This window comes from Macaca thibetana, chromosome 18 (genome assembly GCF_024542745.1).
Source record: "Macaca thibetana thibetana isolate TM-01 chromosome 18, ASM2454274v1, whole genome shotgun sequence".
Taxonomy (NCBI): Eukaryota; Metazoa; Chordata; class Mammalia; order Primates; family Cercopithecidae; genus Macaca; species Macaca thibetana.
This window is the reverse complement of record NC_065595.1, coordinates 26,861,777-26,991,979: the sequence shown is the minus strand read 5'-3', so window position 1 is coordinate 26,991,979 and position 130,203 is coordinate 26,861,777. Positions and strand designations below refer to the sequence as shown.

Below are 130,203 nucleotides of genomic sequence, written 5' to 3'. Positions count from 1 at the left end.
TGGCAAGGTCTGTTTCTAGGGAATTCACTCAAGGCAAGATCCTTCTAGCTGTGATCCAATTTCAACATGCAAACAACAAATGAATAAAATACTCTCTTCATCATCCAGATATTTCATTCTCATAGTGTCAGCAGCAGAATATGGAGGTCACATATGTGTTGAACATTATATAGCTACAAATATTGAAAGATTAAATTTGGCATGTGTATTAGGGTCCTCTAGAGAGACAGAACCAATAGTGTGTGTGTATATATATGTGTATACACACATATATACTATTGGTATATATATATATTTCATTTTGCACCATATATATAGTGCATATATATGCATATGCTTATATGTATATCGGTTTGCACTATATATAGTGCATATATGCATATACACTATAGTGCAAACTGAAATATATATGTACCAATAGTATATATGTGTGTATACATATATATGCATATATATATATGCATGCAACACTGGATATATATACATATGCATATATATATATATAGATATATGAGTGCAAAACTGGAACCCAGAAAGATTGACATTGTCTCTCTTTCATAGAAATTTTCATTGTTGATTACTGATTTGTTTCATTTATGTTGACATGTTTTAAAGGCATATGTATAAGTCTTTTTCTTAAATTTCTTATATGTTTTTCCAATAAATATAATTCTTAAAAGTTTTCCCTAATCTCCATCCTATCATTTCTTTTCATATATGTAATACATATATATGAAGTAATATATAATATATATTATTTTCTCTAAATATATATATATATATGCTCATATATATAAGACTTTATTAAGTATTAACCTACAGGATCACAAGGTCTCATAATAGGCTGTCTGCAAGCTTGAGGAGTAAAGAGAGCCAGTCCAAGTCTCAAAACTGAAGAACCTGGAGTCCAGTGTTCGAGGACAGGAAGTGTCCAGCACCGGAGAAAGATGTAGGCTAGGAGGCTAGGCCAGTTCTCTTCTTTTCACGTTTGTTTTTCTTCCTGCTTTATATTCACTGGAAGCTGATTAGATTGTGCCCACCAGATTAAGGGTAGATCTGCCTTCCTTAGCTCACTGACTCAGATGTTAATCTCTTTTGGCAACACCCACACAGACACATCCAGGATTAATACTTTGTACCCTTCCATCCAATCAAGTTGACTCTCAGTATTAACTATCACAGCCAGCATGTAATCTATTCTTTAAGAGAAAGTCACATATTGATAAAAGTTTTATTAACTCTTTTGGGAAAGCAGAAAACTACTCAGTAAGTTATTATTTTAAAGCAATGCAGCACAGATGACAAGACAGGTGGAAACTTTGAAGTTCATCTAGCCCTTCCCATTTTCTTCAATTCATTATCCTCCCATATAGAAGGGAAAAATGTATTTAAAGATCTTAAAAGATGTGGATAGATTCCAACCCCTGTTCAGTTTCAGTGGGAATGTAAACTTGTGGCAGTCACTGTGGAAAACAGTATGACAGTTCCTTAAAAAATTAAACATAGATTACCACAGACTCCAATAATTCCACTTTTGCTCATATGCCCAAAAGAATTGAAAGCAGAGACTCAAACAGATATTCAACCACCTATGTTCATAAGAGCATTATTTACAATAGCCAAAAGATGGAAGCAACAAAATTGTCCATAGACAAATTAGTTGATAAACCAAATGTGGCATAATCATACTATGGAATTTTCTTTAGCCTTATAAGGAAATACTGTCATACGCAACAGCATGGATAAACCTTGGAGACATTATGCTTAGCAAAATAAGACAGTCACAAAAAGACAAATACTACATGATTCGATTTATATGAGGAATCTAGAAAAGTCAAATTCACAGAGATGGAAAAGAGAATGGTGGTTATCAGGGACCAGGGGTTGGGAGCAAGAGTAATCGTTCAATGCATATATCATTTCAGTTTTGGAAGATGAATAAAGTTCTAGAGATGGATGGTGGTAATCATAGCATAAAAATACGAATGTACATCATTGCTACTGAAGTGTACACTTAAAAATGTTTAAAATTGTAAATTTTACATTTTGTATATTTTACCACAATTTTTAAAAATCTCCATATAAGAATATTCCAGCACCATCTTCTATAAATATTGATATTTCCTCTGGTTTCAGAACTATAAATATGTAACAGCAAACATATTAAAGGGGAGTGATATGCAAGAAATAGAAGCAGCACATATACCACAGTCTACTTTATGTCAGATATATATTATACTATCATATTCAATTTATGTAATCAACCTAGAAAGGAATGTTGTGCTGTCACAAAAGGCTATCAGATAATTATCTGCATGAGAAACTGGCTATTTGAAAAACAATATTGGATAAATTTCCGTAGTCTGGCCTAGTGAGAAGAAGGTTAAGAGAGAAACGTAACTACTCTCTTCATTGCAAATATTTTATGGGAAGGATTTTAGAGAGAATAAGATTCTCTCTTACCTCAAATACTCTATGATGTTATAATGAATATATAGATAGGAAGAGGTATTAATATGCATGTAGGTGAACCTAGTCGGTCTAAAAGAAAATGGTGAATCAAAGAGGCCTACCCAAAACTGGAACCCAGAAAGATTCACATTGTCTCTCTTTCACAGAAATTTTCATTATTGATTACTGATTTGTTTCATTTATGTTGACATGTTTTAAAGGCATATGTATAATTCTTTTTCTTAAATTTCTTGTATGTTTTTCCAATAAATACAATTCTTAAAAATTTCCCCTAATCTCCATCCTATCATTTCTTTTCATATATGTAATACATATATATGAAGTAATATATAATATGTAAATATTTTCTTTAAACATTTTTTGCATTTTCTCAGTTTGAGCATCCAAATTATGGCTTTGACTTTTTGTAAAGTTAAATATGTCTTTTACTGCTCCCAATAATGATTTCAATTCTCCTATTGTATTTTTATTTGCAATTCTTCCTTCTCTTACCCATTCTTTTCATTTCATAATGTTGTCTTTTTTTGCCTATGTTATTACTTATTTATTAACTTCCAGTTTTGTTTCATGGAGATAATATTTCTTCATAAGTATAAAAAATGTCAAATAGTTTTCTATGAAAGAATCTCCTGGTTTTATAAAATAATTATTTTCTAAACCTACTGTGACTCATTACCTTAGCCTATTATGTTTATTTCAGTTTGAAGTATTTTAATCTATTCATTTACTTGCCAATGAAAGAAGGTCTCTTCAGATCAATGAGTGCCAAGCCCCTGTGCAACTGGATTGCCTTCGGCCCATTATACCACCCCTATGTTCTGTGACTTCTGATTCATAGCCAGACAGCCACTTACACACAGATCCCGGAAAGTTTCCGGTATCTCACTGGCTTTCATCTAGCATAACTCTGCTGAACCTACAGAAGGTCTTTCCTTTGCTCTCCGTGGTGTTCTGATTTGCAAGTGAATTATTTTAGAAGAAGCAAACTTCAAGAATTCAAAAATGCCATATCTCTTCCTTTCTCTTTCGACCTACAAAGTTGTAAAGATGAGAAATGTGCCCAAGATGATTAGTTCCCTTCCTACTTCTGCTTAGTTCTGTTCTGACAATTTATAATAGCCAAACAAATGCAGAGACAGAGTAGAGGAAGAAATAAATAATTACTGAGTGCCTGATGTTTTTGAGGCAGCCAGAATCCTTGCCTAGATTTTGGGGTTCATATAAACTTTGTGAACTAAAAAGCCATTTTGCATAAGATCACTGTCAATATGGCAAGGATGGTTCATCCAGCATGCTTTTCTCAAAGTTTCATTGGCCTGATAGTGACACAAATAAACAAAACACTTCTGAATTGTGCGGGAGGGCTTGCTTTCAGGCCTGTATTTCTGTATATTTTCTTCTTCTCCTCCTCTTTTTTTTTTTTTTTTTTTTTTTTTTTTTGATATGGCGTCTCGCCCAGTCGCCCAGGCTGGATGGAGTGCAGAGGCGTGATCTGAGCTCACTGCAAGCTCTGCCTCCTGGATTCATGCCATTCTCTTGCCTCAGCCTCCCAAGTAGCTGTGACTACAGGTGCCTGCCACCAACCTAGGCTAATTTTTTGTATTTTTAGTAGAGACAGGGTTTCACCATGTTAGCCAAGATGGTCTCGATCTTCTGACCTTGTGATCCGCCCCCCTCAGCCTCCCAAAGTGCTGGGATTACAGGTGTGAGCCACCGCACCCAGCCCCTACTTCTTTTTCTAATACAATTTTTTTTTCCTGAGTCCATTGATATTTTAATAAGAAATTGGGATATGCTGTGTTAGGGGCAACTTTACAGGCATCATCAGAATTATTGAATCCTGGACTTTTTTCTTTTTAAGACTAAGTTTTATTCTACTTTCTTTTTACAGAAGTCTAAATTATATCTTACTTTTATTTCTCTAACTCTAAGCTTAATCTATTTCTTATTTACCAATTTCTTATTTTCATGTTGTTACATCATTTTTCCTTTTTTGTAACTAATTGCTCTCATCCTCCTTAACTTCTGAAATTCATAATTTGATGCAATAAATAGGCAATTATTCCTGAGATAATCGGAATGTTCTCATTAGTGGTTCAAAAGATTTATTGAAATAAATAACAGAAGTAATTTTTCCCAGAGTCCTTTCAGATTTAATTAACATTCTTCTTTATAAATTAATAAAAGTCCTTTAATTTTCCTGTCTTTGCTAATATCTATTCTGACTCTTCATGTAAGTTTGACAAAATATCTGTTAGTAGGACAATTTTTCACCATCTTAATGTTTCTTAAGAATTAAATTTTTGTGCTATTCTTCGAACCTGCGGTGGATTTCCTGAGCTATTTTTTTTTCTTTTTATTCAAGCTAAAACTGTTCTTTGGTATGGAACTCTCCTAACAATGGTAGCATTTCAATTTTGTAGATGTGACTCATTGGTCATGAATTATTCCCATTTCTTCCCCAAACAGGATGTTTCAGAAAACTGTAACATTTACTTCATAGGGATGGTGTGGGCTTAACTTTAAATTAGACAATGTATACAAAGCCCTTAGAATTCCTGGTTCTTGGCAAAAGCCTAATGAATTCTATTTCTGTTCTTTCTGTCTTTGTACTCAATCTTTTGCTTGACATTTATGAACCTTTTCATACATTTTAAAAAGTACATATGGGAATTTAGCAGCTCTGTGGTTTACGTGTGTTTCTAACTTTATAGGTATAATTTCCAGCATGTATGCAGATGAAGAATGCAGATTTCCAAAGGATAGTATTATTATAAAATTGTTTTACCTTTCCTTAGGATATCCAAAAAATGTTTATTTTTAGTGCCTTTTATCCACATACAAGGCACAATGCTAAGAGTACCAATGAACCGAAGGATGAAACGATACATCTTCTATATTTATACACTACATATCTGTGTATATATATGACCATAGTTCAAATGAGACTGTTAGATACCTTTAGTCAGGTAAAGAGAAATTTTCATCAGAGTACAGAGCATCAAATTAAATTCACAGAAGCCCCATAGGGAACATGGTGTTGAGAAGAGGTTTAAATAATAAATAAGACTAAAACTTTAGAGATAGAAATGGGCAATTCAGATGAAAGAAACTATATGAGCAAAAAGGTACAAAGGTTAGAATTTATAGAGTTACATGGAAACTAAAGTATCTCGGGTTTTATTATTTGAAGAAGTGTATGGCTTGTGGGAAAAAAAAGGTAGGAAGCACATCTGCATAATCAATGGAGGTCTTATAATGATGGTCCAAGAAATGTAATTCTGTTAGTAATAAGAAACCACTGAGTATGAAAGCTTAATTTTCTCATTCATAAGTGCTTTTTGAATATTCATTGTGTACCAATAACTAAGCTAATATTGGAAAAACAACAGTGATCAATGTGAATATGACCCCTGCTCTCATGGAGTTTATAATTTCCTTTTGGAGACAAAGAACAAATGAACAAATCAGTGCAATAATTATAATTGTGAAGAGTGCGACAAACTAAGGTTGTATTATAGAAATATAGTATCCTTTGAGGTTATTCACCATTAGCAAAGAAGCCATTATCAATGGAGCCACTTCAGATCAGGCAAGACTTCCTCATGAGGGTGGCATTTATCCCCCTAAACTGAAGAGAATACAAAAGAGTCGTTCATGTGAATATTGGGATGATGCAACATTCATTCCAGAGAAAGGAAAAAGCATAAGCAAATTCTTGGGTTGAGAAAAATCTTGGCTTATGCAAAGAACAGACGGGCAGTTAGTGAAGTTGCCTTTCATTGAGCAAGAGGAAGAAATGGAGTCAAAGAAGTTAAGGAGTTAGGATTGGGCCAGATCATACTGTACCTGCAATGCATGCTACTGTTTACATTCCGAAGCATATGGGAGTCATTTGGGGGCACTAAGAAGAAGAAAGTTAACATCTAATTTCTGTGTATCAAGGTAACAAAAAAATTGTACATATTATACTACGTCACATGTGCAAAATCATGTAACATCCTTTATTGTCTGGAATGTCTTCTATTCTGTCCACGATTCCCAGCTGTTGTTCGGGACTAAGATAAATCTCAATCTTGCCAATGAAAGCGGTTTCTTTTTCATCTAAGGTAGCCTCTTTCTGCTTAGCTGAGGCTCTTTGGGATGAAGTCATGATGTTCAAAGTTCTAGCTCTCTGCCACAGCCGAATTTCTTATTGCTAAGGCCCTTAGTTTAAGCAATCCTTGTTAAAGTGGCTTCTGAGCATATCTTACACACTGAGAATCTTTTCTCTCAGTGTGGGAGCATCTCATGATCTCCCTTACTTGCATGGCCCTATCTCTGTTCTTTCTAGAGCCATTAAATATCTGTGTCTCAGCCTTGTCCTCCACCCAGTCCCCAGCTAGGTTGTCTACTCTGTTTAAGGGTTAGCTTCCCCTGCTCATGATAATCCTATGGCAAATCCTAGACTCTTAGCTCAGATATCTCCTGCATGCCCCCTAAGACTGTGCCAAAGTCACTAGATTCCTTAGTTGTCATATGCTGGTGCTACTGTAGCACACTCCCTGCCAAGCACACCAAGCTATCACTTTCCTTTGTAGCAGTAGCTAGCTTTCTGAGATGTTCCTGCTCAAGAATTCTATAAAACACAATGGACCAATAACTTCTGATTTTGGCTTCCCTCCCTACCTGTCTACAGTTCCTATCATCCCTGTCCTCTCTGCCCTAGGGTTTCACCCTCTACAGGGTACCGGGACCCTTCAACCTAACCTCTTACTATTTTAATTTCTCCTTGCACACTTGTGCTTTCTGACGCACCACATATTGTCCAATAAACATTTTCTCCCTCATTCTCAGGTTTAGTAAAAATTCTTCTACATCTTATTTTGTAAATCTTCACAATGTGACTATTATATCAGTATCTTCATTTCGTCTAAGTCACTGAAACCTTTGAGTCAATGGTTGTGAAGTCACAGGGCACCAAGATTTAAAGTAAATGCAAGTTTTATGAATTTATTATTTATAAATACATATATCAATTTTATATGTATGTATTACAAATAAATCTGGATCTTGTGAGGAGAACAAATTCCAAGTGGCAAAAAAAAAAAAAAATGCAAAAAGAAAGCTACAGGAAGTATGAAATGGTAGATTCAATGGTGGTGAAGAGAAGGACATGAAATGGATGGGTACATATGAAATGTGTACATTTGAAATATGTTTTGAAGGTAGAAATAAACACACTTGCAGATGGATTGGACGGGAGTGAGTTTCTGGTGAACAGGATTTTAAGTTGGTAGAAACATTTTCTGTGATGCAGTAGACTGGGAAAGAAACAGTTTGGGCATGTGTGAGAGAAAAAGAGTGTAATTTTTAAATATATCCAAGAGGAGATGTCAAAATGCAGTTGAATATTTAAATCGGGAACATGTAAGAAAGGTCTGTACTGGAGATGAATTTAGAAATTGCCAGCATATGGCATCTAAAGCCATAGGAATGTATACGATAAAGAGAGATTTAGACCTGGAAATGAGCCCTAGGAGAATGCAGAATATAGACCAGATGAACAGGCTTGGAAAGAATGGCCAACAACAGAAAAACAGGATTTTCCAACAACAGGAAAAAACAGGATTTTCCTCTAACAAGAAAAAAGCATTAGTAGGCAGAAGAAAAAATGGAAAGAGTACTAGAGAAGGAATGAAAGTTCAACTGTCTTGAAAAGCTGGTAAAATGCTGGGCAAGACAAAATAAAATAATGTGGATTGAATTGGTCAGCATGAAGATCACTTCTAGGTAACTACACCCCCCAGTTTTCCTGGGATAGTCCTGGTGTGCATCATGCCTTGGTATAGTTAATGTAATTAGTTAGTAGTAGGTAGTATCTACTTTCACTTTCAAAAGTGTCTCCTTTCAATGATAATTTATATGGTTCTACTAGTTATTGGTGACCAAAGCAAGTGTAGTGAAATGGTTTCTATAAAGGAGTGGGATGAAAGCCAGATTAGAAGAGATCAAAGATGCACTGGGAAGTTATAAATACTGTGCATATTTCTGTTGGAGAAGTTTTCCTGTGAAGAAGAGGAGAACAATGAGGAGGTTACTGGAAGGGTAACTGGATTTTAAAATGAACTCTCATGTTGCAGTGATTCTTCTGACAACCAGGGCAATTTTTAAATCAAATTCATTTGTGCCATAAATTTTCAGAATAACTAGCAGTATGGCTTAAGGAAAAAAACCTTTGGGCTAGGCACAATAATTACACACTCCAGGAGTTGCATGAGAGTGAAGGTTTCCCTCACTTACAGTAGGAAATGGACCTTTTCACAACTCAAAGCAGGAGGCTACTCTGCATCCTCATCTAAGAGGATAGAGAAGCAGAGGCCAGGTGTTAACAGGCTGAATAATTGGCACCCAAAGATTTCAGGTCTTAATACCTGGAACTTGCAATTTGACCTTACCTGGAATAGAAAAAGAGTCTTCGCCAATATGATTAGGGATTTTGAGACGGGAGATTTTCTTGGATTCTCTGAATGAACCCTAAATATAATCATGAGTGTCCTTATGAGAGAGGTAGAGATATATTCAACACAGACACAGAAGAGGAGGAGGCAATATGACCACGGAGGCAGAGCTAAGAGTGATGCAGTCACGTGCTAATGAGTGTTGGCCACCACCAGGAGCTAGAAGAGGCAAGGGATGGATCCTACCCTAGAGCCTCTGGAGGGAGGGTGCTCCAGGTGACACCTGATTACATCCCAGATTTTAGACTGTGGCTTCCAGAACTGTGGGAGAATAATTTTCTGTTGTTTTAAGGCACTACGTTTGTGGTAATTTGTTATAGTAGCCACAGGAAACTAATATGCTGGGTTTCAGGGTCTGTGGAACTTTCCTTCTGACATAATGACTCAAGGACATTTTTTAATAGAAATGTTTGCATTGCTACAATTAATGTAAAACCCTCCTGGACCCCTCCTTTTCTATCTTTAACCCAATCTCCAGTAATGTCTACTACTTTCACATTTTTATTTTTTTTTTCATTTTTAATGAGGAAATGGTTACCTCAATAAGACACCCTACAGACTCTAGCTGCCCAGAAACAAGATCCTGAGATGACATTTCTCACCCTGCCCCACTGTATAAAGCTCAATCCACACAAGACCACAAATTCTGAAATGTAATAAAGGAAGAGACAAAAGCCAAATTCAAAGAGGCTAGTAAAAGTAAAGTATCTTTGAGCACTGTCTTGATACTCAAAGGAGTGCCCACTGGAGCATTTCAGATTTCAGATGTTCAGATTTGAGATGCACTATCAGTATGATGAAAATACCCCAAAACCAAAAACAATCCAAAATTGAAAACACTTCTGGTCCCAAGTATTTCAGATAAGGGACAGTCAACCTGTAGTATAAATACTTGTACCCAAAAAATAGCCATACACATATCCTTTATGATCTAAAAATATGAGCATGAGGAAGAGACTGTACCTGTAGGGGATTCTAACAGCAATTCTACATCTGATGAGAGTTCAAGGTCCACACTAAGACTTCTGTGAGTTTCCAAAGGGGCAGAGTAGGAAATGTCATCTCAGGTCTTTTTTCTGGGCATCCAGATTCTGTTGGGTATCTTATTGATGCAACCATTTCCTCATTAAAACAACAACAACAAAACAGAAGTGAAAGTAGCAGACTTTACTGAAGGTGAGGTTGAAGACAGGAAGACAAGAGAGGGCCTAGGAGGGTTTTCTATCAATTATAGCATTGCAAACATTCTTTTTTTTAGACAGAGTCTCACTCTGTCTCCAGGCTAGAGTGCAGTGGCACGATCTCGGCTCACAGCAACCTCTGCCTCCTGGGTTCAAGCGATTCTCCTGCCCCAGCCCCCCGAGCAGCTGAGACTACAGGTATGCGCCACTATGCCCAGCTAATTTTTGTGTTTTTAGTAGAGATGGGGTTTCACATGTTGGCCAGGATGGTCTCGATCTCTTGACCTCGTGATCTGTCTGACCTGGCCTCCCAAAAATATTTCTATTTTAACATGCCCTTGAGTCAGTTTTTCAGAAGGAAAATTCCACAGACCCTGAAACCATGTAACCCTTGCCCTTACAAAATCTCTCAGACTCCCCTCTCTTTCCCTTCCTTTCATGGTGTCGCTGTTATGTTCTATTCCTTATAGAATATTTCAAAAATTTAAATTCCTCTCATTCTTTCCCTCAGGGAAGCATCACTATCTGTTTTGTTGTTCATGCTATTACTAACACTCAGAGCATTAGACTCTCACCTCCTAACTCAAGCAGCTAATGAAGTTTCTTTCTGTGGCCAGTTGGCATAATATAGTGCTTGTACGTGGTAATAGTAAATGAAAACTTTATCCTGGCATTCTCCCGTCACATTTATCTATCTAAACGAGAGAGAAGACCTCTAGACCAGACTTTACAGCAAGTAACGGTATTTCTTCTTCCTATGGATTCTCTTGGGTCAAATTGGAATGATCCTTAGACCCAAAGTTACAAAAGGTGATTATTTTCAGACTAAATTTGTGGCCTTCCTAAATGTACTTTGTACACTAAAGGCATTTTCAATATGACTTTGCACATGAAGGTCAAACTGAATGAAAGAATGAATTTGTTGAATTCAATTTGTTGTTGCATCATGTTTAAGAAATAATGTACTATATATGGTCTAAGATCAAGTATTTGACAAAAATAATATAATCAATATATTTAACAATGTAGGGTGTAGCCCACTGTTCAGTTCTAATTTATTTTCAATAGAAACTCTGATTATAGTGTCAATTTGAACTGTTTCCCCAGTGTTTCAGAGAAGTTTGACTTACTCTGATAAATAAGATAATAAACACTAATAAAATTGACTATCAATATGTGCAACATTCTGTGTCAATTACAAGTTGAACATCCCTAATCTGAAAATCCAAAATTTGAAATGCTCCAAAACCTGAACATTTCTTAATGCTGACATAATGCTCAAAGGAAATGCAAGTCTGAGCATTTAGAATTTTGGATTTTTGGATTAGGAATGTTCAGCTCATAAGTATAATAAAAATATTCTAAATCTAAAAAAATCTGAAATCTGAAACATTTCTGGTCCCAAGTATTTCAGATAAGGGATACTCAGCACGTATCTCACCTATTACAGAAAACACTGCTATGTGTAAAATACTATTACTTCAAGTTTATTGGCGAAGAAACAGAAACTAGGGTAGTTGTGTACCTTGCCATAAATCACCCAATTCAACCAATTCATATGCAAACAGCTGGGCCTTGAAACCACTTCTGTCAGCTCTAAAATATGTACTTTTTATCACTAAATGGAGTAACATTCAACTACTAGTCCTAAGGAATTCCCTGAGAAAGTGTTTCTAAACTATCATGATTATAGAAACCACCTGGAACTCTTAATGAAACCCTAGGCCCCTATCAGAGACACTAGTTCAGTTGGTCTGGGGTGGGGTCTGAGAATCTGTAATATTTACAAGTTCTCCAGTTGATCTCTATTCTCATCCCATGTAGCAATAAGAACTCTGCTGTACTCAGTAGAAAACTAACTCAAACTTCTAATTTAAATTTCTAAAAGAAACTATATATTGGCTTGGGTACCTGAACAATGTAGGGATAGACTAACTTCAGACACATCTCCATTATCACCTTCCACCTCGGGGCTCCCATGAGAGAAAACTGCTTCCTGGATAATGCAAATAGTAGTTCCAGAATTGACTGTCCTCAACCCTGGTTGGCTAGACATGGATCATGGGTCCGTCCCTGACCCTATCACCGTAAACAAGTGAGTGCAATTTTCTTTCTTCTTAGTTGTATTCACTTACTCCTCCTCTGAAGCCCAGGGATGGTGTCAATTGCCTTGGAGCCCATGGGATGAGAATAGAGAAGGAAGAGGCACTATGGATTCACTGCCAGAAGGAAGGAAAGGTACATTCCAGGTAGCAAAATAACTGAAGTTTACTAGAGCTCTCTAGGGTAAGATTTAAAATTTAGAAGAATACAGCATGTTAGCTACCTTAATATACCATCAGACAATAGGGCTAAAAGTGTTTCCTGATCATGGCGAAGATATTTTGATTGCTAAGGTACTTCCCTCCAAACCTATGCACTCGGGCTGATTATTCCAAAAAACCATTGGTATTATTCCCATCAGCCTTATGTTTCAAGTAAATACATTTTATTATATTCTTGGATACTTACTCTTATCCAAGCAGGAGCAGGGGAAGTAAACTACAGAGTCTTCTCATTTCGCCTCATTTTTTGTTGCTTAAAAAAAAATTTTTTTTTTAACAATCCTACATTTTGTGTGAAGCTTGCTAGATTCATGTTAAAGTATAAAGTGAGCTTTTTGGAAATTTCACATCTTAGAGGAAATTCCCACATTTCTGGAAATTCACATCTTGCTTCAGTTTCAGTAAGGAAATGTTTACTAAATTAAGATGAAATAGCTGAACTGCCTATTTGCAACTCATTTAAAAATGGATATACTTTATCACTGAATATTTCCTAAAATAAAACTGCATAACCATCTGGATTCAGTGCTTTCTTGCTGATATTTCTTGTAGATAAATGGCTTCTTAATGACTCTTTTGATTCCAAAGGATGTATTAAACTCTGAAATTATGTGTTTAAATAACAACCCAAAAAGAGCCAATTTGATTTCTGCAAGTTTCTTTACCTATCACTGCATTTCAAAATGTTAAGAATATTTTTCTCAGAAGTTAAGAGTATTTTTCTCAGAAGTTCTTTGCCCTGAGAAAAATTACAGTCAATAGCATTGTCTCTTATTATTAATATGATTAGATATAATAATATGCACCATTAGTCTCCTTTGTTGTTCTATTCTTTTTGAAACAACTGGTCACCCCATCTGTCCTTTCTCTTCAACTCTGTCTTGCATTTACAGAGGCACATTGGACACAGAGGGAATATTAATATTCACATATTGAGGACAGCAAATTATCAATTAACATTTTTCTTCAAGTCTTGTAATAAAATCAGATCTAGAATAAAAACGAAGTGTTCTGGAAACCATCTCCAGATTTTTCATAGAGGAGAACATCTTACATTAATCCTTTTTATAAATATATTTTTATATAAATATGTAATTAAATACAGATAAGTGTTAAAGTACAGTAACTAAGACTATGCTACAAATGTGAACGTGAATGTATGTATCTATGAATATGCAGAATGCCCCAGTTATACTATTTTCCTCTCTGGCTTATATTTTAATGTTAACACTGATGAGGGAGTGAATTAGGGAGACTATTTCAGATAATTACTTTGAACACAGATTAGCCTCAGAGTTTAAAATACTAAAACATAGGGCCCCTGAAAACCAGATTCTTCATTCCACTTTTGAACTTTGAAACTATGAAAGTGTTCATGGTGCAGAAGACTCATTCCATACTTTTGAAATCTCTTTCAGCTTTGTTTTTTCTGTCATGGACAAATACTTCACCTTAGTCCAGAATTATGCTAAAAAAAATTTAATCTAAAATATGAAGGTAAAAATGATTTTTAAAAAGATCCTTAAATATGAGACTTAAAGAGCAATAAAATGAAATAAAATGGAAGCGAGCTTCGGCTTTTCTAGACCAACCTTCCAAAATATGCAGAGATTTGAGCTGAAATACAAGACCTTCAAAAGTGTAAGGGGATCTCTTTTAGTTTTCAGGAATCAAAACAAAACTTGGAAAGTGATGGGAAATTTATTGGTTCACACAATCAGTCTTCAATAACATTAGAAAGCTCATCTGCAAACCAGGTACACTGGTACAGTAAAAGACTCCCCAGATTTACTATTCTGATGAGATTGGAATATGCCTGCAGCCAGTGTATATAGAACCCTGACAGATGGAATGCAATACAGTCATAAAAAGAAATGAAGTAACAGCATTTGTAGTGACCTGGATGAGATTGGAGACTGATTCTAACGCATGTACCTCAGGAATGGAAAACCAAACATCGTATGTTCTCACTGATATGTGGGAGCTGGGCTATGAGTATGAAAAGGCATAAGAATGATACAATGGACTTTGGGGACTTGGGGGGTAGAATGGGAAGGAGGTAAGCGATAAAAGACTGTGAATATGGTGCAGTGTATACTGCTCGGGTGATGAGTGCATCAAAATCTCACAGATAACCACTAAAGAACTTACTCATGTAACCAAATACCACATGTACCCCAATAACTTATGGAAAAATGAATTAAAAAACACAAAAACAGAACAAAAAATAATGTGCCAATAAAAGTAATGCAAATAGAAAAACAATACAGTATACATCTGTTTACACAGCATTTACATTGTATTATGTATCGTAGGTAATCTGGAGATCTTTTAAAGCATATGGGAGGATGTGCCTAGGTTATATGCAAATACTGCACCATTTTACATAGAGGACTTGAGCATTCATAATTTTGGTATTCGCAGTGGTCCTGGCACCAATTCCATGTGGATACCTAGGACAACTGTTCTCATCACTTCAACTCCATGAGCAGTTTCACTTGTTAGTATCTCTTTGAGAATTCATTGAGAAAGTATTTATTGATTATTCACTATTTGCTTGATCACCTGAGACAGACACTGCCATTAAGCTTCTGTTTACTGAGTTTGGGCCCAGACTTACAGGGTCAAACAGGGCTTTGCAAAGAGTATTATATGTAAGCTGAGACCTGTAGATGAGTTCCATGTTAAACACAACATTTCTTACACACAGGATAGGAAAGGAACACTAACCCATGTTAGTATTTACCAATGTGGCAAATTTTCAAGGTTGCGTTTAGATGTGGCTTAATGGGAGAGCCATGGTAACACATATGAGATAGTATTGTTTATATACTCTTAATCTTTTAAATTTGTTTTTCTAAAAGGTAGGTACTTGAGTAATGTCTATTCATTCATCAAGTATTTGCTAAGCTTCTAACATGAGCCTCATCAATAAGACATTTAGGAATAAAGTTTGGTTTATCTCACCAGGGTTTCCTACCTCAGAAGGCTGTTTAGTTAAAGATGGAAATATTGTGAACATTGCTGATAATTCATTTATTCACTGTAATATCTCTTTGTGAGGTAACATATCAGTCAGTAGGGATACGATTGTGATCTTAGAAATAACAGTAATAAAAGCAATAGGTACGCCAGAAGCACTAAATTTGAATCCTAGATGGTTCATTCACTACCTTGAACAATTCACTTAACACACCTCCCCTCTCCATAAAATGTGGCCAATAAGCTGTGCTAACTTCATGGGTTTATTGCAAGAATAAATTTAAAAATATAAAGCAATTTCTAAGCTGTAAAATGCTATGCACATTGCTGGTGTGTTTAAATTTTTCTTCCCATTCTTCTGTGTGGTGACAGAAAATCTGTCTTCTCTCTCCTATTTAAGCAAAAGGAAGCAATTAAAGCTGCTTTAACCCTCCTCTCCGTAGTAACTGACTGATTCTGATGGGCCAGCTTTATTGCCCTCCTCTTAGCCCATCACACAAGTAACCTGCCTTGTGGGATTTGAACCACTGTGTTCTGGCCTTGCGCCTTCTGTTAAGTGGATGTGCGCCAAATTACTCGAGCAAAACTTCTCTATGGGGACACATAGAAGGTGTGGAGAGAGAGCCAGTGCCAGGAAGCGGGGTGAGAAACCAGAGGACTCTATTAAATTTCACATTAACTTTGTCCATACGCCCCTACTTGACCTTTCCTTGACTGTGTCTCCCTACTGTCCCTTAGGCGAGGAGAAGGCTGCTAAGCTTCGGAATGACTTGGAGTGCCTTTGCACTGAGGGTTGAGAGGTGAGCAGGACTCTGCTGGGTACTAGACAGAACTGTCTTTCACAAGCAGTAATAAGTCACATTTGGACCCAAGAAACGATTGTGCCTTCAGAAATTCTGTGGCTATTACTAAATATGATTTTTGTTAGTAACAAAATTTGAGTTATTGCTCTTAATCGGTCAGTGTGATTAGCAGTTCAAGAGTACAAATATGTAGGTGCTAAACAATAAGTACACATAGAAATAAAGATGGAAATAATACACACCTGAGACTCCAAATGGGGCAAGGGCGGGACGGGTGTGAGAGTTGAAAAGTTACCCGGCCGCCGCCGCCGCCAAGTGAGCGAGCGGAGCCGCGATGGAGACCATGGCGAGCCCAGGGAAAGACAATTATCGAATGAAGAGCTATAAGAACAATGCTCTAAACCCTGAAGAAATGAGACGAAGAAGAGAGGAAGAGGGCATTCAGCTCCGGAAGCAGAAGCGTGAGCAACAACTTTTTAAACGGAGAAATGTGGAGCTGATTAATGAAGAAGCTGCCATGTTCGATAGTCTTCTCATGGACTCTTATGTGAGCTCTACCACTGGGGAGAGTGTGATCACAAGAGAGATGGTGGAGATGCTCTTTTCTGATGATTCTGACCTGCAGTTAGCAACCACACAGAAATTCCGGAAACTGCTCTCCAAAGAGCCTAGTCCTCCAATAGATGAAGTTATCAACACTCCAAGAGTGGTCGATCGGTTCGTGGAGTTTCTGAAGAGGAATGAGAATTGTACATTACAGTTTGAAGCTGCCTGGGCTCTAACGAATATTGCCTCTGGAACCTCTCAGCAGACCAAAATTGTCATTGAAGCAGGGGCTGTCCCCATTTTTATAGAGCTGCTTAATTCAGACTTTGAGGATGTTCAGGAACAGGCAGTCTGGGCACTGGGAAACATAGCTGGAGATAGCTCTGTTTGCCGAGATTACGTCTTGAACTGTTCCATCCTTAATCCTTTGTTAACACTCCTTACCAAGTCCACACGACTGACAATGACACGGAATGCGGTCTGGGCCCTGTCAAATCTCTGCCGAGGGAAGAACCCACCCCCAGAGTTTGCAAAGGTCTCTCCTTGTTTGCCTGTACTGTCTCGCCTACTCTTCAGCAGCGACTCAGACTTGCTGGCAGATGCTTGCTGGGCCCTTTCTTATCTGTCTGATGGACCCAATGAGAAGATCCAGGCAGTCATAGACTCCGGAGTCTGCCGGAGATTGGTAGAGCTGCTGATGCACAATGATTACAAAGTGGCTTCTCCTGCCCTGAGAGCCGTGGGTAACATCGTCACTGGGGATGACATCCAGACCCAGGTCATTCTTAACTGTTCAGCCCTACCTTGCCTTCTCCACTTGTTGAGCAGTCCCAAGGAGTCAATCCGAAAGGAAGCTTGCTGGACTATTTCAAATATTACTGCTGGCAACAGGGCTCAAATACAGGCTGTTATAGATGCAAATATCTTCCCTGTGTTGATCGAAATCCTTCAGAAAGCAGAGTTTCGTACAAGGAAAGAGGCAGCCTGGGCCATCACCAATGCCACATCAGGAGGAACCCCTGAGCAGATCAGGTACCTGGTCTCACTGGGCTGCATCAAACCCCTATGTGACTTGCTGACTGTAATGGATTCGAAGATTGTGCAAGTGGCCCTCAATGGACTGGAGAACATCCTGCGACTTGGAGAGCAAGAGGGCAAGCGCAGTGGCTCAGGGGTCAATCCCTATTGTGGCCTCATAGAGGAAGCCTATGGCTTGGATAAAATTGAGTTTCTCCAGAGCCATGAGAACCAAGAAATCTACCAGAAGGCCTTCGACCTCATTGAGCACTACTTTCGTGTAGAAGACGATGATAGCAGCCTGGCTCCCCAGGTGGATGAAACGCAACAGCAGTTCATCTTCCAGCAGCCTGAGGCCCCCATGGAGGGCTTCCAGCTATAATATCTGCCTCCGGGGAGGGGAGGGGATGGGAAGCACCACCAGCCAGTGGAAGAGCAGCCCCTGGTGGGCGGGAAACCAGTGTCCCCACCATCAGCCACCACACACCTCTGCTGCCCTGGAGACTGTGCTCTTGACCTGCTCCACCCCCTTCCCTGGAGGGAGCACCCTCTGGACAGACAGAACCATCTGAGGCTCACCTTTGGGTTTTGTGACAAGAAGGGGACGTGTTGGGTTTTTCTTCCTTACACTATATTTTGGCTGCACACATGTCTTTAACCCAGGAGCCCAGGGGTAGACAAAGGAGGACTAAGGTAATCAATTTGCACCTTTTTTTATTTTTTTCTTTTTTCTTTTTTTCTTCAGTGGTGACTTCCTTCCCTTTATCTTTTTTCATTCTTCCCAGTCCTCTGCCCTGATCTGTGTAACTCTTATCTTGGGTACTTGAGCAGACGGTATATTCCAGAGGTGGGAGGTGGGAGGGGAAGGGAGAAACCCAAAACAAAGTGTTCTTGCTCTGACAGAATATTAAAAAAAAAAAAAAAAAAAAAAAAAAAAAAAAAAAAAAAAGAAAAGTTACCCATTGGGTACAATGTTCAATATTTGGGTGATGGGTATACCAGAAGCCCAATCTCCAATATTTCACAATACACCCATGTAACAAACATGCACATGAACCCCTTGAATACAAAGTAAAATACTCCAAATATGATTTCCTATGAGAATTGACACTTATTCCTTAATTTAAAAAAAAAAAAAAAAGCCTTTATCATCAAATTGGTACACGCAGGTGGTGGTGTCTAGAATTCTGGATGATATTTCTTGAAAATATGTATTGACTTTTTCAAAAGTATTAATGGGTATCAGGATGGTATATCTCTTTATTCTCACTTATTTTAAATCAGCTTTGATGAGATAAATTGCTCTACTAGTTTAAATAGTGTTCCCCAAAATTCATGTCTACCCAGAATCTCAGACTATAACGTTATTTAGAAATACGATCTTTGCAGTTACAATCATATTAAAATGAGGTAGTCCCTAATCTAACGGCTGGTGTCTCTACACGAATACGAAATTTAAATTTGGACAAAGAGACACAGAGAGGAAAACGCGATGTGAAGACAGAGGCATACCAGTGAAACTGCCACAAGCCAAGAGTCCCTCAGGAACACCAGAAGCTAGGAAGAGGCAACGAAGGCTTCTTACCTAGAGCCTTTAGAGGGAGCATGGCCCTGCTGACACCTTGATTTCATACTCGTTGCCTAGTGAACTGTGAGAGAATAATTTCTGTTGTTTTAAGCCACCCAGATTGTGGTACTTTGTTATGGTAGCCCCAGGAAACTAATATAATTGCATAAAATAAAATACAGCAGTTGTAAGTGCAATGAATTTTGACAAATATATGTACTATATAACCATAACAATCAAGATATAAAATATTTGTATGAGCCTAAAGAGCCCCCCTGTGCCCCTTCCCAGTCTATATACCCTCTCCGCCTCTGCCAACACACACATACCCAGCTCCAGACAACTCTTGGCTGTGTTCTGTCATTAGGTCTATTGTAGAATTTCACATAAGTGGAATCACACAGTCAGTGCTTGTGTCTAACTTCTTTCATTCAAAATGATTTGAGATGCATCCTTGTTGATGTGTACATCAGTAGTCTGTTTCTTTTTTATTGCTGAATAATACTATGATATATTATCAAAATTCATCACTAAAAATGCAAATTTTTGAGGTTGGCAACAGTGGCTCACACCTGTAATCACAGCACTTTGGGAGGCTGAGGGGGAGTAGATCACTTGAGATCAGGAGTTTGAGACCAGGCTGGCCAACATGGCGAAACGCCGCCTCTACTAAAAATACAAAAATAGCTGGGTGTAGTGGTGCGTGCTTGTAATCCTAGCTACTCGGGAGGCTCAGGCCTCCCTATATATTCAAGTGATCCTGAATATATAGGATCATTTCAACCTAGGAGGCAGAGGTTGCAGTGAGCTGTGATCATGCCACTGCACTCTAGCCTGAGCAACAGAGCGAGACTCCATCTCAAAATAAACAAACAATTTTGTTTGTTGTTATCCTTTCACACCTGTTGATGAACATTTAAACACGTTCCAGTCTGGGCTTTTATGAATAAACCTGCTATAAAAATTTGAACACAAATTTTTGAATGGACATATGTTTTCATTTCTCATGGGAAATAAGTAGGAACATAGAATCATGCAGGTGACATGATAAATATATGTTTAACCTTATAAGAAACAACCAAACTGTCTCCCAAAATGATTGTATCATTTTATACTCCCACTAGCAGTGTACGAGAGTTCCCATTGATCAACATCCTAATAATTGATATCATTAGTCTCTTTCATTTTAGCCATACTGTGGGGAATGTAATGGTATTGCATTGTAGTTTTAATTTTCATTCCTTAGTGGTTGAATCTTTTATGTGACATTTGTATAACTTCTTTTGTGAGACTCCTATTCAGTCTTTGACTCATTTACTTAACTGGGTGGTTTGTCATTTTTTTATTCAACTCTAAGAGTTCTTTATAACTTCTGGATACAAGCACTTTTTCAGATATACTGAAATAATTGTTTCCAATCTGTGGTTTGAATTTTCATTTCTTATTTGTGTGTTTTAAGGATGAAAGTTTTTAATTTGATAAGTTTAATTTATCAATGATTTTCACATTGTTTATGAATTTTGTGCCCTAAAAAATTTTCAACTCCAATGCCACAACTATTTTTGACTGTTTTCTTCTAGAAGTGCTATAGTGTTTGCATCTATGTTTAGGTCCATGCTCCATTTAAGGTTAATTTTTATGGATAATGTTAGTTATGGCCATGGTTCACTTTTTCCCATATGAATAGCCAATTCTTACAGCACCATTTGTTAAAAAGATATAATCTTCTTCCTAAATCACCCGTGTACCTTTATTAAAAATAAGTCTACCATGTATGTGTGAGTTGATTTCGATTTCTGGATTCTATCCTGTTTCAGAGCAGAGATTAGAATATCTTTTTTAAAAAAATTGGTCTTGACAATGTAAATGTAAAAATGATCCTACTCTATTTCTATGTTAATCAATTCTACAAATATTTAAGAACCACCTTATTTCAAGGCATCAAATCAGACTCTGTGAATAATGCAAAATTGATTAATATGAGATCACAAGTCTCAAGAACTACACAATTTTAGGACAGGGTCAAAAACTCATGCTCTAGATGGTTACATTTGGATTGTGGACAGGTAAAAATGTGTTAGTGATGCTCTGAAATTTTATTCAAATTTTGGTATTATGTGTGCCTTTGTGATTTTTTTTCATAGAGGGATTGAAGGACCTGTCCCTAAAAGAACAACTGCTTCCATAAAAATAAGAAGAAAATGCTACTGTCACCTCTCTCAACATGCATAATGGCAGAATTAGTATTAGAATTACGAATGGTAGAAAATCAGTTAGTTGATGTGATTTCTGAAAGAAAACATTGGCACACTGACTAAAATTCCTTTTTGCTGTTTTATAGAATTTAATCAAAATACTTTTCACTTATAGACAGGCAATCAGATTTAATTTTTTTTAAGAAACTGTATAGTGAAAAAGTTTCTAGTCCATGTACACACTCATCTGTCTTCTTTGTGGCTCATGACAGGTATTGTCTCTGAGCTAATCTTCCCTTGACATATTTCTGAAACATAAAAAGGAACCAGCCTAAATTTTCCTGTCAAAAACAAATCCACAATGTGGATATTTAATAGATGTTGAGAGAAAATTAGCAGTGACAAGTTTAATGGTATTTACTTAGGAAATGAAGTTGAGATACTCAGTGAAAGTGGCAGTTAGCAAAAAGCACAGAAGCCATAGGGCAAGAAAGCAATTTCTCTACCATTGCATGATAGCGTAGCTCAAAGCATAATATTATTATACACTCAACGTCCCCAGAACACATATGAGTACAATGAACACTCAGGTACTTCTGGAAGTATCTGTAAACACTCACTGGCTTGGTAGTTTAATTAAACTTTCAAAAGAAAGTTTAATTCATCAGGAAAAAAAATCATGTGGCTCTTCCAGCCTCTATCCTTTCCTGATGTTAAAAATCATCTGATTAAAAATGTTTCTTTCCATGTCCTTCAGATGAGGCACTGTTTCAGATCCCTGCCAACTTGTATTAAGCAGTGCCATCCAGCTTTGTGTTTTCCTACCTGTTAAGCTGGGTTACGCCCCCTACCCTATTGTGTGTAAATGATTTTCCCCTGTTCACAATATATAGAATTTATATAATTTGGGTGTATCTGGCCTTGAAGAGGGCCCTAGGCCATGCCTTTCAAATTGAGATATCCTTCCCTGACAATAGCTGGATTCTCAGAGATTATAAGGAAGAGAATATGTCTTCTGAGAATCAATGTTACTTAACTTATGGGGATGTTTTCTCATTACTCTTTTCTAACAACATTCTGTTTCTGCTTCTGCCCTTTTCTCTACCATGTGATGTGATGTGATGTGATGTGATGTGATGTGATGTGGTATGAACACTCCTATTTTGGAGTGGCAAGAGGACAGGATTTGGAAACAGATTTACAAAAATCTGAGCTGAAATAAGAGCATTCTTATGTACTAACTAAGTCCTTTAAAAATATTAATGCAAACTTTTGAGATGGGATGGGCGTGAGCTGTCTGTCACACCATAAACCTCTCACGTGGTTCGTGGTTCTTGGTTTCATGAGGGTAACGACAATAACCCAAAATAATAACCATGAATTGGACTGTGATGTCTTTATGTAGTGCCATGGCTCCAGGAGCCATCACAACAATAAATCCTGATACCACTGAGCAAAATTGATCAAAATATCTGTCCAATGTTCATTTCTGAATGCAGTCTGACACTTTATTTCTGTCTAGATATCTGAATAAGATTTTGTGAGAAAAAAAAAAAAAACAGCACTTATGACCTTAGTATATTCTATACATAGAAAAACTTCACTGATTAGGACCACTTGGAAAGAACAATCATGATTAGTATGGAACCAAAGCCATTATATAATATGCTTAAAGAGTGCAGGTTAATGACTTTTCAGTAAATACAGAAACTTGAAGAAGGCTAACAAATCATTATTAAGCAAAATTCTTTGATCAGCTTTAATGAATAGATAATAAGTAGATCTCTTTCAAAGGAGCACAGCAATTTTTTATATGTAAATGGTACTTCTAAAGTGCTTTAAATCAGTCAGTACTACAATAAGGGCTAAACATGTGCCCTACAATCCTAATTGTATAATTAATTTGCTTAGACATCACAATTTTAAATATATGTAAATATAAAAGTAAGTTTTTTATTATTTAAATTAAACCCTCCATATCCCCCAAGAATTCCAAATCTCAAACCAGAGTCAGAATTAAAGAGGTTCATGGTGACCCTGACTGTTTTTGATATTTCCCTATAAGTTTTATGGAGTCCATTTCTAAAGGAGAGAGTTTCTGGGGGCAGTTATCTACCCGAAAAAGTTGCCTTAAGATTTCATCTTTTGAAAATCACCATTCCCTTGGTATCTACAATTGTATATATTGTCAAATAATAAATTAACTTGATAGATGAAATGGTAGAGAAGAATTTATGCTTGGAAATAGAGAGATACAAACTGAAATGGCAGCTAAAATGTGAAGAAGCTGTGTGATCTTAAGCCAGGTATTTAATTTTGTTAAGTCTTACTTTCCTTATCTATAAAATGAAAAATAAAACTATGCAAGAAGGTCTGTAAAGGATAAGAAAAGATTAATTGTAAATCTCCTAGCAGGATGAGTGGCAAATAATAGGTACTCAGTAATGGTAGCTAATACTCCTTTGAAATTGTTAGTTTCATTGTTGTAATATGGAATGAAAAGAATGAGGAAAAAAAACAAAAACAAAGAAAAAAGGAATTTGGTGCCACTTCCAGACATGCAGAGGCACTGGACATTTATAGCATGTAATAGAAACATTTGTTCTAAACTAGGAAATAAGTAACATGTAGTGTACAGATTTATCAAACCATCAACACAAATGAATATAAAAATTTTACATTTTAAGCCATTAGAAAAATATACATAAAAAAATAGATGAGAAACTACTATAGAGTTACCAGACCCGAACAAACTTCAATATGTCAGTCAGTCAGATTTTAGAAGATAACAACAAGCATAGCTTGTTGTCATCTTTATCTGCTAATCCGAATAACACACACAAAATCAGACCCATTGGCTACATGAATGTCTGAAATGGATAGACTCTATTAGCACCAGGGAGAAATGCCATCATTTTGTAAATAGCACAATATCCCCTTTGACCAATAACATACTAACCTATGATAAATTTATTAGAAAACCACCATTTTAAATTCAGATTAAAGCATTAACACATGCTATTTATTATGAGTTAGTTTACTTTCCCGTCATCTCTCTATGTGTTTAAATATAATAGAAAATGCTTTCCTTAATCCCAGTTGACATCCTCCAGTAAAATTTCTAAGGTCTGTGAAACACAGAAAGAGATGTAGTAGTTCAGAACTCATGCTCAGGTTTGCCACTGAGTCATCATTTAGAGACAACATCAATGAAATAAAACATTTGTACAGGATAATAGTCACCTATTGTTAGATTAATGCTAAGATTAAAAAGAGAGGTTTTTATTTCAACTCAAGGCAAAACAGAATTGTTTATTCTCAAATTGGAGATTATGCTTCTTTGAGAATGTACTCTCCATCATCCATGCTTCATCTTTTTCATAAATTCCATGGTTTACAAAACAAAAAGGGTGTCTCTTTCAACTTGATCTCATGGAATTGGCATGCGTTTGATTGATGAAGGAATTAACCAGTCACTAATGTTAAAGAAAAATCTGGGGCACAATAAACAGTTAGTGTGTATTTGAGTAAAGAGCAATTAATTAATTGGAGAATTATGAACAATGAACCAAACTTAAAGAGGTTTATTTTTTCTATGACAAAACTGCATGGTACTGTTGTTGGACACATAGACCAATGGAAGAGAATAGAGAGACCTGAAAAAAAGTTTGCACACTTACAACCATCTGATCTTCAACAAAGTTGATAAAATAAGCAATGAGGAAAAGATTCCCTACTCAATAAATGATGCTGGGAATTGACTCAAGATTGATTAAAGACTTAAATGTAAGATTTCAAACTATAAAATTCCTATAAGAAAACCTAGGAAATACCCCTCTTGATATTGGCCTTCATTAAGTCCTCAAAAGAAATTGCAATAAACACAAAAATTGACAAGTGAAACCTATTTAAACTAAAGAGTTTCTGCACAACAAAAGAAACTATCAACAGAGTAAATAGACAACCTACAGAATGGGAGAAAATATTTATAAACTATGCATCCAATGAAGGTTTAGTACTTAGAATCTATAAGGAACTTAACAAATTAACAAGCAAAAAAAAAAAAAAAAAAAAAAAAAAAAAAAAAAAAAAACTCTATTAAAAAATGAGCAAAGGGCATGAACAGACACTTCTCAAAAGAAGACATACAAGTGGCCAAGAAACATATGAAAAAATGCTCAACACCACTAATCATCAGAGAAATGCAAATGAAAACTACAATGAGATACCATCTCACCAATCAGAATAGCTTTTGTTAAGAAGTCAAAAAATAACATGTTGGCAAGGCTACAGAGAAAAAGGAACATTTATACACTGTTAGTGCTAATGTGAATTCGTTCAGCCTCTGTGGAGAGGCGTTTGGGGATTTCTCAAGAAACCAAAGAGTTGAACTACCATTTGACCCAGCAATCCCATTGCTGGGTAAATACCCAAAGGAAAATTAATTGTTCTACCAAAAGACACACACAACTGTATGTTCATCATAGGGCTATTCACAGTAGCAAAGATGTGGAATCAACCCAGGTGTGCCCATCAACAGTGATATAAAGAAAATGTGGTACATATACATGCATATACTATGCAGCCATAAAAAAGAAATAAATCATGCCCTTTTCAGCAACATGGATGAAGCTGGAGGCCATTATCCTAGGTGAAATAACATGGCAGAAGAAAACCAAACACTGCATGTTCTCACTCATAAGTAGGAGCTAAACACTAGGTAGCTGTGGATATAAGCATGGGAACAATAGATACTGGAGACTACTGGAGGGGGAAGAGAGGGCAGGAGGCAAGGCCTGAAAAAGTACTTATCAGATACTTTTATTACTTGAGTAATGGTTTTACTTGTACTCCAAACCTTAGCATCACACAATATACCTTTGTAAAAAACCTGCAAATGTACCCCTGATTCTAAAATTATGGCTTAAAAAAGTACAGAAACCAAACAAGGAATTATTTGATTGCTTTGTCTAGTTTTAGGTACCTTGTTGAAAAGCCCCAGAACACATAATTATATGTTAGTCGACTGCTTACGATTGGCTGGGATTAAGTTTTATTTTTGTCTAACATAAGCATTATCAGAAATGACCCAAGTTAAATTTCATGCATGTTTGCAATTTAAGCAAGTTTGAGGTCATTTATGAGGCCTAACTGGTTTTGTCTACTCAGGGATTCTTCAGGCCTGGTCTCCATTTTAATTTACTTCAACACTAAGAAACATGAGATTACACCTGAGATTCACTCTGTGTGTTAGTGCACTATCTAGACATCTGGGATTTTCTTTTTTGATGTACTAACCAGGTTAAACTACAGTCCTCAATCATTCAACCAATCATTAATCTAGGTGTTGCCATGAAGGTAGTTTGTAGGTATAATTAAAGTCTATAAACAGTTGAACTTTAAGTAAGGGTAGGGCTGATAAAGGCAGTTCAAAGGTTTTAAAACAGAGGTGAGACTTCCCTGAAGGGAAGAAAATTCTGCCTGGGGACAGAAGCTTCAGTCCCTTCCTGAGAATTCCAGCTCCCTCTTCCTGATGTCCTGACTTACAGATTTCCAATTTGCCTGGCCAGCCCCTACAATAATATAAGTCAATTACCTGTAATAAATCTCTTAATATATATCTTCTATTGATTCTATTCCTCTGGCTGAACGCTGATTGATAGATACAACATCCTTTTTGAATATCTACATTTAAATATCCAACTTAAGTTTGGTCCAGTTCTTCAACACCTTTACACTGCATGAGGCCTGCACTTTATAAAAGCAACCATTTAGCAGGTATTGAAAAAAATCTTAGATATGATTGAGTAGCTGCAATATGTTAAATAGTTGTTTATGAAATATCATATTCCCAAGTTTAGCATACTAATATGTTCCTCTAAATATGGGAAAATATGACCTCATGAGGATTAACCAAGCCTCCTTTTGTTACCAAAGATGAGGCCAGGTAATGCTTCTGGAGGCATCAACATGATATATAAACCTTTTAACTACAGGGTTGTCATGATTTGATAAAAATATCAACCTGTGATCTCAGATTCAGTTATTCAATGCCCTTTGATAGTCTGAGAATATCAGTTAATAAGTGTGCAGTATAGTTGATAACTATGAACTAAGAAAAAATCAGCATAGCAATAGGCATTGGCACTCTAGCCTTCTTTTTTTTTTTTTTTTTTTTTTTGAGACAGAGTCTGGCTTAGTCGCCCAGGCTGGAGTGCAATGGCGCGATCTCGGCTCACGGCAAGCTCCGCCTCCCGGGTTCACGCCATTCTCCTGCCTCAGCCTCCCGAGTAGCTGGGACTACAGGCGCCCACCGCCTCGCCCGGCTAATTTTTTGCATTTTTAGTAGAGATGGGGTTTCACCGTGTTAGCCAGGATGGTCTCGATCTCCTGACCTCGTGATCCGCCCGCCTCGGCCTCCCAAAGTGCTGGGATTACAGGCGTGAGCCACCGCGCCCGGCCAAGCACTCTAGCCTTCTATATAGCAAGGTCACTTCTACTATTTACAAATAATTCTAATTTATTTAATTATCAGGTAGATAGCAGAAGGTAAGAGTAATTACTAAACAACATAGCAGTTGTTAATTTTTCATCGCTAAATTACCATGGCAGATTTTCTTTCTGTTTTGACTGCAGCAAGACAAATCTCCATGGAAATGAGAATATGTTATAATGCTTCTATGAAACAAAACCCATTCATTCCCTCTGAAATCATCTCTGGATCCAGATTGTCCCTTTAATACTGATGATCTATGCTGTGTAATCAGGTATACTTTCTTTCATGCGCACAGTTTTCACTCCTATGGAATTTGATAAATGGGCTTTTTCACTCTCATTTTTTTCTTTTACTTTAATATTCAGTACTTGGCATGTTAGAATTTTGTACCTTGTATTAGTCTGTTTTCACACTGCTAATAAAGACATACCTGAGACTGGGTAATTTATAAACGAAAAGAATTGAACTACCATTTGACCCACATGAGTCTTAATGGACTCACAGTTCCACATAGCTGGAGAGGCCTCACAATCATGGTGGAAGGTGAAAAGCATATCTTACATGGTGGCAGACAAGAGAGAATAAGAGTCAAGCAAAAGGGGAAACCTCTTATAAAATCATCAGATGTCACTTATTTACTACCATGAGAACACTATAGGGGGAAACCGTCCCCATGATTCAATAATCTCCTGTTGGGGCCCGCCCTCAACACATGGGAATTCTGGAAGCTACAATTCTAGATGAGACTTAGGTGGGGACAGAGCCAAACTCTACCATATCTGAAGTTCCTTGAAAGTTAGCAAAAGTTCAGAACCTTAAAGGAATTTGATAAAGTTGGAGTAACCCATTTAGGTTTGAAAAAATAAAAAATAATAAGAGGCAAAAGAACTAGGGAGAATATACCCATAGCCTTCCTACCTCATAAGTATTTCTTGTTGTTGAAGGCAAACACCAGCTAAACTCTGAAGCAAGGAGGAACAAGCAGAAAATTAGATTCCTAATACCATTTCTCCCATCAAGCCTAATTATATGTCAATTCAAATATAAGGCATATTTTAATTGGTCTTTAGATTCCACAAGGAAATTAAAGCATATTTACTTTTAATAAGTAATTATAATTTTCTCATATAATATACATTGCAAAGACTAAGGCTTAGCCCACGTTGTTGGAATAGGGGATATACAGGAAAAGAGCTTCTTAAACTAATATATACCTTTGTTAGGAACTATTGGGTTGCAAGCAAAAGAGACATACTTAAACCATCTTACATAAAAGAGAGACTTCAATGTAAGAATATTTAAGTTCTTGGTGGTCCCAGGTACATCATGGAACTCAGAACTGGAAAAAAGCAGAAGCATAGCCAGTCCTTATTTACACTTCCTCTGAAACAGATGGAATTATCACTTTGTCTCACTCTACATGTCTTCTTCATGATTTTCTTCTTCTGCAAAGCCATTTCCCTGGGTCTACATTCACATGATTATCAATGCCTTGCTTATGTGATCTTTCAGTTTAAAGTAACAACAGACTAACCAGTATTTTTGAATCCCAATTTTAAATTGCTTGGTAAATAAACCATTTGGTTGACTAATCTTGGTCTGGGTCTACCACTACTTTGGTTCAACTCAAATTCTAGTTTTGCCCAGAAAGGTGGAGTCTTTGGACCCCTTCCTACATAGCAGGGGTCATGACACAAGACTTTCCAAAAACAAAGGTAGTTTTCAGAGAAAGAAATGGGAGCTGGGTGGGTGGACACACCACCCTATCCAATAGAAGTGTGAATAGAGTACTACTCCCTAAATTTAAGAAATCCTATGTATTTTCTGAATTTTCACTCCTGACTTTCTGAAAAAAATTTTAATTTTCACCTATTGATTCAGTAGAATAAATAGTACTCACTTCTCTCAAAATTCTCCCTACTTGAATGATAAATGTAGACGTAGCAGGTATGCACTAGAATCAAATTTCTCTTTATTTCAAGGTGGTGGTGTCGATAGAGTGGTTCAGTTGACTAATGTATGACATGACATCCTTCCAATGCAGCTATATTTAAATATACTTAAATCTGTATGGGAACCGATCTAGCAGCAGTGAACTAAAAATTAGTAGATTTACCACTGATGGCACTGAGAAAGGCATGAGAATTACAGAAATAAGGGATTTCAGTGGAGAAATGGATTCAAACTATTAGAATAGTGGGGAAAGACTCTTACTGTGAAAAGCTTTGTTGACATTAAGGTCTGCTGGCTTTTTCTGAGCCCAGGACTTTCTGCAGAGACTTTTGGAGCAAGTGGTAAAGCAACTGGTGAAAATCATAAGCTTGGAGCAATCTCCACTGAGTGAGGAAAAATGTTTTAAATACATTGGCTTCAACTGATCCATTTGCTTCTACAATGGTCTCTATAATGAGATTTTCTTACAATTTAATAGAGATGGTCAATTGCCCCATTGCACAGAACTCTTAGGAAGTCTTTCTAGCATTTTTCCTAATTAGAGAATATACTGCCACCAACTGAATTTTTCACACTGATGGGGTCAACTACTCCCTTCACCTAATGTAACCTTTCCCTAGAAAGGCATTAAGTCATCATTAACAACAATGAAATCACCATATTCAGTAGCAAATGTTAAAGTGAATAATTTGGGTACAATTTACTTTTAATACAGGCAAATAAAAAACTTGCACAAGTTTGCTGTGAATTACATTTTGATTTCACTGTAGATATCAAATATAAGGAGTTGTCCTGAATCCCTCTGAGCTGGGTGAGATTTCTATCAGATAAGAAGCCAAATCTTAGTGAGGCTTATACTTAAAACTACTTGGCAAATATAAATGAACTTTTAATAATTAAATCTAATGATTACATGCAATCACTCTGAGAAACAAGCTGCATTTTCAACTAGATTTGGAGAAGAGACTTTGTGGGGACATTAGGACCCATTATCACAGCACACTTGGGCTTTGAGAAGTCAAGCAGGAACTAGCCATGTCCAAAGTCCTTCTCAAAACTGCTTTTATATGACCACTTCCTTTAATACTTTTACTTACTCCATTTATTATTTATTTATTTATTTAATTTTTGAGATGGAGTCAGTCTCACTCTTTTTGCCCAGGCTGAAGTGCAATGGTTCTATCTTGACTAAATGCAACCTCTGCCTTCCGGGTCCATGCAATTCTCCTCCTCAGTCTCCCGAGTAGCTGGGATTACAGGCATGTGCCATCATGCCTGGCGAATTTTTGTATTTGTAGTGAAGACGGGGTTTCACCATGTTGTGCAGGCTGGTCTCAAACTCATGACTTCAGGTGATCCACCCAATTCAGTGTCCCAAAGTGGTGGGATTGCTGGCATGAGCCACCACATCTGGCCTATTTACTCCATTTTTTAAATGTCTTCTTTAGCCTTCTAAGGAGAAAACAAAGGAATCACAGGTCCATGTCAGAAGCTACGGACTTGCCAAGGCTTTTCTACAACGTACATGTGTAAAAAAAAAATTGCCAAAGTAGAAACATTCTACAATTCCATTGACATCAACTCAAACTGTACAAAGTTATCCAAAAATGAAAAATATATTTAAGGGATATATACAATAAATTAAAGGTATATTTTGTAACAGGTGGAAAGTAAGTTACCTCAGGATCAAATGGAATCTAGGATTAAAACGCTGCAAAATTATTATTTCTACTTTCTGGAAAGGTCAACCTCATACTCTTCTATGGCAAACTGGCTTCCTTAATGTGCTGGAAAATACAATGGCTGACAGCTCTCAAACATGACTTCCCACCCATTGTCAGAGAGGGATTGATTTATATTATCTCTAGATGCCCAAGCTCAAACATTCCAAGCATCAGCTATGACTGGTCCTTCGTGTGTCAGGTGCTTATCCTTTTACCATCAACTATAGTCTAATATGGAGGCTATAAGAACATGGCACCCAGCATGGTGTTCACCATGGTTGGATTAGAGTTAGGAGGTAAGACACTGGAGTATTTTCCCAAAAAATACTCTGCTGGTTTCAGAAGGTGGAAGAAGTAGTGAGCAGACAATATTATACAAGTCCCTATAGCACAACAAAATAAAAAAATTATGCTCGGAGTACAAGCAACAGTTGGAGAAAAGAAGGAAAAAGAGAAGACCATCAATTCCTGAGTGAAATGTGTGGCAGATTCTGAAGCATTCAGTTCCTAACATTTGTCTCCGTGGGCTACAACCATTGGCCTAGAAAAGAAAGCATGTATCTCTGGAGTCAGCAGGATGCAAGCTAGAAGAACTGACTAAATCAGCACTTCTCAAGATTCTCCAGGCCATGGACAATGTCAAAGACAAACACTTCTAGCATCATCCAGCATACACATTCTTCAACTGTTCCTTTTAAAATACTTCTCTTGAGCAAAAGAACATATATAATTCTTTGAACAAAACATAAAAATGTAATTCAGTGGTTGGGTGCAGTGGCTCAAGCCTGTAATCTCAGCACTTTGAGAGACTGAGGCGGGAGGATTGTTTGAGGTCAGGAGATCGAGACCAGCCTGGACAACATGATGAAACCCTAGGTCTACTAAAAATACAAAAATTAGCTTGGTAGTTCAGGCCTGTAATCCCACCTATTGGAGGCTGAGGCACGAGAATCACTTGAACTAGGAAAGTGGAGGTTTCAGTGAGCCGAGATTGCACCACTGCACTCCAACCTGGGCCACAGAGCAAGGCTGTGGCTCAGAAAAGAAAAAAGAGAAAAGAAATGTAATTCAAACACAAAGTAATTTTTAGACAAAAATTGATACTAGCCTATATAGATAAGCCTACAAATGGGAGGTCACCATCCATGATCTCGGGTTTACCCAGGCATTCTATAGTCACGACCAGTCATTTTCAGAACAAATTATTAAGATCCTCTGTAATGTGTCCTTACCACACACACACACACACACACACACACACACACACACACACACACACACAGGGGCGCGCACACTCAAATTACCACCTTCCAGGCAAACTAGATGTTTTGAATTGCTAATGGTGCAATTTAAGGCACTGTAGGTGGTATATGGTAAGTCTCTTTCAAATAATGAAGGATGGACCTGTTAATGAGGGATTCTTCACAGGTTAAAGAAGGAATCATTTCTAAAAAGCCCAGAGGAATTCTAGACTTCAAAGCTGCATTTTTCACTCTGTTTGTAATCATTAGGTCCCATGAACAGAAACTTAAAATCATAAGGTACCAGGAGATAATGGGGATTTCTAATTTACTAAAGTTAAAATGTCTAGGCTATCTTTATGTTATACTGCAGTATCATGAAAAATGAGGTAAAACAAAAACAATCATAAAAAATTAAAGTGAAACAAAAGATCACTTAACTTATGAATTTTTAAAGTATGGGTCCAGGTTAGCTAAGCTTCCCTTTTAACTATGACTTAGACTTTTGGGGAGCCCCTGCTGAGAAATAGATGTCTTACTAGATATCTCAGAGTTACAACTAAGGTAGAAAGCATTTTGACATAAATATGTATGTTTTTATTCATAAAAAGATATTTATTATGTTTATTATTCATATTTATCCTAGGACAGGTCAGAACACTTTCTCAAGCTGTTTTCTTGACGCAAAAATATCCATTGCACATCCAGAGACACATACACACTATCAGAAAGCAATATCTATGTGGCATCTGGTTACATGGTATTTTAGTCTGTTTTCTGTTGCTGTAACGTAACACCACAGAACAATTTATTTTCTTGAAAAATTAAGTGTATTTAGTTCATGGTTGTGGAGGCTGAGAAGTCCCAGAGCATGGTTCTGGCATTTAAAGGAGGCCCTCTTGTTGCATCATAACATGGCAGAGGACATCACAAAGTGAAAAGGCAAGAGTATGCCATCTTAGCTCCCTCCTCCTCTTCTTATAAAGCCATCAGTCCCATCATGGGAGCCCCACCTTGATGACCTTACCTAATCCTAATTATCTCCCAAAGGTCCTACCTCCAAATACTATCAGTGTATGAATTTGGGGATTAAGTTTCCAACACATGAGATCTGGGGGACACATTCAAACTGTAGCATATGGTAATATCTATCAGCTTCAGTCTTTTAGATTTCCTTTAGGATCATTGCAATCATAAGTATATGCCACAGACATCAGAATTCTCTTTGGTCATTCTTACTATGTCTCTTATACAGGAAAGCAGGTAGATACAGAAAGAAGAACAATTACATATGGTTGCCTCCCTTTTCTCAAAATCACAAGAGGTCGTCTCATTAACTGTTGTGAAATTGTTTCCCTGTCAACTGGTAAATGGTTGTAATTACAGCAGAAAACCACCAGATGGCAAAATGGCAAACTCACATGAACCCAGACAATAAAAGGGTCTTCCTTTCTTTGAGGGCTTCCTTTAATAAACCTTGGCCTGCGATGGCCTGGATTGGAGGGGTCCTATGATGTTGGCTAGTCAGTGTAATTGTCGGGCTTTTCCCTTAACCCATTTATGCCTGAGATTGCAATTTTTTGAATTTTTGCAATCAGACCTTGGCGATGACATTGAGCATTAGGATATAAATAACTCCCTTATGTTTAGCATTCCAATAATGGAACACTAGCCATAATAAACCATTCCAAAAATGTGTTCTAATGGCTCTCAAGCAAGGTCCACTCGCAGTGAAATAAACCAGAGGTTTGAACCATGCCTCGATATGAAATGATTGGAAAGAATATGTCAATGACAGCCACAATGCCAGTAAATAAGTTAGTATTTGGAGGACTCAAAAGGGTGGATCCGAGAGTGGGGAATGAATATAGAAATCTCTAGCCTCTGGAATAGCATTATGTAAAAGCTCTGGAAAAGATGGTTTCTCAAAAATCCCATTTTCGTGTTAAATCGTTCTCTCATCTGGGCACTCGTCTTCATAACTAATTTAAGTCCCTCTATTTGCAGTTTAAGCCTCTCTCCTTTCCTCCAGTTAACAGGAGGCTTTGAAAACGAAATATCTTTTAAAATTATTCACAAATATTCTGATGGGACACCAAGCACACCACTTCCATATCAGATGCATTAACTTACTCATATTTTATGCATATAACTTTATATATCTATTATGAGGCAGAAAAATGATTCTGGAGAGCTATGTGAATTACCTATAACTTGAATTGCAACCTAAATGATATCACTATTATTCAAGGATTTTTACTGAATATGTTTTATTTCAGCTTTAAAAGCATATTATATTTGATTTAAATGGAGTAATAAAGAGAAGTATTCTGATATAACTCTATAAATCATCAATTTAAGAGTAGATCTTAAGATTTCCTTATTTCCTTAATTTAGCAAGTGATTTCCAAGCTGGTGTATCAAGATTAGTAGCAATACACAAAAATGGTAACATGGGCTAGTGAACCTCTTTCATTATTTGAAAAAGCAGGATAGAAATTGAGCAGTTACCAGTAAGAAGTCTCTATCGGATAAACTATTTTTTTTCTGCTCTGGCACAGAATTATGTCAGCTCAATTTAATGTGAAATAATGACAATAATATTAATTAATACTTATAATAGCTAATGACAAAGATGATGCTGAGTCATTTAATATTTGCAGTAATGCCATGAGTCAGGATGTCCTCATATTATGTGTAACGAAACTGAGGCTAACATGTCTTTTATTCAGCAATTTGCAAGTGGTGTTAATGTTTCTAACAATTAAGCTTTACTACTGTGAGTATTTTTGGAATAATAACTATCAGAAGCTCTTTCTGATAGTCACTGTGTATAAATTTACATAGATTTTGCAGTTTATCATTGCAAACATAACAGTTCAGGGTAGTCATAAATATTGGTACATAAAATATATGAGTAAAATTTAAAAATGAATAGCTAATCTGGAAAAGTTTGGAAACCTCTGTTGTAGGCAGTGAAGACACAGCCTTCAATGAGAGAGTGTTGATTGGTGAAAGGTTTCCCAAATTTTCATAGTGATTATTGAGCAGGTTAAAATATGTACAGTGCTCCATATTACCTTTCATGCATAACAAGAATGGAAAACCATAGACCTCATAATAAGGGGCTCAGAATAGTAAGGATCCAACTCATATGTTAGATATCATGGGGGGAGGCAGGGAATGGTTTATCTTTTCATTCTCATTCTCTTTTTCTCATTTTCTTTTGCTTTTTCGTTGGGATTTTGAAGATGTTTTCTTCAACTCATCTTCCACATTTTCTCTTTTAAGGTTTTCTGCTGGGATCTTTCAAACTCTGAAGTATCTTCTCAGTTTCTGAATGTTCGTTTTTTTATAGTTTTTGATTTTATAAGTGCTGTATGCTATTTTGCTTTCTAATATATAAATTTTGTTGAAATTTTCTTCTGTTTGCTGCATTATCTATTTGCTCCAAGTTTCTCTTATCATATAGATTTATTTTGATCTAAGACTTATATTAGAAGCTTTGCTCTAATATCTGGTAATCTGCTCTCTTCTCATATGTTCAGTGTTTTAATTTTTATTGAAGTATATAATCAGAAAGTGCACAAATCATAAGCATATAACAATAAATTATTACAGTAGAACACCTATGTGTAAACACCTATGTGTGACAAAGGTCATGAAATAGAACACTGTCAGTATCCCAGAAAGCCTTCTGTGCTTGTTCCCAATCACTATAACTTTCCTGTAGTTCCAGAGGTAATCACTAGTTTTCTAATACTATTAATTACTTTTGTATTTTTATAAACTGTACATAATGGAATTATGCAATATATATTATGCCCAGCTTCTTTCATTTAATGTGTGCTATTTATCCATACTGTAGCATATGGCTATAATTCTTTACTTAATTGCCTGATAGTATTCAATTCTACTGTTGATGTGTATTTGGCTTTTAATTTGGGGCGATTATGAGTAATGCAACTAGAACGTATTTATACATAACGATTTCTGGTGTGCATATGGCTATATATGCAAAGTAAAAGTAATTGATGACTGGTTATGCAAATATTCAACATCAATTTGTAATGTCTTTAAGTTTTCCAAAGTTGTACTTTTACAAGTTGTTCATAAGAGTTCCTAACTTTCCACATCCTGAACAGATTTGACATTACCTGTTTTTTCATCATTATGACTTTATTGTACATTTCCTTGATTATCAATGATTTGAGGCCCTTTTTATATATTTATTGATCATTTTAAGATCTCTTTTGTGAAGTATTTTTTCAATTCTAATGTCCATACTTCTACTAGGTTAAAAGGACTTAGGAATTACATCTCCTTTTTGCCATTCCCTGGAATAGTATGCATGAATTTGATGTGAATGATGAAGCCACTTTATGCTTAGTTTTTAAATTGCAAATTCAATTTCTTTAATAACTATAAGACCATATAAACTTTGATTTTTTACAGTTTCAGTTTTGGTAAGATATGCTTTTTTATCTCCATTTATTCTAAACTTTCATATTTATTTACAACATTTTATCATTTTTTGGTGTCTATAAGTTAGTAGTTTTTCATCTTTTTCAGTAGTGCTATTTTTAGTGGGTTTTTTCCCTTTTTTCTTGTTACTAATGGTTTATGAGTGTTGTCATTTTTCCCTCAAGAATTAACTTTCAGTTTAGTTTATGTTAGCTTTATTTTCTATGTTATTATCTGCTCTTATTTATTCTATTTTCTGTCTTCTATTTTCTATCAGTTTTATTTTTCCTAACTTCTTGAGATTATGCTCAGCATTCTGTCTCTACCAATTTCAAAGGGTTAAAATGATATAGAATATATTTTTAAACATAGTAAAATGTAGGTGAAATAACAAAAAGATAAATTTTAAAACTCCCTAAGTTTGGAAATTAGAAGTTTATTTCTAGATAATTCATGGGTGAAGGATGACATAACAATAAAAATTAGAAAATATATGGCATTGAATTATAAGAAACATAACATTTCTTGTAGCAAAAGCCAAACTCACGGATAATGTATAACATAAATGGAGATTTTTAAAAACTGGAAATAAATGACATTTTTTAATGTTCAAAGGATATGTTCTATATGATTTTAATTGGCAGATACAGACAACGCTGCTCAGTATATGTTTATTTTTGATAAATGCTTCTTACGTACTTAAAGTGAACACACATTCTGCATGCTATTATGTGCAGCATTCTATATATGTCAGTTGAACCATTTGTTAGTAATGTTGTCCAAACTCATATTCTTAGGAATTATTTGACCTACTTCTTCTATCATGTGCTGAGGTGGGTTAAAATTCTCCACTATGTCTCCATTTATGTGTTTTTTGGGGTTTAAGTGGTGTTTTGTACTTTCCTGGTGAAATAAACTATTTACCATTACAAAATATCTCTCTGTACATTCAAGTCTTTTTGTCTAATACCAATATAGATAGACCTTTCCTGGAGCTAGTGTGATTTTTTTTTTTTTTTGGCATAGTCTTTTGTGTGTGTGTACTTACTATCAATTTCTCTGTTTACTTGCATTTAAAACGTGGCTTTTAGAGTCAGAATATAGTTGGGCTTTTTAACTTTTTAATATTATCTAACACTCAGACCTTTACTTGGGGTGTTTTTTCTATTCACATGCAATGTGATGTTGTCAAAGATATATTCAGGGTTAAGGTTTTCCCCTCACTATTTACTTCTTATTTTCTTGACTGTTCTATGATTCTTTGCTTCCTCCTTTTGTTTGCTGTCTTTTGGATTAATTTTTTGTTTCTTCATTTTATTTCATTTTTTCCACTTCATTAATTTGGTAGTTATGTTTTTTAAGCTATTATTTTAGTGTTTACTCTAGATTTTGCTAAACGCATTTGATGTATCAAGTCTAACATAAATTAGTACATTTATGACTTACCAAATAATGTAGAGGTGTTACAACATTTAGCTGCAAATACCCTAGGTTATATGCTTATGCTGCAGTATATTTTAATTCTAAACACATTTTAAGCCCACAAGATATTATGATTTATAGTATCAGTGTTCATTTACTGATACTTATTTGTTATTTCTATTGCTCATTTTTCTTACTTCTGTTTATTAGCTTCAAATTTCGTTTTGAACAGGTTTGCCAATGAAAAAATCTCTCACTTTTTGTTTTTCCTAATAATGCTGCATTTCATTTTTATTTTAGAAGGGTCAGCATTTTTCCGCAAAGAACCAAATAGTAAATCTTTTAGGCTTTTGGGGTCATAATATTCCAACTACTCTAGTGCATGAAAGCATTCATACGTAATAGGTAAATGAATGAGCATAATTAGGTTTGTCACCCCCAAAAAACTTTGCTTACAAAAACAGATAACACCCTGGATTTTGCCTGTGAATCATATTTTGCTGACCCCTTTGATAGAATACAATATTTACTTGGTATTGCATTTTAGGTCAAGAGTGATATTTTTGGAGCGCTTTTTTCAAATATGGTTATATTGTCTTCAAGGTTACAGTGTTTCTGTTGAGAAGTAGCTGTTAGTCTTATTGCTATCATTTTTTTTTTTCTTTTTTTCCCCCTCTAGCTGCACTTAGAATTCCTCTACGTTGAATTTCTACAATTTTTCTGTAACATTTTTAGGTTTCTGTTTTGGTTTTGCTTGGGGTTTTAATAATCCAACTATTCATTCTTAGGTTTCTTGTTTTGGTTTTTCATTAAAACTATTTGGATTATGTAGTGATTCTTAAATCCATGGGTAGGTGCAATTTTGTTGGTTTGGGAAAACTTGAGTCATTATCTGTTTGAATATCACCTTTGCATTTTACTCCCCTCTTATGTTCTTCTGGGGCTCTAGTTACCCACATTTTAGTTCATTTTACCATGTCCTATGTTTCCTAGGTAACTTTTTCTATTGTTCATCACTTGTCTTTCTGAGTTTAATTTATCAGGAGTGTTTCCTCTCTTGTTAAATCCAGTCTTTGAGTTCTCAATTTATTTTTCAGCTCTAGAATTTCATCAGTTCTTCAGAACTTCCAATTATCAGCCTAAAATTCCCAATCTGCAACTTATTTTCTTCTACTTGTTTATATTCTTGAACATGTTTTAAAACTGGTTTCTTATTATTTCATTGTTATTCCCTGCAGGTCTCTCTCTATTGTCAGATGTTTCTCTTAGTTTTGTTCCATTTGATCTTATCTCTTCCCATAGTTCAGAATATTTTATATGTAAGAAACTATAGTATTAATTTAAGGCTGCGAAAGATCATATTATCATCCTGATAGAATATATGTATGCTTTAAGAAGGTTAGCCTATTAGCAAAGACTGGTCAAATTAATCCAATCAGGGATGGAGATGAACTGAAGCTAGGTCTTAATCTTGTCAAGGACTGGTCTATTTCTAGTTTACTATTTTTTGTTTCTTGGTTTGTTTCTTTCTTGAGACAGAGAAGTCTCATTTGGTCATCCAGGCTGGCATGCAGTCGTGCAATCTCGGCTCACTGCAATTTTCGCCTCCCGGGTTCAAGTGATTCTCCTGCCTCAGTCTCCTGAGTAGCTGGAATTACAGGCGCACACCACCACACCTGGCTAATTTTTGTATTTTTAGTAGAGAAGGGGTTTCACCATGTTGTTCAGGCTGGTCTCGAACTTCTGACTTCATGATCTGCATGCCTCTGCCTCCCAAAGTGCTGGGATTACACGCATGAGCCACTGCTCCCGGCCTACTCTTATTTCTAAATAACAACCCTTTAGGGTCCCAATCCAAAGTCACCCACATCTCCTTCTCTGTGGGCCTCTAACACTAAATTTTGTCCCCCTAGTGCTATGAGTATATTGAAAGCTCACCTCATTCATAACTGACAAATGTTTCCAGAGTAGAGGTTGGGAAATTATGGCCCATTGGTCCAATCTGTTATTATCAATAAAATTTAACTGAAACACAGCCATTTATGTAATATTGTCTATGGCTACTTTTGGTGCTACAATGGCAGAGTTGATCAGTTGTGCCAGTGACCAAATGGCCTACAAAATCAGGAACATTTACTATCTGGCCCTCTACAAAATATACCTCAGTGAGGAAATGGGTCCAAAAGTCCTGAAAGTGCTCCTAGATTGGACTTAGACCTCATAATCATTTATCTTAGCAGCTCTCTGATGCATTCAAACATAATTTCTAAAAGTTCTGCCTATCTTTCTTAGGTGTTCTCAATGAGAGACTTATTCCAAAATACACAGTATACCATTACTGGAAACAGAACACCTATGAGTCTCTATTGAAGATTGATTCATTACAATCCTCAGTGCAAACTCTGCATACGTGAATATAAACAAGGATTTGTTTGACCAATGAACTTCCCAGAAATATTGGCTGGCTGAGTTCTTTTATTAGTAAATCCTCAAAATCTCACGGTCTAGAGATAGTTTCTTTTTGGCTTTTTAGTTTTTCCAGAGAGTCATCCTCTATGCCCTGTTCAGGAGCTGAGCTGGGGAAAACTGGGGAGGTGAGGTATTCTAAAAGCCCCTGTATCACTGTTGAATTGCTGTCTCGATTTCAGTATTATGCTTCCATGTTGGCCTTCATGTGCTTATGTCCCCAAATCTAGAACCCCCAAGACACACTCTCTATATAAGGAAAACTTCTACTTCTGTTAATACAGGAAGGGGTTATTTGTCTTGCTTGAGATGAGGACATGAGAGAACTTAATTGGTTTTTACTGAGACTTAGAACCTCTTATTTTTAATACTATTCTGTGCTCCCATGTTCAAGTTTCTGCCAGGTTAAATTCCTAAGTGTTTCTGGGGTTCCATGTGCAGTTAGATGTGAACTTTCTTCCCTCTCATTAGTTGCCTTGCCACTTGTCCGTTTGCATTTCCAATATCAAAATTGTAATTGGAATCTTTATCTTGTACTGCCACTTTCCCCGTTCTTTAGCTCCTTTTAGATTTATGCCTGTTTTATTTTTTATTACTATTGTAGTGAGTTTCTTGATTAAGCAGACATAAAAACACATGTTCACTTAACCATGTTTAACTAGAAATCCCTAATTCTTTACTATGAAGGTCACATGCCTTAAAATACACCATTATAATTCCATTAGGCATAAATTGTTAATTGTTTTTGTAATGGAAATAGTAATAAAGCAAACTATACTACTCTACAGCCATAATAATAAATGCGTGTAAAAAACAGGTTAAGACATCTTTTTAAAAATTAGGTAAGAAGGGTATTAAAGCATTCATGATAAAATGACTCCCTACATATTTTATTTAACGTGGAGTATTAGGTTTCTATTGCTGTACAACAAATTACTACCAAGTTAGCCACTTAAAAACGCAGTTTATTATCTGACAGTCTCTGTGTGTCAGGCATCTGGGCATGGCTTGGCTGTTTCCTCTGCCTAAGAGTCTCATGGGGCTGCAATCCAGGTCTCAGCAAAGGCTCAAATGTAGAAGTAGCCACTTCCAAACTCCTTTGGGTTTTTGGTAAAATTCATTTATTTGAGGCTGCAAGTCTGAGGGCTACAGTTTCTTGCTGGAGATCACTCTCAGCCTATACAGGCTCCTAGAGTTCTTTACTATATGGGCTTCTCTAGCATGGCCACTTACTTCCTGATGGCTTGTTCCTGCAAAACCAATGAGAGGAAATTGCACTAGTGGGTCTTCAAGCAAGATAGAGTCTTATGTAATAACAATCATGGGAGGGGAAGCCCATCACCTTTCATATTCTACTGTGTAAAAGCAAGTCACAGGGGCCGGGACTACACAAGGGCATGAATGCTAGGAAGTGAAGATCATAGATGCTACCTTAAAGTCTGTCCACCATGCCAAGGTTAAAGTCATGATGATAATGATGGGTTGTTACTACATTGTTCTTTTAAGGCTTTACATCTTTAAAATGTCTCCACACACACATGTTTTTTTCCTATGAATACATGTATAAGAGGTGTCAACTCAAACTTAGGCTGTGTTTTGTCTAGAACTCAAGGTCTTCTTTGCAAACTCAGAGATTTAGTCAGGTAGAACCCTTAAGGCACCATTTATATTGAGGAAGAAGGGACCTTCTGATAAATAAGAGACACAGAGCTTGGTTCAAAGATAATTAGGCAGCACTGATGAGATGGTATTTTTGTTTTGTTTTGTTTTGTTTTGTTTTGTTTTGAGACAGGCTCTCACTGTGTCACCTAGGCTGGAGCTCAGTGGCATGAGCTCAGCTCACTATAACCACTGCTTTCTGGGCCCAAATGATCTTCCCGCCTTAGCCTCCTGAGTAGCTGGGACTACAAGCATGTGCCAACATGCACAGCTAATTTTTGTATTTTTGTTTAGTGACAGGATTTCACCATGTTGTACAGGCTGGTCTCATACTCCTGGGCTCAAGCAATCTGCCTGCCTCAGCATCCCAAAGTTCTGGGATTACAAGTGTGAGCACCCAGCTGAAATAGCACAGCAACGTCAATCAAACTATCTCATAGCTTCAGGACCAAATAACAGGTTTAAGGAATGTCAAAGAAAACCGAAAAAAAAAAAAAATGAGAGCTCTTTTTTTCCTACAATTTCTTTAGGACATTCAGAATGTGAGGCATCAGCAGTTACAGCATTGGTAGTGGTGATGAAGATGTCACTGAAACAGCAACATTAGGATGGTGACTATATTGGTGGCCACCCTTGTAGCACCTCCACATTAGACATCAGTATCGTTGGACAAAATCTGTGCCATCAGTCTTGGATGTCAACACCCCCATGGGGACATCAGCAGCAACAAAAAGAACAGCCTGACTGGTGATCTCAAATATTCCTTGCTACTTATTAGCATGGCAATTATCAAAGGCAAAGCATCCTAAAAAAAGAAGAGGGTAATTGCAGATACCAGATACCAGAGTCAACATAGGAGCTAATTATTGATGCAAACTCAACAGTAAGAATAGTCCCATAATACCATCTGAGAAGAACTTAAGTCAAATTACAATTCTCAAAGCATAGATCAGTGTAACAGAAAAAATCAACTTAATATCTTATTCTTATTTTTCCTGCTAATATTTCTTCGGAAGAATGTGTCATATAAGTTATCTCAATTACTGCTTATAGCCACACTGTGAGGTAAATATTTTCACTCAGATATGGTTTTATGTCCCCGCCCAAATCTCATGTTGAATTGTAATCCCCAGTGTTAGAGGAGGGACTTGGTAGGAGGTGGGAGGTGTGTGGATCATGGGGGCAGATTTCCCCTATGCTATTCTCATGATAGTGAGTTCTCATGCGGTCTGATTGTTTAAAAGTGTGTAGCACCTCCCCCTTCCCTCTCTTTCTCCTGCTCCAGTCATGTGAGACATGCCTCCACTTCGCCTTCTCCCATCATTGTAAGTTTCTTGAGGCCTCTCCAGCCATGCTTCTTGTATAGCCTAATATGTACTCCTATTCTCATTTGACAGATAAGAAGACAAAATGTCAAGCAGGATGAAAAAGTCGTTCAATGAAACACAGCTATTAAGTGGCTGACCTAGTAAGTGTTATGTATAAGTGACTCATCCGCCATAGCTTCTAGGACTCAACTTTAGGATCATCGTCATATGCAATCTGGAGCTAGCCATATTTAAAGAGCTAGGAAGGAGGCACAGTGATTGACAATCTCCTTTCTTCTCAACTAGAATGTCATTTCCCTTTTTAAAACTAACTTAAATCCCATCTACCTTCAATTGCTTGTCTAAAATAAAACACAAGTCCTCTCTTAAAGACTTTAACAATGTTATATAGCAGAGTTCATTTTTTCTTTCTTCACAGAAAGCATCATGAAAACATGTTTTCAGGACATTAATAACTTGATCCTCACAAGAAACCTTTAAATTTGGACACAAGGAATTCATAACTACATTTTATGTATATGAAGAAAGTAAGCCCCAGAGAATTCCAAGAGCCTGTTCAGGATAGTCTGCTTCAGAGCCATGGCTCTCAAAGTACCTCAGGATCTCCAGAGCAGCTCTTTTGTGGGAGCCAAAATTGTGCATTTCTAACTTGGTCCCAGGTGATACTTGTGCTGGGGCTGCTAGTCTACACTTAACTCTATTCACTTTTTTGTGTTTTCTTAGGATAAAGAAAATATTTAGAAAATGAGATTCCTGTGTTTCTGGCTTTAATGTTAAGAATTTTGTCTGAAAAAGAAGCATAGACATTTAGAAATTTTGTATTTTTACATTTTTATAGATAAACTCATTGGATTATCTGTTTTTCATCTTGGAACACACTATCAACATTTTCTTTAGAAGATGTATAGGATAGGTGGCTTTCAGCGGGAAGAAAGTGTCCTAACTGAAAACCTCAAGGAAGATAGGGCGCGTGGAAATAAAGACCATCCAAATGAAAACAAACATAAGCCATGTATTCAGAGCTTGCTACAGCAAGGGCATCAGTGCCACCACTTCAATTTGGCAGAGGCTGAAAGGCAGACAAAGCAGTGGGAAAGCTTTAGAGTGGAGAAAAGGAAAGGTGTTAGGCATCTTCCAATTGAGGTCATTGTCATGATGGCATTGGAGTCAATGGAGGTAGGCTAGCCAAGAGTGAGACATCTTCTGTGATTGGTTTGGGGACCATTTTAGCTTTCTCTGGTGGGTTCTGAAACAGAAAAAAAGAAAAAAATAAGATGAAAATAGGGAGGCTGGCAGTTGTTGACCAAATTGTGACCATTCTGAACCAATCTTAAGAGATTGTAACTGGTTTCCTGCAATGGTTGCTGCAGAGTCTGTGGGTCAGAGTTCTGTTTATTACACATAGACTGACCATTGTCTGTTTCTAATTCAGTTTCTCAAGAGCTTACAAGGATGTCAGCAAAAACAAGTCATCTCTGACTCCACAGTGAACTTATCCACTAAGCACACGTGACCTACCGTCAAAGGCCCATGATACTTTTAGGGACCCATAAGAACATTTTAATTTCTTCTAAAATCAGGAAAAAAAAAAATGAACTTCAGATTTTTAAATGTTTTAATGCATAATGCATAATGTCAATATATTTATTCCAACTCAATATTCTGAGAATTTAAATGTTGTATATGATATGGTTGGTAAAGACTGTGTATTAACAGGAGGAAATGAGAAGGAGGTTTGGAAGAAAGAAGTTCATCATACTCAAAGGGCTCAGAGAGGGGTCATCTCATGCTATGCAGGGATACAGAGAAGGCATGGGTGTCAGTCAGAAGGCAGAAAGGAGCAAGGAGAAAGCATTAGACCACAGGCTTTATTGGATTTTCCATAGGAAAAACAGGGCAGAGCAAACAGTTTAAAACAGGCTTGCTTTAAAAATTCTGACTGGGCTTTGAGCTATAAGGATGGCCTCCATTTGAGTGATACTTGGCCCTAGGATAATTTAAGTCAGGGCAAACATTGGCTTGGTGTGTGAGAGCTAGATAAGGAAGTAATTAATGGATTGGTTGGTTTACATATGAAAGGCCTGCATTTCTAGGCAAATTGTTATTATCTTTAGGAATTAGCTATCCCTGGGAGAAGGAGTTTCTCCGTGGTCTACAAGGCTCCCAAATGCCAGAACAAGAAGAATATAGATAATAATAAAATATTATAAATTCAATATTGGCCTTGTGAAGAATCGATGCCAAATAGACAAATACAGAATTTGAGAAAACACAATTAGAACATTAAGTAATGAAATAAATTTTTAATATTTCTTTGTGGATGAAAAGGTCCAAGAAAGTCATAATACAGCCCCTCTTGGCTGCAGCCTGTACGAAAGTTCAGTTCAGTGAAGGGTTTGAATGGTGTGGGAGAAAAACTTCCAAGCAGATAAGGTTGAACGGAGTGGCACCACAACTTCTAACCATTGCCCCTGCGGGTTCTTAAAACCACCTTCCTAACTTGTTTTGTTGATCTTATTTGTTTTGTTGATCTGCTCCTAGTACTTGTCCCTGAAAATTGCCTTTAGCATGTAGACACTGATTTTCTGGCCTCTACATAGTTCCCGTTCTCAGGCTTCTTTCTTAAAGCCAACCCTGACCTTTGTCTTGACATTACTGCCCTGGTTACCGTGGTAATGTGCTGAACACATAATACCAAGAATAATGAGTATTTGTGTTTTTTTTTTAAAAACAGAACCTAAAATTTTTCTGAACTTGCACTTATAATTTCATTAACTACTCAACAAATGATATTTATTATTACCAAAGAGAATACTAAATTACATTAATTTTTATTATATGCTTTATGATTTGTATTAACTATTATACATTAATACAGTTAGGAATATATACTGCTACAAACAGGCATAATGGAGTTTTTTTGAGAAGTTTTGTATTTTATTATGTGCTCTTCCATTTAATTTGGATTATATTGCTTTCATATTATAGCTTATCTGGTCTTTCTGTTTCACGATACACATAGAATATCAGTTCTAAATTACTAAAATATTTAAAGAAAATGTTTAGTTCAGACACTGTACCTCACTGTGATCACAGAGCTTTAGTCATTGACTGAGGTCTCGAAAGTCACCATCTTCTTGTTTTTTTTCTTGCAGAAGAAATGTCAAGTTATACTTCTTTACTCTACAGGTTTCAGAGAATATTTGTTTTCAGATAAGTAGCTTGGAGTTTACCCTTTAGATATTCAAATAAACACAGCACCATTTTCAGCCTTTCGACTTTCTTCTCAAAAACTTTCAGGAGCTCAGCAGCAGGAAGTCCCCAGTTTTTGGAGAAAGAACTTGAGTATTTTAAATGTTCTTGAAGCTCTGAAATCACCAAGGCCACTGTGTAGAAAGGATTCCTGATTCTTTCTATAGAAAATGGCAATTTGCAGTCAATCCCAATGGGGCAATGAGTGAGAATAGCAAAGAAAGAAAAAAAAAGTTATGACTTTATCTCAATGAACTATTAGGAAAGTGTTCGAGACATACCACTAGCTAAAAAAATGATTTTAAGTAAAATAGACAAATGTCTTCATCAAAAAAATTTCTTCCATGCACTGTCTAAGATCACAGGAAGAGAACGAGGAAGGTGAGCAGATGAGGCAGATTAGAAAGTAGGTAGTATAAATAACATTAGATGGTTCTTCAATATCTTAGAGCCTCCCTTATTTATCGCTGATAGAACCTTGATTTGTTCGGAGTTCTTCTGTCCCCAAGCAATGAATCAAAACTCACCTGGCTCATTATGACAAGCCTTTTCTCTCTCAGACTGCCTAGGAGCTAGGGTTGGCCAACTGAAGGAGCTAGGGTTGGCCAGCTGAGTTCTTCTGCATTTAAGGGGCTGACTGCAGGAAGGACTTCTAGGAAAGGTTTTGCTTTTCTGGTAATTAACGAGGTCAAGTAGAATGACTATCCACTCATTTCTTATCTTCTACCAGCTCTTTGCTTAGAACAGTGGACCCAGTGCTTATGGCTGCATCACCATTTTCATTACCAGTTCAAGAACAACAGAAGCTAAACCACTGTCAGTGGCTACCTAACTCAATCTTGTTATATAACTACAAAAATGATGTCCTTGCTTTTAAAGCCTTTATAAGTCAGGAATTTTTTAAACTGGCATTCAAATATATTTCTAACTAGTACAATGTAGCCCCATCTCAGTTCATTTATGTCAGCCGCACATCTATATTGGGCATCTGAATAACATTTAAGAAAGTTTCATTGCTTGAAAAATTTTGAAAACACTATATATGGCAATATCTATGTTCTCCCAAATTTGCTTACCTATGACTCAATGCACTGACAAAGCCAACAAAATAAATAAAAAGCCATTCATATATTTTATTATTATGGACTGGAGGAAGAGAGATTGCAGGCAGTGGTTGGAGACTGGGTTCAGATTATAATGGGTTAAGGAATAAATGGATGCCGAGAAAGTGGAAATAATCTTGCCCAGGCTGGTCTTGAACTCCTGGGCTCAAGTCATCTGCCCACCTTGGTGTCCCAAAGTGCCTGCATTAAAGGTTTCAGCCACCATGCCCAGCCCCAGATGTTCTAGTTCTTGAAGACACTGCCAATATTTTAGATGAAATACATCCAATAAAAATAAAATATGCAAATAGAGGGCAAGCAGGTAAGATATTACATATTTTTTAACAACACACAAATGCAGATACGCAAATTTATAGTACTTTCATAAAGTATTCAAGATAAAGCAATAAGAAGAAAGTTTTTTTTTAATCCACACTATAATTTAATGTAGGAATATTTTCTACAAATAACAAGTCTGACAATATGTTCATAATATCCTCTTCTAAGAACTTTTTACACTTCTTTTCTACTAGAAAAGTTTTAACTTTGAAAACTGCAAGTAGTATTTTTCTTCCTGAAACCTCTGCAGTGGTAGTAATGCATTGAAGTTTGATTAAAAGGTCAGTTAATGCAAACATAAATCCCTTAAAATATTTACAGCACACAAGTCTCAACTCATCTTGTATTTATAAGACAACATTTTAAAATGAATATCTCTTAAGAATGGAGGCTATTATGTTGAGCAATGCCTTCCTTTCCCAATAGAGTACTGGACAAGCTGAATATATAAATCTGCTTTATGTTACTGTATCAATGGCTGATGTTCAATGGACTTTTGGTATTAGGGCTATAAATATCTGACAAAGAAATAAACATCATGTGGAAGGAAATTGACTATAACTGAGGGAGGTGCTCTGAATAGGCCTCCATGGAATTATCTGCTCAATCTTTGAGACTTGGTTTTGGCGTTGTTACTTTTGAGAGTGTAATGATTTTTCCTATATGGTTGGCGCTTTGAAAGGACTTCAGGGGTGTACCTGTGTCCTCATCATCCACACTGGTGGTTATCAAGCCTGTTGTTAAAGCTTATGTGTAATGATGATCCATAATTTAATTTAAACATGTTAAACTAACCACGATGAGGGTGATTTTTATAACCCTCCTCTTTCCCCAATAAAGTGTGTCCACATATTTCATTTTGTCTGTCTTGAAGGTTACAAATAATAATCACAATACTCAAGCTCACTCTTTTCTTTCTCCCCCTCTCTCCTTTCCTCCATCCCTTTCTCTGCACTTCTCATTTGAATAGGGAAGGAAATATTTACCACCACCTACCATACATTGATGTTTAGGAAGACCAAAGCTGGAATTAAAATCCTGAGCAGGGGTTCCCATAATTAATGATTACAGGTGTGAGGGTTTCTCAACCTGTGTGTGTGTGGGGGGGGGGTGGGTGGGTGGGTGGGTGTGTGTATGTGTGTGTGGTTTTTGCTTTTTCATCCTTGCCATCCTTTCATCATTCAAGGAGCCATATTTCATATTCTATTTGCATAAGCAAGGAAAACATTAAACAATTCCTGGAGATATAAGTAATCAAGTGTTATACCATGAAGTTCTGATAATAAAGATTAAAGATAGGGCAGTAAAACAGTACAAAGAAAAGCTTTGTAGTGGACATAGAACTTGTCCAGGACGTTGGACAATATGTCTGGTTAGAGAGGTGGCAAAGGGCAGAAGATTAAATACATTAAGGAGTCTGTTTCTTCCTGTTAATTTACTGGTTATTTCTGCCACGATAAGATGATAGAGAATATCACCACAGAGTGGCTTGCTTCTAAGGCAGCATGGTTTCATGCAGAGGATCTAAACTGGGGATCATGTGCTGGGCTGCAAAAGGGCTGTGCAGTGCCTAAAAGGTTATGCAAAATTTTGTAAAGGTAAGCATTTCTTTCTGGAGAAGGATACACCCAATAGAATACTGTTTATGAAAATGTGATCTAACTACATTCTACTCCAGCATATCTCCTTTATAAAGTGCAGAAAACTAAGGCCTATTCGAGTGCAATGTTTGGTCTATTGTCATAGATAATAAGTAATTGATTCTGAATCACCCCTAGATCTCTGTTGTTTCATCGATGCATCCTCATACCCACAACTTCATTTGGTGGTACACGCTCTGGGTCTTTGCATTAGTTTCTTAAGATCACTGTAACAAAGTACCAAATATTAGGCAGCGTAAAATAATAAAAATTTATTCTCCCATAGTTGTGGAGACCAGAAGTCTGAAATTAATGTGTCAGTAAGGCACTGCTCCCTCTGAGGCTCTGGGCAGATTTTTTTTTTCTTTTTCTTTTTTTTTTGCCTTTTTTTTTTTTTTTTTTTTTTTTTTTTAGCTTCTGATGATGCTCATCAAACCTTGGTGTTCCTTGACTTGCAGCTGCATCACTCCAGTCTCTCCCTGTGCCATTATATGGCGTTTTTCCCTGAGCCATCTCTGTCATCACATGATTTCCTCTTCTTATAAGGACAGTAGTCATATTGAATTAGCGTTTATCCTAATAATTTTATGTTAAGTTAATTATATCTGAATATCCATTAAGGTCACATTCACAGTTACCAAGAGTTAAGAGGTAAGCATATCTTTTGGAGAGAGACAATTAAACTAAAGATTTCTCTCCATTTTTCTCCTTAAAATAACTCTTGCCCTCTATTTTCATAAAGCTATTATTCCAAAAATAATTGAATTCATTCTGCTCAAACTCCATCGACTGAAGTTAAGGTCAATCATTTTTCTAAGTCATCAGCAAATCATTCAGAATTGTAAGAGTGTATGAGGTGCCATTGTTCTATATTTTGAACTGTAGCCAAACTTGGAGAGCCACTAAATGGGCTCCCGTATGTTGACTCTGAATCATTCATAAGTAGTCTCTTGAACTGCCACACAACTGACATCTGACATAAATAAACAACCACATTTTTCTGGCTTGTTTACGAGCATGTCTTGGGGAGCAAAGTCAAAGCCTTCCTGAAGGAAAGATATATTACACCTATTGCTTTTCCCATCTACAAAGCTAGTGACTCTGTCACAAAAGAAAATTAGATTGGTCTAACATTATTTCTTCCTACGGCCAACTTGACTGCTCTCCAATACTCTTCACTAATTTAGGGATCCAAAGTGTAAAAACACACATAGATATAACATTCTGCTTAAAATGTAAAACTTGCCCAAATTTTATGCACTATCTCCTTAAAATATAGCTATTTTGACCCTCTTGGATAAATGGGAATTGTTGACCTGTTTGGCCTTGATGAGAAACTTTACAATACTCATGGAAAATTGCAAATTTCAGATAATCTTGATCCACAAAAAGAACCCATCACTTCGCCTGTTATTTCTTTAAATTCCCCTGAAACTCTCTTGAGACCATTTGTTGAAATGTGTAATAGAAACTAATATAAAGATGTGGTATTAATATACTGATTTCCTTTGGGTTATATATCTAGCAGTGGGACTGCCAAATCACATTGCAGTTCTATTTTTAGCTTTTCAAGTAACCTCCATACTGTTCTTCATAGTGGCTATACAAATTTACATTCCCAACAGTGTATGAGGGTTCCCTTTTCTCTACATTCTCACCAGCATTCTTTATTGCCTATCTTTTGGATAAAAGCCATTTTAATTGGAGTGAGATGATATCTCATCATAATTTTGATTAGGTATCTGCACTCCCATGTTTACTGCAGCACTATTCACAATAGCCAAGATTTGGAATCAATCTAAGTGTCCATCAACAGATGAATGGAAAAAGAAAAACATGGTACATTTACACAGCGAAATACTATTCGGCCATAAAAAAAAAAAAAAAAAAAAAATGAGATCTTGTCATTTGCAACAACATGGATGGAACTGGCTGACATTAAGTGATGTGAAATAAGCCAGGCACAGAAAGACAAACTTCACATAATAGCACTCATTTGTGGGAGCTGTAAAGTAAAACAATTGAACTCTTGGAGTTAGAGAGTAGAATGATGGTTCTATCAGAATCTGAGAAGGGTAGTAGAGTGAGGAAAGTGCAGATAGTTAATGAGTACAAAAATATAGTTAGATAGAATGAATAATATCTAGTATTTGATAGCACAATAGGGTAACTACATCTAACAAGAATTTATTATACATTTTAAAATAACAATACAGCATAATTGTAATGTTTGCAACACAGAGAAATAAACAATTGAGGTGATAAAGGCACAATTTACCCTGATGTGATTATTACACATTGTATGCTTGTATCAAAATATCTCATGTACCCCATAAATATATATATCTATTATGTACAAATATTAAAAATAAAATATTTTTAAGGGAGCCCCAAAAGTTAGAAGAAAAAACAAACTCAACAGAATAAGTGAATTGCTTAATTGTTCTGTAAGGATATTTTTCTATTTTGATATTATAACATAAAAGTCATATGTTGATATATTAACTATCTTGAATATGGAGAAGAAATCTCACTGTTAGGTTGAGTGAGATTATGCCATTTTTTACCCACAGCCAATTTTGACCTTACAATGAATGATACCATATTATTGAATTCAGGAAGAACAGAATTTTATTCACTAAATTTCACTACCTGCAAATTATCTTGAAACCTTTGGGTTATCTGGGAAGATGTTAGCAGATTGTCACTGTGTGTGACATTTGCCTATGCTTGTGGCTGAGTGTGAAGGGATCCATCTACATTCGGTTGGAAAGGTAGTCTGAACCATTCGGTTTCACTTTAGCAGCTACTCTCAGGTACCAGATTGCCTCTGAGACCAAGTTTCACTGTCTTGACCTTGAATTAAAATTTGTCCATTAACTTTGGTCTTCTCACCTCCCTTTTCTTCAACAGATTTGTTGCATTAACTTCTACATCTTCTTCCTTTCATGGGTTTTATCCCCTGTCATGTCTTTTTTCCATATTCCACTTGTTGTTCTTCCAAGAGATTCCATTCAACACATTTCTGGCAAAGGCCTCCTGAGGTATCATGAACTATTGTTATGCTACTGGATACTCAACTTTGGCTGTGTGTACCAATATGTGCTACTAATAGGTGGTAGGAAACTGGGCTGTCTGAAAGTTTTAAAAACCTTGTTTCATTTTCATACCCAGTATGTACAACAGATAGGTCTCTGACATTTGGTGTTTGCTGCTAATTGATTTTTCAAGATTTGCAGCTATCTGAAAAACATCAGAGTTCTGATTTCTCAGCAATCTAAACAAGTATGATTTTGGGTTTTGCAGATCTTTAGAATTATCTCTGTGTATGCATCAAACCTGAACTAGGGATTAGAAATCAAGTAACACAGATACATTAATAAAAATAGGTATGTATATCAAGTATAATAAAATAATGAATTGGTATTAATCTCAGGAAAATTTGTTCAAAACATGAAAAATAGTTAACTTAATTTCAGTGATAAAAATCTCAGATTGTTTGGTGGACACTGAATGGATAAAACACTTCTTTTGTAATTTTTATTGCTTTTATTTTTATTTTAACTTAAAGTTCAAATTCCCTAAATATGCCCTCTATGATCTTAGTTATTCTGAGCCCATCCACCTCCAACTCCAACTCTGAGACAACTTTAGTATGTCCAAGAAAAAAAAAAAAAACAAACTTTTTTCATTTTCTCAAATACAATACTTTTTTCCTTGGTACTAAACTCTTGCACAGATTGTACTGATTTGCTTAAGATAGTTTTCCCCTCTGTCTTTGCATTTCTATCTTCTTCTCATCCTTAAGACCTCATTTAATAAATGACTCCTTCCCAGAGGCTTTTCCTAACTTAACTGTGTGAGGTGCCACTGTTCTCTACCCCATACAACACTCTACTGTCCATAACATGCACTTACCACTATGTGTTGGGACAATCTGGCTCTTCTCTCATTCGCTTTCTTGCCCATGAACTCCATGAGAATGTAATACATGTATAAGTACACTCCCAAGTATGTGGACAAAGTTTAGTCATTATTTGTTGAGTGAATGAAGCATGAATAAATGTGAATGTTGCAATAGATTTGATTTCCAAAAGTGGAAAATCTCCTAGAAGAATTATACTACTCAGGTGAGGCCAAAAATTAATCTTTATAAATTTGTCATTTATTTTGGAATGCAAACTTTGAGCTCAAATTTCTGTCTTCAGCCTGATCTTTCTCTTGAATTCCATAATTACATATGCAATTTCATATTCAGCATCTTCAGTTTGATGTTTAATTCCAAACTGCACACATACAGGAGATGTTTTGATTGTTTTCCCACAACCTTGACCTATCCACAGGGTTTTTCATCTCTGTTTTGGTATTTACTGAGATAAGAATAAATACATCTCTGTGCAATCATCAAGCCTCATGTCTTGGATTCATCTTTGACACTTCTTCTCCTAGTCACAACATGCAATGCATCAGCATAATTCCTTAAGTCCACTTTAAACATATATTCAAACTTTGACAATTTATCACCATTTTTCCAAGCTATCATCATTTCTTACCTGCATTGTAACAATAGACTCCTAACAGGTCTCCTTGCTTGATACCAAAGGTATCAATTACTTTCAGTTTATTCTCACATAATCAGAGTGACTCTCTTAAAACACAAGGCAAACTACATCTTTTCTCTGCTCATCAGCTTCCAATGGCTTCCCACTTCACTGACAGTACAGATTAAAGACCTTTCGGTGGCCCACAAGGCTCTTGGTGATGGAGCCTTCTTAACCTTGCTGACCTTTCCTCCTGTACTCTTCCAATCTCAACTCCAATGACATTGATGTCCTTGATGTTCCTTCAGTGATACTTTGCCTGTTGTACACTCATATCAGGAATGGTCTTCTCTCAGATATGACATTTCTTCATTTCCTGCAAGTCTTTGCTCCAATATCATCTTCTCAAGGAGGCCTTTCTGAACCATCTTTCAAAAAATGGCCATCATCATTAACATTACCCTTCTACCATTCTTGTTTTCCTTTTTTAAATTTTTCTTTCATATAGTGCATTTTACCTTCTAATACATTGCACTATTTACTAGCAGGGATATTGTTTCTTCTGTTAACTGTGTGTTCCCAGTGATTAGAACAGACTTAGCACTTAATAGGCATTCCATATTTGTTAAAAATGAATGTATGAAACTCTAAGTCTAAAACCTAAGTAAGCCTCGTTGCATGTTTTCATGAAGCTCATAATAAGAAAAATCTAGGAAAAGACTCTTCATAGTAATGAAAATCTAGGGAAAGCCTCTTATCACTCCCAATAAGACAATGGGCTTTCCTAGAAAGTCACATTTTAATGTTTCTACCAATTTAATTTGTTTTAACTTTAAAAATATAAATGCTAAGTGTGGTGCCCAGGTAACAGCTGACCTTTGAAAGACACAATGTTTGCCAGGGGAATTTTGCCTAGTCAAGTTGAACAGATATTTTACATTTTACCCTAAAATTTAAGTATCTCAGGTCCAGTGACTTTTTTCCATTATGTAAATTATTCCCAAGCTTTCCATATGATTCCCTTTCAAGGGAAAATTTTCTAATTTTGTGTGCTTCATGCTTTTTTCCACCCCTGAAATTCCAAGATCACTGAACTGTGATTCAATAATAGCTCACTTTTCTTTTACTTCGCCATAGCCTAAAAGGAGCTCTTGCTCTAGTGGCCCCTGAATGCAAAACAAGCATTGTCTGGCCACAGGTATGCTTGGCCATGGCTGGTAATGAGAAAGTAGGAATTCTTAAGGCAGGATGAGTATAACGTGAATTATCTGGTTTTGTTCACAGACCATAGCTCAAAAATCAGGCACCATGTGTGGTTCTCATTCCCCACTTGCCAATGTTGAAATCCCATTAAAGAAACCACCAGAGCATTGTCATAAATATTTCAAATAGAAGTTTGCAAGAAAACACTGCTGTTAAAAACAATAATCCTTGAAACTTACACTGTGATGAAACCCTAAGGTAGATAATTCAAACCAAGACATTTCTCTTTTATGTGATTTCCTAGGAGATTTTCTTGCTTTATTTTCTTGAAGCCATACGACTAGTTAAAAATCCATACATTCGGTATCTAGGAACTAACTAAATTTAAAACTGCAGAACCAATCTTTCTTAATGTGTGTTTTTAACTATTTTACAGTTCGTAAACATTGGCTTTAAATTGGCCTGTACATCTGAGCTGGTTGTGGTCATTAGAGAATTCCAAACTAGATAAAATTTTTGCAACCGCAGCCCACAGTAAAAACACTATAAATTGAACAGAGATTTGTCATATTGCTATTTACACTTTAACGGGCTTAGTGGTTGTTGGAGCAAGATCCTGGGGACCACCTGAGAATAATGGCAGGAGAGTCGCTGACCTAGAGATAATGCAATGTCAGGGCAGCCAAAGGACAAGCCGGGACAGGCTACCATCCTCTCCCGAGGTGCTGAGAGCAGCCCAGCTCTGACAATGGACAAACACAAATACTATTCTCTGCCACCCTGTCATTGGCCACCTCATTCTTTCAAACAATCTGATGGACTATAGAAAGTGTAACTTGATTATCACATGTGAAAAAGAAAGAAAACAAAGGGGAATGTGAGCTACAAAGCCAAAATAATGACTTTCCTTTGGATACGTATGCTTGTGTTGCTCAGAAATGTGTTTTTTCTTAAGGGCACTACATTAAATAGTTATTTTCTAGTGTGCCACACATTAAATTTTTGCACTGTAGGGGAATAAAACAAAAATCATATTTTACGGTACACCTCCTCAGTAGAGAAGCTACAATTGAACCTCAAGTTTTGCATCTATTGCATGTTCCCAGGTCCAAGCTTAAAAAAAGACCCCGGTAAGAGGAACAGTCCTCACCTGTGCCCAGCCCAACACCACTTAAGTGTGTCTGCCTGTGCTACCAGGAGCCCCATAGGGTAAGAGAATGTGGGCAATCATACACTGATTTCACTATGGTCATGGCAGGGACCCTAGGGCCACATAGTCAAGAAAACCATTCTCTTCTTAAACTAGATTAGATTTCTTTAGCCCAGAAGTTTTCTTTCTTTCCAAAATTGTGAGCAACATAGGGTACTTCACCTCCTCTCTCCATTTGCTCTCACTCTCTGTTTCTTCTGCTTCTCTTATTCTTTTCTTCTGACTCTCAACCTATTGAAACCATTTTTTGAGGCTGATTTGGGAAGAAAATGTTAAAGCTTTTATACTTTAACATTTGTATTAAAAAACAGGAAATTATTAAGTACTTAACAATGGGCCAGATATGAGCATTTACAGAAATATAAAGATGACAAATGCAAAGGCTCTGCCAACATGAAAAAGGATAAGTGGCATTCATATATGCTCTCTAAAGTGTGGCAGATTCTGCTAGTTACTTGTCTCATATTCATTATTCTCTTCTACCTGGCTAACAAGTCCAGTAGCCAGGTGCACTGCCCTAGAGAATAACTCTGCCGTCCTAGTATCTCTTACAGCTAAAAGTAACCACATGTGCTGACCAATGAAATTGCACATGAATGTCTTCTGAGGTTTCTAGAGAAGTTTTTGTGTTTTCAATAAAAGAAGGTAGATGTGGGTAGAGTCCTTACATCCGTCTATCCTTCCTTCCTTTCTTCCTTTCTTCCTTCCCTCCCTCCCTCCTTTGCTCCTTCCCTCCTTCCTTGCTGAATGAAGGCTTGATGTCAGAAACTGCAGCAGTTCATTTTGACCACGACATAAAAATTCAACTCAGTAAGAAATGCAGAGTCAAGAACTAACAACAGCCTGCATCCCTAATAAAACTAGTGAACCTGTGAGTCATCTATATCACTGACTATACCTGGACATTTTTTGAAAACTAACTTATGTTTGTTTAAACTATTTACAGATTGGTTTTTCTGATCATTGCAACTAAAAAAATTCATAACAAGTTTATGTGATCACAAGTTAGACACTTGGAGTATGATGGTGTTTCTGGCAGTGGCATTCTAGAGGTTTTCAAGGACTCCAATTATTGGATTCCTCATCTGCAGAGACAAACCTGACAACTCTTAGAAGAGGGGATGGCAAGAGGTGAAATTTCGCTTAGATGATCGGCAAATTCAGGCAATGTGAATAAAATCCATAGCTCCTGAAAGTCTTTCTTTGGAGATACACTCATGTGTTTGAAGCTATTATTCCCATAATCTCTCTGTTTAAATGGAAATAAATCTGGAGGAGATAAGGCATTAAGCCATGGCAACATGAGATTGTGAAAAGAGCTCCAGCTTTGAAATTTTCCTGACATGGGACTAAAATCTGCCTTTCCCTCTCATTACTTGTGTGATGCTACTGAGCTTCTTTGGGCCTCAGTATCCTGATCTCAATGGATGAAATATTAACACTGGCTTCACAGAGAAGTTGATGAAGTTAAATATTATGTACACAATGTACATAACAATTACTAGTACATGGTAGCCATTCCAAATATGCTAGCTGTAATTTAACATTATTAATATTATTATTATTATTAGCTTAGGAAGTGATATGCTTTTGCTATGACCCCACCCAACTCTCACCTTGAATTGTAATAATTCCCATGTATCACCTGTGCGGCCAGGTGGAGATAACTGAATCATGGGAGTGGTTTCCCCCATACTGTTCTCCTGGTAGTGAATAAGTCTCACAAGATCTAATGGTTTTCTAAATGGGAGTTCCCCTGCACAAGCTGTCTCTTGCCTGCCACCATGTAAGACGTGACTCTGCTCCTCCTTGCCTTCCAAAATGATTATGAGGCCATCCCAGCCATATGGAACTGTGAGTCAATTAAACCTCTTTCATTTATAAATTACCCAGTCTTGGGTACGTCTTTATTAGCAGCATGAGAACAGACTAATACAGAAAGGATTGGCTTAACAGGTTTCTGTTAAGATGGCAATGAGGAGGGAACACTTGGCAGGGATATTTTCCTAGTGAGCATAGAGCATTAAAGGGAGAAACTTTTCGATTTCATCCACAGCTATGGACAAAGGCTTTCCCCTTTCTTTAACTGGATAGCTAAGACAGATGAATGTAATTCCTAGAGTCTCCCCACATATGCAATGCCAATAAGAAATGCTGCCTTGGTAAATGACATACATGAGGCTGGGTTTGCTGAGGACTACACAGAGATTCCAAAACCAGAGATCAAAGATAATTCGGTTGGGGGAGGGGGGGTTGTTTGTTGTGTGTTTATGTTGTTGTTATTGTTGTTTATTCCTTTATTTATTTAGTCTAAATGATTTGGTGTATAGGAATACCGTTCTCCAAGAAAGCAAGTCCTGGTATAGGAGCAGGTTTGTAGAAGGAAGGAGTTTTGAGTTAGGGTGAGCAGAGTTACTTTAAGTTACCTGCAGAACACTCATGTGGGCATCAGGGGTGATTTAACGACAGGAGGAGTAAGAAAATAATATGGTTCAATTCCAGACCCAAAGATTACCCATTTAAAAGAGCCAAAGTGAGAAAAACAAGATTAGCTAAGAAGTTGGAAAACAAGCATTAATAAAAGAAAGAGGAAAGTTGGGAGGATTCAGTATCATTAACCAAAGGTAGTTATAAGTTCTAGAGAAAATGGCGTGGTAGAAATAAATCCACACTCACTAGAGCATATCTAAAAGACTTTCCTACTTTAGTCATTATAATTATAAATAGTCAATATTAAAATTTCTACAAGGATTTTCACTAACTGAAGCATTGCAGTAACTATAGATATTAAAAGACATTACATTGAATTCAATAGTTCATAGTCTAGTTTCATTTAGACAAACATTCTACCCAGCATAATATTTAATAAAAACTCCATACTTGTGATTAGCACTTGAATTTTTAAATTTACCAGTATATAAGAGGTTTGTCCTAAAAATAAGAAGATTTCTTTTTACAAATACATCAATGGAGCAATATATGATCCACCTAGGTAATGAAATGAAGGGCAGTGTTTATCACGCAGGTAGATCATGTATCGCTCCACTGACGCTGCCCTTACTCATGATGACTAAAGCCTTTGGGAAGAATTCCTTCAGAACGATGTAAGTATTATAGAGAGCAAGTGTTTTAGATTTATTCAATCCTATATTTGAAATCTTGTATTGCTTTTTAACGTATGATCTTGAGAATATTACCTAAGTCTCAATATATTTGTCTGAATGGTGGAAAAAATAATATTGAGTTGCTATGAAGATGATATAAAATGATATGGATTAATCACCTAATACAGTGGCTGGAGCATATTAGAACTTTAATAAGTTCTTGTTGATACTGGTATTATTAGCCTCAGGGTGGTTGGCAACATCTCATTTCTTTGTAACTGTGTATCATAATTATATGTCAACTTTACTTCTTTTTCTCAAAACATTAAGTGATTTTTAATCATCCATCTTATTGTATAGATTTTGTTCCGAATGACTTTAAGAGTCATTCAGAACTCTAAGTTTTAGAGTGCTCTCTAAAACATAAATCCATTTTCAAATGGTCAAGAAGGAACAGTTGCTAAATTCTAATGAATATGTCAGAGACTATGAAGGAAGTTTGAAAAAAAAGAGTTCAAAAATATTTTAGATAGTGGCATCATTGTTGCAATAAAAACAAACTCCCTGGAGTCACCTTGAGAGTCAAAAGTAATTCAAATATGAAATTATCTTTTTAAAAGTAAAATGAATCCTATTGCCTAATTTATTTATTTATTTATTTATTTTATTATTGTACTTCAAGTTCTAGGGTACATGTGCGCAACGTGCAGGTTTCTTACATGTGTATACATGTGCCATGTTCGTGTGCTGCACCATTAACTCGTCATTTACATTAGGTATATCTCCTAATGCTATCCCTCCCCCTACCCCCACCCCACAACAGGCACTGGTGTGTGATGTTCCCCTTCCTGTGTCCAAGTGATCTCATTGTTCAATTCCCACCTATGAGTGAGAACATGTGGTGGTTGGTTTTCTGTTCTTGCGACAGGTTGCTGAGAATGATGGTTTCCAGCTGCATCCATGTCCCTACAAAGGACACAAACTCATCCTTTTTTATGGCTGCATAGTATTTCATGGTGTATATGTGCCACATTTTCTTAATCCAGTAGGTCATTGATGGACATTTGGGTTGGTTCCAAGTCTTTGCTATCGTGAATAATGCCGCAATAAACATACGTGTGCATGTGTCTTTATAGCAGCTTGATTTATAATCCTTTGGGTAAATACCCAGTAATGGGATGGCTGGGTCAAATGGTATTTCTAGTTCTAGATCCTTGAGGAATCGCCACACTGTCTTCCACAATGGATGAACTAGTTTACAGTCCCACCAACAGTGCAAAGTGTTCCCATTTCTCCACATCCTCTCCAGCACTTGTTGTTTCCTGACTTTTTAATGATCGCCATTCTAACTGGTGTGAGATGGTATCTCACTGTGGTTTGGATTTGCATTTCTCTGATGGCGAGTGATGATGAGTATTTTTTCAGATGTCTGTTGGCTTCATAAATGTCCTCTTTTGAGAAATGTCTGTTCATATCCTTTGCCCACTTTCTGATGGAGTTTTTTTTTCTTGTAAATTTGTTTGCGCTCTTTGTAGGTTCTGGATATTAGCCCTTTGTCAGATGAGTAGAATGCAAAAATTTTCTCCCATTCTCTAGGTTGCCTGTTCACTCTGATGGTAATTTCTTTTGCTATGCAGAAGCTCTATAGTTTAATTAGATCATATTTGTCAATTTTGGCTTTTGTTGCCATTGCTTTTCATGTTTTAGACATGAAGTCCTTGCCCATGCCTATGTCCTGAATGGTATTACCTGGGTTTTCTTTTAGGGTTTTTACGGTTTTAGGTCTAACATTTAAGTCTCTAATCCATCGTGAATTAATTTTTGTATAAGGTGTAAGGAAGGGAACCAGTTTCAGCTTTCTATATGGTTACCCAGTTTTCCCAGCACCATTTAATAGATAGGGAATACTTTGTCATTTCTTGTTTTTGTCAGGTTTTTCAAATATCAGATGGTTGTAGACATGTGGTATTATTTCTGAGGGCTCTGTTCTGTTCCATTGGTCTATATCTCTGTTTTGGTACCAGTGCCATCTGTTTTGGTTACTGTAGCCTTGTAGTATGGTTTGAAATCAGGTAGCGTGATGCCTTCAGCTTTGTCCTTTTGGCTTACAAATGCCTTGGCAATGCAGGCTCTTTTTTGGTACCAAGGAACTTTAAAGTAGTTTTTTCCAATTCTGTGAAGAAACTCATTGGTAGCTTAATGGGGATGGCATTGAATCTATAAATTACCTTGGGGAGTATGGCCATTTTTATGATATTGATTCTTCCTATCCATGAGGATGGAATGTTCTTCCATTTGTTTGTGTCTTCTTTTATTTTGTTGAGCAGTGATTTGTAGTTCTCCTTGAAGAGGTCCTTCACATCCCTTGTAAGTTGGATTCCTAGGTATTTCATTCTCTTTGAAGTAATTTTGAATGAGAGTTCACTCATCATTTGCCTTTCTATTTGTCTGTTATTGGTTTATAAGAATACTTGTGACTTTTGCACATGGATTTTGTATCCTAAGACTTTGCTGAAGTTGCTTATCAGCTTAGGGAGATTTTGGCTGAGACAATGGGGTTTTCTAAATATATAATCATGTCATCAGCAAACAGGGACAATTTGACTTCCTCTTTTCCTAACTGAATACCCTTAATTTCTTTCTCTTGCCTGATTGCCCTGGCCAGAACTTCCAACGCTATGTTGACTAGGAGTGGTGAGAGAGGGCATCTCTGTCTTGTACCAGTTTTCAAAGGGAATGCTTCCAATTGTTGTGCATTCAGTATGACACTGGTTGTGGGTTTGTCATAAATAGCTATTATTTTCAGATACGTTCCATCAATACCGAATTTATTGAGTTTAACATGAAGGCCTGTTGAATTTTGTCAAACACATTTTCTGCATCTATTGAAATAATCATGTGTTTTTTGTCTTTGGTTCTGTTTATATACTGGATTACATTTATTGATTTGTATATGTTGAACCAGCCTTGCATCCCAGGGATAAAGCCCACTTGATCATGGTGGATAAGATTTTTGATGTGTTGCTGGATTCGGTTTGCCAGTATTTTATTGAGGATTTTTGCATTGATGTTTATCAGGGATATTGGTCTCAAATTCCCTTTTTTTGTTGTGTCTCTGCCAGGCTTTGGTATCAGGATGATGTTGGCCTCATAAAATGAGTTAGGGAGGATTCCCTCTTTTTCTATTGATTGGAATAGTTTCAGAAGGAATGGTACCAGCTCCTCCTTGTACCTCTGGTAGAATTCAGCTGTGAATCCATCCTGGACTTTTTTTGGTTGGTAGGCTATTAATTATTGCCTCAATTTCAGAGCCTGCTATTGTTCTATTCAGGGATTCAGCTTCTTTCTGGTTTAGTCTTAGGAGAGTGTAAGTGTCCAGGAAATTATCCATTTCTTCTAGATTTTCTAGTTTATTTGCATAGAGGTGTTTATAGTATTCTCTGATGGTAGTTTGTATTTCTGTGGGGTCGGTGGTGATATCCCCTTTATCATTTTTTATTGCATCTATTTCATTCTTCTCTCTTTTCTTCTTTATTAGTCATGCTAGCGGTCTATCAATTTTGTTGATCTTTTCCAAAAACCAACTCCTGGATTCATTGATTTTTTGGAGGGTTTTTTGTGTCTCTATCTCCTTCAGTTCTGCTCTGATCTTAGTTATTTCTTGCCTTCTGCTAGCTTTCGAATGTGTTTGCTCTTGCTTCTCTAGTTCTTTTAATGGTGATGTTAGAGTGTCAATTTTAGATCTTTCCAGCTTTCTCTTGTGGGCATTTAGTTCTATAAATTTCCCTCTACACACTGCTTTAAGTGTGTCCCAGAGATTCTGGTATGTTGTATGTTTGTTCTCATTGGTTTCAAAGAACATCTTTATTTCTACCTTCATTTTGTTATGTACCCAGTAGTCATTCAGGAGCAAGTTATTCAGTTTCCATGTAATTGAGCAGTTTTGATGGAGTTTCTTAGTCCTGAGTTCTAGTTTGATTGCACTGTGGTCTGAGAGACAGTTTGTTATAATTTCTGTTCTTGTACATTTGCTGAGGAGTGCTTTACTTCCAATTATGTGGTCAATTTTGGAATAAGTGTGATGTGGTGCTGAGAAGAATGTATATTCTGTTGATTTGGGGTGGAGAGTTCTGTAGATGTCTATTAGGTCTGCTTGCTGCAGAGATGAGTTCAATTCCTGCATAGCCTTGTTAACTTTCTGTCTCATTGATCTGTCTAATGTTGACAGTGGGGTGTTGAAGTCTCCCATTATTATTGTGTGGGAGTCTCAGTCTCTTTGTAAGTCTCTAAGGACTTGCTTTATGAAACTGGGTGCTCCTGTATTGGGTGCATATATATTTAGGATAGTTAGCTCTTCCTGTTGAATTGATCCCTTTACCATTATGTAATGTCCTTCTTTGTCTCTTTTGATTTTTGATGGTTTAAAGTCTGTTTTATCAGAGACTAGTATTGCAACCCCTGCTTTGTTTTGTTCTCCATTTGCTTGGTAGATCTTCCTCCATCCCTTTATTTTGAGCCTATGTACATCTCTGCATGTGAGATGGGTCTCCTGAATACAGCAAACTGATTAGTCTTGACTCTTTATCCAGTTTGCCAGTCTGTGTCTTTTAATTGGACTATTTAGTCCATTTACATTTAAGGTTAATATTGTTATGTGTGAACTTGATCCTGCCATTATGATATTAACTGGTTATTTTGCTCGTTAGTTGATGCAGTTTCTTCTCAGCCTCAATGGTCTTTACATTTTGGTATATTTTTGCAATGGTTGGTACCGGTTGTTCCTTTCCATGTTTAGTGCTTCCTTCAGGGTCTCTTGTAAGGCAGGCCTGGTGGTGACAAAATCTCTAAGCATTTGCTTATCTGTAAAGGATTTTATTTCTCCTTCACTTATGAAACTTAGTTTGGCTGGGTATGAAATTCTGGGTTGAAAATTCTTTTCTTTAAGAATGTTGAATATTGGCCCCCACTCTCTTCTGGCTTGGAGAGTTTCTGCCGAGAGATATGCCATTAATCTGAAGGGTTTCCTCTTGTGGGTAACCCGACCTTTCTCTCTGGCTGCCCTTAACATTTTTTCCTTCATTTCAACTTTGGTGAATCCGACAATTCTGTGTATTGGAGTTGCTCCTCTCGAGGAGTATCTTTATGGCATTCTCTGTATTTCCTGAATTTGAATGCTGGCCTGCCTTGCTAGGTTGGGGAAGTTCTCCTGGATAATATCCTGCAGAGTGTTTTCCAACTTGATTGCATTCTCCCCGTTACTTTCAGGTACACCAGTCAGACATAGATTTGGTCTTGTCATGCAGCCCCATATTTCTTGGAGGCTTTGTTCATTTCTTTTTACTCTTTTTTCTGTAAACTTCTCTTCTCACTTCATTTCATTCATTTGATCTTCAATCACTGATACCCTTTCTTCCAGTTGATCGAATTGGTTACTGAAGCTTGCACATTCATCAAGTAGTTCTCGTGCCATGGTTTTCAGCTCCATCAGGTCATTTAAGGATTTCTCTACATTGGTTATTCTAGTTAGCCATTCGTCTAATCTTTTTTAAAGGTTTTTAGCTTCTTTGCGATGGGTTCGAACTTCCTCTTTTAGCTCGGAGAAGTTTGATTGTCTGAAGACTTCTTCTCTCAACTCGTCAAAGTCATTCTCTGTCCAGCTTTGTTCCATTGCTGTTGAGGAGTTGCGTTCCTTTGGAGGGAGAGAGGCACTCTGATTTTTAGAATTTTCAGCTTTTCTGCTCTGTTTTTTCCCCATCTTTGTGGTTTTATCTACTTTGGTCTTTGATGATGGTGACGTACAGATGGGATTTTGGTGTGGATGTCCTTTATGTTTTGTTAGTTTTCCTTCTAACAGTCAGGACCCTCAGCTGCATGTCTGTTGGAGTTTGCTGGACCCTGTTTGCCTGGGTATCAGTAGCGGAGGCTACAGAGCAGTGAATATTGCTGAACAGCAAATGTTGCTGCCTGATCATTCTTCTAGAAGCTTTGTCTCAGAGAGGTACCTGGCCGTGTGAGGTCTCAGTCTGCCCCTATTGGGGGGTGCCTCCCAGTTAAGCTACTCGGGGGTCAGGGACCCACTTGAGGAGGCAGTCTGTCCATTCTCAGATCTCAAACTCCATGCTGGGAGAACCACTAATCTCTTCAAACCTGTCAGACAGGGACATTTAAATCTGCAGAGGTTTCTGCTGCCTTTTCTTTGGCTATGCCCTGTCCCCAGAGGTGGAGTCTACAGAGGCAGGCAGGCCTCCTTGAGCTGCAGTGGGCTCCACCCAGTTCAAGCTTCCTGGCCACTTTGTTTACCTACTCAAGCCTCAGCAATGATGGGCACCCCTTCCCCAGCCTTGCTGCTGCCTTGCAATTAGATCTCAGACTGCAGTGCTAGCAATGAGAGAGGCTCCATGGGCATGGGACCCTCCAAGCCAGGCACAGGATATAATCTCCTGGTATGCCATTTCCTAAGACCCTTTGAAAAGTGTAGTATTAGGGTAGGAGTGACCCGATTTTCCAGGTGCTGTGTGTCACCATTTCCCTTGGCTAGGAAAGGGAATTCCCTTGCCCCTTGCGCTTCCTGGGTGAGACAATGCCTCATCCTGCTTCAGTTCTCACTCGGTGGGCTGAACCCACTGTCCTGCACCCACTGTTCGACACTCCCCAGTGAGATGAACACAGTACCTCAGTTGGAAATGCAGAAATCACCCATCTTTTGTGTCGCTCATGCTGGGAGCTGTAGCTTGATGCTGTTCCTAATTGGCCATCTTGGAACCGCCTGAATCCTATTACCTTATAACCATATGTCAATCTTGATGAATAAGATTTTAAAGAAAAGATAAAATCTTATATGAAAGTTAACTATATATTTAATCAATTAAAATATTTGCCCCAAGTATCCTTCAGCTGCATGATTTATTTGGCAGGCACAATTATTCATGGTAGCATTTGATGTCACTGGTATTAGACATTTTAAAAAAGGAATGAATACGATGAACCTGTATGACATTTTATATCCAATGCACCATTAAAATTCATGTCAATGAGACACAAAAATTAAGACTCTACCATGTATATAAAATTTATATAGTGAATAGGGAAATGAATCTATTTATACATTTAATTGTTTTCTATTTGTCAAATAAATAGTTTTAGTGAAATGTTCAGTGTGATTAAGGTATTTGAATTTCATCAAATTTACATGCCAGTTTGTATTTGCTTCTATTACATGGAGCTAGTGTCAGTCAACATTTTCATATAGTGACATTAGTTTTGTTTAAACTTCCATCTGTTTTAATATTTCTTGAGAACTTGATTAACATTTTAACATCTTTGTGGTAGGTATTTTATGTGAATTATATACCTTCTCATTTTATTCTAATAAAAACCATCATGAAGTAGGCTCTATTATTAATCACTCTGAGGGATGAGAGGGTTGATGTTTAGAGATGAAGAAGTTTGCCACAAATGACCCAAGTACTGTAAAACAGGTATAGGAATCAAGTTCTAAAGTCTTTTAATGCTCAAATAAAATTCCACCTGCTTGATTATGAGGAAAAACAGAAATAAGAATGCCTTCTCCTTCTAAAGACTGCTAATGAATTAGTGATTCTTGAAATATTCTGAAAATAAAGAGCCTAATATGAGAAAGGCTATTCTTTAATATTAGACCAACACTGAACCCACCACACAACACTGCACAGTGGTTTAGAGCATGGGCCCTGCCAGCTTTCAAACCTGCTTCCTATTTGTCACCATCTGAGTCTAGACACTTTATTTATCTACAATTCAGTTTTCTTATCTGTCAGTGAGTCTGAGACTCTACCATATAGAATTGTTGTAAGGATTAAAAAAGTGTTAGTTAAAAGCACTTAGAAAGTGCCTGTCACATAATAAATACTATGCACATATATAAATAATAAATTATTTGAAAAATTTGTGAGAGAATAGTCAAAATCACTGTCCATTTAATGTACTCAGCTGGTAGATTTTGTTTATGCCTCTAGAGAAGACTTATTTCACACTATTAATCACTCAATGGAAGGGTCTTTACATTTATTCAGAGTAATTATTGATTAGGGGATTTACCTACTGATCATATTTGCTAACTTTAGTATTTTTTTCTTACTCTCTTATTTAACAGAGGATAAAGACACACAGTCTTAGTTCTAAATGAAGACATAAAAGAAAATATATTCAAAATTAAGTCTACTTATTCTGACGTCTGGCACCTGAAGAGGTTTTTCCATGAATAAATGTAGTATATTAACTCTCGTGGAATGTTTTCATGTGCAATGATTCTAAGCCTGGTTGGCTATACCTCTGATGAGAAAGTCAACAAAATGTTATTTTAATTAATAAATTAATTTTGCTTTCATCAGTCAAAAATAAGTAGAATAACTGAAAGAAAAAAAAATTACCACATATCTTTCAAAGATTCTACCAGGAAATTCAAGACAGTTGAATAGCAAAACACACTACTGTCTAGAAAACAGGAAAAACACAAAGAGAAAAAAAGAAACAAAAAACATAAGACACATAATACAGCCCCTAAAGCCTGACAATGATTCATTAATTTTCTGACTTTTTCTGATAGACTAATTATGCACTGTGAAATGTGGAGGCCACTAGCAATGTGTGGCTGTTTAAATTAAATTAAATATTTCATCTCACTAGCTACATTTCAAGTATTCAAAAGCCGTATGTGGCTAGTGGCTACTGTATTGGGTACAGCAGATATACAACAGTTCCCACTTCAAACCTCAAATCAGAATGTGCATTTTAACAAGGTCTCCCAGGTGATCTATAAACAAAAAATTTGAGAAACAATGACTAACTCATTCAATAATTTATCTTTGGCTTCACGATTATTGCAGTATAAAACACTGAATTGATTTTTCAGTGTAGTGAAATACTGATGTCTGTGTCTTGTGAAAAAAGGCAATACCGAATTATTTGATAGTATCTCTTCTAATAGTAAGAAAAACATGCCATCTTGGTTTTCTCTAAACTCTCTAATTTTTCTTGACTTTCTGTAAATTAATCAGTTCTTTTTTTTTTGTTCCCATATCCAGGAACAACTTTCATAATTACTGGTAAAAAAAAAAAATAAGTGGAAACTCTAAATGTGAAATCTTTATTCTCATCTTACTGTGTTCTATTAAATATTATTTATAACAAAAGCTGTAGACTAATTCAGAAATAAGACTCCCATCAAAATGCATGTAAATATATCAAGTAAGTTAAGAACGGCTGGAGACTAGGAAAATGACTGTTCCACAAAGAAGTTTTGAAGTGGAACAGAAACACTGCTTCTAAGAGAAATATTGCCAGGGCTACTCATCAAGATGTTTCCAGATCACATGCTTTATATTGTTGTATGAAACCTGAGAGAGCAGAACTGGTGAAATCTATCAACTAAGATGAAAAATTACTGCAACTTTGAAAACAGAAATGGCTCTAAAAATTAAAACTGATGAGACTCAGAGACAAGGCCACAAATCCCCCCATGAGACAGAATTCCTTGAGAACAGTTACTATCTTCCATTTCTGTGTACAATGTGCCTGTAACAGTGTTGGAAACAGAGTAGGCACTCAATAAATATTTGTCAAACTACACTTCACTGAATTATCTTCAGTTCATGCATGGGAAAAAGCACTTTCTCTGCTATCATGATTTCTCACCTGAGAAATCAAATTAAGAATTTGATTATGTTCAAGTATCTCATTCTAAAATGAACTTCGTTGCCTAGAGTAAAAATGTAAAACTACCCTTCTGTCAGAAAATGAAGTAAAAATAAAATTGTATAGACAACTGTAAGTCAACTTAGGTGAGATATCCCCCATTTGCATTCATGAAATACATTATTAAATAGCTTTGGTGATATTTTTTCTGTCAAATAGATAAATCCAACTGAAAGGTGGCATCTTTTGTTGTGGTTTCTTCCCTTGCTTACTTTAATGAAGCAAAAAGCTAAGAAAATCTTTGAGAATTTTTTTCAAATTGATGGCTCTGCCTCTTTTATCATGCTTCTTTATTTGAATAACAAAAATATTAATGAATTATTTCTCAGTAAAGGCAATTTCCTTTTTTTTTTTTTTTTTTTTTTTGCAGGAGAATTGAGCCTTCTCATACAAATTTGATTTTTGCTATTCATGATACTTGTTTAGTTGTTCTACAAGTAATAATATGTGGGCCTCAGCAGTAATACAATTTGTGCAGTGTGGAAAATATGCCTAGAGTGCTAGACATGCAGAAACGCTAAGCACAAGGCCAATGTCAGCATCAAGACAGGAGCTTGATGATTCACCTTTGAAGATTCTGTTATCTATGTTTTCTCCTGATGTGCATGATATGTTCTCTCCGTTGATTAACTCCATGACCTTGGACCATTCACAATTGCTCTAATTTAGTTTCCTCATCTGAAAGGGGGTATGTGATCAAAGGAATGAGGAAATTATGGGACAGGAGGACATCATAGACCCAACTACATGCAGAATGGGAGATGATGAAACCAGCCAGTTCCTTCGGAATGGCCCATGAATACAAAGCTTTATTCGCTCTTAGGGTCCGGACACACATTACACTATGAGGCTGTAGTAAAAGCTGTAGACTAACTCAGAAATAAGACTCCCATCAAAATGCATGTAAATATATTAAGCAAGAAAGGCTAGAGACTAGGAAAATGACTGTTCCACTAAGAAGTTCAATCTTACTTTTTTCTTGAAAATATACCTCAGAAGGTCAACACAAGATTGAAATCTGTCTAAAAAGAGAAGCAATGAAAATTAATAGAATCAACTCTCAATTCTCTTACAGCAGATTATCCTCGGCAAAGCTTGCCAGCAAAAACAATATTCCACTTCACTGCTTACTTTGTTAACAGCTCACATCTATTTACTCTTAACTTGGCGTGTAGCCTGCATTCAAGCTCTACAATCATTTGGAAACGTGAAATTCATAGACTATTGAGGATGGAAGGGCCTTTAAAAATCATCTAGGCCTATCACCAATCTGAACAGCTCTCAAAAGCTTGAACAATCCCACTGATGTGGAACTCACTTCTCCCTGAGGCAACCTATTCTATCTTTGGACCAAGATTTTGCTCTCGGAAGAATGAAAGTAATAGCTGTGCTTGAGCTGCATTGCTATGCTGGTCTGACACACAAACTCTCCTCTCCCACGCTTTCCTAGCATAGACTAGGCTACGGGGAGAAGTTGAGAGCATTTTAGAAAGAAAATGCAAAGTTTCCTATTTAGATTGTTTTGACAGAAGCCCAAATTCTTCAAAACAATTACAGTGTAAATAAAACTTTCATATCATAAACAATCACTTATTAATATTATTTTCCAAAATCAATATAAAAGATTATGATAAACACTAACTGTGATTACCCATATTTTAGTCTCATACTGCCACCTTTTACGTGGCTTAAGACACTTCCTCCAAGAGGCTCATGAGCGTGTAGCAAAATACTAATCTTTGCTCCTTTCCCCAGTCCTATTAAAATTACATCTAATTCATAATACACACACACACACACACACACACACCCTTTTTTCATCTTGATCCTCCTAAAGTCAAAATGCTAATATTTCTTTTCTTCCCAGTCTTTGCCATCCTTAACTCTCAAAGAGCATTTTATTCTTGCTATCTCTACTTTTTTGCTACTGTTTAACTCACTGCCACCTGACTTTTATCCCCAGTATTATAGTAGCAGTAGAGATAAAAATAAATTCCTAAATGGTAAATTTAGGAATTTGCCATTTCTCAAATCTTAACTCTAGCAGACTCAATAATGCACCTGATTTTGTTGATCATTAGCTTTGTCTTGGACCTCATCGCTCAGTGCCTGTTACCCGGCTACCCTCAAATTTTCCTGCTATTCTGCCTTTCCATGAAGCACTGATGCTCTCCAAGGAGCCCAGGTTCTGCAATTTTCTCTTTGCTTCATGTGCTCTCCTTCAGGAGTTTCCCCTACTTTGAGTTTTCTCTATCACCTGCCTACCTCTAACCCTCACCACTCCTACAAACTTCAGGCTCGTTTGTCCCCATGAAAGGAAAAAATAAAAAATAAAAAATAAAAATAAAGAGAGACATACTATCTAAAGGATAAATAGGAATTAGTGAAGAGATACAGATGAAAATACATTGGCAGAGGAAAAGAACATCACAAGATAGAAAAGCAGATTTAAAAGCTTAGAGACAGCAACAACAACAAAAAAGATAAATCCAAGAAATTAAATGAAGATCTATCTCACTGGAGTAGAGACAAAGAAAGAGTGCAATCAGGATGGTGAGATAGAAAAGAGCTGGGTCATATGAGGTCTTATAGTCCATGTAAAGGAGTTCAATCTAAGGGTAAGAGAAAATAGGAACAGTCAAAGGAATTACATGACCAGATTTGCATTTGCTGTAAATGTCTCCTTGATGTTAATGTAGGCAATGAATTTATGGGGAAAGGGAGGGATGTGAAGCATTAACAGGATTATTCAGAAGTCTATTCAAGAGATGAGGAGGAGGCTAGACTAAGACAGTGACAGTTGAGATAGGGAGCATAGAGGTGATCGAGGTGAGATTTAAATCTATTTACTTAGTAAAATAAATAAAGTGTAATTGTTGATAGGATTTGTGAAATAGGGGAGAGGAAGGAGTAGCTTTCTAAGTAGGATAGCTTGGTGGATGCTCGCAACTTTCACTGACAGGCGAAGCCGAAAGCAAGGTGGAAGCCAGAAATACAAGCTAAGCATCCAACATCAATAAAAAACTATCTTGCAGACATCTCCATAGAGTTATCCCAGGGGCGTCTCAAAATAAGTACGTCTAAACTTCACAAGAGACAGTGGGAGGGAATATTCACCAAACGAAAAAAGAATTTTGATGGGCTATTACCAGAGGAAAGTAGAATGGAAATTGGACAAACAAAAAACCACAGCTGTCCTTTGTGTTTTCCTCTCAAAACCACTTCCCCTACTCTGGGTCAGTCCTTTATCTTCCATGGCCAGAAGTATATTTTTGACATTTCCTGTATTTCTCATTAGTCTCTATCTAAGAGACAACTTTTACAACCTTTACGTTGCCATGAGATTGACCTTCCTAAAGAACCACTTTGCCACATTACTCCCGTATGTTAAAATCTTCACTAGCTTCCATTGTCTACTAAATGATTTGCAAATTATTCAGGCCCCTTGGGATCTATCTTCACCTTATTTTCTAGGCATGGCCAAATTTACCTACACAAAGCCCTTAAAAGGCCATGACAGGCTGCTAATCCATCAAAGAGCCTTTAAGATTTTACCACTGCCATGCTTTGGATCATGTTGCCTTCCATTTTATCCATCTGCAATGCTCATCAACATTGGAGCCATCCTTCAGAGTCCAGTCCAGATGTAAATACATCCTTGAATCATACCCAAATAACTATCAGAAGTGATTGTGCTCTTCTCTGAGTTCCTATATAAATACACCAGAATTTGTTCAGTCTAGATAGGTAATGGCTACAGGGAGCATTAGACGAAACAACTAATTATTTGTAAGCTTTTGATTTATCTCAAAAACTGCACTGTTTATTGATGACAATGCTGAATAGCCTTGTGCTTTGGAATGTCAGCAAAGTGTAGACATCCCCCCAGTCCCTTATGTTCTGCTATCTAATAGCAAATGACCACCTACGCTAACATATTCCAAGATGACAATATGCACCCTTCCTCAGTCACACAAATGAGACTCAGCTCTACACTTCCTCATGACTCACTTGTTTACTTGCCTCTATAAAACTTCAGGTTTTGCCCTCATCTTTGATACATTTCTCACTAATGATCATTCTCTGCAATGCAGTATCCTGAACAAAATCATCTCTTTAGTTGTCCTATGCATTTTGTTTTTCACACTGGTTTGTTTTGAGAGACTGAATATACAAATGGATGATAGCATTTCCTACAAATGGACAATACCAAATCCTATAAATAAATGTAACTCTAACTCACAGCCTACAGCAACCTGACCCAGAAACCATCCATAATCTACAATAACCAACCCAGGAAATCAGCCTGTTAAAAGTTGGACTTGTAGAAATTCTCACTGCTATCTCTAGCAATGATTTCGGAAGCCAACCAAAAGTCCCTGTAACAATCAGCCCCAAATGGCCAGGGCTTCATTAATAACTAACATCTTCCCTAATTTTTGCCCCTGCTTTCAACTCAGGACCAATAAGAGAAACCAAAATATGCACCCCTAGTTAATCACATTGGATGCTTTTCATCAAGTTGGCCTGCCTAAGCTTCCTCATGACAATAGCCCCCAGTCAAGGCATATCTGAAGTCTTCCCTTTTTTCCACTACAAAGCTTTCCCACTTTGCCTGCCTTTGAGTCTGTGCCAAAACAGAAGGAATGGTGGCTGACTCCCTCGCTATAGCAAGCTGTGAATAAATAGCCTTTATTTGTTCTCATTTGGTTTGTCTTTGCTTATTTTCATGGCTTGACAGAATTATACTAGTTAATTTCTAAATCTCTTTGCATGTGTAATAATTTCACAAAGCATGAATGGTATCAGAATGATTTTACTACAACCTTCCATTAATGGTAAACCATTTGCTTCTGCTCTTTTGCATGTATATGTATCATGTATCTTTATTTTAATGCATTACTCTTGAAGATGTAAAATAAGTGCATTAATATATGATGGAAAAATGGAACAAGTAGTTATTTAATTTGATTCTTTATTTCAAATATTTATCTCCATCTAATTATTTATTTTAAATAAATGTTTGGCAGAAGTTTTTTTCTTAGTCAAAACAGTGCATTTTTCAGAGAAACTAACATTATACTGCTTATTTTCAACAGATTGACATGATTTAATTAAACATAAACATTTGCTTAAATTATTTCTATCAAAGTTCTAAATATTTTACGTTCAATTATTTTCCATAAAGGTGTCTAAGAAACAATTTAACCAATTGAGGACAATCACAGGGAAGTCCCTTGGATAAACAGTTCAAGAGTTACTCTATTCTTTACTCTACATAAATAGTATTTCAAACTTTGCAAAATAAATTCTTGTCATCTAAGGAAGAACTTTCATTTTTATTGCTTCCCTTTTTTTTAATTTGCTCCTACTGTGACAGTTTTGCCTATTCTCCTCAAATGGAAGAGTAAGTAATAATAGGAATAATAACTCACATCATGCTAGCAAAGCAGCATCTGTTAAAAATTCCACTAGCGTGTATATGTGCCACATTTTCTTAATCCAGTCTGTCACTGATGGACATTTGGGTTGATTCCAAGTCTTTGTTATTGTGAATAGTGCCACAATAAACATACGTGTGCATGTGTCTTTATAGCAGCATGATTTATAATCCTTTGGGTATATACCCAGTAATGGGATGGCTGGGTCATATGGTACATCTAGTTCTAGATCCTTGAGGAATCGCCATTCTGTTTTCCATAATGGTTGAACTAGTTTACAATCCCACCAACAGTGTAAAAGTGTTCCTATTTCTCCACATCCTCTCCAGCACCTGTTGTTTCCTGACTTTTTAATGATTGCCATTCTAACTGGTGTGAAATGATATCTCATTGTGGTTTTGATTTGCATTTCTCTGATGGCCAGTGATGATGAGCATTTTTTCATGTGTCTGTTGGCTGTATAAATGTCTTCTTTTGAGAAATGTCTGTTCATATCCTTTGCCCACTTTTTGATGTGGTTGTTTTTTTCTTGAAAATTTGTTTGAGTTCTTTGTAGGTTCTGGATATTAGCCCTTTGTCAGATGAGTAGATTGCAAAAATTTTCTCCCATTCTCTAGGTTGCCTGTTCACTCTGATGGTAGTTTCTTTTGCTGTGCAGAAGCTCTTTAGTTTAATTAGATCCGCTTTGTCAATTTTGGCTTTTGCTGCTATTGCTTTTGGTGTTTTAGACATGAAGTCTTTGCCCATGCCTATGTCCTGAATGGTATTACCCAGGTTTTCTTCTAGGGTTTTTATGGTGTTAGGTCTAACATTTAAGTCTCTAATCCATCTTGAATTAATTTTCATTTAAGGAGTAAGGAAAGGATCCAGTTTCAGCTTTCTACTTATGGCTAGCCAATTTTCCCAGCACCATTTATTAAATAGGGAATCCTTTCCCCATTTCTTGTTTTTCTCAGGTTTGTCAAAGATCAGATGGCTGTAGATGAGTGGTATTATTTCTGAGGACTCTGTTCTGTTCCCTTGGTCTATATCTCTGTTTTGGTACCAGTACCATGCTGTTTTGGTTACTGTAGCCTTGTAGTATAGTTTGAAGTCAGACAGCGTGATGCCTCCAGCTTTGTTCTTTTGACTTAGGATTGTCTTGGCAATGCGGGCTCTTTTTTGGTTCCATATGAACTTTAAAGCAGTTTTTTCCAATTCTGTGAAGAAACTCATTGGTAGCTTGATGGGGATGGCATTGAATCTATAAATTACCTTGGGCAGTATGGCCATTTTCACGATATTGATTCTTCCTATCCATGAACATGGTATGTTCTTCCATTTGTTTGTGTCCTCTTTTATTTCACTGAGCAGTGGTTTGTAGTTCTCCTTGAAGAGGTCCTTTACATCTCTTGTAAGTTGGATTCCTAGGTATTTTATTCTCTTTGAAGCAATTGTGAATGGAAGTTCATTCATGATTTGGCTCTTTGTTTGTCTGTTACTGGTGTATAAGAATGCTTGCGATTTTTGCACATTAATTTTGTATACTGAGATTTTGCTGAAGTTTCTTATCAGCTTAAGGAGATTTGGGGCTGAATACTATACAGCCATAAAAAAGGATGAGTTTGTGTCCTTTGTAGGGACATGGATGCAACTGGAAACCATCATTCTCAGCAAACTATCGCAAGAACAGAAAACCAAACACCGCATGTTCTCACTCATAGGTGGGAACTGAACAATGAGATCACTTGGACTCGGGAAGGGGAACATCACACACCGGGGCCTATCATGGGGATGGGGGAGGGGGGAGGGATTGTATTGGGTGTTATACCTGATGTAAATGACGAGTTGATGGGTGCTGACGAGTTGATGGGTGCAGCACACCAACAGGGCACAAGTATACATATGTAACAAACCTGCACGTTATGCACATGTACCCTAGAACTTAAAGTATAATAATATATATATATATATAAATCCCACTAGCTTTTCTGCAGCTCTAGAACTAGAGAAACCTATACATCAATTATCATGTACTCATTTCTATTTTCATCTTGCAGGTAATACAGGACTTTGCTTACCTCTATTAAAACTTCAAAATCTAATGAGTTGGTTAAGGATAAGAAAGATTATATGATCAATTATATTTAATTCTTATTCCAATCATTTTTCTATGTCTAAAAAATGACAACAAAAAGCCTTTGTCATTTGCACTTCTAGTCAATTTCCTTCCCAACAGGTTGCTGTTTTATGAAATTGACTTAACTCCAAGTTGTTGTGGGTGTTAAGGTTGCAAAGGCAATAGAGAAAAGACATTTTTTGACAATTGCTTGAAGTAAGCATGAAAATGATCTTGGAAAACTTTTACTGCTATATAAGCATATGTCTTGGAGAAATGTCAGCCAAAGTTTCTTCAGAGAAAAACCAATAATATTCATCTTTAGGTGGGTCCAATAGTCCACATTTACCACTTAAACTGAGGCTACTGTCCATGAACCTTAGCAAAGGAACTTGGCTCCTATCCAAACAAAATGTTCTGTGAAATCAAAGTCCTGATTATTATTATTATCATCATTTTAAACAACAGATTCATTAACCAGCAAAATGAACTAAATCAATTGAAATTTGTCATTTAGACCAAATCTGAAGTCATGTTTTGATATTTTGATGTACATAATTGTTATGAGAGTCTTTTTAATCACCAAGCACATTGTGCCAAAGTATGTATAAACATTTTAGAACCAGTGACTCTTCTCTATGTTGTTGTTGTTTTGGTTGTTTGTTTTAGGCATATCCTGCCTTGGGTTTAATTGTTCAAATAGCACAGGAGGACATCAACCCCATGCAGAGGGCAGCACAGTGGTCACACCAATCATTCTATCTTTACACTGGCAGACAAAAGCCTCGACTCAGGAGCCTACTGGTGGCCTGGGTACCTTTGGGACCCTGAGCTGGAACCGGAACTGGAGCTGGAGCTAGAGCCACAGCCACAGCCTGGGCCTTGGTTTGACTCAGCCTTGGCCTTGAGTTCTGGCAAGCAGAACCTGAGACCTTTGGAGACGCAGGCACAAGAGCGCCTTCCAAACTTGGGGTGGGCGATATAGGCAAGTCAATCAAGCTCATGGCTCATGCCCTTTGAGATCTTGGACTTGACCTTCCTGGGCTTTCAGGGAGCTTAGCCTGTGTACTCAGGGCCTTGGTGCTGTTGGCGGGCGTCCGTTTCAGGCCCTTCTTGTTGTGCTTTTTGGCAAAGCACCTGTTCCTGAGAAACATGGGATCCATTCTCTTAAAACATCTGTATCTTTGTGACTGGCACTTCTTGATCTATTTCTATGTCATTTCCAGGACTGGCTGTACATCATATGGTTCTCAGACTTGGTCACATCTGCACCTACACCCACAGCTTATATGTTTGTCAACTAAGAATGACATATTTACATGAACACAGGCACAGGATGTATTGCTTCTGATTTAGTATATGCTTTACCAAGCACTTTAAGAGAATACACTTCTAAAATAATTAGAATGGTTATCGTTTAATGGGTATAAAGTTTCAGTTTTGCAAGATGCAAAGAGTTCTGGAAATTGGGTGCACCACAATGTGAATGTACTTAACACTGGATTGTGCATTTAAAAATGATGGAGGTGGTAAGTTTTCTGTTTTGTGTATTTACCATAATTAAAAATAAGAAAATAACTAAAATAATTAGAATGTGGTATTAATATTTAATAACCACTAGCTTAATATAGTTTCTGAACACATCCCTCTTCTCCATGTGTGAAAATGGTCAAGTGAGCCCATCAAATCCCAGCTTGTCATCCATCTCAACTTTCATTAATCTTGAAAATCATCTCTAAACTCCTATTCCCAAAATGCTACCAAATGCAGTACTGAAGTGATATACTCAGTTTGCTCAGCAATCAGGGGCAACACTACTTTTCATCTAAATCAGCCAAGAATTTCTTCCTTTAGGAATATCTTACTGCTTTGTGCAAGGTAGATGGGTTACTGGTTAAAAAAAAGAAAAAAAAAAAAAAGAGTAGCCCCCAACAAATGAGAGCAGAAAAGGGGAGGCTTGATGAATTCCAAAAAGCATGGCTTGTGTCTAAGAGTTCCTTCTTTCCTTTCTGGCTCCTTTGTCATTTACCCAAAGAAGCCTCATTTAAAAAGTTCATGTTTTCTTACAAAATTTAAAGCACTCTGGGAAACTAAGCTTTGTGTTTCTAACCCAGAGAAAATAGAAAGAAGACAAATACATACGAAAATTAGGCTATAGCACTGGCTTTCTTACTGTGTTTTTTCTTCAGATTATATTATTTCTATATTATGACCACATGTTTTATGAAGCCCATTTGCATCTATTATTTCAGTTAATCTCATTAAGCTTTACCAAAATCCTGAAAAGTATATATTATTGTCATTATCTCATAGATAAGGTAATTTATATCCAGAGGAGTTAGTTGTCTGATTTCAAACAGCTAAGAAGTGGTAGAACTCAGAACCTATCTCAGATCTTTTAATTACCAACCTGCTTTATTTTCCACTCTGCCTAGAGTAACACAGACTGATTTAGTCTGTGGTTAACATTTCCCAGAAGGTACAAAAGTGCCTGTTCTTTACTTTTGATCATTTATTTGCCATAAAGGGCAAATGTCTCTGCTGAGAAGAGTGATTGCTGTATCCAAACAGATAAAATAACAGGGAATTTGCTGAGTCCAAGTAACTGTCCATTTAACATACCATAAATAAAAGGTGATTTATTATAAGCATTCAGGGGAGACTTTCCAGAGCTACAGTTACATGCTGTGGCTGGGTTTTGCTTTGACCTGGAACTAGAAGGAAGCTTGTGGGACCCTATCCTGACACTGTCCCATCTTCCTGATTCCCTCAATGCTCGTAACTCCCAAAAGTGCCACCCAAAAATGCAACTTCAGTTCTAACATCAACTTGCAAGTTCAGTGTTCTCAAATATAGGACCCATACTTTTCATGCTCAAATTCTTAATTTCTGAGAGAAAAATCCAGAGAATCAGTTCATGTCAAGACTCTCCACCTGATTTGGTATACATTCACCATAATGATCAGGTTAGGTGTTTTACGCTTTGGCAAGTGAACAAAATGAATATACCCTCTGTGCTATGGATTGTTCAGCATCTATCAATTTATTTTTATTTTCACTTTCATTATTATTTTTAATTTTTAGTTTTTGTGGGTATATAGTAGGTGTGTATATTTATGGGGTCCATAAGATGTTTTGATACAGACATGCAATGTGAAATAAGCACATCATGAAGAACAGGTTACCCATCTCCTTAAGCATTTATCCCTTGAGTTACCAACAATCCAATTATCAATTAGACTAATGTATGGTTTGCTCTTAGAAAAGAAATTAAAAATCCAGTGTTTCACTGATATACGCCGTGCTAACAGGAATATTAAGAAACACAAAGTGAAAGTCTATTTAACAATTATGAAGTTGGCAAAAGCTGAAAAGTCTAAAAATATCAAGCAGGCAGGCATATAGGAAAAAAAGAACTCTCAAATTCTTGTATATCCACATCAATGAGAAATTTAGCTGTATCTATAAAAGTAGACACTATGCTTCCCAATGACCCCCAAATACTCTAATTGTTGTCTTCTAGCAAAATCCTTGCTCATGTGCTGTACACATGGGCCGGAGAAATATTTGCAAAATCTGTTTAAATGATGTCTCTGGGAAACAGAGAGCTTTTGAGTTTGAGAAGGAAACAAGGAAGACATCAACTGTTATATCTTACATCATTTATACATAAAATAAGATAAAGTAATAAAATAGGAACATGAACTGGGTGGAGAACATGAGACTGTTAATGTATTCCCTGTGCATTTCTTGATTTTGTAAACTTTAAAATAAAAATAATGAAAATATAGAGAAATAAACAGCATAGCCTTTTTCCTTTCTGAAAATAAAAAAAGAAATGTATTCAGTCGTATAGCACGCTAATCATTTCCTAAGGAAAATGCTCCTCCCTGCAAACAGGCTCTGCTATTATCCTCACCACATAAGACTTCAATATGGGAAAGGAGAATCTGTACAAAATTCATTTTTCTTGTGTGTAGGGGGAATGTGGGGGTTGGGTATGAGTGTGTGCATGTGTATTTGGAAGTAGGAAGTAGTTTATAAGGCGAGGCCAGGCTCCTGATGCAGAAGTGGCATTGGTGCCAGTAGGATTTATAATTTCTACAATTGTATCTAGTCTATGGTTGGGTAACAAGCCACAGCAACAGCAGTTTCCCTATCAGATAGTTCTGTGTTATGATTTTAACATGAAGTTTAGAAATTTAATCTGAAGTCTAGTGAAGTTTCACTTATCTAAAAAATTCAGTGAGCTACTCAATATCTATTCAACCCTTTCTATGGTAAAACGTAATACAGGTTCAGAAAAAGGTAACTTAAATGGTTACCTTTGTAATGGATACCCTTTGTAACCACTATCCAGGGGAAGAAATAGAACTTACCATCTACCCTAGAGTCAATCACCAGCCCTCCTTCTAATTAAAAGCCTAATCTGACTTTTAAAGTAATTATTTACTTGTTTTTCATTATAGCTTTATTACCAGAGTATAAATCTTTAAATAGCACAGTTACTTGTTTTAAAAACTTTCTCTCTCTCTCTCTCTCTCTCTACCCCCAATCACTCTCTTCTTTTTGTCCACTCCCTCTCTTCCTCTACTATCTATATGTGAAAGAACTGGGTTATTTAACTTGTAGTTTCCACAGGATGTCTTTTTCTAAAACTCTGTAGTGGAGTTTCACATGTTTCACTGTTTTCTATATTTCCCATAACTTGCATGTTACATATAAAAGATTGATCATATTCTGATTTGAATTTTTTAAAATTACCTCATAGTTGGTGGTGTTTTCTTCAGTCAAGAGGTCCACAGAGTTGTCTTTCATTCTGTAGGTTTATCAGCAATTGATGCTCAAAACCTATTAGGCATTGCAAAAAAAGGTAATATTCTGATTCGATCATTGCTTCTTCAATTATTAGCTAGAATACACATATGAAGAGACTTTTTTTCTGCATCTCCTATGTAATTACTCAGTAGAACAATTCTTAATTTAGAATAACTTATTTCCTTATTTATTGGCTTTGAAATATTTATTTGGTTTTATGCCAACTTGTAAAGGTGACCAATTAATTAATTTATTTACCAAGTCCATTTTAACTCACACATTTAGACATATTTGAAGTTTACCAAAACATTACAGTTATTATCCTTTTGACAAATTGTCCCCTCTTTAGACACTGGGCCTCTTCAAATTGGCTCGTAAGTCCATTAACCATGACCCTTTTAGGCTCTCATAGCTTCAGTGATATCTACGGTGACAAGAGATTTCTGGATTATCTTGAAAACATTGACCCAGATCTCTGGAATCACGTATTACTCCAAGATGTCTTTATTTGTTTGTATGTTTGTCTTAACAGGAAAACTGTTTTCACTAAGCTGCATTTGGACTTCAGGAATGGTCATTACTATTAGGCTAGCCATTATTTTGATATTTTCAATGAGCAGATCTAGAAAATACACACACAGACAAACATACTTTCAAAGAGAAAATTCTTCACGACCTGAAAATAATATGACTTTCCATTCAATTTCAAAATGACAGGGTACTGACATAAGCTCATTTATTTTATATCTGTATCTCATTTCTCTACCCTGAGAATGTGATTTTCAAGATCACTAGAGAAGATAAATAAAATGCCACATAATTAGGTACTTGTGCCATCCCACGTGTTACTTTCACAACAATCTCAGAATTACAATACCAACATCACCAATCAAAATGATTATTCAAAGTAGTTAAACAAAGATTTGTGCTTATGTTTTCCCACTTCTCCCTCAATTTTTGCATATTTACATTGTCAAAGCATATCAACATGACATACTATATTCTTTTCATATAGTCCTCATTTTGTATTAGTTATATGAGCAAATATTTTATTAATGTCATCCTCAGTATTTATGCCAATGTGTCTTTGGTCATTGTCTCTGAAGTTCATGTTCTGGCAAATGGCACAGAAAGGATTTACAGGAATAATATTTTCTAAATTCTTGGATACAGATAAAAGTGGACTTTACAATGGGAAGTCAATTTGGCTTCACTTCGTTTTTGGCCCACATTTTCTGTCTATGAGTATCTTAACTTGATTATAATGCATTATAAATGTGTAACAAAATTTCACATGTACCCCCTAAATTTGTACAAATAGTTTTAAAAATATATAAAAGAATGGAAAAAAGTGCAGTGCTGCAATTCTCTTGATATAAAGTGTTGCTATTTAAAAGCTGATAAAAATACGAATTTCTTCTAAGTAACTGGGTGATTTTCCTGAATGTTTAATAATTATTTGTGCTTTTTCTTTAATGTTTGATCATGTTACTTTAAAATATCTTGATATTGGTTTTTCTGAGTCAGTTTTCTCAAATATAAATGTATTCCTTCAAACTCTAATTTTAAATATATATATATATTAATTTTAGGACAGTTTATGGGTTTTGTTTGTTTTAAAAGTATATCATTTGGTGACTGTTGTGTTTCTTGCCTTTTTATTTGAGGAAAAGGGAAGCTGGAAGCACTACTATGGTACCTATTTTGAATTTTTTTTGCTTACTGTTTTCCTCAAATACTTTTATTATTTTATTTTTTTGTTGCTGTTTCTTAAATCTTTCTTATTTTCAATTTGTTTCTTCTCTTGTGGTATGGGTCTGTTTGCTTAAAATTGTGGTTAGGCATTGTGCTTTGTCAAGGGCCCTACAACTTTCACTTGTGTGTTCTCATGCCCTAAACAGTTTATAACATGAACTAAATAAACACTTGGTCAATTAAATTATGAATATTATGTGTAAGATTATATTTCTGACTCCATACAACTTTTAAAAAGAAGAAATGGTCAATTAAATCAAAATGTTCAAGTCTGATATTTATCTTCTTATGACCCATGGTAGGCAAGGGGCAAATATAGCAAGCTTAATGAAAAGTAACTACACAAAGAAACATTAACTTAAAAAACAAAACTTTGAGAAAAGTCAGAATAACTTGAATCCTTAACACATAAAGGTATGGGGTGGGGAGTTAGGTGACCAGTAAAGCTAGTTTAAAAAAAAAAATGCAAAATTCAAATTGAAAGAATAATGCTTAACTTTTCCTGGGAGGAAATATAAAAGGGAAAAGACGGCATGATCCTTTTTTTTTGGGGGGGGGGAGCATGAAACCTTTAAATTAAATAATGCCTTTCTGTATATTCTCAGCTGCTGCACAAGCATTCCATTTTGTCTTTTCCCTAGTAATATTTTAAAATTAAACTCAGAATTTTTTTCCTTTCCTCTTAAGAAATGTGTTTAGTTTATCTCAAAAGAGTTGAGCAAATGCTGGAAGACTGGAAGTACCCAGGTTGCAAAGCTGGCGGTCTATTCACCGGTCAAGATAATTTAGTACTTTACTCTATCACTGAGATTATGGTTAACTTTACAGTGTAAGAATTATTTGTTTGCTGTAGTAAATTTAAAAAGACATTTTCTGAATATTTGTAGTGGTAGTCTTTTTAATTTAACATTGTCACTACATTAAGAAAACATCTGTCTGACTTAACCGATTTTGTTACTAAAGAAAAGAGGAGGAAAGAAAAGAAAAAAGAGGTAATAGTCTATTTGAAATAAATTTCAACACTCAAACTGCTTCAAAAATGACATGTCTTAACTCTGGAATAATTATTGATCTCATTTATATTTGATCTAAAGTAATATAATATTAGAAATCACAAATTCCTCTAAATGTGGTATTGAAAGATAGTTTTCAGGAAACATTAAAATCATGTCTCTCATACAAACATATAAATTAACATGCTTTAAAGATTTTATTGTACTCATTTGATATGAGCGAACCAAGCCAATGTTAATATTGCTTTAAAAATGCACAAATTTAAATGAAATAAAGGAATACTGTTTTGGCTTGCAAATAAGGACAAAAGTGCATTTCCTAGAAAGGAGAAAATCAACTAAAATTATTACCAAACAGGACACCATCTACGTATCCATTAGTTATCTACAACTAATAAATAATTGGAAAGTAGTTCAAAGACAATAATCAGAGTTAGAATCACATACTCTGGAAGAATATGCTATAGACAGAGCATAGTTTTCTATTGAAACACACATCCACAAATTCTACAGTAATTCCCTAGAAAGCATGATACAAAGAGGAGGCAATAATTCTCAATCTTTACATTTATATTAAATGTCACTAATTTTTGAATATTTTCAAAGAACACCAAAAACAGGTTTCTGCTTGAAGTTTTAATTACTTCTTTCTGTAAAACATAAGCAAATGAAGACCAGGGGACAGACAGGCAACCTGATAGAAAATCAAAACAAGTATATACCTAAGCAATAATAAAACAATAAAAATACATAGAGTTATAAATATATTCTGTACTCAAAATATTCTACTTTGGGGAGGTAGGCTTAATGTAAAATAGTCTCTAGTGACTACACAAAGATAACCATAAAAACTAAATCAAGTAAAGTCTAATTTGGGGTCAGTGGTCCACTGCCAATCAGCCATCTGAAACTTTGGGGAACCTGATATTAAGTAGAATTAGATTGGTTTAAGCTAGATATTTATTTGCTTATTTATTTTGTTCTACTCTACTCCAGGGACTCATACTTTACTCAATCCCTCCAAGGATAAAAGCTAAGGAAATGGGAATGAACAGAAACTGGAGAGATTCAGAAAAAGACCAAATGTATTTTGAAATCTCATTCTATACAGGAAAGAATGCATAGATCTTGCTGACAAATGATTTTGCCTTTTTTAGTGGCTAATTTAGACTAGCATAAAATGGATTTGAATACTTTTATGCCAGCGAGGAGAAGGTTGAAGGGAGTCGGTAATACAATTGTGATCACACAGGTTGTATAGTTGTCCACGTGGGCTTTCAGGTCTCCAGTGGGGATAGAGTGATTTCACAGTACTTTTTATGCTACTCATGGATCATTTTAATCTATCATTTAAAAATATATGAATATTTCTAGGCAAATTTAATATATTTTATTTTACTATTATCAAATGGAGGTATAACTCTCATAGAATTACATGAGAAATTATTTAATATGTTCTTTTGCCTGAAAATATTATTATTAAACTACCTGAGAAATAGAGGAGGGTATTTGGAATTGGGATAATGAATACTTGTCACAAATGGCTCTGTGCCTAACTACGATGTCCAAGGTGGACACTGCTAACTGAGCTCAGAGCACTTTACAGCTCAGCTGAGATGTAGCCTTAGAATATTACTTAGTGCAAGACTCCAGGCAGTTTTACCAATCCTTTGGAGATAACAAGAAAGTTTAAACCTATTTGCCACCACTGTTTTAAATGATCAGTTATTGATTCTATACCACAGAGACCAGAAGCTAAAATAACCAGTAAATCAAAACCTGACTGGGAAAGAATATAAGTTCTATTTTCTGTTTTCACAAACAGTTTTTTATTGGCTTCACATAATCCTTGATATAGGGTCCATTTAGTTGTTCCAACAATTATTCCTGACCCCATGAAGGCTCCTGCAAAGATCTTTGGGTATCCTAGGAAATGTGAAATAACAAGAACTCAGTGGATGTGAGTGGCTAAATTGGACAACTCCTACTCTGTCAACTCCTATATTTAGATTCTCACAGTGTGAGACCACCTCTTCCAAAGGCACTCAATTTCAAATTAAGCGTTTCCCTCTATATGTATCTTCCTTTCAAACTGCAGCCAGGGCCGGGTGCAGTGGCTCATGCCTGTAATCCCAGCACTTTGGGAGGCTGAGGCAGGTGGATCATGATGTCAAGAGATGGAGACCATCCTGGCCAACATGGTGAAACCCCATCTCTACTAAAAATACAAAAATTAGCTGGGCATGGTGGTGCACACCTGTAGTCCCAGCTACTCAGGAGGTGGAGGCAGGAGTATTGCTTGAGCCCGGGAGGTGGAGGTTGCAGTGAGCCAAGATCGCATCACAGCCCTTCAGCCTAGAGACAGAGCAAGACTCCATCACAAAAAAAAAAAAAAAAAAAAAAAAAAAAAAAACCCCGCAGTCAGACTCTGAGGGTAGCAGATATGACCACACTAAGCCTTCATGATCACTCTGCTGATAAACTCTCTCTTTAGCTCAGTGAATCACTGCACACCAGCTTATCTCCTTAACTGGGAAAAACAGGTACCCATCTTAATTCATATGGCACTCACATTTGTTTCACTCCTTTTTGATTTTATAGTATAGTAACTGAACTTTTAATAATGCTTCATCCTCATTTTTCATGTCCAAACATCAACATTCCTATATATTATACATGATTATGAGCTCTTTCACTTATGATAACTTTTTTTTTTTAATTTCATTTTCCATTCTAACATTTCCCAACAATTCCAGGCAGGTATTAATCTATGGATTAATCATAACAAGAGGTTAGTGATCCAGGTATCATTCAAGATGGATGGCCTTAGAGATATAAAGTATATGCTTTGCTGGGCAATATTCATGTTCCTAGCCTCCTCTCTATAAGATAATTGTGTCATTTGATATTTTCCTAGAGATTTACTCTCAAATCCCATTGCTACACTAGCAGTCTTTGGAAACTTTGCACATTCCTTTTTTACTCTATATTTTTCTTGTCTTCTCTTCTGCTCCTTCTTCAATCATTTATAAGAATGTGGAATGTGCTAGACACTGCTACGCAAAGGAGATGATAAAGTACAAACTTTCAGGGCCGCTTGTCCAGTGGAGAAAACAGATATCCATGAAATAAGTAAAATCTGAGGCACCATATTAAGTGTTGTTATATTATAGTCGAACTTTAAAAATGCTTAGGGGGACCAAGAAAAGAGAGTGCTTAAAACTTCTTGGATATGTCAAGGAAAACCTTGGTGTCTTACTTGTATTAATAACATCTCTAAAACATCATTAGAGGTTGGAGGGCATTTTGTATGTTTCTTTCTTAACCTACCTCTAGCTCTCTTTTCCTTTCTCCCTGTATTATCCATGTCTTTTATTTTCTTTACTATAGTGCTTGCACATCTGAGGCCTTGCTGTCCTTAGAAGGACTGCTGATCCCAAGGAGAGCCAATTCCTAGAGATATTAAACAATTCACCCACAAGCTTTCTTTTCAAATGCAGACCCATCAATCCAGAACCCACACCCCAACATGGTTTTATCAGGCTCTCATCTCTGGGCCAGCATCCACCTGCCCAAATCACCCCAGGAACAGGGAGCAGATGACCAGGAACAACCCCTATGCCCTAGAGGTCATTGAAATGATTCAAACTAGCCAACCCACAGCTTGGTCACCCTGCTTCACCCATTCCTTCCCACAGGAACCACCACAAAGGCTCTTCTTCTTTTTCTCTTTCTTTCTCCTAACCAACTCCAGGCCTTCCCAGGTGGCGTGGCATGCACATGCCCCGCCTCTTGGAAACTGTGAGCAACAAATTATCTTTGATGGCAGTCATTTCCTGCTCTGTCGGCCTTAGTATACCTCCAATCGTCTATGAATACACTACATTTTAAAATGGTCCCTCCGTCCCATTCTTCCTGTTTCATCCTTGTTGTCCTTCCCATTTCACTCTGTCGGTATATACTCTGTGGTTTATTTTTATTTTTTTATTTTTTGAGACAGAGTTTCACTCCTGTCACCCAGGTTGAAGTGCAATGGCGGGATCTGGCTTTCTGTAACCTCCGCCTTCTGGGTTCAAGCAATTCTCCTGCCTCAGCCTCCCGAGTAGCTGAGATTACAGGTGTGCACCACCACGCCCGGCTAATTTTAAAATTTTTAGTAGAGATGGGGTTTCGCCATGTTGGCCAGACTGGTATTGAACTCCTGACATCAGGTGATCCACCCACTTCAGCCTCCCAAAGTGTTGGGATTACAGGCGTGAGCCACCACACCTGGCTATACTCTGTGATTTAAAAAAAAAAAAAGCTGTTATTAAAAAATTGGTTCTCCCTTCACACACAAACATGCAGTCCTTGTCAACTACTTCCCTTATGAGAATACAGGGCATACTCTATTCTTTCTACTGTTTGGTAGAACAACAAAGAAAAAATTATATCTTTTGCTAAAAACAAGTGAAAATTAACTTTATATATACTGATAGAGTGAATGATCTTTAAACTTACTTTGTTCAATTTTTAAAAATAAATTCTATTTGATTGAGTAACTCTGGTTTGAAAGCTGAAAACCATAAATGAATCAAATATCATAGCTTATGAATTCACATGAGCCAATACATGAATACATGGATACACACACATTAGGGGCGAGTCACAGGTAGGTATTTGAATGAGGTAAATGTGCTCAACCCCTTTAAATAAAGCAGATACAAAGATAAACTTCTGCCTTCCTCACTGTAAAATTCTTTGTTTGGAAAATCACTATTACAGAAAGAAAAGATTGAAAACATTCATTTAGCTTCCAGTCTAAGACATTAGCTACACAGATCAAGTGCTTTATGCACAGATAGCTGTAAATTGAAATGAAAAACAAAGCCAAAGGACTAAAACAACAGGCAGGAAAAGAGTCTGCCTACTGAATTATACACAAGGATCTCCTCCAGATGTCCCAGGCTGCTGGTATTAAAAAATAAATACGGCCTAGCAAATGTGGAAAGAACCTATTAAGTTAAAAGAGTGTCTCACTACCCATCAGTATCAGAAGTTCAAGAGCCCTCAGGCTCCTTTAACAGTTCCTTAAAAAGAGCAATGATGCTGGAAAGCTTGATTCTGGCATAGAATTCCATGAAAGTTCAGAAGCAAACAAAGCAGAAATGCCCTCCAAGTGCCAAAACTCATTAAGATGTCTTCTGTTCATGTGAAGCCAACAGTAAAGCACCAGTCTTCTCATGTGAATTGAAAAGAATGTGAATCACCAACCATCATTAAAGTAAAAGAAGCCAGAAATTGGTTATCATGACCTAACAGCCATTTATAACCAGAAAAACACACTTGACCAGGTCTCATCATGAAAAGCACATTAGGCAAAAAGAATTCATGATTGTGAAGTGTTGGTTCTCCACTTCATCACCAGTCAAGTTGAGCCCTAGCCTAGATTTACAAGTACAAACTAGTTTGATGACATTCAGTCGCTCAAAAAAGCATCATGGTAAAGAAGAAAGAGGGTGAACTTGTAGGCCATTTAGCTTTCCCCTTTACTAGTGAGGGCATTTGGACTAATCACTTCATCTCTGTGCCTCAGTTATTCACATGCAAAATAGAAATAAAAATTATTTCACTGCCTTCTACTCTGTATATTAAAGAATATTTTAAACTTGTGAGTCTATATGATTTACAATTTTCTCCTTAGTGTATAAAATTTATGAAAATTAGATTATTTGGACTTGGAGGAGGTCTACATTATACCAAATAACTTTCAATATCTTTCATATAGTAATGCTTGATTTTTTACCACCCTGTGCCATCTCTCCACGAGTATTTCTTTGCTTTTTATTTTCTTTAAGCGTCAGGACTTTGCTATATTGCTCAGGCTGAAATGCAGTGACTACTCACAGGAGCAATCATAGTGCACTGCAGCCTTGAACGCCTGGCCTCAAGTGGTCTTGCCTCAGACTCCCAAAAGGATGAGACTACAGGCACACATGGCCACTGTGCCTGGATCAACAAGTATTTCTTATCTACTGTGGATTTAAAAATAAATAAAATCTTTATAAAATTTTATTAGACTTCAAAGCTAATGGTAGTGATGAAAATAATATGGAAATAGTACAATAAGGTTGACTTTAGTATCACGAACACAGGAGGAAAAAGGACAATGCAAGACAGCATGCATTTTATAGCATCCACTTATTTTCTATAACACATGCATACAATACATGTGATTTTATATTTTTTTCAAGTGCTTTTTGCATATTAACCTCTGCTCCCCAATTAACATTGGCTCCTTAGTAAATGAGAATGGACTTCACCCCATGCTAGACAAATATTTCCTGAAATATCAACTGATGATCTGGTTCTCATCCTAGGGTATCACAAAAGTGCACACTTACCTACTATAGTGCCTTTAGTAATACCTAAAGGATTTTTTTTCCTTACTATTCTCCTTCAGAGTTCACAGGATGTCCAAATCTGACATCCTTCACCCAGCCACCTTGGATGAAACACCACAGCTAAGACTGATTAAAGTCAGCCACCTGATGTGTAGAGACTACTATGGACATGTTCTCTTTAACCAGGTATCACATTGGGATGGCTAAAACTAACTCTACCAAACTGTGGGTCTTGAATTATTGTAATCCTCTGGGACTACAAGAGAGCACAAACTTTATTCTTAATAAAGTAAAATTTTAAACTGACTTTTCTCATTTCACAAATGTCCCCAATTGACAAATCAATAGGCAAATGTTTCTTTTTTTTTTTTTTTTTTTTTTTTTTTTACTGATGTCAGTGTTTTTAATTTTGTATACACACAAGCTTAACAAAAAAAAAAAAAAAAAAAAAGAAAACCCAAAGAGGCAGTTAGACTTGAAAGCTTGCATACCATTTATGTATTTATTTAATTTATTTATTATTATTATAATTATTATTATTATTATACTTTAAGTTGTAGGGTACATGTGCATAACCTGCAGGTTTGTTATATATGTATACTTGTGCCATGTTGGTGTGCAGCACCTATCAACTCGTCATTTACATCAGGTATAACTCCCAATGCAATTCCTCCCCCCTCCCCCCTCCCCCCTCCCCATGATAGGCCCCGGTGTGTGATGTTCCCCTTCCTGTGTCCAAGTGATCTCATTGTTCAGTTTCCACCTACGAGTGAGAACATGCGGTGTTTGGTTTTCTGTTCTTGTGATAGTTTGCTAAGAATGATGGTTTCCAGCTGCATCCATGTCCATACAAAGGACACAAACTCATCCTTGTTTATGGCTGCATAGTATTCCATGATGTATATGTGCCACATTTTCTTAATCCAATCTGTCACTGATGGACATTTGGATTGATTCCAAGTCTTTGCTATTGTGAATAGTGCCACAATAAACATACATGTGCATGTGTCTTTATAGCAGCATGATTTATAAAACTTTGGGTATATACCCAGTAATGGGATGGCTGGGTCATATGGTACTTCTAGTTCTAGATCCTTGACTCTTTATCCAGTTTGCCAGTCTGTATCTTTTAATTGGAGCATTTAGTCCATTTACATTTAAGGTTAATATTGTTATGTGTGAACTTGATCCTGCCATTATGATATTAACTGGTTATTTTGCTCGTTAGTTGATGCAATTTCTTCCTAGCCTCTATGGTCTTTACATTTTGGCATGTTTTTGCAATGGCTGGTACCAGTTGTTCCTTTACATGTTTAGTGCTTCCTTCAGGGTCTCTTGTAAGGCAGGCCTGGTGTTGACAAAATCTCTAAGCATTTGCTTATCTGTAAAGGACTTTATTTCTCCTTCACTTATGAAACTTAGTTTGGCTGGATATGAAATTCTGGGTTGAAAATTCTTTTCTTTAAGAATGTTGAATATTGGCCCCCACTCTCTTCTGGCTTGGAGAGTTTCTGCCGAGAGATCTGCTGTTAGTCTGATGGGCTTCCCTTTGTGGGTAACCCGACCTTCCTCTCTGGCTGCCCTTAAGATTTTTTCCTTCATTTCAACTTTGGTAAATCTGGCAATTTTGTATCTTGGAGTTCCTCTTCTCCAGGAGTATCTTTGTGGGGTTCTCTGTATTTCCTGAATTTGAATGTTGGCCTGCCCTACTAGGTTGGGGAAGTTCTCCTGGATGATATCCTGAAGAGTGTTTTCCAACTTGGTTCCATTTTCCCCCTCACTTTCAGGCACCCCAATCAGACGTAGATTTGGTCTTTTTACATAATCCCATACTTCTTGCAGGCTTTGTTCATTTCTTTTTCTTCTTTTTTCTTTAGATTTCTCTTCTCGCTTCATTTCATTCATTTGATCCTCAATCACTGATACTCTTTCTTCCAGTTGATTGAGTCAGTTACTGAAGCTTGTGCATTTGTCACGTATTTCTCGTGTCATGGTTTTCATCTCTGTCAGTTCGTTTATGGCCTTCTCTGCATTAATTATTCTAGTTATCAATTCTTCCACTCTTTTTTCAAGATTTTTAGTTTCTTTGCACTGGGTACGTAATTCCTCCTTTAGCTCTGAGAAGTTTGATGGACTAAAGCCTTCTCTCATCTCGTCAAAGTCATTCTCCATCCAGCTTTGATCCGTTGCTGGCAATGAGCTGCGTTCCTTTGGAGGGGGAGATGCGCTCTTATTTTTTGAATTTCCAGCTTTTCTGCCCTGCTTTTTCCCCATCTTTGTGGTTTTATCTGCCTCTGCTCTTTGATGATGGTGATGTACTGATGGGGTTTTGGTGTGGGTGTCCTTCCTGTTTGTTAGTTTTCCTTCTAACAGTCAGGACCCTCCGCTGTAGGTCTGTTGGAGATTGCTTGATGTCCACTCCAGACCCTGTTTGCCTGGGTATCAGCAGCAGAGGCTGCAGAAGATAGAATATTTCTGAACAGCGAGTGTACCTGTCTGATTCTTGCTTTGGAAGCTTCCTCTGAGGGCTATATTCCACCATGTGAGGTATGGTGTGTCAGTCTGCCCCTAGTGGGGGATGTCTCCCAGTTAGGCTACTCAGGGGTCAAGGACCCACTTGAGAAGGCAGTCTGTCTGTTCTCAGATCTCAACCTCCGTGTTGGGAGATCCATTGCTCTCTTCAAAGTTGTCAGACAGAGTTGTGCGTCTGCAGAGGTTTCTGCTGCTTTTTGTTGTTGTTGTTGCTTAGCTGTGCCCTGTCCCCAGAGGTGGAGTCTAGAGATAGGCAGGCCTCCTTGAACTGCTGTGAGCTCCACCCAGTTCGATCTTCCCAGGGCTTTGTTTACCTACTTAGGCCTCAGCAATGGCGGGCGCCCCTCCCCCAGCCTCGCTACTGCCTTGCCGTTAGATCGCAGACTGCTTCTGTGCTAGCAATGAGGGAGGCTCCGTGAGCGTGGGACCCTCCCAGCCAGGTGTGGGATATAATCTCCTGGTGTGCCCGTTTGCTAAGACGCTTGGTAAAGCGCAGTATTGGGGTGGGAGTTACCCAATTTTCCAGGTGTTTTGTGTCTCAGTTCCCCTGGCTAGGAAAAGGGATTCCCTTCCCCCTTGTGCTTCCCAGGTGAGGCAATGCCTCGCCCTGCTTCAGCTCTTGCTGGTCGGGCTGCAGCAGCTGACCAGCACCACTTGTCTGGCACTCCCTAGTGAGATGAACCCAGCACCTCAGTTGAAAATGCAGAAATCACCTGTCTTCTGTGTCGCTGGCGCTGGGAGCTGGAGACTGGAACTGTTCCTATTTGGCCATCTTGCTCTGCCCTCTCCTAGGCAAATGTTTTATCCAAAATACATTTTACTACCACCTATCTCAACTGATTGTTATGTCTCTTAAGTCATTCTTTTTATTGTGAAGTTCAGACATTTGGAAAAGTTAAAAGAAAAATACATTGATCACCAGTGTACCTATCACTTACACTCAACTTTTGTTTATATTTTGCCATGTTATCATGTATATATCATATATCACATTTTTTTTTTTTTTTTTGAGACGGAGTCTCGCTCTGTCACCCAGGCTGGAGTTCAGTGGCCGGATCTCAGCTCACTGCAAGCTCCGCCTCCCGGGTTCACGCCATTCTCCTGCCTCAGCCTCCCGAGTAGCTGGGACTACAGGCGCCCGCCACCTCGCCCAGCTAAGCTTTTGTATTTTTAGTAGAGACGGGGTTTCACTGTGTTAGCCAGGATGGTCTCGATCTCCTGACCTCGTGATCCGCCCGTCTCGGCCTCCCATAGTGCTGGGATTACAGGCTTGAGCCACCGTGCCCGGCCTATATCACATATTTTTTAATGAATCATTTGAAATATAAATTTTAGATATGGTGATAGTTTATTCCTAAGTATGTAAGCATGACTCTCCTTAAAAAATTTTTTTTAACTAACCTGTGATTTCATTATCATCTAAGAAAACTAATATTTTTTTCTAATTTCATTTAATACCCATTCTATATTAAAAATTCTTCAATTAAACCTCACATTTCTTTTACATTTTCAAATGTTTCCTGGAATGAAATACGCTAGGCTCACCTGCTTCTGTCTGACAATCACCAATTTCTCCTATAAGCCCTGGTTTCTTGGAGAACCAGATTTCTTGGTGGGGAAACTAGGTATCCTCGTTGCTGCTGGGGAGTCATTATATCTTGGGCCATTCCAATGTGCACAAATTCACTTGAAAATTTTGAATCTATTTTCTTCCAAACATTTTGTTCCCAATATTTTGTTTTCTCATAACATTGTCATGTTTAGTTTCCTATCCTATGATATTCAAAAAACAGTTTTTAAATCACTAAACTAATATAATAACAATGAAATTACTGGCTGTTTAAGATTTCTTTGCAGCTCTTTTTTTCCCCCTTAGAATATATAGCGCTAAGAAAGTACAATCAGAGCTGAAGGTAACTTGAAATTTTTTTTTCTCTGTGTGATTGTTATAAAATTTACATACAGTTCTGTTGCTTTAGTTTATTTTCAGTTATCTGGTTTGTTTCCATCTTTCTCAGTCCATTTAACTTTCGAATATATAAACCATTGCTTGTTTTTCTTCTTCCTATTTATTTATTTGCATTGTACTGGAAGTGGCATTTATGCCTGCTGAAAATTTTGAGTTTCACCTTGTTTTCTTCTTATATAAATTTCATACGGATATTGAATTATCTTTATTTAAATTCATAGTTAGTTTTGGCCGGGTGCGGTGGCTCACGCCTGTAATCCCAGCACTTTGGGAGGCAGAAGCAGGCAGATCACAAAGTCAGGAGATCGGGACCATCCTGGCTAATACGGTGAAACCCCGAAACCCCGTCTCTACTAAAAAATTAACTGGGTGTGGTGGCGGGGGCCTGTAGTTGCAGCTACTTGGGAGGCGGAGGCAGGAGAATGGCGTGAATCGGAAGGTGGAGCTTGCAGTGAGCCGAGATTGCGCCACTGGACTCCAACCTGGGCGACAGAGCCAGACTCCATGTCACAAAACAAAATAAAATAAAATAAAATAAAATAATTAATTAATTTAAAAAAAAACATAGTTTTTATTGGATTCGTAGCCATTCTAAACAGAGAGGTTGGAGTAACTTACTTAGTTTCATAGTTGAATAGCGCCCTCTTTTGTTGCTGTGCTAAGGCACAATTTCTTTAACAAAGGGCATCTCTTTCATTAATTTATTTCCATCTGCCTTCTGATTCTTACTCTCTTATTTTATTCTGAATTCTACCTTCCATTTCTTCTTTTCCATTACCACCATCTTTATTCAAGAGGTACCTCCTTTTTCCAAGATGCCTCCATTTTCCCCATAAGTATTGTTCTTAAGAACTGTTCCATCTGTTCAACAATTTGAGCCCCTTTCTATGGACTCACCAGGAACCAGTACAATAACAGGTCTCAGAATTTTTCTCAACATTTTCTGACTCAGGGGAGAGTCCTTTTGTCCTATGAGTAAACTCTGATTGATGCTATCTGTGTTCTTTTACCAGTAAAACCTCTCAGCACTCTCTTCAACGCAATTGCTGATTGTGTGTGTGTGTGTGTGTGTGTGTGTTTTTTTTTTTTTTTTTTTTCACTATAAGGGCTGTAGAGATGACTTTGCTGGTTTAGGACACTTCCCTTCTTACACCTGAATTTTTCAGCATTCTTTACTAACTACCATGTAGTCGTAGCTATGGTTTAATTAAGATTTTGTGGAGAGACTATAATTTAGTCTTTTGTTGTTATACTACTGGTTCTATTACTCTCAAATCTCTTTTAATCTAGCTTGTCCTTTAAAAAAATCGCCGTTAATGTGTTGAAGAAATCAGAGAAACTGTCCTGAAGATGCAAATAATACTTAGGATTGGTCTGATCATCTGTGTTGCTTTGTTTGACTTCTTCTTGCATGACAGTGAGAAATTTCTTAGAACCCTTTGATAGCGATGGGAGGCAGACAAAAGCATAGGTTGATATAGGGGCAGGTCCCTGGTGAAACCCCAACTTCAAGTCAAAATCAGCCTGGACTGCTGGTTCTGGATGCCACATGCCACCCAGAATGAAAACTACTGTTCCTCTTTGCCCACCCTTTTTTGATAGGTTCTTTCATCTTTTTAACCAATCGAATGTTACCTTTTCCAATACTACTTACAGCCTGCCCTTCCCCCATCCTGTGCTATTATAAAAACAAACAAACAAACAACAACAAAAAACCCAGACTCAGCCACACTGAGAGCGATAACCCGACCTGATCTTCACCTCCCTTCTCTGCTGAGAACTGTTTCATCGCTCAGTAAAATTCTCTATTCTCATCACCCTTCAATTTGTCAGCGTGACTTCATTCTTTCTGGATGCAGGAGAAAAGCTTGAGACCCACCAAATGCGGTACCCAGAAAGGCTGGAATATTGGCCCTATGCCTTCGATCATGGAGAGCAGCCGTCTCACACAAGGGAAACAGCGGCAGAGTGGGGCAAGGTGCTGACTGAGCTGTTAACGCGCCACTGTCCGTGGGGCTGCAGATGGGGTTACTGAACGAGCTAATTAGCACACTGTAACACCGTCTATGGGGCTTTGGGGTCACGGGCACCCCTGCCTGGGTGCTGCCACGTTCCCCTCGGGGCAACATGCCTTGTCTGGGGTAGGCTATGCACGGATCCTACTCCTGCTCAGTGCTGGAAGCAGCCAGGCCGACCCCATGCTTGCTCACTCGCTCCTTCCCACCAAGGGTTGAACCTGCAGTGGCGGAAGCCATAGCCCAGAGCGCAGACCAGACGCCGCTGGGTAGAAGCTCTGCTACGAGCCCAGCAAAGAAGGGCAGAAAAATCCTACTTCACCTTTAACTCACTAAGTCACTAGCATCACATATTCTGCCTCCTTCCCTGATAGGAACACAACACCGTCAGCATTTTTTTTTTTTTTTTTTTTTTTTTTGAGACAGAGTCTTGTTCTGTTGCCCAGGCTGGAGAGCAGCGGTGCGATCTCAGCTCACCGCAACTTCCGCCTCCTGGGTTTAAACTATTCTCCTGCCTCAGCCTCCTGAGTAGCTTGGATTACAGGCGCCCGCCAGGCTAATTTTTGTATTTTTAGTAGAGATGGTCAATGTACAGGAGCCTAAACAGTGTTAGGGTTTGGCCCTATACACAGCTAGATCTCAGGATCTCAACTTTCATATCAAAAGGTTTATTCTTTTTTCAGAGAAGTCAATTCTTTTTTAATAAAAGTTTTATAACAGCTTCATAATGGTTGCTAGAATTTATTGTTATATTTTGTTGTTGGTGATAGTGATGGTAATTATTACTGATAATGCTATCTAAATGCTTTGCAGATATTACTAACACCCCTATCAACTGGGTTATATTACATCATTTAACAAAACAAACTGAAGTACAGAAAAACAGTAATTTCTTCAAAGTTATACAGGTAGTTAAATGGAAGAAATGGGGCAGGATTTAATTTTAGGCAGTGTGGTTTTATAGCTCTTTGCATTTTAACCACTGGGCTATCCTGACCCTTTATAACATTTACTTTTGTTACACAAGGATTACAAATCCCTATTTAGAATATGCATATGTAATGAGAATGGAGGAGTATAAAATTCCTTCACACACCTGCTGTATCCCCCCTCAGGGAAATTTATGAAATTTAACAGAACAATAAAAACCTTTTCAAGTATGCTCTGCTAAGGCTAGTCTTGTTTCATTACTGAACCTCAAACATGCCAGCTTCATGCTGCTTTTTTCTTGATCAGAAAGTTCTCCTTTCTTTATTTTGCTTACTTACAAACTCTCTCTGTTTTGAGATTTGCTCAAGACCCATGACCCTGGTGCCTTCATTACTTCTCTTTCTCTAAAATACCGGCTTTCTTGGAATTTGTTCCATGTCTTCTAGAATTTAATAACATACTCTACTGTCTTTTTAAAATCTTTTTTATGTGTGTGTTTATGTCTGCTACTGTTTCATGTGTGTATGTCTATTCTCTGCATCTGGACAATAAACTCTGGGAGGTCAGGACACTTTGGAGTTCTTTACAGTCTCTAAAGCAAGATGAAATTCCATGCACGTGTAGGCATTTGTTAAATTATATTTATTTGATTATTTTTTCCAGTTTGAATAGAATCTGGAAAAGCTTGGAAATTTGGTGCTCAGCCAGACCCTATCAATGTCCTAGCATTAGACCAAGCTCATCTTTTGGCAGCTTAGGACGTATGAGGCTGGAAGATGTAGATGTCTCTGAAAACTTAAAAGTCTGAGACTTTTCTGCAAAATCTTTCCTAATAACACCATCACACTTTTCTTATGATACCTCTAAAGAGAGCTTCTTATCAACTTCTGGGCCTCACTTTAGGTATCGTTTTAGAACTAACTCACAATGCCATTCTTTTGAAGACACTGGTTTTGGATCCTGAAAATGGTTTCTGAGTTCTTTCTGGATCTCAGCTCTTGAAAACTGAGATTCTTGTTCTTCAGACCTCTCATCCAGGATCCCTAACAATAAAAGATAACTTTATGCAAGAGTTTTTGTTGTGGTTGCATTTATTGTTTGCAAGATAAGCAGGTAGAGAGGCAGTGTTGTTTTTTAAATCAGGAGAAAATAAATCATGCTTAGATTGTACAGTGTTATTGACTAACATTAAGTTGTAGGAGCCATCTCTCACCATATGGCCATGTGAGAGAAAGAAAAAAGTGCACACTAGGGAAAGGGAGGTGTAGCAGAACTCAGACCTCAGCGCAGCTATGTATCAAGTCCAGGTTGTAGGTTTACGGACTTCAGTGTACCAAGTTTATCAAGTCTGTGTCCCAGTTACAACTCTGAGCTGATGTTATTCTTAAATAAAATGAAGCACTGCAAGCCAGAAGCAAGACATAAGATTCACCGGCTGTGAGCATACTGTTTACAGATTGAACTTGGGACCAAAACCATTATATGATATAATTTATGACAGAACTCAAGAAAATATGTTTTGACAGAAGTCTTAAAAAGGGGGGAGGGGGAGGCTAACATTCCAGACAGAATCTCTCTATTTAGTAGAATGCAAACATTCTGCAATGTTTCCTCCCCTCTTGTAACCATCTTGAAGTTTAGATTTGATGAGAGTAGATAATGTTTTTCTTTACTACAAAGAAGCAGAGACTAAAACAAGAAGGGCTTCAATCTACACACACATAATTGCTTCAGTCTTTCTGGGAAACACAGCCTCATTTTAAATGGTAACATGGAGAGTGGTAAGGATTAAAACTGTGATATTTTATTGCCTCTGTCTGTGAATTATTTGCAAGGTTGAATAAATGTAATATATTTAAGCAGCTTAAGTCTATACATCATCAAGTGCTTTTTAAAAAGCTGTAAGTTGTCTTTGCAGTAATCTTGAACTTAGGGGTGGGTCTATATTGTAAAACTTTAAATAGACCCTGGAGCAATTGTATGAATCATTCTGATGGTTTTCATCAATTATTTGGATAATTCATTTATTGGTAGACATCTATATGATATATTAAAACTGGTCCTTGGAATGAAGATGTGTTGATTTAGAAAACTGAGCACAATTTTATTTATTGCCTACTATGACACTGATACTATGTGAAGTACTAGGAATAAAAAGATTTACTAGATGCTGCCTTTCTTCAAGTAGCTCAGAGTCTATCAGGTTATTTTTAAAAGTCCTCCATTCCATATTTCATACACAGTCATACATTGCATAACTATGTTTTGGTCAATGAAAAACCACATCTATGACAGTAATCCCATAAGATTATAATGGAGCTGAAAAATTCCTATTGCCTGACTGAGGTTGTAACAGTCCTAACATTGCAGCACAATGCATTACTCACGTGTGTGGTGATGCTGGTGTAAACAAATCTACTGTACTGCCAGTAATGTGAAAGTATAGTATATAAAACTGTGTACAGTAGATAATACCAGATAATAATAAGCAATTGTCACTGGTTTATGTATTTATTCTACTATGCTTTTTTTTTGGTAGAGTGCACGCCTTCTACTTATTAAAAAATAACTGTAAAACAGCCTCATGCAGGTTCTTCAGGAGAGATTCCAGAGAAAGGGATTGTTGTAGTAGAAGATGACAGTTCCATGGGTGCTCCTAGCCATGAAGATCTTCCAGTGAGATAAGATGTGGAGGTGGAAGATAGTGATACTGATGATTCTGATCCTGTTGTTATAAATAAAGCTTTGGTGCCACAAAAGAAATAGCACTTGAATATAAAATTTTCTTTTTTTCTTCTCAGCATGGCAGTTTACTTCTATAGAAGGGTGCGCCCTCACAGATGGAGCAATGGTGAGCACACACCTGGACAACGGAGGAATAAGGGCCTTATTCCTGACGCATGTGACCCCCTGCTGCCATGTCATTCCCCTAGTGGCTAGTGTTAGACCGCACAGGCTAAACTAATTCTGATTGGCTAATTTAAAGAGAGTGATGGGGCGAGTGGTTTGGAAGGAAAAACAGTTATGGCAGAGCAGGAAATCAGAATGAGTCAGGGTGGAGAATGAGCAGGTAATCGGAATGAGTCAGGGTGCAGCACATAACTGGAATGAGTTAAGGTGGAGCAGGTAATCAGAAAAGGTTGCTTTATGAGGAAGTTAAATTTAAAAATAGAAGATTACCAAAAAAAGAGAATTTTAGACCAATATCCCTGATGAACATCAATACAAAAATCCTCAATAAAATACTAGCAAACCGAATCCAGCAGCACATCAAAAAGCTTGTCCACCACGATCAAGTCATCTTCATCTCTCAGATGCAAGGCTAGTACAACATATGTAAATCAATAAATGTAATCCATCACATAAACAGAACCAAAGAAAAAAACCACATGATTATCTCAATAGATGCAGAAAAGGCCTTCAACAAAATTCAACAGCCCTTCATACTAAAAACTCTCAATAAATTCAGTATTGATGGAACATATCTCAAAATAGTAAGAGCTATTTATGACAAACCCACAGCCAATATCATACTGAATGGGCAAAAACTGGAAGCATTCCCCTTGAAAACTGGCAAAAGACAGGGATGCCCTCTCTCACCACTCCTATTCAACATAGTGTTGGAAATTCTGGCCAGGATAATTAGGCAAGGGAAAGAAATAAAGGGTATTCAGTTAGGAAAAGAAGAACTCAAATTGTCCCTGTTTGCAGATGACATGATTGTATATTTAGAAAACCCCATTGTCTCAGCCCAAAATCTCCTTAAGCTGATAAGCAGCTTCAGCAAAGTCTCAGGATACAAAATCAATGTGCAAAAATCACAAGCATTCTTATACACCAATAACAGACAAACAGCCAAATGATGAGTGAACTCCCATTCACAATTGCTTCAAAGAGAATAAAATACCTAGGAATCCAACTTACAAGGGACATGAAGGACCTTTCAAGGAGAACTACAAACCACTGCTCAATGAAATAAAAGAGGACACAAACAAATGTAAGAATATTCCATGCTCATGGATACGAAGAATTAATATCGTGAAAATGGCCATACTGCCCAAGGTAATTTATAAATTCAATGCCATCCCCATTAAGCTACCGATGACTTTCTTCACAGAATTGGAAAAAACTACTTTAAAGCTCATGTGGAACCAAAAAAGAGCCCACATTGCCAAGACAGTCCTAAGCCAAAAGAAAAAAGCTGGAGGCATCATGCTACCTGACTTCAAACTACACTACAAGGCTACAGTAACCAAAACAGCATGGTACCAGTACCAAATGAGAGATACAGACCGATGGAACAGAACAGAGTCCTCAGAAATAATACCACACATCTACAACCATCTGATCTTTGAAAAACCTGAGAAAAACAAGAAATGGTGAAAGAATTCCCTATTTAATAAATGGTGCTGGGAAATTCCCTATTTAATAAATGGTGCTAGTCATATGTAGAAAGCTGAAACTGGATCCCTTCCTTACACCTTATACAAAAATTAATTCAAGACGGATTACAGACTTAAATGTTAGACCTAAAACCATAAAAACCCTCGAAGAAAACCTAGGCAATACAATTCAGGACATAGGCATGGGCAAGGACTTCATGTCTAAAACACCAAAAGCAATGGCAACAAAAGCCAAAATTGACAAATGAGATCTAATTAAACTAAAGAGATTCTGTATCACAAAAGAAACTACCATCAGAGTGAACAGGCAGCCTACAGAATGGGAGAAAATTTTTGCAATCTACTCATCTGACAAAGGGCTAATATCCAGAACCTACAAAGAGCTCAAACAAATTTACAAGAAAAAAACAACTCCATCAAAAAGTGGGCAAAGGATATGAACAGGCACTTCTCAAAAGAAGACATTTATGCAGCAAACAGAAACATGAAAAAATGCTCATCATCACTCGCCATCAGAGAAATGCAAATCAAAACTACAATGAGATACCATCTCACACCTGTTAGAATGGTGATCATTAAAAAATCAGGAAACAACTGGTGCTGGAGAGGATGTGGAGAAATAGGAACACTTTGACACTGCTGGTGGGACTGGAAACTAATTCAACCATTGTGGAAGACAGTGTGGCAATTTCTCAAGAAACTGGAACTAGAAATACCATTTGACTTAGTCATCCCATTACTGGGTATATACCCAAAGAAGTATACATCATGCTGCTATAAAGACACGTGCATACGTATGTTTATTGAGGCACTGTTCACAATAGCAAAGACTTGGAACCAACCCAAATATCCATCAGTGACAGACTGGATTAAGAAAATGTGGCACATATACACCATGGAATACTCTACAGCCACAAAAAAAGGATGAGTTCCTGTCCTTTATAGGGACATGGATGCAGCTGGAAACCATCATTCTCAGCAACCTGTCGCAAGAACAGAAAACCAAATACCGCATGTTCTCACTCATAGGTGGGAACTGAACAATGAGAACACTTGGACACAGGAAGGGGGACATCACGCACCAGGGCCTGTTGTGGGGTGGGGGTAGGGGGAGGGATAACATTAGGAGATATGCCTAATGTAAATGACGGGCTAACAGGTGCAGCACACCAATATGGCACATTATACATATGTAACAAACCTGCACGTTGTGTACATGTAACATAGAACTTAAAGTATAATAAAAAAAAAAAAAAAAAGAAAATGTGATACACATACACCATGGAATACGATGCAGCCATAAAAAGAACAAGATCATTTCTTTTGTGGGAACATGGATGCAACTGAAGGCTATTATCCTCAGCCAACTAACACAGGAATAGAAAACTAAATGCCACATGTTCTCACATATTAGTAGGGGCTAAATGATGAGAACTTATGAACACAAAGAAGGAAACAATAGACACTGGGTCTACTTGAGGGTGGGGGGTGGGAGGAAGGAGAGGAGCAGGAAAGATAACTATTGGGTACTGGGCTTAGTACCTGGGTGATGAAATAACCTGTATAACAAGCCCCTGTGACACAAGTTTACCTATGTAACAAACCTTCACATGTACCCCTAAAGTTAAAATAAAAGTTTTTCTTTGGAATAGAAAAAAAAAAAAAAACTGGAAGGCAAAGAATTGAACATACTAATATATTGATTCTTTGAAGAGAAATTTTGAATTCATATCTAACACTGTGTAGGCCGAAGCTAATGTGTATGTTTTTGTCTTTGTTTCTGATAAAAAAAGTTTAAGGATAAATTTTTTAAATTTAAAAATAGAAAAAAATTATAGAATCAAGATATAAGAAAAGAAAATCTTTTTTGTACAACTGCACAATGTGTTTGTGTTTTTAACTCAGTTTTATTACAGAAGAGTCAAAAATTGAAAAATTAAAAAGTTTATAAAGTAAAAAAGTTGCAATGATCCAAAGTTATTATCAAAGAATAAAATATTTTAAAAATAAATTTAGTGTAGCATAAGTGTATAGTATTTATAGAGTCTGCAGTATTGTACAGTTGTGTCCTAACCCTTCACATTCACTCTCCATTCAATCGGTGACTCACCCACAGCAACTCCCAGTCCTGCAAATTACATTCATAATAAGAGCATTATACAAGTGTACCATTTTTTAAAATCTTTTATACAGTATGTTCACTACACAGTTTCTATGTTTAAATATGTTTAGATATACAAATACATGCCATTGTGTTACAATTGCCCACAGTGTTCAGCAGAGTAATACGCTGTATAGGTTTGTACCCCAGGAGCAATAGGTGATACCACATGGCCTAGGTATGTAGTAGGCTATACCATCTAGATTTGTGAAAGTACACTCTATGATATTTACAAAACAATGACAAAATTGCCCAATGATGCATTTCTCAGAATATATCCTCATCATTGTGACACATGACTGTATAAGAGTAAATGTTTAGAGAAGTCACAGAAATACAAAATTTAAAGACAATCTAACAACAGCTTTACTTGTTCAGGGCCATCAATTTAAGAGGAGAAGGATAATCAATTCTTGAAAACATCTATTTTTTTTTTCTACACAGAGGGAAAAAATCTTGACAAAATAGAAAAAACAACAGGATGACTGCAATCTTTGTTATATCATTTACTTCTGTGTGAAATTTCTACAATGAAGCTCTGGCTATATTTAAGAAGTGACTTGGAACCACCAGTTATATTTGGGTTGGATCAATTTCTTCCCTGATTCCTGGACACATTTAGGACAACTGAAATGCAAAATATGTGTCCCCCAAGAATTTTAATTCATAATCTCTCACCATCTCTCTTTGCCAGTAGAAGCCCTTGTAGACTTCCCTTGAAAATGGAAGAAACAGATAAACACAGAATCAGATAATGTCTTTGTACCTTACTTCACTCAATGAACATAGTCTATAGAAATATGATATCTTACAAATGAAAGCAAATTTAATATTTTAAAATTAAAAAATTCATACCTAAAAATACGAATTAGGGTAGACACGCTTTCTGAAATTATTTGATCCTTCACAGAAAATTCAAGGATAAGAAAGAGAATGAATTATAGAAAATTGTGCCTAACAAAATGCCACACCCTAGTCACTTCCATAAAAGTGTCTAGATTTCAAAGGATTTGGGTTCAAGTACTATTGTAACAAAAAAGTATGTTACATTTCACCAATGAATAATATTTGAGTTGAGATTAATTATGAATTGTATTCATCTGACGAGGACACAAAATAGGTAGGTTTTGAAAGAAGTTGTGAATGGTTTTGAGTAATAAAATTGAAGCATTTTGCCAACATCCATTATCATAAGTCTGATAAGAAACATTCTACAGCCTATTCTCTCTGAAGCCTGCTACCTAAAAGCTTCGTCTGTGTAGTGCAATCAAATTAGAACTCAGGACTAATAAGCTCACTCAAAACCACACAACCACATGGAAACTGAACAACCTGCTCCTGAATGACTACTGAATAAGTAACGAAATTAAGGCAAAAATAAAGATGTTCTTTGAAACCAAAGACACAACATACCAGAATCTCTGGGACACATTTAAAGCAGTGTGTAGATGGAAATTTATAGCACTAAATGCCCACAAGAGAAAGCAGGAAAGATCTAAAATCAACACCCTAATATCACAATTAAAAGAACTACAGAGGCAAGAACAAATAAATTCAAAAGCTAGCAAAGGGCAAGAAATAACTAACATCAGAGCAGAATTAAAGGAGACAGAGACGTAAAAAAATCCTTCAAAAAATCAATGAATCCAGGAGCTGGTTTCTTTGAAAAAATCAATGAAATACATAGACTGCTAGCAAGACTAATAAAGAAGAAAAGAGAGAAGAATCAAATAGATGTAATACAAAATGATAAAGGGGATATAATCACTGATCCCACAGAAATACAAACTACCATCAGAGAATAATATAAACACCTTTACGCCAATAAATTAGAAAATCTAGAAGAAACCGATAAATTTCGGGACATATACACCCTCCCAAGACTAAGTCAGCAGGAAGCTGAATCTCTGAATAGACCAATAACAGGTTCTGAAATTGAGGCAATAATTAATAGCCTGCCAAACAAAAAAAGTCCAGGACCAAATGGATTCACAGCCCATTTCTACCAGAGGTACAAAGAGGAGCTGGTACCATTCCTTCTGAAAACATTTCAATCAATTGAAAAAGAAGGAATCGCCCCTAACTCATTTTATGAGGCCAACATCATGCTGATACCAAAGCCTGGTAGGGACACAACAAAAAAAGAGAATTTTAGGATTTTAGGCCAATATCCCTGATGAACATCGATGCAAAAATCCTCAATGAAATACTGGCAAACCGAATCCAGGAGTACATCAAAAAGCTTATCCACCATGATCAAGTGGGCTTCATCCCTGGGACGCAAGGCTGGTTCAACATACACAAATCAATAAACATAACCCATCACATAAAAAGAACCAATGACAAAAACCATATGATTATCTCAATAGATGCAGAAAAAGCCTTCGACAAAATTCAACAGCCCTTCATGCTAAAAACTTTCAATAAATTAGGTATCGATGGAACGTATCTCAAAATAATATAAGTTATTTTTTGACAAACCCACAGCCAATATCATACTGAATGGGCAAAAACTGAAAGCATTCCCTTTGGAAACCAGCACAAGACAAGGATGCCCTCCTTCGCTACTCCTATTCAACATAGTGTTGAGAGTTCTGGCTAAGGCAATCAGACAAGAAAAATAAATGAAGGGTAATCAATTAGGAAAAGAAGAAGTCAAATTGTCTCTGTTTGCAGATGACATGATTGTATCTTTAGAAAACCCTATCGTCTCAGCCCAAAATCTCCTTACTGATAAGCAACTTCAGCAAAGTCTCAGGATACAAAATCAATGTGCAAAAATCACAAGCACTCCTATACACTAATAATAGACAAATGGAGAGCCAAGTCATGAGTGAACTCCCATTCACAATTGCTACAAAGAGAATAAAATACCTAGGAATACTACTTTCAAGGGACGTGAAGGACATCTTCAAGGAGAACTACCAACCACTGCTCAAGGAAATAACAGAGGATACAAACAAATGGAAAAACATTCCATGCTCATAGATAGGAAGAATCAATATCGTGAAAATGGCCATACTGCCCAAGGTAATTTATAGATTCAATACCATCCCCATTAAGCTACCAATGACTTTCTTCACAGAACTGGAAAAAACTGCTTTAAAGTTCATATGGAACCAAAAAAGAGCCCGCATAGCCAAGACAATCCTAAGCAAAAAGAACAAAGCTGGAGGCATCATGCTACCTGACCTCAAACTATACTACAAGGCTACAGTAACCAAAACAGCATGGTACTGATAACAAAACAGATATAGAGACCAATGGAACAGAACAGATGCCTCAAAAATAACACCATACATCTACAACCATCTGATCTTTGACAAACCTGACAAAAACAAGAAATGGGGAAGGATTCCCTGTCTATTAAATGGTGCTGGAAAAACTGGCTAGCCATATGTAGAAAGCTGAAACTGGATCCCTTCCTTACACCTTATACAAAAATTAACTCAAGTTCAATTAAAGACTTAAATGTAAGACCTAAAACCATAAAAACCCTAGAAGAAAACCTAGGCAATACCATTCAGGACACAGGCATGGGCAAAGACTTCCTGGCTAAAACATCAAAAGCAATTGCAACAAAAGCCAAAATTGACAAATGGGATCTAATTAAACTAAAGAGCTTCTGCACAGCCAAAAACAAACTATCATCAGAGTGAACAGGCAATCTACAGAACGGGAGAAAATCTTTGCAATCTATCCATGTGACAAAGGGCTAATATCCAGAATCTACAAAGAACTTAAACAAATTTACAAGAAAAAAAAAACCATCAAAAAGTGGACAAGGGATATGAACAGACATTTCTCAAAAGAAGGCATTTATGCAGCCAACAGACACATTAAAAAATGCTCATCACTGGTCACCAGAGAAATGCAAATCAAAACCACAATGAGATACCATCTCACACCAGTTAGAATGGCAATCCTTAAAAAGTCAGCAAACAAAAAATGCTGGAGAGGATGTGGAGAAATAGGAATGCTTTTACACTGTTGATGGGAGTGTAAATTAGTTCAACCATTGTGGAAGACAGTATGGCGATTCCTCAAGGATCTAGAATTAGAAATACCATTTGATCCAGTAATCCGATTACTGAGTATAACCAAAAAGATTATAAATTATGTTACTATAAAGACACACTCACATGTATGTTTATTGTGGCACTATTCACAATAGCAAAGACTTGGAACCAACCGAAATGTTCATCAATGATAGACTGAATTAAGAAAATGTGGCACATATACACCATGGAATACTATACAGTCATAAAAAGGATGAGTTCGTGTCCTTTGCAGGGACATGAATGAAGCTGAAAACCATCATTCTCAGCAAACCATCACAAGAACAGAACATCAAACACTGCATGTTCCCACTCATAGGTGGGAGCTGAATAACGAGAACACATGAACACAGGGCAGGTTCCATCACACACGGGGGCCTGTCAGGGGTTGGGGAGCTGTGGGAAGGATAGCATTAGGAGAAATATCTAATATAAATGACAAGTTGATGGGTGCAGCAAACCAACATGGCACCTGTATACCTATGTAACCAGCATGTTGTGCACATATACCCTAGAACTTAAAGTATAATAAAAAATTAATTTTAAAAAAGCTTCATCTGTGTAGTAAAACGTTGGTCTTTACAACCTGTTATCACAACCCAGACGTTCCTTTCTATTGATCCCAGGTCTTTAGACAAACTCAACTGTCAACCAGAAAATGTTTAAATTTACCTATAGCCGAGAAGCTGTCCCCAAGCTTTGAATTGTCCCACCTTTCTGGACCATACCAATATATTTCTTAAATGTACCTGATTGATGTCTCATGCCTCCCTAAAATGTATGAAACCAAGCGGCAACCCGACCACCCTGGGCACATGTTCTCAGGATATGCTGAGGGCTGTGTCGTAGGACATGGTCATTCATATTTGGCTCAGAATAAATGTCTTCAAATATTTTAGAGACTATGAGTCTTTTTGTAGACATATTATCATTTGTTCTATTTTTGCATTAAAAAGTATAATATATAATGCGTTTCATTGTTTTCCATAATCATATATTAACAATAATTATAATAAAACTCTATCCAGATGAATTTTTTACAACATCAGAGCTTTAGGGACAGAGGGTAGATAACATAGTCATTGGAAGGACATATGATGTGAGAGGTGCTCAATACAACTTTCGAATATAAATAAATATGTTAGAATAAAATATTGTGGAAGAAGTGAAACAAAAATATGATTTTGTGGCATACAAATAAAAGGTAAAATTGTTCATACACTGATGTAAAATGCATGATGATAAGTATTAAATTACTATAGTTGCATCCTGTTAAATATAGTTAAAGGAGTGATCAAATTATTTTAAAGTGTTAATTATTAAAATATGCTAGAAATTAAAGGAGAGTTCACAGAAACCAGTATTTTAAATTGTCCCTTTATTTAGTGTCTTTTAAAAAAGCATCTTGAGTCAATAGACTATAGTTAATTCTGGATGGGTGAGATGGAAAAGGAAAAGGAATGTGGAAAATAACAATTGTTTAACATCTCAATTGCAGACCTCTTAGGCAAATCAACTTTAGGAAACAGCACATATGAAAACTGAAGTACTGGAAATTAATTCACTTAAAGTGTATATGTCAGGGTACCGCTAAAAAGAGTCTCCATATACTCCCAGGGATAGGAGTCCCTCAGTTTGAACTGCTGATATAGGGTACAATTGAGGAAAGCATTCTGGAGATTTTTGCTAGGAGTGATTGATATTAATGAAAGGCCATGTTAAAAGCAAGAAGAGTCAGAAAGGAGAGAGGTTCTGAGGAGAAGGAAGGCCCACCAAAAGAAACTTAAACAATTATCACAGTTTTATCACGTTTGAATCTGATTGCCATGACTTTCCTGCATATTTCCTCATTTTGAACTCTTGAATATGAAATAAATGAGTTTCTTACAGTCCTTGAGAAGAAATTGGATAGGATAAGCCCAAATGCAAAAGGGGAAACATGAAAAAATTTCCTCTTACGGAAATACTCTGGGAAACCCTGTTTAGAGAATTACCTATTAGATGTTATGCTTACTCTGCTAGCCTAATTTTTTTTCAGCCAAAGAAATACCAGAGGGCTTCAAATGAATCATCTTGACTTATATCTTGTCACAACTTGACTTAATTATCTTTCTGCCAATTATGTTAAAACCACTTTGCCCTCTAGCTTTGTATGTAAGTTGTGTTGGCATGGTTTACCCAACACATTATTCCAAGTGCATTGATCCTTTAACTCTTCAAAGCAATAAATTCCTTTTCCAATACCAATCCAATCAGTTTCAAAATTATAGACCATGGTATCAGTTTCTGAGTTTAGAAATTTATTACCATGAGGAGGCTTTATAAACTAATAGCTAATTTGTCTAAATATCTATTAAAGATTCAACAGAAAATATTAAAGAGAAAACATAGGAGGCATCACATCTTGCCTTAATTAATTAGTAATTCTTGAAGATGAATTAATAATGGACCAAAAATATCTTTTATAAATTTATCATCTGTCAAGACCAGCATCCCCCAATAGCCCTGGGCTCAATTCTACAGCAAATATTCCTTCAAGCTGGAGAAGAGAAAAAAAAAAATAGTCTCAGAAGTTTATTTTCTGAAAGGCGTATGGCAGTATGGAAGGTTTGGTGATACAATTGTTGCCACGATCATATGTACCATTAAACAATATGAAGAAGAGAAAATTATTCTATTAAAACCACATCGTGCAGACAAAGACCCCAGGTTTTGGAATAAATTGTATAATAGCAGTGTGATTTCGGTCAAGTCTTATTGCTTCCTGAATGTCAGTTATTTCAGGTAGACCAAGGATTCTCATTTGAAACGTTTTTCACCACTAGGGACATTTGGTGACATCTGGAGTCATTTTTGGTTGTCACAATTAGGGGAAGAGGTTGCTACTGGCATCTAGTGGGTATAAACCAGGGATGCTGCTAAACATCCTGCAATGCACAGCTCTTCCAAGGAAGAATTATCTGGCCTCAAATGTCAGTAGCACTGACATGGAGAAACCTGATGTAGAGGTTAAAGACATTCAACTTGCCTTGCTTGTACTGAGGAAGTGTTATGAAGATAAAAGGGAAAAAGGATGTCAAGGTTTTAGAAGTCCATAATATTATATAATTGGTAGTATCATTATCCATGTATTATTTATTCCCGTTTCACGTTAGAACTCCACCCCTTGACAAAGAGCCTCACGCCTTCATATTCTGCCATTTTCAGGATGTCTCAGTCTCTTCAATCCAGCTCCTTGCTCAGGTCTTTCTCTTCAAAGCCTCCGCCTCCTTTCCTAACTCTTATATTGCATGAAAATATCTTCATTAAATGACCTAGTTTCTCTGGGTATTTTTAGATGATTAAATTTCCTGAGAAATTACTTTGAGTTGATGGCTCAAAACATAACTGTTAATAGTTTTTTATATATGTGTAATATATATATTATATATATGTGTATATATATGTGTGTGTATATGTATACTTGTATATATTTTAACTTGTATATAAGTATATGTATATGTGTGTGTATATATATATATATACACACACACACAGAATCAAAGGACTATTTTTTTTAATTTATTTATTATTATTATACTTTAAGTTGTAGGGTACATGTGCATAACGTGCAGGTGTGTTACACATGTATACTTGTGCCATGTTGGTGTGCTGCACCCATCAACTCGTCATTTACATCAGGTATAACTCCCAATGCAATCCCTCCCCCCTCCCCCCTCCCCATGATAGGCCCCTGTGTGTGATGTTCCCCTTCCTGAGTCCAAGTGATCTCATTGTTCAGTTCCCACCTATGAGTGAGAACATGCGGTGTTTGGTTTTCTGTTCTTGTGATAGTTTGCTAAGAATGATGGTTTCCAGCTGCATCCATGTCCCTACAAAGGACACAAACTCATCCTTTTTGATGGCTGCATAGTATTCCATGGTGTATATGTGCCACATTTTCTTAATCCAATCTGTCACTGATGGACATTTGGGTTGATTCCAAGTCTTTGCTATTGTGAATAGTGCTGCAATAAACATACGTGTGCACGTGTCTTTATAGCAGCATAATTTATAATCCTTTGGGTATATACCCAGTAATGGGATGACTGGGTCATATGGTACATCTAGTTCTAGATCCTTGAGGAATTGCCATACTGTTTTCCATAATGGTTGTAATAGATTACAATCCCACCAACAGTGTAAAAGTGTTCCTATTACTCCACATCCTCTCCAGCACCTGTTGTTTCCTGACATTTTAATGATCGCCATTCTAACTGGTGTGAGATGGTATCTCATTGTGGTTTTGATTTGCATTTCTCTAATGGCTAGTGATGATGAGCATTTTTTCATGTGTCTGTTGGCTGTATGAATGTCTTCTTTTGAGAAATGTCTGTTCATATCCTTTGGCCACTTCTTGATGGGGTTGTTTGTTTTTTTCTTGTAAACTTGTTTGAGTTCTTTGTAGGTTCTGGATATTAGCCCTTTGTCAGATGAGTAGATTGCAAAAATTTTCTCCCATTCTGTAGGTTGCCTGTTCACTCTGATGGTAGTTTCTTTTGCTGTGCAACAGCTCTTTAGTTTAATGAGATCCCATTTGTCAATTTTGGCTTTTGCTGCCGTTGCTTTTGGTGTTTCAGACATGAAGTCTTTGCCCATGCCTATGTCCTGAATGGTACTACCTAGGTTTTCCTCTAGGATTTTTATGGTATTAGGTCTAACGTTTAAGTCTCTAATCCATCTTAAATTAATTTTCGTATAAGGAGTAAGGAAAGGATCCAGTTTCAGCTTTCTACTTATGGCTAGCCAATTTTCCCAGCACCATTTATTAAATAGGGAATCCTTTCCCCATTTCTTGTTTCTCTCAGGTTTGTCAAAGATCAGATGACTGTAGATGTGTGGTATTATTTCTGAGGACTCTGTTCTGTTCCATTGGTCTATATCTCTGTTTTGGTACCAGTACCATGCTGTTTTGGTTACTGTAGCCTTGTAGTATAGTTTGAAGTCAGGTAGCATGATGCCCCCAGCTTTGTTCTTTTGACTTAGGATTGTCTTGGAGATGCAGGCTCTTTTTTGGTTCCATATGAACTTTAAAGCAGTTTTTTCCAATTCTGTGAAGAAACTCATTGGTAGCTTGATGGGGATGGCATTGAATCTATAAATTACCTTGGGCAGTATGGCCATTTTCACGATATTGATTCTTCCTATCCATGAGAATGGTATGTTCTTCCATTTGTTTGTGTCCTCTTTTATTTCACTGAGCAGTGGTTTGTAGTTCTCCTTGAAGAGGTCCTTTACATCCCTTGTAAGTTGGATTCCTAGGTATTTTATTCTCTTTGAAGCAATTGTGAATGGAAGTTCATTCCTGATTTGGCTCTCTGTTGTCTGTTACTGGTGTATAAGAATGCTTGTGATTTTTGCACATTAATTTTGTATCCTGAGACTTTGCTGAACTTGCTTATCAGCTTAAGGAGATTTTGGGTTGAGACAATGGGGTTTTCTAAATATACAATCATGTCATCTGCAAACAGGGACAATTTGACTTCTTCTTTTCCTAACTGAATACCCTTGATTTCTTTCTCTTGCCTAATTGCCCTAGCCAGAACTTCCAACACTATGTTGAATAGGAGTGGTGAGAGAGGGCATCCCTGTCTTGTGCCGGTTTTCAAAGGGAATTTTTCCAGTTTTTGCCCATTCAGTATGATATTGGCTGTGGGTTTGTCATAAATAGCTCTTATTATTTTGAGGTACGTTCCATCAATACCGAATTATTGAGCGTTTTTTAGCATGAAGGGCTGTTGAATTTTGTCAAAAGTCTTTTCTGCATCTATTGAGATAATCATGTGGTTCTTGTCTTTGGTTCTGTTTATATGCTGGATTATGTTTATTGATTTGCGAATGTTGAACCAGCCTTGCATCCCAGGGATGAAGCCCACTTGATCATGGTGGATAAGCTTTTTGATGTGTTGCTGAATCCGGTTTGCCAGTATTTTATTGAGGATTTTTGCATCGATGTTCATCAGGGATATTGGTCAAAAATTCTCTTTTTTTGTTGTGTCTCTGCCAGCCTTTGGTATCAGGATGATGTTGGCCTCATACAATGAGTTAGGGAGGATTCCCTCTTTTTCTATTGATTGGAATAGTTTCAGAAGGAATGGTACCAACTCCTCCTTGTACCTCTGGTAGAATTCAGCTGTGAATCCGTCTGGTCCTGGACTTTTTTTGGTTGGTAGGCTATTAATTATTGCCTCAATTTCAGAGCCTGCTATTGGTCTATTCAGGGATTCAACTTCTTCCTGGTTTCGTCTTGGAAGAGTGTAAGTGTCCAGGAAATTATCCATTTCTTCTAGATTTTCCAGTTTATTTGCATAGAGGTGTTTATAGTATTCTCTGATGGTAGTTTGTATTTCTGTGGGGTCGGTGGTGATATCCCCTTTATCATTTTTAATTGCGTCGATTTGATTCTTCTCTCTTTTCTTCTTTATTAGTCTTGCTAGTGGTCTGTCAATTTTGTTGATCTTTTCAAAAAAACCAACTCCTGGATTCATTGATTTTTTGGAGAGTTTTTTGTGTCTCTATCTCCTTCAGTTCTGCTCTGATCTTAGTTATTTCTAGCCTTCTGCTAGCTTTCGAATGTGTTTGCTCTTGCTTCTGTAGTTCTTTTAATTGCGATGTTAGAGTGTCAATTTTAGATCTTTCCTGCTTTCTCTTGTGGGCATTTAGTGCTATAAATTTCCCTCTACACACTGCTTTAAATGTGTCCCAGAGATTCTGGTATGTTGTATCTTTGTTCTCATTGGTTTCAAAGAACATCTTTATTTCTGCCTTCATTTCGTTATGTACCCAGTAGTCAATCAGGAGCAGGTTGTTCAGTTTCCATGTAGTTGAGCGGTTTTGATTGAGTTTCTTAGTCCTGAGTTCTAGTTTGATTCCACTGTGGTCTGAGAGACAGTTTGTTATAATTTCTGTTCTTGTACATTTGCTGAGGAGTGCTTTACTTCCAATTACATGGTCGATTTTGGAGTAGGTACGATGTGGTGCTGAGAAGAATGTATATTCTGTTGATTTGGGGTGGAGAGTTCTATAGATGTCTATTAGGTCTGCTTGCTGCAGAGATGAGTTCAATTCCTGGATATCCTTGTTAACTTTCTGTCTTGTTGATCTGTCTAATGTTGACAGTGGAGTGTTGAAGTCTCCCATTATTATTGTATGGGAGTCTAAGTCTCTTTGTAAGTCTCTAAGGACTTGCTTTATGAATCTGGGTGCTCCTGTATTGGGTGCATATATATTTAGGATACTTAGCTCTTCCTGTTGAATTGATCCCTTTACCATTATGTAATGGCCTTCTTTGTCTCTTTTGATCTTTGATGGTTTAAAGTCTGTTTTATCAGAGACTAGTATTGCAACCCCCGCTTTTTTTTGTTCTCCATTTGCTTGGTAAATCTTCCTCCATCCCTTTATTTTGAGTCTATGTATGTCTCTGCGTGTGAGATGGGTCTCCTGAATACAGCAGACTGATGGGTCTTGACTCTTTATCCAGTTTGCCAGTCTGTGTCTTTTAATTGGAGCATTTAGTCCATTTACATTTAAGATTAAGATTGTTATGTACGAACTTGATCCTGCCATTATGATATTAACTGGTTATTTTGCTCGTTAGTTGATGCAGTTTCTTCCTAGCCTCGATGGTCTTTACATTTTGGCATGTTTTTGCAATGGCTGGTACCGGTTGTTCCTTTCCATGTTTAGTGCTTCCTTCAGGATCTCTTGTAAGGCAGGTCTAGTGGTGACAAAATCTCTAAGCATTTGCTTATCTGTAAAGGATTTTATTTCTCCTTCACTTATGAAACTTAGTTTGGCTGGATATGAAATTCTGGGTTGAAAATTCTTTTCTTTAAGAATGTTGAATATTGACCCCCACTCTCTTCTGGCTTGGAGAGTTGCTGCCGAGAGATCTGCTGTTAGTCTGATGGGCTTCCCTTTGTGGGTAACCCGACCTTTCTCTCTGGCTGCCCTTAAGATTTTTTCCTTCATTTCAACTTTGGTGAACCTGGCAATTATGTGTCTTGGAGTTGCTCTTCTCGAGGAGTATCTGTGTGGCGTTCTCTGTATTTCCTGGATTTGAATGTTGGCCTGCCCTACTAGGTTGGGGAAGTTCTCCTGGATGATATCCTGAAGAGTGTTTTCCAACTTGGTTCCATTTTCCCCCTCACTTTCAGGCACCCCAATCAGACGTAGATTTGGTCTTTTTACATAATCCCATACTTCTTGCAGGCTTTGTTCATTTCTTTTTCTTCTTTTTTCTTTTGCTTTCTCTTCTCGCTTCATTTCATTCATTTGATCCTCAATCGCTGATACTCTTTCTTCCAGTTGATCGAGTCAGTTACTGAAGCTTGTGCATTTGTCACGTATTTCTCTTGGCATAGTTTTCATCTCTGTCATTTCGTTTATGACCTTCTCTGCATTAATTACTCTAGCCATCAATTCTTCCACTTTTTTTTCAAGATTTTTAGTTTCTTTGCGCTGGGTACGTAATTCCTCCTTTAGCTCTGAGAAATTTGATGGACTGAAGCCTTCTTCTCTCATCTCATCAAAGTCATTCTCCGTCCAGCTTTGATCCGTTGCTGGCGATGAGCTGCGCTCCTTTGCTGGGGGAGATGCGCTCTTATTTTTTGAATTTCCAGCTTTTCTGCCCTGCTTTTTCCCCATCTTTGTGGTTTTATCTGCCTCTGGTCTTTGATGATGGTGATGTACTGATGGGGTTTTGGTGTAGGTGTCCTTCCTGTTTGATAGTTTTCCTTCTAACAGTCAGGACCCTCAGCTGTAGGCCTGTTGGAGATTGCTTGAGGTCCACTCCAGACCCTGTTTGCCTGGGTATCAGCAGCAGAGGCTGCAGAAGATAGAATATTTCTGAACAGCGAGTGTACCTGTCTGATTCTTGCTTTGGAAGCTTCCTCTCAGGGGTGTACTCCACCCTGTGAGGTGTGGGGTGTCAGACTGCCCCTAGTGGGGGATGTCTCCCAGTTAGGCTACTCAGGGGTCAGGGACCCACTTGAGCAGGGAGTCTGTCCCTTCTCAGATCTCAACCTCCGTGTTGGGAGATCCACTGCTCTCTTCAAAGCTGTCAGACAGAGTCGTTTGCGTCTGCAGAGGTTTCGGCTGTGTTTGTCATTGCCCTGTCCCCAGAGGTGGAGTCTACAGAGACAGGCAGGTTTCCTTGAGCTGCTGTGAGCTCCACCCAGTTCGAGCTTCCCAGCAGCTTTGTTTACCTACTTAAGCCTCAGCAATGGCGGGCACCCCTCCCCCAGCCTCGCTGCTGCTGCCTTGCCAGTAGATCACAGACTGCTGTGCTAGCAATGAGGGAGGCTCCGTGGGTGTGGGACCCTCCCGGCCAGGTGTGGGATATGATCTCCTGGTGTGCCTGTTTGCTTAAAGCGCAGTATTGGGGTGGGAGTTACCCGATTTTCCAGGTGTTGTGTGTCTCAGTTCCCCTGGCTAGGAAAAGGGATTCCCTTCCCCCTTGCGCTTCCCAGGTGAGGCAATGCCTCGCCCTGCTTCAGCTCTCGCTGGTCGGGCTGCAGCAGCTGACCAGCACCGATCGTCCGGCACTCCCCAGTGAGATGAACCCAGAACCTCAGTTGAAAATGCAGAAATCACCGGTCTTCTGTGTCGCTCGCGCTGGGAGTTGGAGACTGGAGCTGTTCCTATTCGGCCATCTTGCTCCGCCCCCGGCAAAGACCTCAAAGGACTTTTTAACATGAGTAGAATTTAGAATTTTCTTTTTGTAATGATTTTCTAAAAGTGGACAGAAAAATCCTAGATTCTGGAGAAACATCACAACAGAGGTCTTGAAGGGCATGAGATAAAAGTAGAACAAGGTTCTTTCCAAGTCCTCTGCTTCCTTTTTAAGGTAATAAAAGTGTGAGAAATACAATAAATCCCAGAATCAGGTTTTCTGACCACCAGTCCAGTATATTTTCCAATCTGTCACGTTGGCTTCTACATAATGAATACCTTTGAACAAGAGGTGTTAGTGGCCTAATGCAAAATAGTAAGTCATGTGGGAATTTTCAGGTCCAATCTGTAGCAGAAGTGAGGTGGGCATGTTCAAGTGGAAATCTTTTAGTACCTTCAAATAACATGTAGTCTAAGATCACTGATTCTGCCAGTAGTTTGCATTAGGAGGCTGAATCACTGCATTCACGAGTAAATCACTGCATTCACGAGTAAAGCCGTTTCTTGCTGGTTTCTTCTTCTCTCCAGATCATTCCCTTTTATGGCAGAGGAATGAATGGACACAGTAAAGCCTCCAGGTCTTACTGAACTGTGTACCCCAAACCAACCCAGTCATAAAATTCACTCGGGGGAGCTTGTTATAAAATTATCCAGATCTATGCCTCACAAGCAGAGTCAGAATCTCCATGTCTATAAGTCAGAAATCTTTATTTTAACTGGGCAACCATTACTATCACAACAATATAATTGGTTAAAAAAGAAATATTAGAATCAGGAACTGTAAATAATTGATGTGATTATGTTTTATTGGTATTGCCATTGAATCAATCAGTTGTTCTGGTATCCTATAGCCATAATATATATTGTACAAATAATAGAAAGGACCAATCTTCTCTCCCTAAAGAAAAAAATAATAATAATAAGGCTACCAGTCTCTTTTTCTCCACAGCTGGCATCTCAGGGTCACTCAGACTGGTGTGCATTCCACCCTCCTTTTGGCATTCCTCCTACAGAATTTAAAACCTATAACCACAAATGTTAAGCATCCATATGGCACTTTATGCCTGTGCAATGTTTTATTTTCATTTTTATTCATCATTTCTGGCAACAACTCTCTAAGGCAGGTTCATGTCATCACCCTTAGATGATAGATGAAGGAAGACAGCCTCACAGAAGGTCTGGGTCACACAGCAGGGAGAAGGCTGATTTTCTCTCTAGGCTCCTGCTGCTTCTATCTAATCTCTACATCGCTGTGCTGGAGAGCTTCAATTTGCCCAGCCAGAGCCATGCTCCTCTGCCTAGGGAGCCTGACCTGTACCTATAGACCAATAGACTCTTTTGACCTTGTCTTCTGTTTGAGTTTGGCTATTGCAGAGAACAAGAGACCCCCCCCCCCAAAAAAAAAAAAAAAAAAAGAAAGGGAAGATGTTAGGATGGAGTATTTATTTCTCTAGCTCTCTTTCTGAGGGGTCATATAAGAATGAAATTAGAACTCAGGATTAAGAAATTCACTCAAGGCCGGGCGTGGTGGCTTATGCCTATAATCCCTTTGGGAGACCGAGGCAGGTGGATCACGAGGTCAGGAGATTGAGATCATCCTGGCTAACACAGTGAAACCTGGTCTCTGTTAAAAATACAAAAAATTAGCCAGACATGGTGGCAGGCACCTATAGTCCCAGCTACTCGGGAGGCTGAGGCAGGAGAATGGCTTGAATCCAGGAAGTGGAGCTTGCAGTGAGCTGAGATCACGCGACTGCACTCCAGCCTGGGAGGCAGAGTGAGACTCCATCACAAAAAAAAAAAAAAAAAAAAAAAAAAAAAAAAAAAAAACAAAAAAAAAACCTCACTCACACAAAACTGCAAAACTACGTGGAAACTGAACCTGCTCCTGAATTACTACTGGGTAAATAATGAAATGAAGGCAGAAAGTAATAAGTTATTTGAAACCAGTGAGAAGAAAGACACAATGTACCAGACACAGCTAAAGCAGTGATAAGAGGGAAATTTGTAGCACTAAATGCCCACAGAAAAAAGTGGGAAAGATCTAAAATCGACACTCTAACATCACAATTAAAAGAACTAGAGAAGCAAGAGAAAACAAATTGAAAAGCCAGCAGAAGACAAGAAACAACTAACATCAGAGCAGAAATGAAGGAGACAGACACATGAAAAAAAAAAAAAAAAAAAAAAACACGAAAAATCAATGAATCCAGGAGCTGGTTTGTGAAACGATTAACAAAATAGAACTCTAGTCAAACTAATAAAGAAGAAAAGACAGAAGAATCAAATTGATACAATAAAAAATGATAAAGGGTATATCACGGCTGATCCCACAGAAATACAAACTACCATCAAAGAATACTGTAAACACCTCTACACAAATAAACTAGAAAATCTAGAAGAAATGGATAAATTCCTGGACACATACACTCTCCCAAGACTAAATCAGGAAGAAGTCGAATTTTTGAATAGACCAGTAACAAGTTCTGAAATTGAGGCAGTAATTAATAGCCTACCAACCAAAAAAAGCCCAGAACCAGACAGATTCATGGCCAAATTCTACCAGAGGTACAAAGAGGAGCTGGTACCATTCCTTCTGAAACTATTCCAATCAATAGAAAAAGAGGGAATCCTCCCTAACTCATTTTATGAGACCAACATCATCCTGATACCAAAACCTGGCAGAAGCACAAAAAAGAAAAAAAAAAAAAAGAAAAGAAAGAAAATTTTAGGCCAATTATCCCTGATGAACATCGATGTGAAAATCCTCAATAAAATACTGGGAATCTGAATCCAGCAGCACATCAAAAAGCTTGTCCACCACGATCAAGTCATCTTCATCTCTCAGATGCAAGGCTAGTACAACATATGTAAATCAATAAATGTAATCCATCACATAAACAGAACCAAAGACAAAAACCACATGATTATCTCAAAAGATGCAGAAAAGGCCTTTGACAAAATTCAACAGCGCCTTATGCTAAAAACTCTCAATAAACTAGGTATTGATGGAATGTATCTCAAAATAATAAAAGCTATTTATGACAAACCCACAGCCAATATCATACTGAATGGGCAAAAACTGGAAGCATTCCCTTTGAAAATCGGAACAAGACAAGGATGCCCTCTCTCACCACTCCTATTCAACATAGTACTGAAAGTTCTGGCCAAGGCAGTCAGGCAAGAGAAAGAAATAAAGGGTATTCAAATAGAAAAAGAGGAAATCAAATGGTCTCTGTTTGCAGATGACATGATTGTATATTTAGAAAACCCCATTGTCTCAGCCCAAAATCTCCTTAAGCTGATAAGCAACTTCAGTAACATCTCAGGATACAAAATCAATGTGCAAAAATCATAAGCATTCCTATACACCAATAACAGACAAACAGAGAGCCAAATCATGAGTGAACTCCCATTCACAATTGCTACAAAGATAATACAATACCTAGGAATACAACTTTCAAGGGATATGAAGGACCTCTTCGAGGAGAACTGCCAACCACTGCTCAAGGAAATAACAGAGGATACAAACAAATGGAAAAACATTCCATGTTCATGGATAGGAAGAATCAATATTGTGAAAATGGCCATACTGCCCAAAGTAATTTATAGATTCAATGCTGTCCCCATCAAGCTACCACTGACTTTCTTCACAGAATTAGAAAAAAACTACTTTAAATTTCATATGGAACCAAAAAAGAGCATGTATAGCCAGGAGAATCTTAAGCAGAAAGAACAAAGCTGGGGGCATCATGCTACCTGACTTCAAACTATACTACAAGCCTACAGTAACCAAAACAGCATGGTACTGGTACTAAAACAGATACATAGACCAATAGAACAGAACAAAAGCCTCAGAAATAACATACATCTACAACCATCTGAGCTTTGAGAAACCTGACAAAAGCTAGCAATGTGGAAAGGATTCCATATTTAATAAATGGTGCTGGGAAAACTGGCTAGCAATATGCAGAAAACAGAAACTGGACCCCTTCCTTACACCTTATACAAAAATTAACTCAACATGGATTAAAGACTTAAACTTAAGACCTAAAACCAAAAAAATCCTAGAAGAAAACCTAGGCAATACCATTCAGGACATAGGCATGGGCAGGAACTTCATGACTAAAACACCAAATGCAATGGCAACAAAAGCCAAAATAGACAAATGGGATCAAATTAAACCAAAGAGCTTCTGCACAGCAAAAGAAACTATCATCAGAGTGAACAGACAACCTACAGAATGGGAGAAAATTTTTGCCATCTATCCATCTGACAAAGGGCTAATATCCAGAATCTACAAAGAACTTAAACAAATTTACAATAAAAAAATAACCCCATCAAAAAGTGGGCAAAGGATATGAACAGACACTTCTCAAAAGAAGACATTTATACAGCCAACAGACATATGAAAAAAATGCTCATCATCACTGGTCATTAGAGAAATGCAAATCAAAATCACAATGAGATACCATCTCATGCCAATTAGAATGGTGATCATTAAAAAGTCAGGAAACAACAGATGCTGGAGAGGATGTGGAGAAATAGGAACACTTTTACACTGTTGGTGACAGTGTAAATTAGTTCAACCATTGTGGAAGACAGTGGGGTGATTCTTCAAGGATCTAGAACCAGAAATACCATTTGATCCAGCCATCCCATTACTGGGTAGATACCCAAAGGATAATAAATCATTCTACTATAAAGACACATGTACACATATGTTTATTGCAGAACTGTTCACAATAGCAAGGCCTGGAACCGACCCAAATGCCCATCAATGATAGACTGGATAAAGAAAATGTGGCACATATACACCATGGAATACTATGCAGCCATAAAAAAAAAAGGATGAGTTCATGTCCTTTGCAGGGACATGGATGAAACTGGAAACTATCATTCTCAGCAAACTAATACAGGAACAGAAAACTAAACACCGCATGTTCTCATTCATAAGTGGGAGTTGATCAGTAAGAACACATGGGCACAGGGAGGGGAACATCACACACCAAGGCCTATCGGGGGAGGGGGGTGGGCTAGGGGAGTGATATCATTAGGAGAAATACCTAATGTAGATGACAGGTTGATAGGTATAGCAAACCACCATGGCACGTATATACCTATGTAACAAACCTGCATGTTCTGCACATGTATCCCAGAACGAAGTATAATTAAAAATAAAATAACATAAAATAAAATAACATAAAATAAAATAAAATAAAGAATGGTTGTAACCCTGGCCCAAAAGCCACTGCTCCATTCAAGATCATGACTCTCTCCTTGGGATTGTAGTAATGGCACCCTCTCCTTCTGCCAGCATGTCTAAGAGTCGTAATAACCCCTCTTCCACCTTTACTAGTCCTAGGATGCTGCCTTATTCCTTTTGTTTCCCTTTACTCGACCTACACATTCGTAGGCCATCAACTTCTTGCTGGGACCCTACTGACTCAATAATTGAACATCCACCTAAAGCTGTCATGAATTTGCATGTATAACACATCTTAAGCAAACCTTATGTTTGAAAATTCAAACATCAAATAAGTTTTAAACCAAAATGAATTCATCCTTTTTAGAATTTTATGAAAGCTATGACAATTTTACCCCAATGTTTATATGCATGCATGTGCACACACAGACACACACATATTCACACACTTTTGCCTAACAACTGAGTGGTCTTAGAGACCTATTGAAGTTCATCTGAAGAAGGTTATGAATACGAATGTTAGAGATAGTCTTTGTTTCAATGTTCTTATTTGATGTGTAAGAAATCAGAGACACATGTCTCAGGTCAAAAGGATAGCGACCGGCAGAAATGGAAACAGGAGTCAGACATGCCTCTGAACTATATCTAATAGTTCTTTCTCTACAGTAAATATAAATATTAAATTGAGATTAGTTATTTTAACAAAATTTATAGGGGTTTGTAAGAGTAGCATACTCCTTAGGTGTATTTTTAAAAAAAATACTCTTAAAGGAATGCACTTACTCATAAAATAGGGTGCATCTGTAAGCATTCTTTCCTGAGGAATAGGTTAGAGCTGTGAAGTGAGAATATAAACATAAGGGAAGTTGGTTTCTTATTTTCTGTGTTATTTTGGTGATCAGCCAAAACTCAACTCTGACTTTTATCTCTTGATAAATCTAGGATTACCAAAAAGGCAAAGAGATATTTATTAGTCTGAGGTCTGCAGGGAAAGCTGCCCTTTTCTAAGAGCAGGGAGAGAAGGATACAGAAGCAAAATGCTGCCTCTGAAATCTATTGGCATCTTTATGATAGTCTATAATACACAGGGTATGGGTAGGAGAAGAATTACTCTTTTCTGTTACATTTACTGTTACTGGGCACCATCTGCAGCTCTGCATGCCCCAGAGGATGAGGGTCATGGAGAGGACTGGCATAAAGGAGACAGGACTTGAGATGACTTTGGCAAGATGGCAGTTCTGAGCCCCATCGCCAAACAAGAAAGCCTGTGCAGCTGCTATGAGGAATTGGCTGAGTCTCTGAAGCCAGTATAAATGGGGTAGAATGGGTGGAGAATTTGTCTCTTAGACATAATTTTGAAATCCAAAGGCCTCAGAAATCTAATTATTATTATTTTCTGCAAGTTTGTTGCAAATTCATTTAGAGGCAAAATCTGAACTGAATTGACTCGCGGCTATTTTTAAGCACTGTTTATCCCACTTAGCATGAGTGAGCACAGTTTTCACTGCAACAATATTATTTTGATTACTGGGTATCACTCCAGACTCTGCTAGTTATGTTATAATATATATGGTTTATGTATTGCATTACCTTTTTTAAAAAGTCGAGTTCTATAAAACATCAGGCTCCATGGTTTCAGATGAGTTATGATAGACTTGTATTTTCTGTGGAATATAGAGCTAGAAATGCCTGGAATGGAAAAGGGAAAGAAAGGCTTGTCTTATGAAAGAAAGGATATCAATATGAGTTGATTGAGAAATCTTGAAAAGCCCATTATATCTCAGCTATCCATTTCTAATGTTTGAAATTCAACAATAATTTTAACAATAACTCACTCTCTGCTTTCTTTAATTCTGTCTGCTATTAAATAGATTGTAGATACCACAGAAAGAAAACACTTAGAACTCATAGAACATTTGCACCTTAGTGTAAATTCTGAAAGGAGAAAAAATGTTCAGAAACTGCCCAACAGAATAAGTGAAGTACATTTGTGGAGGATGGACACTGTGCTAAAATGGGAGACCAGCTCATTCTATCTCTATCTCTTGGGGACCAGGTGCTCTGCTCCAGGAATTAACTGTGGTCTAAAACAAAAGGGAAAACCGCCCCAGCTTCATTAGTCCAAGGCAGGAGGGTCAGAAATGCACTGGGCATATTCTCTGCCAATTCAGTCAGCGTTCCAGGCCAGAATGCATTGTCTAAATGCATGAAAAAAAGCTAGTCTCCAAGTCTAGAATACATCTAATGGAAATTACTCTTCAGACTGATTTTTTAAGTTCTTCAAGGACCCAGTATTGTACATGTTGTTTCCATTCTTGGCATCCACTCCTTTTTAGTGTTACTTGATAAGGGGTAGTAAAGTGGATTGTGCTGCTTCTCTGGACCAGGTATCATCATCCTGAGATGCTCCTGACATTTCTAAACGTCCCAATTTCTCCATTCATAATACGGAGACCTTGGTTTAAAAAACTGCCAATCAGCTTTGTACTATTACCTGTAACCAAAGGGACATGTTTCACCATCATTGGCAGAAATTGGGGTGAAAAGCAATGAGCACCAAGTTGATTGAAAGCTGCTTTTAGGCAGTGATGAATTTGCAGGACAAGTAAAGAATGCCTATGAAGATCACCCAATTGTTCATGCCCTAGAGTTTCCAGAGTTCCTTGGCACATAAAAAAGGGCTAAGCAGATCAGTGAGAATCAGAAAATAGCATGTTGATCCTCAAAGAGCTGCCAATCTAGTGGTGACAATTAGGCCAAAAGCATGGGAAAGAAAGCAACTCAGCAGTGACGCAAAAAGAGCCAATGATCTCATCTCAGTCAGCATGATCTGCAGGAAAAGGTGGCAAGTCAAGCAGGGTTGAATAAAAGTTCCTGCAGGAAAATAATTTAGAACTAGCTCACTCATGATAAGAAGAAATACTCTCATATAATTACTTTGTGAAATAATTCAAAAAATGTGAAAGCTGCATATAAATGAAATAGAAAACACATGAGAGCAACATATTGTCTGCTTTTACATTTTTTAAAGAAGTATTTCATTTTTTTCTTAGGTTTAACAATTTCTCTTTGCTACTGCAGTTTGTATTTCTCATAGTATTCTTCCTCTCATAACATAGTATGAATCCTATAGCATTGAAAGGAAATATATTTCCTGAAAGTGTCCAGTTATTTATTCCAAGTGGGTGGCAATCAGAAAGTACTGAAGAACAAATCCCTTTGAATTGTTAGAAGTCACAAGTCAAAATTAAAGAAAAGAAAGAAAAGAAATGAAGAAAGAAAAAGAATGAGAATAAAGATTAAACTGCCTTTTGTAAGTGTCTCAGATTTTCTTCCTAACAGATGAACACAGGAGTGATATTTCTGCTTTACTCTATTCCTTCCCCACTAGCTAAATGAAAACAGAGTGGAAAATAGATGATTGTAGTGTGGGCACCATCTGAAGTAGGTTATACCTAATTTTATACAGAATAAAAAGAATTGAGAAAACATGTTCATTCATTATATAAAATTTATAGCGTCTTTCATTCTGTTGAAGTTCCATGAATTTTTTGAAAACTTGCAATATATCTATCTATAAGAGCAATCTTATGCTCCATTGGCTGAATCAAGATGTATCCATTTTTTATATACACGGAAGACTCTTGAAGGGTCAGACCTAAGACATATTAACTGGCCAGATGAGACTGGGAAAAGATAGAAACAAGTTACAGATAGCCTAAGTTAACGTCATCAACAGAGAATAGAGCTTTTGAGAGCTGGACAGACATCTCAGATGAACTCCTTGAGATGATTTCCTTGCTGTTGTTTTTAGGAATCCCATTTTCAAGTCTATTATGGCAACCACTCAAAAGTATTTTTTGAAAAGAGAGGCTATTGCTTTCTGTCAGTCTAACATTCAGTAGGCCAGTGTTTGATAACTAAGATATTAGGAAATAACCCAGCAATTATGCTATCAGAATTGGTCAAAATTATATCTTTTTATCTCCTCAGCTGGTCTCAATAAAAGTAATTAGCTTGAAAAGGACATATTTGTAGAATTGTTGCCACTAGGATAGGCCTGCTTAGAGGCCACATTTGATTCTTTACTAAAATTCTAGGAAAGCCTTCTTCAATTGTTCCTGTCACTTAAAGTGAGATTTACTTCTTGTTTTTAGGACAAAGGGGCAAGAATAGAAATACAAATAAAATGAAAACAAAGACATAGTAACATTATTTCTTTAAGCCTTAGTAAAGAATTTAGAGAGTGTGTGTGTGTGTGTGTGTGTGTGTGTGTGTGTGTGTGTGTGTATTATTTTTTGGAGGCAGAATCTCTCTCTGTCACCCAGGCTGGAATGCAGTGGTGCAATCTTGGCTCACAGCAACCTCTGTCTCCTGGGTTCAAGTGATGCTCCACCTCAGCCTCTTGAGAAGCTGGGACTACAGGCACCCACCACTATGCCCGGCTAGTTTTTTTTTTTTTTTTCTTTTTAAGTAGAGATGGGGGTTTCATCGTGTTGGCCAGCCTGGTCTTGAACTCCTGACCTCAGGTGACCCACCCGCCTCCTCAGCCTCCCAAAGTGCTGGGATTACAGGCATGAGCCACCACACCTGGCCTAGAAAATATATTTTAAAAATCGTTTAGGAAATACCTTTAGTAAAATATTTTATAAATATAAAATAGAACACAAAATATTTTGAATGAGACATAAAATTACATTAAAGAGGTACATATATAAAGCAATATTTCTCAAATTTGAGTAATGTAGGTACCCTTTTTGAAGGGAAAAATGTAGATTTCTGTTTGCATAACTTAGTTAAATATGTACAAATAATAAACTTATGTTTAATATTCTTATGCAATTTTTAATCCAAAACAAGTTTACAAACTGAAGACAGAGCTGCAAAAACAATAAAAATATAAAGCAACAATAATTTAATGCTATATATAGTGCTTCACCATATCTCTATCACCAACCGAAATATGAATATTGTATTGAATAAGAATTTGTACACAGTCATTTGGGTTTGATTTGTCTCTTCCATATTGTACCATTTGAGAACTCACTTTTTAAAGTGATATTTTACATTCAATGTATTACAAAACCTATTTCATATGAAATTCACTTAATGAACCATTTAATATTATTGAATCTAATGCTTTAATTTTCTTATTAGCAAGTGATGATAAACTAATTGGTTGAAAGAATCATCATGATCATGAATACAAATGAAAATATAGGCATTAAATTATATGGCAGCACTCC

General features: G+C 37.0%; 1 protein-coding gene and 1 long non-coding RNA gene across 3 annotated transcripts; both read left to right on the top strand.

Annotated features, from left to right (window-relative positions):
* The first annotated feature begins 16,566 nt into the window (after window positions 1-16,566).
* On the top strand, window positions 16,567-18,745 carry LOC126941363 (importin subunit alpha-7-like). The gene has a single exon (XM_050767877.1). The coding sequence runs from the start codon at window positions 16,597-16,599 to the stop codon at window positions 18,205-18,207; it is 1,611 nt and encodes a 536-aa protein (XP_050623834.1). The 5' UTR covers window positions 16,567-16,596; the 3' UTR covers window positions 18,208-18,745.
* Window positions 18,746-34,721: 15,976 nt separating this feature from the next.
* LOC126941374 (uncharacterized) lies at window positions 34,722-92,182 on the top strand. Of its 2 annotated transcripts, none has more exons than XR_007721276.1 (3): window positions 34,722-34,818; window positions 44,410-44,480; window positions 92,032-92,182. It is a non-coding gene; the product is annotated as an uncharacterized LOC126941374 (long non-coding RNA). The 2 variants fall into 2 exon arrangements; XR_007721277.1 differs by lacking the exon at window positions 92,032-92,182 and adding an exon at window positions 44,759-45,009.
* The last annotated feature ends 38,021 nt before the right edge of the window (window positions 92,183-130,203 follow it).

Coding starts and splice junctions, on each gene's coding strand:
- LOC126941363 (XM_050767877.1), top strand. CDS start 16,597: ATGGAGACCATGGCGAGCCCAGGGAAAGACAATTATCGAATGAAGAGC.